This window comes from Gorilla gorilla, chromosome 16 (genome assembly GCF_029281585.2).
Source record: "Gorilla gorilla gorilla isolate KB3781 chromosome 16, NHGRI_mGorGor1-v2.1_pri, whole genome shotgun sequence".
Lineage (NCBI taxonomy): Eukaryota > Metazoa > Chordata > Mammalia > Primates > Hominidae > Gorilla > Gorilla gorilla.
Genome location: NC_073240.2, coordinates 23,001,003 through 23,145,181, shown reverse-complemented (window position 1 = coordinate 23,145,181; position 144,179 = coordinate 23,001,003). Strand labels below are relative to the sequence as shown.

The window sequence follows — 144,179 nt, the reverse complement described above, 5'->3', positions numbered from 1 at the left end:
AATTAACAGTCATTCCTTGGCACCCGCTCAGGCCCCATCCGGAATCACATTCCCCTGATTGTTTGCTTGCATCCATCAGATGAAACACATAGGTTCCTAACAAGGCCCACAGTTTAAGTTTTGTGGTGGCGCCTCTTGAACCTCTCTTACTCTAGATCAGGCGCCGCCCCCGACCCCCACTGCTCCTCCCACCACTTGTGATTTGTTGCAGAAACCAGATCAGCTGTCCTGCAAATGTGTCGCCTATCACGCAGCTGTTTGCCTCTCTGTGGTGTCGCCTCGCCCCATGTCTCCTGCAAATGGAAGCTGTGCTGCAGAAATGCCCTTAGATTCAGGCTCATCTTTCTTTGCCAGAAGCCTTCGTGGGCAGAGCTGTGAGAGCCACATGGAAGCACCTGTGATGCTAAGTGTGCCCCGTGGGTCCAGGTGGCCACAGCCCGAACCCACCCTGTGATGCTAAGTGTGCCCCGTGGGTCCAGGTGGCCAGAGCCCGAACCCACCCTGTGATGCAAAGTGTGCCCAGTGGGTCCAGGTGGCCAGAGCCCTGACCTACCCTGTGATGATAAGTGTGCCCCGTGGGTCCAGGTGGCCACAGCCCGAACCCACCCTGTGATGCTAAGTGTGGCCAATAGGTCCAGGTGGTCATAGCCCGGACCCACCCTGTGATGCCCTTGTTTCGTCATTACTGATCTCACCCATGACCCTTGCGAGAAATAATTATGTCATGAGAGGTGGCAAAATCACGGTTTCTCTCATGATCTCATCTCTTCACAATGAGTAGCTGAAATTCTTCTATCAAAAACAACAACAACAAAAAAGGCTGGGCACGGTGGCTCACGCTTGTAATCGCAGAGCTTTTGTAGGCCAAGGTGAGAGAGGCCAGGAGCTTGAATCCAGCCTGGGCAACATTGCAAGACCCCATCTCTATAAAAACATAAAACATTAGCCAGGTATGGTGGTGCGTGCCTGTAGTCTTAGCTACTCATGGGCTAAGGCAGAAGGATCCTTTGAGCCCAAGAAGTTAAGGTTGCAGTGAGCTGTGATTACACCACCGCACTTCAGCCTGGGTGATGCAGCGAGACCCTGTCTCTTAAATAAAACAAACAGGCTGGGTGTGGTGGCTTACACCTGTAATCCCACCACTTTGAGAGGCCGAGGTGGGTGGATCACCTGAGGTCAGGAGTTTGAGACCAGCCTGGCCAACATGGTGAAACCCCATCTCTACTAAAAATACAAAAAATTAGCAGGGCCTGGTTGTGGGCGCCTGCAATCTCAGCTACTCAGGAGTCTGAGGCAGGAGAATCACTTGAACCCACGAGGCAGAGGCTGCAGTGAGCCGAGGTTGTGCCATTGCACTCCAGCCGGGGCAACAGAGCAAGACTCCGTCTCAAAAAAAAGAAACCAACCAAACAAAACCCAAAAAAACTTGCTGTTGTCCACTAGAGTTATTGAGTTATCCTGAAATATAGTTTAAAAGGGAAACTCTTAATTCTTTTCTTTTAATTGACAATGTTCCGAATAGAGAGTTGGAGCCTTGTTTTTCCAGTGGATTACCGATGGGTTTTGGTTTGGTTTCTCTCTTTAAATCTCTTTATAGCTTTTGTGTATTCATTGTGTATTCAGCAATTACACACAATGAATACACAAAAAATTACATAACCAATACACAAAAGGTATAGGTAGATTTAAAAAGCGAGATACCAAGGCTTGATTTTAGGCTCGATTTGTCCCCTCTTTAGCCAGGGATTTCTAATTTTTCCCCCCCTCAAAAGTGGTAGGCAAGGGTGCTGTCCCGTCAGTGGTGGGAGGAAACGTTAGTTGCCCTGGACAGTGCGTGAATGCCAGGGTGTCAGTGTCAGGGAGGAGAGGGGCTGGTGGGTGAATGCCAGAATGCCAGTGTCAGGGACGGAGGGGCTGGTGGGTGAATGCCAGGGTGCCAGTGTCAGGGACAGAGGGGCTGGTGGGTGAATGCCTTGGTGCCAGTGTCAGGGACGGAGGGGCTTGTTGAAGAGAAACTCTTTCTTCAGGGCCATAGATTTCCCTGCCTTGTTTGAAGTGCCTGGATTGGGCTCTCTGAAAACCAACACCAGCTTATTAGAAGACAAGGGCTTCTTCTCTTTTCTTTTTTTTTTTTTTTTTTTTTTTGAGACAGAGTTTCACTCTTGTTGCCCAGGCTGGAGTGCAATGGCGTGATCTCAGCTCACTGCAACTTCTGCCTCCCCGGTTCAAGCGGTTCTCCTGCCTCAGCCTCCTGAGTACCTGGGATTACAGGCGCCCGCCACCACACCTGGCTAACTTTTGTATTTTTTAGTAGAGACGGGGTTTCTCCATGTTGGTTAGGCTGGTCTGGAACTCCCGACCTCAGGTAATCCACCTGCCTCGGCCTCCCAAAGTGTTAGGATTACAGGCGTGAGCTGTAATGGAAGCTGCTCTTCCTGGGGGTCCCGCGGGAGGCCCGTGATGGGGGTGGGGGAGGAGGGGTGAACGCCGGGCCCTGATTGGCCGCCTGTCCTTGGGTCTTGGCTGGTCCTAAGAGGGAACGGGGAGCACAGCCGGGGTCACAGCCTCAGCCGGGACTCCTGCTCTCCAGCCCCTCAGCATCCTCCCTGCGTGTGCTCTCCTGGGGAACCTCAGGGCAGGTGGCGAGTAGGGGAGCTGTGGGACCAGAGAGAGGGGGTGGACGTGCCCAGGGCCTGCCCTCTTGGCCTGCCGTGGAGACCCACCCAGGCATACCTGGGGGCTGATCCTCCCCTGTAGAGAGCAGGGTGAACCCCAGCCCTGCCCTCGCCTAAAAGCCGGGTTCGAGGGGAGTGTAATTTATAATGAACCCCACTCCTCCCCCAACACCCACCACAGGGAGGAGCCAGCCTCTCTCCTGACACCAAAGTCACGCTCCTGACCCTGCAGGCCACAGGGTGAGGAGGACCCAGAGAGGCAGCGGGGTGGGGGCATTTCATAAGCCGGTGAAAGCTGCCCGTGTGCATCCTCAGGCCTCACAGTGGAGTGAGGGGCGGGGGCCGCCTGCGTCCTCCACAGGAGCTCCTGTCATTCCACCTCTGGGGGTGCACTTGCCGACTTGCCCCAGACCTGGACTCAGGCTGCGCTGCTGTCTGCCCAGGGCCTGGCGATTGCTGCGCCCATGGTGGGTCCCACAGGCAGGCCCTGCCCCCCCATCGCTGGCTTCTGAGCAGGGGCTTTGGGGCTGCTGGACCTTGGAGGCAGAGCGGGCACTTCTGGTGTCCCTATGTCTTGGGGGCCTGGTGTCCTGAGGGCCAGCGCCCCCCAGCCTGCACTGGGACCCTCCATGGAAGCAACTCCTCTTTCATCTCAGGCACTGGGTGTCCCAGGGCCAGGGAAGGGGCTGCGCAGCACCTCAGGAGCCCAGAAGAGCTGCCAGCCAAGGAGGAGGAGCTGGGGGGAGCAGAGGCCTGGACCAGCTGGGATGTTCCCATCCGCGTGTCCCTCCCGCCCAGGCCACATGGGCAGGGGAGGAAGAGGGGAGGAGGAGGGGAGGGGCCCTTGTCCTCCCAGAGCCTCTCCCTTCCTCTCCCTTCCTCTCCTCCCCCTCCCTCTGCTCATATCATGAGACAGCTGGCGAGGGCCTTCGGCTGCCCTGGAGTGCCCCTGCCCTGGCCAAGCTCTTGCTGCCCCCTTCTCCTGGAGGTGCCAGATGGGGCGGGCCCAAAGCAGCAGAGGTCTGGGCCCTGGCTCCAGCTCTGTCCCCTCCCGAGGGCCCTGGAGGAGCCAGGAGGAGGGCCTAGCAGGGCCGGGCAGATGGTGGGCCGGGAGGAGGGGTTGCCTGGGTAGACGGACCGACTGGCAGGACAGATGGTGGGCCAGGCAGGGGTCCGGAGCCCGCCCCATCTGCTCCAGTCCCTGGTGGGACTTTTCTTGTCCACCTCGGGCTGAACTGGGATGGGCTGCGTGGGTGGCTGTGGCCCAGGCCGGATTCTGTCACACTGGGTCCTCTGTCCCTGGGGCACGGCCAGCCGGGTGCTCATCTGGGGTCTTGAAGCCCCCTCCTGGCAGCTGGCACGTGGCTGGAGGTCATCATGTTTCGGGGGCTCCTGAGGGTCTGCGGGCCATGCCTGTGCAGAGCCTGGGGCGCGTCCCGGGAACGGAGCCGCCGCTGCAGATGAGGGGCTTTGTAGGTGGGTGGGCGACTGAAGCCCCCTGGAGGGGCTTCCTGGGGTCCAACGCCGAGAGGGTCCGGGACAAGAAGATGCTCAGTCACGTGTTTGTGCTGCAGGTGCACCCCCAGCCCAGGCGACATCAACCGCCAGCCCCATACGCGTGAGGAGGGATTGCGGCACCAGGGGCGCTCAGGATTGGGCCGGGCTGCTTCTCAGAAGAGGGGACGTTGAGCCCAAGCAGGCTGCACTCCTGCTTGGACGGAAGGTGCATGGGTGGGGAGGGTAATCACACCAATAGAGACATGGATGGACTCGTGCAGAACACAAATACTCTCTTTGCTTATGTCTATGTTACTCAAAGGAACCATGGAAATAACAAATTCCCAATTACAATGCAGTAAACTTTAAGAGGAGCAGAGTGAGCTTCGCTCTTTTATGGTTGGTGTATTTCCAAAAAACACTTTCTTCTTCTTTCCCAATTCTTTTTCTAGTTTCTCCTAAATTGGTGTTTCTTTAGATGGAAGCAGTGTCTCAGACCATAATGCACTAAACCTATTTGAAGCACTTAAGTTAATTATTGTATTCATAAAATCTAGGTTGATCCATCTCATAGCAAAATCAGTTAGTATAATTTTACCTTCTTCTTTTTAAAAAGCCAACAAACTATAAGTGGTGCTTCTATGTAGAAATATATAAGTAGAACTGAGTTTTTACTTATAGAACTTATATCAAATGATGATAAGCAAAGTATTTTTATTCTATAACCTGGATTTAAAAATATATAATCTCTGCAATATATATTAAAGAAACCATAATTAATTTTAAGAAGTCAAATGGGGAAAAAAACAAAACAAAATGTTCCATCCTTAGACAGATGACCTATGATTTATTTTATTTGATTCAAGCTATATCTTTAAATAGTAGTATCAGGATCACAAGTCATTTTGAAATGTCATAAAAATGTTCCAAGTTTGTGTTTTAAAGGACCTTAGAGGGACTATTTGTGGTTTTGTACTTTCTTTGTTCAGTGATCCACTTGCAGGTTATTCTGAACCTCCTTCGGAAAAGATGAAAGTAGGATGGCATTTTGGAAATGATTCTTCATTCTGAAACCTCCTGGAGTGATAGACTAGATGAAGTATAGTTATATATTTGGCAGTAGAAAGCAACCTCTCCTGTCAAATTTCCCATTCATTTTTATTTCTGGATTTATTCTTTCTACTTTTGCTCAAATACCAACACATAAAGAGTGTCCACAGATATAGGCTCTAATAATGCACTGTGGGAATTTAACACATTTTAAAAGACTGAAGGATAGTAAGAAGAGAGTTTTTAACAGATTCCTTATGGAGGGAAAAGAATATTGCTAGATGAAACAAAAATGGAAAAAAATCTTTTATTGATAGATGTAGCTTATATTTTCTTCCTTTACTCCTAATTGAATTATGAATGTTTTATTATCAAAATTCACAAAATTTTGATAGAATGTGCCAAATATCTCCTGAGTTACAATTTCTCATTTAGAAACATTTGCTTTAAATTCTCATACAGATCCAAAACTGTTCTGTTCATTTTCCTATTGACTACTTTTTCTACCTTGACTTGAGATACTCCAGAAGAGATATCCTTGTTGTTAACAAGAAAATAAGCTAATATAAAAGGGATAAATTAAAGTTAGATTATAGGCCATATACTAAGAACTAAAAAATTGAGTTTGGTGGAAACATAAAGATTATGTAGTTAAATGCTCACAATTTTCCCTTATATCACTAAATAAACAAAATAAAAATATTACAAAGGGTTAAAAAAAACAGAAAAGATGCCTGCAACATTTTTAGTCAGATACATATTCGCACAGATATTTCCATATATTCATAGAAATATCTAGCACCATTTCTTTGAAAATAAGAAAGTATAAAGGAAGAAACTGATTTTGACATTATCCTAGAGAGTTTAAATGGATCCTAACCAAATACAGACACAAGTCAAACAACACTGACCATCCAAGCATTTTACACTGATCAAGATAATGCAAAAAGGTTGAACTTATGACAAATACAGAAATAAGAAATTTGTGTTATTTTTTAAAGAAATAAACTCTCTGTGATTAATCTTTTTCCCATTTATGAAACTTAAATGACATGTCATTTGTTTGTAAATTGCAGGCAGGGTGTTTATATAAAAATGAAACACATTCTGTCTTTATGGAGTTTATGGAAATAAGGTAATACAGATTAATTTAGGCTAAAGTTTTAAAAATTAATCATTAATATTGGAGAAACAAGGATCAAAAACATCTAAGTAAGCTGTAGCTCAGATAAGAAGGCATAGACCCATTTCTTCTTGCTCCCTCTCACTAGGCACAACCTTAAGCACTGCAAATGGTACAAAAAGCAAATAAAGGAGAACTCTGCAGGTGGTTAAAATAGAAGAGCTGGTGTGGGGACCCAGGATTTGAGCAACAACACAACATCAAGATGCCTTGTGTCCTCCCACCTGACAGAGGAAGGCCATCCATATCCAGTACTTCTTTCCCCCACGACATAGTAGCAGAAGGCAGCTCAGATAGGCCCATTGTTTCTCCAGATCAAACAGTAGCCCCCAGCATAGCACCAGCTGAACTTAAGACATGAGAGTGCCTCTCCTCACCCACCTGCCCTGAGACTTCTTTTTTCTACCAAGAGATACTTAGGCTACAAGACAGAGCCTGCAAGAGAGACTGAACAATACCAGGCAATTTAGTAGGTCATGGAAGCCTCTTTGTCCTCATAGGACTGAGATTCTCCATTCTTGATCAGATGTATTAGACCATTTCATGCTGCTATAATAGAATACCACTGACTGTAATGTATAACGAACAGAAATTTATTTGCAGCAGGAGCCAATCCTTCTCATCAAATTTCACATTCATTTTTATTTCTAGATTTATTCTTTCGACTTTTGCTTAAATGTCCACATTTCAAGAGTGTCCACAGATACAATATAGGCTCTAGTGATGCATTGTGGAAATTTAATACGTAGTGAAACACTCAAGGATAGTACAAAGAAAGCTCTCTTATTTTTACTACCTTCAGGGTTCTCCTCTATATTTGTCTTTTCACTACTTCTAATGCTTAAGGTTGCGTCTCGTGAGAGACAGCAAGAAGAAATGGGTCTATGCCTTCTTGTCCGAACCACGTTTCATTTAGATGTTTTTGATCCTTGTGTCTTTTATACTAATGATGATAAAAGAATCAATCAACTAGACATAAAAATTCTAAATATGTACCGACCACGAGAGCGTATTTGCAAAATAACATGAAACAAAAACTGATAAAGAGTTGAAAGCAGAGATTCACTACTGTAATTGCAGATTCCAGCACTGTCATTATAACAATGATAATAATGATAGAATTATTAGAAAATCAGCAATGACCTGCAATATCTAGAATATATGCACATTCAACTAAGAAGATCTAACTGCCACATAAAAACACTCCACTCAATTACAGCAGAACACACAATTTTTTTCAGACCTTCATGGAATACTCATCAAGATAGATCATAGACATAAGTAGACGTTAATCAAGCCTCAACAAACTTAAAAAAAGAAATAGTTTAAATTGTGTTATGTATTTTTATGATACCAAACTAGAAATAAATAACAAAACAAGAGGAATCTGAGAACATGTGGGAAATAACATATCTTTAAATGATCCATGGGTCAAAAAGGAAGTCTCAAATAATTTAAAAACAAATACATAGATGTGAATGATTTAAAAGATACAAAATATTATGTCAGATAGAACTAAGAAGCGATTAGAGAAAAACTGATAGCAGTGCAGGCTTACATTAAAAATGAGGTCTCAAGTTGATAATCTACATTTCTATTAACAAAAGTAGAAACAGAAGAGCAAAATAAGCTCAAAACAAAAAGAAAAAATAATAAAAAAATCAAAGCAGAAATCAATAAAATTGAAAACAGAAAAGCAATAAAGAAAATTAATATAACCAAATATCTTTCAAATATGTTTATCAATAAAATTGATAAAACTCCAAAAATACTAAACAAAAGTAACAAAAAGACAGCTATTGCTCATGTCAAAATTAAAGTAAGAAATAACGCTCTTGATTCTGTAGCTTTTAAAAGGATAAAGAGAATAATACGAACAACTTCATGCTTATAGTTTCATCAACTTAAACGGACTGATTTTTTGAAAACACAAACTATCAAAAATTACCAAGATAAAATTAACAATCTAAAATAGCTCTATTACAATCAAAGCAATTCAATTATTAATTAAAAGGTCCTGAAAAATAAAATTCCTGGCTGAAATAGTTTCACCGGAGAATAGTAATAAACATTTAAGAAGTAATTATTACTAAATTTATACAAGCTTTACCAGAAAATAGAAATGAAGTGAAAATTTCCTAACTATTCTTATTAAGTATTACACTAATACCCAAGCCAGTGTACAAAAAAGAAAATAATTGATTAGTATCCCTCACAAATATAGATATAAAAATCATTAACAAAATATTATGAAATAAAACTCGATAATATATAAAAATAACTACACACATGACCAAGTGTGTTTATTCCAGCAATACAAGGATGGTTCAACATTACAAAATCAGTCATTGCAATGAACAGTATCAACAGGCTAAAGAAGAAAAATCAGATGATCATATCAATTGATGCATAAAATTAATTCAGCAAAAATAAATATATATAATAAAAAACTCTTAGAAAATTAGGAATAGAGGAAGAGCTTCTCCAAATTTTAAAGAACAGGTAAAAACCCTACAGCTAAGATTATACTTGATGATGAAAAACATCCTAAAATCCTTCCTAAAATCAGGAACAAGGTGCTATAGTTTGGATATATGTCCCTGCCAAATCTCATGTTGAAATGTAATCCCCAGTGTTGGAGGTGGGGCCTGGTGAGAGGTATTGGGGTCATGGGAGCAGATCCCTGATGTCTTGGTGCTGTCCTCAGGTTAGTAGGTGAGTTCTCATGAGATCTGGTTGTTTTAAAGTTTGTGGCACCTCCTTCCACTCTCTCTCTTTGGCCACATGACAATGGCCACATGATTCTGCTTTGGCCATGTGACATACCTCCTCCCGCTTCTCAGGGAGTAAAATCTCCCTGAGAGACCCCCAAAGCTGAGCAGATGCCAGTGCCGTGTTTCCTGTACAGCCTGCAGAACCGTGAGCCAATTAAACCTCTTTTCTTTATAAATTACTCATTCTCGAGTATTTCTTTGTAGCAACATAAGAACAGCCTAGCACACAAGGTGAAGATGACTACTCTTACTTCCCTTCTCAACATAGTTCTGGAAGTCCTCAACTAGCACAATAATGAAAAGAAAGGAAACAAAAGGTATACAGACAAGAAAGGAAAAAGTAAAATTTTTTTCTATTTGCTGATAACATGATTGTCTGTGTTGAAAATCCTAAAGGATCTATCAAAAAACAGAGCTAATATAAATGATGCCAACAAGGTCACAAGATACAAGATAAGCATAACACAATCAATTTTTCATTCTAGATACTAGAATGTGCCCATGAACACTGAAATTAAAAACACAATGCCATTCACAACACTCAAAAATGAATTATTTAACTATAAATCTAACAAAACTGTGCAAGACTTTTATGCTGAAAAATATACAACGATGAAATAAATTAAAAATCCTAAATAAGTGGAAAGACATTGTGTTCTTGGATTGGAAGAAACAGTATAGTAATGATGCTAATTTTTTCTAAATCAATGCACAGGTTCAATGTAATTCTTATCCAAAATAGCCCATTTTTGTATAAATATAGAATTATCACCGTAAAATTTACATGCAATGCCCAGGGAACTAAACTAGCTAAAACAATTTCAAAAAGGAAAAATAAAAAGGAATGAATTATTGTATCTGATTTCAAGACTTATTATCTACATACATTAATTAATATTATGTGGTATTGACACATAAGCCAATGGAACAAGGTAGAGGGCCTAGAAACAGACCCATAAAATATACCTAACAAACTTTTGAGCAAGATGCAAGAACTAAACTGAAAAATGTTCTTTTCAGGAAATGGTCCTGCGGCAATTGTATATGCATAGACCAAAAGGAAAAAAAAAACAAAAGAAAAATAATCTCAGCCTACATTTCATATAACATACAAAAATTAAATCAAAATAAATTATATCCTTAAATGTAAATATATAGCTAAAAAACATGTTTAAACTAAAAGAAAACAAATCTTCAGTATCTACAGGAAAGCTACAATTTCTCAGACTTGACATCAAAAGCACAATACATAAAATAAAAAAATTATAAACTATAAACTTTCTCTTAGTGAAAACCGGTGTGAAAAGGATAGACAGACCAAGGTACGTATTTGGAGAAAACATTTAAAATTATATATCTGAGGAAGGACTAGTATTTAGAACATAAAAAAGACCTCTCTAACCTCAACAAAACAAAACTATACAGATTGCAAAAGGTCTTATAAAAATGAACTCGAAAAACCAATTAGAATATGGGCAAAAGACATAAAGAGACATTTCAGTGAATAGGATATGCAGATGGAAAATAAGCATCATATCAACGTCATTCATCACCAGAAAATTGCAAATTAAAACCACAATGATATATTATTACCTAATACTACACATCTATTACAATCGCAAAAATTAACAAAAAAGTGACAGCAGCAAATATTGCCATTTCCGTAGAAAAACTAAATCACTCATATATTTCCTGTGAAAATGTAAAATGATACAGCCGCTATAGAAAACAGCTTGGAGCTTGGTAATAAAAAAGGTATACAACTATTATTCGACCTAGCAAATTGTACTCTTGTGAATTTCTCCAAGAGTGGGGAGAAAGCTCTGTTCACAAAAGCCTATACAACAAATATTTATAGCAGATGTATTCATAATAGCCAAAACCTTTGCTCAATCAAGATGTACTTCAGTAGGTGAATGGTCAAACAAATGGCAGTACATATGCACCATGGAATACTACTTAACAATTAAAAGGAATAGATCGTTTATGTACATATCAACTTAGGCAAGTCTCCAGAGAATCACACAAAGTAAAAAAATACTAATCCCCAAAGTTTATATTCTGTATTGTTCTATTCATGATGAAATTTTAGAAATAGAGGATAAGTTTAGTGGCAACATTTAAAATGAGTGGGAGAAATGGTGGGAGGTGTGTATGGTTATCAAAGAATAGAAAGGATCCTGACATTGTTGTTAGTGTTTAGCATTTTTACTCCTATTTGTGGATAAACACACCTACTCATCTTAAAATTGTATCAGATTTAATACACACATATATGTGTGTAAGTAAAACTGGGTAAGTCTGAATTAGATCAATGGATTTTATTGATATTAATATCCTGGTTATGCTATTATGCTATGGTTACGCAAAATGTCACCATTAGGGGAAACTGGATAAAGTATACAAGGGATCTCTCTGTATCGTTCCTTCTACCACATGTGAATCTACAATAATCTCAATTAAAAAATATGCTACTCATAAGTGAGAGAGGTTCATATGCCAAATATTTCCAGAAAAAAAAGTACTAAATTCATGATACTATAAGGTTTAAACAACGAAATAGTTTATAATTACATAGGAAAGAGGATTTTTTAAATTTAAAACTCATCAGGATCTGGCATTTACACAAGGAAAAAGGAGTAAAATTAGCTGTACTAAGTATGAAGTCAGATGTGAACTATGATTATGACACAAACATCATGTTTTATTTTCAAGGCCAATCCTGGGTGAATATTTGTCTGTGGCCTAGTATCAGAGACCCATGCATCAGGTACAGGTAGATGGATTAAGAAGAGGATTGAACAGAATAAACTAAAATAAAAAGATATGAAATAAATACATGCCTAAGGCAGTGAGAAATCTCAAATATTCTGGAGTAACACAATGTTTCTTATGGTGATGATATAAAAATATATCACTAAGATTATAATATACTGAGACGCTGCATCACCATTATCCCAGAGCTACAGTATGAGTGGCTGATGAACAGTAATGAAATTTTTTTTTATTATTATTTTTTTTTATTATACTTTAAGTTTTAGGGTACATGTGCACATTGTGCAGGTTAGTTACATATGTATACATGTGCCATGCTGGTGCGCTGCACCCACTAACCCGTCATCTAGCATTAGGTATATCTCCCAATGCTATCCCTCCCCCCTCCCCCCACCCCACAACAGTCCCCAGAGTGTGATATTCCCCTTCCTGTGTCCATGTGATCTCATTGTTCAATTCCCACCTATGAGTGAGAATGTGCGGTGTTTGGTTTTTTGTTCTTGCGATAGTTTACTGAGAATGATGGTTTCCAATTTCATCCATGTCCCTACAAAGGACATGAACTCATCATTTTTTATGGCTGCATAGTATTCCATGGTGTATATGTGCCACATTTTCTTAATCCAGTCTAGTTTATTGCGGCATTATTCACAATAGCAAAGACTTGGAACCAGTAATGAAATTTTAATTAGCATTTTGGTAGCAGAAGATCAGTTCAATAGTCATTTTCATTTAATTGATAGCCTTTTGGAAATTGGGATGCTTGTTTCATGCATGGACCATTGCTTACCACCTGCAGGGTTTATTTGTATGGCTAGCTATTAAATCTCACCTAAAACCATCATGAAGCTACATGCATATCACTTCTATTTTAAAGTGCATTTCAAGGAAAAAGTTCAAACATTTAAAGGGTCATGCTCTGTAATGGAAAAGAAGAAAACAATAGCTTTTTCTATTCAATATGAACCTTCATGGAGAAAATTTAGAAACCATTCTAATTTTATGCTGGTTTAATGTTTAAATAAGCACATAAGTACATTTCTTAGAGTCAAATACTAGTACTTGAGGTAGAAATGATATTTTTAAAAAATATTCTATGGATATGCTTTCAGGCATACAGTGGATATTGTTAACTGCCAATCCAGTATCATTCTTATTTTTCTCCTTCCAAACAGAATCCCTTTCTCTTTTCAAACAGAAAGGTCTTTGAATATTCACCATTTTCACAAGTCTGTGCATCTTATTCAGCTGCTACTGAGTCTACTCTCGGCTCCAGAGAATAGTTGGAGAAAATTAGAATGATTATATCTTCCCTTTCTGTATTTGAATCAAGAATGGGCATGTCATCTAACCCAGAACAATAAAACAATATAAATAGTTGATTAGAGCTTCTGTGGAAATCCTCTCTGGTATTTTCAAGGGGGAGGGTCTCAGTTTCTACACAGAATCTGCAAAAGGGCCATCCTACCTTCTAAATCTCTTCAGTAGTTTCTGGTAATCTAGTGAAGACATTTCATGTAGGTACATGTACTCAGTCCTGTAAAATGCCATTTATATATCAAACAATACTTGGATTGATAATCAACCATTCAATTTAAATATATGAAGATCACTGAGGACCTTGATAACATTAATTTCCTTGAGGTATTGGAAACAAAAGCTTTATGAAAAGTATTCAAAAAGATTCAGAGTGTTGGTGGCGGGCAGTGGGGGTAGAGAGAGCATTAGAAAAAATAGGTAATGCATGCTGGGCTTAATACATAGGCCATGGGCTGATAGGTCCAGCAAACCACGATGGCACATGTTTACCTATGTAACAAATCTGCACATCCTGCACACGTACCCCAGAACTTAAAATAAAAATAAAATAGAAATAATTGGAGACAACCAATATCCATCAACAGATGAATGGATACACTAAATGTGTTAAATAGACATAAAGTAATATTATTCAGTCACAAAAAAGTTCTGATATATGCTACAATATGGCTCAACCTTGGATAAATTATACTAACTAAAAGAAATGAGACACATAAGAATAAATGATGTAACATTCCACTTACTTGAAATATTTACAATAAGAAAATTCAGAGAGAAGTTCCCAGGGGCTGGGGGAGAGGGAAATAGAAGTTATTACTTAATGGGTGCAGAGTTTCTGTTGGAAGTGATAAAAAAGTTTTAGAATAGATAGTGATGATGGTTGCACAGCAATAAGAATATAAAATGCCACTGAGCTGAATATTTTAAAATGATTAAAATGACAAATTTTATGTTTTATATATATATATTTCACCATGATAAAACCATTTAGACTATTAATGTAGATAATTCTCTGAAATAATTTTCTTTAAAATGAATAAAAATATTTAGTGCTAGTTGAATAAGTTCAACAAAAGACTTGAAACTATAAAAGTAAAAAGATATTTAATTCCTACAAAGACACTTAAAGACAGCGATAAATCATGAATAATGGCATTTTGAAAATGTGACAGAAGAGAAAATTCAAAGAAAAACTGAAAGAAAAGTGGAAAAAAAGTCCCAAGAATAGGTTTTCCCTTGAAAAAAAATATCAGAAAGAGCTATTATTTTTTAGACCGGACAAAGTTGGCTCTTTGGAAGTAATGAAGAGGTGGGTCTGACTGTATTACATACATATCAGTGTGAAGAACAAGAGGTGTGTGTGGCATGTTAAATCATCCTGTGGACTCCATTGATAAGTGTTTTTATGTGGAGTGAATATATTACGAGGCTTGAAGTTACTAGACTAAAAATGCTATGAAAGGTTATTCTAATTAAAACTCTTCTAGAAGTGTGAAAGAAGTCACTGGTGAAGCACTTGCTCAAATGATCAATTTAATTCAGATTAATGAAATCTACAAAGCCACAAATAAAACAGAAGATATAAAATATTAGAAGATACCACACTTACATGCTAGATAACCAAAAACAAACTTCTTAGACATAAAATGCCAATAAATATATTCATTTACTCTTAACAAATTAAAACATTTAAAAAATATTTTTAAATATTAATCAATTTTAATTTATTTTATTTTTAATAAGAGAAACATTTATGCTTTTTCAGGTAGAATCAACAATTGTTTAACATATTCTTTTTTTCCTGCCATCTCATGTTGCTCTGACTCAAATTAGGGCTGAAGATATTTGAATATTTGATTGCACCACAATATAAAAAGGGCTAATATAGATATAAACACAGAAGAGAAAAACAAATCAGAAAATGAGGCTCTCTGGGGTGGGTTATATTTGTTTCATGTCTCAAAATATGAATACACAACAACTTAAATTTAGCAAACATTAAAGAAGAATCTATGTAAGTTAGTCTTAATCCCTAGGAGTAACAAAAATTACAAATACATCATTTATGATTGGTAAGTGCCATTTGATACTTGTGGAATAATTAACATTACAGTACAAAAAACAGATCAAATCTACATAATATTATTCCTCAAACCTTCTCCTTTTAAATTATAAAATCACACTTTCTTATGTGACAAGATTTTGAGAGACTTAAATGAGATAATGTATGTAAGTGAAACTGTTATTCACTCTTAATGGCCGCACTGGATCTTGCATTGGTTATTCATTAAAGAACCACCCAGTAAGCACCTACGTACAAGGCCCTGTTTTAAGAACTGATGACACAGTGCATAAAAACACTTTATGCATAAAAGTACTTCTCTGCATAGTACCTTTTTATGCCCAAAAGCACTTCTCTGCATAGTTTATATCTTTCCTTCTGTCTTCGTTTAGTCCCAATGTTTCATCATGAGATTGCAATAAAAATTCTCAATTTCCCCCTTTATTATTTGTGAAAATTATGGACGTATTTGTAGCTATGATCACCTATCACTTTTCTACTAACAACAGAGCTAGACTATGAAATGGCTTCAACTGTATATGTATTAGCAATTATATGTAACTATAAATTACATATAAAATAATTGTATATGTACCTTTTATGCTATGCATTAATCACTTTTTCCTTTCTCAAAAATTTTATACATAGCTTATGACTCCGTAATTTATAATAAAATATATACACAGTACCCTAAACCCACATTATCTTTGCAGCAGGAGAAATCAAAGAGAACAAAATCAAGATTCTTCTCTTTCCCAGACTTTTATATATATATATATACACACATATATATTCCTGTATAAAACAAACAATATCTGATAAACCATGATAGATAAAATCCCAGGTTATTTTTTGATTGACTCTTTCTAAATGTTGAATTGAGTTCTCATAAGAAGGCATTAATATAAATTTTTATTATTACTAAGACTTATATATTACCACTACAACATTGAACAAATATTACTAGCATCAATATCACTTAATATTTTTAAAGTTTATTTGACCAGTTAACTTTGTTTACATGAATTGAAGTACTCATCATTCAACATTTAGCAGATTTTTTAATGAAAAATAAAGACAATAAATAACATATTCAATACAACTTTCATTTATCACCATTATCGAAGACCTACTGTGGACTTCACACTGGGTTTAACATATTTTATTTATTCCTTGACAAATTAATTACATTTTAGCTAATATTGTTAATGAAAATGTTGAACAGTTTCGCAGTGCTTTAAAATAATCTACGTAGCATATTACATTTACAATGACATGAAAACTTCTAGAAACTTTTACCCAATAGTTCTATTTGTCATCTCAACTTTTTGAGTAGGACAGTAAAATTCAAAGGGATACAATGATTTGCGTAATTCCAGACAGCTAGTGTATGGTGGTGAAGATTTGAATCTACCTGCTCTCAATTGTAACACTGCTCTCCTCTCATTATACCCTACTGACATTTACTAAGAGCACTGAATCTTTCTGTACAAAGCCTTCCACTATTCTTATGCCTCCCCTATTTACCTAATTAATGTTTATAAAATGTAGACAGTTTTAAGTGTATTTTTAGTTATTTTTATTTTTTTAAGTATAAGAAACTAGCCAAGTTTAAAAAAAGCATTACGATTGAAGTGTTTACAACCTTTGGTAATCTGAATATTTTCCACATCCATTCCAAAGATTATGTAGGTGAAAGGTATTTTAATGTTAATTTTCAACTGGTAATATGGGGTAGTCATGTAGCTATCATCACTGAAAGAGGCATATGTTTTTTTTAAATAGAGACTTTCTAAAAGAATTCTATTTTCATCAATATAAATTGAAGTGATTGCCATTTTCAACTATAAATCATTTGCACTGTGTTTTAGGAAGCAGTACTTGTTCCTGTCATGATTCCAGTCCTTGACATTGCCGCTGATCATTAAACCCTGTATCTCCTTGTATTCATATAATTCAGACAGCTACCTTGGCAATGCAGGATGTCACATTTTCATAGTATTCATGAACATGGAATGGGAGCCTCCAATTTCTGTAATCAAGATATTTGAGAGTTGATGTGCCCAAGGTCCTCTCTTTAATCAGCTGTGGTACTTCCCACCCTGAACTCAAATTATCCCTGCAACAGGAGTAATCAAGGCAGAATAAAATCCAGGTTATTCTCTTTGGCCTAGTTTATCTCTCTACAGCCACGGGGAAGGCTGATGCATCAATCAAGTCTCCAAATAAAAAGGTAATTATTTCTTGATTTCTCTGGAGCAGATGCAATGAGAGCAAGGTTGCTTCTACTGGGAGTCCCTACTGTGTTGCCAAACAGCAGCAGTTATCTTAGAAGACAGAAGCAATTACTTGCAAGATGTTCTTGTCTTTTTAGGTAGGGCTGAGTGCTAGTCATTAAAATTCATCTGGCATTTGAGTAACCACTACAGGCCAGGCATAATGCTAGATATTTTTATATATATGTACATATTTTATATACATATATAAGTTAAATTTCTTTTAAATTGCAGACATTTATGAATGCACTCACATATGCACAAAAATATTAACACTGTAAGGTTTCAATCATCTTCAAGTAAGAGTGAGGAAAAGCTCAGTGAGTGAGTGAAATGACCAAGGTCACTGAGCTAGTCAGCAGCTCAGTAGTACTTCAAACTTGTGTTTCTATCATCTTTCCACTACGTTTTTATTATGAGCATGTGGTAGTTTGCAAAGCCTTTTTCTAACGCATAACACACGCACTGATATATACACTACAACAGCTTGCCATTGTCATCTTAAACACTTAGGACAGCAGTTCTAATCTTCTTTGTCCTAAAGGGTCCTTGGTGATAGGGGGATCACCCTGGATGTTAGCCTAAATTATTCTTTCAAACTTTATTTAACTCCCAATCTCCCATGTCCAAATGGTATAAAATATGTGAAATTTACCAATTAGCTAAATTTAGCATTCCATTTCTTCTTGATATCACTTGAGGGAAAATATACATTATATACTTAGTCTAATCATTGAATTAATATAATTGGATTACTGACTACCCAGATGGAAAGAAGGATGCCATCACTGCTGAGGTATAGTACAGGCAGCCCCTGACACAAGGTGACAGTGTAATTCTTGAACTAGGGGAGGGTGCTACTGACATCTAGTGAGTAGAGGCCAGGGATGCTTCTAAACATCTGCAATGCATTAGACAGCACAACAGAGAACTGTGCTGCACAATTTTGCCCTGAGAGGGCAAAGTGATGTTGGATGAGGTAATTGTCTTCATCTCATGAATTCCTAAGAGACAGCATGTACATGAATAACTGATTCATGCAGGTTTATAAAGACTCAGGTCCTTTCTGTGGCCCCTTATAGATCTGAGGGGCCCTCCAGATACAAACACCATCAGCTGAGAAAAGAATTCATTAAGAATGAAAACTGCTCCCTTGGCCCAATCTTGTTTTCTTTTCTTCCCTTTCCTTGTCTTTTACAGGAAGGACAGGAAGCAAGATTGGGCAGAGGAAGCAGTTTTCATTTATTATGGGATTATTCTCAAAATAGTCTCCCAATAAATCTTTTGCATGCTAATTCCCATATCAGGCCCTTCTTCCTCTGGAACCTGACCAAAAAGGGCTGGTATCTGAACTGGTCTCAGAAAGCAGATGCTAAAATGAGATTTTGCAGTTGGATTATCCACTGCCCTGTTGAAAATGAGGACACTGGCTGGGTGCAGTGGCTCACGCCTGTAATCCCAGGACTTTGGGAGGCCGAGCAGGGCGGATCACAAGGTCAGGAGATCAAGACCATCCTGGCTAACACGGTGAAACCCCATCTCTACTAAATACAAATACAAATACTAAATACAAAAAATTAGCCTGGCGTGGTGGTGGGCGCCTGTAGTCCCAGCTAATCGGGAGGCTGAGGCAGGAGAATGGCGTGAACCCAGGAGGCGGAGCTTGCAGTGAGCCGAGATCACACCACTGCACTCCAGCCTGGGTGACAGAGCGAGAATCCGTCTCAAAAAAAAAAAAAAAAAAAAGGAAAAAAGGACACCATCAATGGTGATAAATAAGTAAAGGCAGCCCCTGGCACAAGGGAACAGTGACATTTTTAAAATCTTCAGTGGCAGAGGGATGGTATACACTCAGTAGAAGAGAATGGTATACACTCAGTAGAAGAGAATGCACTAGATGATGTGGTGTGATGTGTTAAATATTTGAGAAATATTGGAGACGTAGTAGTTATAAGGAGAGTGGAATTGAGTAGCTTTGCTAAACTTGAAGTATGCCTTGAAGAAAAAGATAAAAATATGATTCATTAATCTGAAATTAAAAGCTAAGCATGAATGCCAATGCATGAAAGCAAGTAGCATGTAAAGAGGATCTCATTTACTGCAGCTAGAGGCAAAGAATGTTGAGGACCAAACCAAAGTCTCAATCATAAGAGTAGAAGAGAGCTGTAAAAAAACTTAAACTCTCAAACTAAGCAGGTCTGCTATAACCACATAAAAACTCAGGCCAGGAAAGAATGAAACTCTCATGGAGTAAGAGTATCTGGATTATTACATCTAAAAATATTGTAAACCCATATCCCTTATATTTCAACATCGTCCGCAGATATGACCAACACATTCCTGTTAAGGGGTGCCTCCTTTGCATCAAGATGACTTAGAGACCTCCCCTTCATACTACAAAGTATTCCACCCTCACAATGTGTTTCCACATTCCTAGGTATTCCATTCTCTTGGAAGCAATTGTGAATGGGAGGTTCACTCATGATTTGGCTCTCTGTCTGTTATTGGTGTATAGGAATGCTTGTGATTTTTGCACATTGATTTTGTATCCTGAGACTTTGCTGAAGTTGCTTTATCAGCTTAAGGAGATTTTGGGCTGGGACCATGGGGTTTTCTAAATATACAATCATGTCGTCTGCAAACAGGGACAATTTGACTTCTTCTTTTCCTAATTGAATGCCCTTTATTTATTTCTCCTGCCTGATTGCCCTGGCGAGAATTTCCAACACTATGTTGAACAGGAGTGGTGAGAGAGGGCATCCCTGTCTTGTGCCAGTTTTCAAAGGGAATGCTTCCAGTTTTTGCCCATTCAGTATGATACTGGCTGTGGGTTTGTCATAAATAGCTCTTGTGATTTTGAGATATGTCCCATCAATACCTAGTTTATTGAGAGTTTTTAGCATGAAGGGCTGTTGAATTTTGTCGAAGGCCTTTTCTGCATCTATTGAGATAATCAGGTGGTTTTTGTCTTTGGTTCTATTTATATGATGGATTATGTTTACTGATTTGCGTATGTTGAACCAGCCTTGCATCCCAGGGATGAAGCCCACTTGATCGTGGTGGATAAGGTTTTGGACGTTCTGCTGGATTCGGTTTACCAGTATTTTATCGAGAATTTTTGCATCAATGTTCATCAGGGATATTGGCCTAAAATTGTCTTTTTTTTGTTGTGTCTCTGCCAGGCTTTGGTATCAGGTTGAATGGCCATACTGCCCAAGGTGATTTATAGATTCAATGTCATCTCCATCAAACTACCAATGACTTTCTTCACAGATTTGGAAAAAACTACTTTAAAGTTCATACGGAACCAAAAAAGAGCCCGCATTGCCAAGACAATCCGAAGCCAAAAGAACAAAGCTGGAGGCATCACACTACCTGACTTCAAACTGTACTACAAGGCTACAGTAACCAAAATAGCGTGGTACTAGTACCAAAACAGAGATATAGACCAATGGAACAGAACCGAGCCTTCAGAAATAATACCACATATCTACAACCATCTGATCTTTCACAAACCTGACAAAAAGAAGAAATGGGAAAAGGATTCCCTATTTAATAAATGGTGCTGGGAAAACTGGCTAGCCATATGTAGAAAGCTGAAACTGGATCCCTTCCTTTCACCTTATACGAAAATTAATTCAAGATGGACTAAAGACTTAAATGTTAGACCTCAAACCATAAAAACCATAGAAGAAAACTTAGGCGATACCATTCAGGACATAGGCATGGGCAGGGACTTCATGTCTAAAACACCAAAAGCAATGGCAACAAAAGCCAAAATTGACAAATGGGATCTAATTAAACTAAAGAGCTTCTGCACAGCAAAAGAAACTACCATCAGAGTGAACAGGCAACCTAAAAAATGGGAGAAAATTTTTACAATCTACCCATCTGACAAAGGGCTAATATATAGAACCTACAAAGAACTTAAAGAAATTTACAAAAAAATAATCAAACAACCCCCATCAACCAGTGGGCGAAAGATAGGAACAGACACTTCTCAAAAGAAGACATTTATGCAGCCAACAGACACATGAAAAAATGCTCATCATTACTGGCCATCAGATAAATGCAAATGAAAACCACAATGAGATACCATCTCACACCAGTTAGAATGGCCATCATTAAAAAGTCAGGAAACAACAGGTGCTGGAGAGGATGTGGAGAAATAGGAATGTTTTTACACTATTGGTGGGAGTGTAAATTAGTTCAACCATTGTGGAAGACAGTTTGGCGATTCCTCAGGGATCTAGAACTAGAAATGCCATTTGACCCAGCCATCCCATTACTGGGTATACATCCAAAGGATTATAAACTATTCTACTATAAAGACACATCCACATGTATATTTACTGCAGCACTATTTACAATAGCAAAGACTTGGAATCAATCCAAATGCCCATCAATGATAGACTGGATAAAGAAAAGGTGGCACATACACACCATGAAATACTATGCAGCCATAAAAAGGATGAGTTCATGTCCTTTGCAGGGACGTGGATGAAGCTGGAAACCATCATTCTCAGCAAACTAACACAGGAACAGAAAACCAAACGCTGCATGTTCTCACTCATAAGTGGGAGTTGAATAATGTGAACACATGGACACAGGGAGAGGAACATCACACACCATGGCCTGTTGGGGGTTGAGGGGTAAGGAGAGGGAGAGCATTAGGACAAATACCTAATGCATGTGGGGCTTAAAACCTACTAGAAGACAGATTGATAGGTGCATCAAACCACCATGGCACATGTATACCTATGTAACAAACCTGCACGTTCCTCATATATATCCAAGAACTTAAAGTAAAATTTAAAAAAAGAAAAAAGTTACTCATTTGCAGACTACTGCAGGAAACAATGATGAAAGTAGCTTCTGCCACCAGGAAGATTATAGACTCTCTCTCTTATCATCTCCTTCCTTTTCTAGAGCCTACCATGGCACATAATAAAATATGTTATAAGGTTTTGGACAACATAAATTTACAATATTTTGCATTTTTATTCATAAGTTTACAGAGTATAATATGGCTTTAATATGTAAAAAAATTTACTGTAAATAAAAAATAATAAAATGCTTAGGAATGACATTAACTGTGAAGTGTTTGGATAGAATCTTTTAATACTCCAGGTCATCAATAAATAATGCTTATTCTTTCTTTTTGTAGCTGTTATTCATGTCCCCTGAACTGTGGTCTCAACCACAACCTTGTTCTCCATCAATTCTATCCCTGGGCAGAGCTCTGTTGATGACTGCAGTGCCGTGGCCTTGTGTGTGTGTCTAGCCATCACTCTGGCTCCCCGACTCCCTGCCAGCAAGTTGGCCCCACTGAGCAGCCCAGCATGGTGCATTTGGTGGCTCTGAGAAATCTGATCTCATGGAAAAAAAAAAAAATCACAGGCCTCTGAGTTTTCTAATTTTGCCTCTGTCATTTACTCCGAGTCATCATTAAGCAAATCTTGTTATTTATTTGAGCCATATTGAACCCGTGAGTTTGGAAAACAGGCATTAAAGTCTTACTCACAGGCATAAATTAAACGGCATTTCATAGGAAATAAATATTTTGTAAGCCATGATTTGCTCAATTGTGAGACGTTTTTGTTTGTTTGTTTGTAACTATTGTTTCAACTGCAAAGTCACCAAAAACACTGAGTCATTGAAAACAGAGCAATGGTCCTTAGGAAAAATACAGGGTTAGGTTCCTGTGAATCTCTGATCACAACATTTTTGTCATCTGATCAATACATAACTTTCTTTTATGTTATTTCTGTTTAGAAATACCTGATTATAATATATTTTTGATTTAACATTGAACTGACAGCCAACAACATTATCTGCCTGAACGAAGCTCATCTAGCACACACAGTGTCTGTTCTCTGTAAGGCATGTTACAGCTTTCTTGTGTACAGGGACACTAGACAACATTCCAGCACTCTGCTTTGAGGCCATGTTGAACAATGAAATCACCAATACAAAGCAGAAAATGTGGTACTAAATAGACCACAAACAGACATGTGTTTATAGTACGAGAGCTGAAAAAATAAGGAAGATTATCACCTTTTTTACTTCAGCTGTGCATGGCGGTGACTCAAATTTTTCACTGCTGTGAATGTTTTTACAAACTATGAAGGTGCCATGAGTATTGGGGTTATAAAGAAAATGTATTATTAGACAAACTTGCAAGTATGAAATCCACAAATAATCAGGATTGACTTTAATTATATGTGAAGGGCACGTGAATCTCCCTCACAGGTACCAAGCACAGGACACCTTATTCTTGTCCTGATTTCAGATCCCTGTTTGGAACCCCAGTATGCAGTCTTTGTCCTTCCTTCTATCGATGTATTGGTCAAGGTTTCCAGACAAACAGAACAAACATTACCCTACAGGATTGGCTCATCCAGTTACGGAGGCTGAGAAGTCCTAAGATCTGTAAGCTGGAGACCCAGGAAAAAAAAAAATGTGTAAGTTCCTGTCCAAGAGAGCAAGCTTGAAACCCAAAAAGAGCCTATGTTTCAGTTTAAGTCTGAAGGCAATAAAACACCAATGTCCCAGCTCATGCAGTGAGGTAGGAGTTCCCTCCAACTCATGGGAGGGTGTGTTTTTTTATTCTAGTCAGACCTTTAACTGATTGGATAATCCCCACATACTTCAGAGATGACCATCTGCTTCTCTTCTGATTCTAATGATAACCTCATCCCAAAACAGCCTCACAGGCACATCCAGAATAATGTTTGAGCAGGTATCTGCACATCCTCCTGTGGCCCAGTCAACACGTAAAATTAATCATAATTAGCATTACATATTTTATTATCTAATTTTTACATAAATTTTGAACAATATATATCACATATATGCACATTATAAAACTTAAACCACTTCATGAAAATCCCATTGAAGCCAGAACTCCATTTTGGTAATGCTTCTCTGCCGTGGCTCTTTCCCTTTCTGACACACAAGATACAACTGGGTGGTCTTCATTCATGATTTCATAATTCTAAGAGGCCTTGACATCTCCATCACATGACCTAAGGGTCAAAAAGCCTTCAAACAGCTAACCTTATATGGAATGCTCACTATAGGTCAGGAGATTTTAAAAATTATTTTGTGGTATAAGTTCACCAATTTTTTAGCCAGGCTTTGAGCTAGCCACAATTAGTAGCACTATATGAAAGATGAGGAGGCTTGAAGTGTAGAGAAATTTGTAAGGAACACATAGTTCCTATTATGGAAAGTTCTTCTTCCTGATGGAAAGACAGGAATCTGACTTCAAAGCCTGTGTTCCTATCTGCTATGCCTTACTGCCTCTAACTTCTAACTGGCCAGTGCTACTTCCTACTGTTTTTTTCCCATTAGGAGATACATTAAATAAATTGGAAATATTTGGAATATAGCAAACAATTAGCTCATGTATTTATGGAACCTGCCGAGGTCTTTAGTTTTCTAGGGCACAGCACAAATGGCTTTCTTTTATCCAGCTTGTTTGGAAAATTCCAAGTCTAGCTGTGGAAATGAAAAACAGTTCTCAGTCCACCAAAATGATTCTGTTCCCAATCTGATGTAGCCTGTTGTGATTTATGCCTTTGAAAAGGTTGACCAACATGGTACATAACTGCCATGCCAATTTCAGCTAAATTACCTCTGCCCTTTTGCAGTTTCCCTGTGAAACTCTAATTTGGCTTGTGAAATCAAGTTGTTTTAACAGTAATGCTTTTTCTCTTTTTAGAAGGTTTTTATACAATGGTAAAAATACATTTATTTTTAGTTTTAAATATAGGTTATGGAGTGAGATATCATTCTTTTTAAAATCAGAAACGACTAAAATCTGAATCTTGAAATAATAGGGGGAAATATATCACCCCAGCAAAGCACTATGCAGAAAATAATGCACCAAAAGATTTAAAATGTAAGCTATCTATTTAACCTATCTGCCATTCAAAGGAAGGGGTGGCAAGATGGTGGAAAGAGGTCAAGTGAGCAGAAAATGAAGAACCAATCACAATATTGGAGGATCAGAAGAACTGGAAGGGGAGTGACATGATTTTAAGTGGGTTCCAATTGCCTTTGTGTGAATATTAAGAATGCCCTTATAATGATTGTAAAGATGCTTAATGATGTGGTCTCCTACTTAGATCTCTAGCTTCACCCCTGGTTAGACTCCTACACAAACCTTATGCCAGTCATACTGAATATTGTCTGAATCCTTAAAAATTACCTTATGCTTTGCACCTCTGGAAACCCTCATGTTCTGTTTCCTCTTTCTGTGAAGATCTGGACAAACTGACTCACAACCTTATTTATTTTTATGACATATTTTAGCCTTTGGTCCAGATTGCTGGTCTGTAAGAACCTCACTGATTGGACCAGATTCTAAAGAGTTACTTATTTCATTTTCTGAAAGTTCATAGAATCATATGCTTTCTTCTTTTTATTTTAGAGTCTCTCTCTTTCTCTCTCTCTCCATATATATATATATATACATATATATATACACACATATATATACACATATATACACACATATATATATACACATATATATACACACACACACATATATATACACACACACACACACACACACACACACACACAGTCTTCCAAAACTCCTCGGAAGAAAGGGAAGCATTCTGTAAGACTTTGGGTAGATTTTTTTTTTTTTTTTGGCCAGAGTCTCACTTTGTTGCCCAGGCTGGAGGGCGGTGGCAGGATGTCGGCTCACTGCAACCTCCACCTCCACCTCCCAGGTTCAAGCAATTCTCCAGGCTCAGCCTCCCGAGTAGCTAGGATTACAGGCCTGTGCCACCACACTCAGCTAATTTTTGTATTTTTAGTAGAGATGAGGTTTCGCCATGTTGGCCAGGCTGGTCTCAGACTACTCTTGACCTCAACTGATCCACCTGTCTTGGCCCCCCAAAGTGCTGGAATTACAGGTGTGAGCCACTGCGCCCTGTGATTTTGGGTACATTTTTGTTGTTATTTTGTCTTACCCCATTTCTCTGTATGAAATGTGAAACGCATGAGTCCTCTTAACTGGTGCATGTGTGTGGAGGGGAGCATTTTGTTGTTTAGTGCCAAAATGAGATAGATAGAAGTTTAAAGAATGTGACATTTGTAAAATGTTCTCTGTAAAAAAAGAGCAGGTACTTACCAGCCCCGGAATAGAGGAAGACATCGTGCGCTGCTGGCTGCTGTGGGGGAGACAAAACTAGCAGGACACTGAGCAGAGAGCCTCAAAAACAAAAGTGTGCATTATCTTGTGTGTGTGTGTGTGTGTGTGTGGGGGGGGGGGGGTATGATTTTATATATGAGATGTGTGCTTGGGGCGGTGTGGTTTTTCTGGTATGTGTGCATATGTGTGTAGTGTAATGTGTGGTAGGTGATGTGTGGTGTGGGTGTTTGTGATGAGTGTGAGTGGCGTGACTGTGGTGTATTATCTGTGGTGTATGTGTATATATGCATAAGTGGAGTATGTTATATGGTGTGTGTGTGTGTGTGTGTGTGTGTGTGAGAGAGAGAGAGAGAGTACATGAGAGAGAGAAAGGAAGAAACCTCTCAACTATGTTGTAAGCATTTAGTAAAATTACACATATAACAATATTCTTGGTGCAGTTGTCTCCTATGAAGGTCAGTGAAGGAGATGTGTTTTGCATAACGAAGATGTATAAGCCAGACCATGTGCAGCAGAGAGAAAGCCAGCATGTGAAATACTATTTTACCTTCATGACTACTACAGGCTCTGAAACATATTGGTGCTTAGAGACATTCTTAAAAACATTAATGAATGATGAAAACATTAAAAATTGTGTCACAAACAAGAAGTCTTTTATTAAATACTTGTTCATTATATTTATAGAAAGGAGAGATAAAGAAAATAGTTTCAAGATTATACGTTTGACCAATGTTTCTCTGAAAATTACTAAAGTCATTTTTGCTGATATAAAATTAGTCCTTTCAGTAAATCAAACTATTTAATTTACGGATGTTCTCTAGGTGTTACTGTATAGTAATGATATTCTGCAGGCAATTATGTAGTAAAAGATTCCAAGCATGTTTGTGATATGTTTAATTCCTGACCCTTAGCTTTATTTAGTTAATATTCTTTTGTTCTTTCATTCATTTAATTTAATTCATTCATTCATGCAAAACCTACTTATTGAGAGATTTCTATGTGCTAAGCATTATTTTAGCTATTAAGGGACATGATAGTGAACAAAACCAGCAAAACTCTCTGCCCTTATGGATTTCACATTCATGTGGCTGCAAATGCAAGAGATCAATACAGGCAAGTGTTAACACAAATTGGAAAAATCAAAAAAGAAGAGGGTGGTGACTAAAGGAACCAAAAGATTGAAGTACAACTTGGTCTGAGAAAATTTCTGGAACCAACTAAGAGAAAATTAATCAATATTCTCTCTCTGTGTTTTTTTTTCTCCTTCTATCCTCTAAGAGTTTTATCTATTTTTTCTATACTTTCTTTCTGAAGGCTGGACTTTGTGCCCTGTAGATAACCACTAACATGATCCAGTCACATCCAAAAACATTTTAATCTAATTTTTGCTTCAAACTCCAAGAATAAGTTTTCTGATTATACTAGGTTGGTCAACTTTTATCTCAACTGTGACAGATTGGGGGCATAATTAAATGTACTAAATGGTTGCCACCAATATAATCTTATGAATGAGTGAAAATCTAAAAACAGTAATAAAACTGTAGAGAACTCTGAGATCTCTTTTTGACACTCAGGGTGTCCTTATGGCTTTATGTCGATTCTGGTTTCCTCTATGTCTGGTAAAAAGTATTTCCCTTTGGGATTCTAACTCCTGTATGTCTATGTGTGGATACTTACATATTTTTACAATTTAAAGCAATATAGTTGGTTCTTTATCTTTGGTTGGTAAACGTGTTTGTAAGATTTAAAGCAATAAAGAAGATAACAGAGAAAAAGATGAGCTGGTTTCATTACTCATATATAAACTATTTCAAATATCTTTACATATTCAATATAATATCAAGAAAAAAGGTAAGAGATCTATGTTCATATGAATTGAGGAATATCACCTAGCCATTTTGAGCTTTCATTTTTAATACCTATAAAACTTTCATTATGAATACATATTTATGTGACACATTCTATCTGATGTTGTCCAGGTCCTGAGGGGGAAACATATTTTCTTGCTTTCTTGGCAGGGTTTTTGCAAGGATCAGAAAAAAAGAAGCAATATAAAATGACAAAAGTAATGCATAAAGGGCCTAAAAATGGAAGTGATCACTATTAAAGAAGGTCATGCTGTTAAGAGAGCGTTGCAAATGTGGCGTAGCCACTCTAAATGTGGCTAAGTTTGCAACATATTTGTCAGGCTTTCTGGGAGTTTACTCAGAGGCGTCTGGGTCATTACCAGCTAGCCATCTGGTGGAATCTAAAGGAATCAGAAGATGAAATCCATTTTTCCTGCTGCATTTATTTGAGCAAGGTGATTTTATCATGCATATCCTGTACCATGCTTTGTATTTACAAGGCTTGCTGGCCATCACTGCAGTGCAGTGCCCCCAGGACACCATCAACGCTTCCCTAGGGAAAACCTGAGCAACAGCTCAAGCTTTGAGAGTTTGCTCACACGTGGAAAGCGGTTGCAGGAGCCCAGCAGGCATCCACTGCTAATTTGAGGCTGTTGCATTTGTATTCTCCTTCTCACACACTGAGTTCATTCTTCTTATAAATAAGAGTATTTACTCTAACTTTGTAGTTCTTCTTCTCCAAAAACAACATCTGGACATTCTTTCCTGAAAAATACACAGCATACCTCTCCTGAGAATATTTTTCATCTAAAAATGTAATGTTTTAAATCAGGTAAAATTAAAGAGTAGGATTGAATATTAATTCAAGATGGATTAAAGACTTAAATGTTAGACCTAAAACCACAAAAACCATAGAAGAAAACCTAGGCATTACCATTCAGGACATAGGCATGGGCAAGGACTTCATGTCTAAAACACCAAAAGCAATGGCAACAAAAGCCAAAATTGACAAATGGGATCTAATTAAACTAAAGAGCTTCTGCACAGCAAAAGAAACTACCATCAGAGTGAACAGGCAACCTACAACATGGGAGAAAATTTTCGCAACATACTCATCTCACAAACGGCTAATATCAGAATCTACAATGAACTCAAACAAATTTACAAGAAAAAAACAAACAATCCCATCAAAAAGTGGGCAAAGGATATGAACAGACACTTCTCAAAAGAAGACATTTATGCAGCCAACAGACACATGAAAAAATGCTCATCATTACTGGCCATCAGATAAATGCAAATGAAAACCACAATGAGATACCATCTCACACCAGTTAGAATGGCAATCATTAAAAAGTCAGGAAACAACAGGTGCTGGAGAGGATGTGGAGAAATAGGAATGCTTTTACACTGTTGGTGGGAGTGTAAATTAGTTCAACCATTGTGGAAGACAGTGTGGCGATTCCTCAAGGATCTAGAACTAGAAATACCATTTGACCCAGCCATCCCATTACTGGGTATATACCCAAAGGACTATAAATCATGCTGCTATAAAGACACATGCACACGTATGTTTATTGCGGCACTATTCACAATAGCAAAGACTTGGAACCAACCCAAATGTCCAACAATGATAGACTGGATTAAGAAAATGTGGTACATATACACCATGGAATACTATGCAGCCATAAAAAAGGATGAGTTCATGTCCTTTGTAGGGACATGGATGAAATTGGAAATCATCATTCTCAGTAAACTATCACAAGAACAAAAACCAAACACCGCATGTTCTCACTCATAGATGGGAATTGAACAACGAGAACACAAGGACACAGGAAGGGGAACATCACACTCTGGGTACTGTTGTGGGGTGGGGGGAGGGGGGAGGGATAGCACTAGGTGATACACCTAACACTAAATGATGAGTTAATGGGTGCAGCACACCAGCATGGCACATGTATACATATGTAACTAACCTGCACATTGTACACAGGTACCCTAAAAGTTAAAGTGTAATAAAAAAAAAAAAGAGTAGGATTGAATAGCATAGTTTGATCTCCTAGACTGGGAAGCACATGGTGTTGCTTTAAACTCGGATGCCAGAGCTGAATTTTTCCAAAAAATAACAAATAGCAACTAGAATGTAAGCAAATGAAGCATACAAATTAAATGAAAATGCTCTTCTTTTTAGTCAACTCTGTCTCTGTTTTGCCTTAGAACCCAATTGCCATATATCATACTGACTGATCACTGCTTATTTCTTTAAACTGAAGCCAAAGGTCACATCTTATAGGAATCTTTCCATGATTCCCTCCCTTTATATTCCCGTTCTTCATCTGATGATTTCTCACACCTAGCACAGTTCTTGGCATATGGTAGGCAATTTTGATATGTTAAATGAATGAATTGGGCTTACAACACTGTGGTAGACAGAATAATGCCTCCTCAGTATGTCTATATCCTAATCTCCAGAATCTGTAAACATGCTAGTTTGCATGGCAAGGGGGAAATAATAATGCAGGTGGAATTAAGGTTTCTCTTCAGATGACCCCGAAATGGCGATATTGTCTCTGATTATGTATGAACCCAATGTAATCTCAAGGGTTTTATAAGTAAAAGAAAGACATAAGAGAGTGTGATGATGCAGCATGCGAAAGGCCCTACTGGCTGTTACTGGCTTAGAAAACGGAAGAGGGGCAGGAGCCAAGGAATGAGGGCACCTTCTAGGAGCTGGAAAAGACAAGGAAACATTTTGTTTGTTTTGCAAAAGCAATGCTGCCCTTCTAACATCTTGATTTTAGCCCAGTGAGATCTGTTTCAGGCTTCTGCTCTCTAGAATTGTTGAGATAATTAATTTTTTTTTTTTGAGACAGTCTCGCTGTGTCACCAGGCTGGAGTACAGTGGCCCATGATCTCATCTCACTGCAACCTCTACCTCCCAGGTTCAACTGATTCTCCTGCCTCAGCCTCCCAAATAGCTGGGCCTACAGGCTAATTTTTGTATTTTTACTAGAGACAGGGTTTCACCATGTTGGTCAGGATGGTCTTGATCTCCTGACCTCATAATCCGCCTGCCTCAGTCTCCCAAAGTGCTGGAATTACAGGCGTGAGCCACCACTCCTGGCCCAATTTGTGTTGTTATACCCAAATTTGTGGTAATTTGCTACAGCAGCAATAGAAAACCAGTATAGATACCATAATATAGGCTTTTTTGTTTGTTTCCTCCTTTTCTGCTGGTGCCAATGGTGAAGTCATTGGCAGGATCTTTCAATGTCAGAAGAAGTATAACCATAATATTTCCTGATTGAATGTACTTGGAAGTTTAGTAATGAAAATGCATTGAGTTTAGAGATTGCATGGCTCTGATTCCTAGCCCAATACAAGACATTTGTGACCTTGGGCAAATCACAAAACTGTACTGAATGTTTTTATCTGTTTAATGGAGACCATAATATACACTTTGCAGGGGCACCGTGAACACTAAATGATCTGCTAAAGGCCATCGTACACAGTCAAAGTAAAATAAATGCACTATGGCAGAGATAATCATTTTGCATGCTGATGAAGAATGTAATAAGGCATAAGCACCAAATGTGTGTTGAGAACTGTGATGGTATTTCTTGGGGGTGTTAGACCTGACATTGGCCTTGCATGAAGGGAAAGGTTCACACATGTGGACACAGCACAGAAAGGGCACTCCAGGCTGTTCAAGTTGTGTTCAGGATAAGACATTAGGAGCAGCCCAGAGCAGCTGCTGGTGACACCACTTAGTGGCCACAAGGGTGATGCTGGAGCCAGAAGGCTTTGGATTGCCTGGTTCCACAACTTCCAGAGGTTGGCAGTTTAGGGTCATTATTCAAACCCTTTGTGCCTCTGATTGCTGAAATGTAAAAAAAAACAGGAAGCTCTGGCAATTTAATGTGTCAGTACATCTAAAGCACAAGAGCAGAGCACTTACACAAGCCCAGTAAAAATTAGCTAATGTTGGTGTTATTTACTGCATGTGGAGAAGTGAGTATGGAGAAGATGTTCTGGAATATTTTCAGCCTGGATCGCTTGAGCAGCAGCCTCTTCAAACCCATGGAAAATGTCTTGTATGGAGGAATTTCATGCACTCTTACAGGAGTGGGCAAGAGAGTTCAACTAGAGTTGAAGTTCAATGAGGATAGAAATTAGATTTTGCTGTTGTAAATCACCTATATATCCTCAGCACTCAATGTCTTGCCAATAGAGGTACTCTAAATATTTCCTGATTGAATGTACTTATCTAAAGTTTAGACTATAGCCTAAAGTAGCTTATCAGTCCTATTTTTTGCATAAACTAGGGTGTAATCTGTATGAATGAAACACTTGAAGCCCATTACATCAAGCCAGATAGACCATAATTTAAATCATCCAGGGATAGGAGTCTATATTTCTCCTCTGCTTGCTTGTATGACATCGGGTAAGTCATTCAAACTCACTTGGTCTCGGGTTCTACCTTTATGAAATGATAAATCTGTGGGTTGTGTTCTATTCTAGTCTGTTACTTTGCATGGTTTTGTAAAGTAACAATAATACCATAATTATGTAAATCCCAGTCCAGATTCTATCTTTCTATTTTACAATCTATATAACTTACATACCATATTTGCCAGGAGTGTAACTAAATGTTACTGAAACATCAAGAGTTCAGTCTAGGTCCTGTTGCTTGCTTCACAGAAAGCCAATCACTGAAACAATGAGTATTGCCAGGGAAAGGGGCTTTATTTGGATGCTGCAGCCAAGGAGAATGGGACATCACTCAAAAATCCATCTTCTCAATGGACTAAAATCAGAGGTAGAAAAATAAGGGAAGAAACGTAACTAAGTATGGAAAAATAGGAATTAGGAGAGGATTAAGAAGAGAAGGTGGTCCACAGGCAGCAGCAGGTTACTTAGGCAACCATAATTGGCAAGGGGTCTGGGTCTGGCATCTCATTGTCCAGGTGCAGTTATCTGGTGAGTTGCAGTTCTTTGAAACTATCTTGGAGGGCTGATAGTTGGTTTCCTGAGAAAGGAACTCAGATAAGAAAAGTGTAAGTTTCTTCAGTTTTAAGACTGGGAGGGTCAACTTTTTATTTTTATTTTTTCAAAAGAAACCATAAACATCAGTTCTACAGGACAATTGGGCCAGTTTCATAAACATTATAACATATAAGCAAAGTGTATGAGATACGTACTGGTCCATGATCAATGTTCAATGAGCCCCTTCCTTATTTCTCAGCCTTAGTAATATTTAAGTGCTTTTCTTCCATAAGTTACCAGGCATAAGGTGTTATCTACAGTCCTCGCAGAAGAGTAAGATGTCTCGTCGAATCTATCCCCTGGTTTATGTCTCCCACACTATTCTTATTTAAATGGAATTATCCTGTTTATCACATAGGCATTTTACAGATAGACTCTGTAATATTAGTGCCATGCAGAGCATTATAGCCACGCTAAAATATCATTTTTCCTGGGAAATAATATCAGTATCAAGGTGTATGGCAAGAAAATATAAATCTTTCTTTCAACGGGCTAAGAATTAAAAAAAGAGTAATGATTCTGTACAATTATAGTATAAGAAAAATGAGGGTGGATATTTAGGTAGTGTTGATTAGAAAGTAGAAAACAATCATTTGCTGCAGTGACTGATTTATGGATTCCTCTCAGCGCACATGTTGAGGTTATTTCCTCCAGAAGGAAGCTGTAGACAAATTCATAATTTATAATATTTAGAAATACACTTGTGATAATGTAGCTAGTGTTAACAGGAGAACAGGAGAACAGCTATTCCAAGGCTTACGCTACTGTTTTTAGGATGTTGATGGTACTATTTCTATGACCATTAATAATTTTAATGCTTGTCAATAAATCTTATTTTCATACTAATAGCTGCATGAAGCACCATAGGCATAGTAAAAAGAATTAGGGAAGCTGGATTTGAGACAAGCTTCTTTACGCTCTGGCAGTGGAATTCTTTCCCCTAATTCCATGAACTTCACTTACCATTATCGATAGAATGTGTAAAACATAGTGCGATATGTTAAAGCACTGTAAAAATGATAAAGTGACATAGCATAACTCATTGATTTGTGAATGTTAGTTGAGGAATACTACAGTATAGTCCTTGTCAAATCTATGAAAATTATATGTGTATGTGTTATGATATCCAAAGGGTAAGATCTTTTTAAATATTAACCACAGGTATGAATTTCAGTGGTTGGTTGGTTGGCTATTTTTTTTTTATGTAATTTTCCCAGTTACTTCACCCAACATTCTCTGCTCTCTAGTATAATGACTCTCAGATATTCATTTGGGCCCAACACAAAATTAGCTTTTTTGTATTTCTTGTGCAAAATTTTCTAAACTGTGTTATTTTAAAAAGATTAAAAATAAGTCTATTAAGAAAATTGAAGTTATCAAATTAGATTAATAAACAGATATAAACTTGAAACATCCTCTACCACATAATCTGCACATGGCTGTAGAAAGCATAATTTTTGTGGAGCCTCACAACATTGCAAGTAAGTAATTTTTTCATCCCCATTGGTTATTTAGATTTGTTTTCCTATCTAGAAAGTCTGGGTTTTAGGCCTTTGTCCTAAAAACTTCACACAACTTTAAAACTGAATATCTTTAGTCTTAATGAAACCTGAATGACTGTGTAAATGAATTCCTATGTATTTCTACAATTTCATTAAGAGTATGGTATATGAAAGTATCACTGAAGCATGAATTTCCAGATCATGACAATTACTGCCACAATCTTATATTCACACACTCTGTGGTGACCCATTTCTGGGTTGGAAATCCAGAACAGAGTATGAATCATATAAATACACATGATTTCAAGATTAAGGAGGTTTTATCCCGACTTCCTTGAGGTGAGAAGCATCAAGGAGGAGTTAATCTTACTGTGCATCAGCCTCTAACCATATTCATGAAAGTGAAAATTTGATTGTCCCAATTACAAATGAGGTTGTCATGGTTGTTATTTTTCTGATTTATTGCCTGTCAATGACAGACACCAACAATAGACCTTGAATTCTTGAAATATAACACAGATAGCCCCTCTTACCTTTTAAATTGAAAATACTTAATTTTTCTTCCCTAGAAAAGGGTATGCTGTTTAGGATTGTGCCTGTGTGCATGTGTGAGTGTGCATATCCAAACATGCTTGTTCACGTGTTGATTGTGGGAAGTGGTTGACATGTATCAACTAATTTAAAATTCACAACAATGGGAAGGATTGTATTTCCTATCAGTTCATTGTAAATTACAGCTAATAAATGAGATAAATTGAATCAATACCCATAGCTATCTGATTCAAAATACTGCATGTATATCTTTGTGTGCTTGTGCATGAGAGATACATGTATTTGCATGTATACTTACAAAAATTATTGCAGCATATTGCTAATCCCGATCTTGTCAGGACTCCAGCTACAGTACTATGCATAATTTTCCTCTGTCCGTTTGTAACACTGGCCAAAATCTAACAGATGTTTCTAAGAGTAAAGGCACTGGGAATTAACACTGTTGTCATTGATGAAGTACAAGTGCTCACACAGCCATCTTTATTTCATGCCTGTGAGGTTGATTAGCCACATTTCTAGTTTGGGAGTCAGGTATGCCTATTCTTATACCTTTTATATTAATAAAACACCATTTTGAAGTTTTGGGTTGACAATAAAAAATGTACCTCAACTTAAAACTGATATCCAATGTCCTTGCACAATTTTTTGCAAACATTATCCTTTCCACAGCAAACATCTTAACTTTGTTTTGAAAATTAATTTATCATAAATGGAAAAGTTTATTTCTGGATTGATATTCAATTTGTTCTATTGATCCAGATACTTATAGTTATACCAATACCATACCCTACTGATTACTGTAACTTTATAGTGAGTTTTAAAATCAAGTAATATAAGTCCTCTAGCATTACTTTTTTTTCCGAGTTTTTCTGGCTACTTAAAGGCCTTTACATCTTCAGGTAAATTTTAGGTGAGTTTATGAAATTTAACAACAAAAAAATTCTGCTTGGATTTTGACACTGAATTGAATCTATAGATCAATTTTGGGGTGAATTGCCGTCTTTATAATATTGAGTCTTCCAATCAATGAAAATGGAATGGCCTTCATTTATTTGGAACAATTATCTCACCAATACTTTGTAGTTTTAGTTGAATATGTCTTGAAGTTATTTTATTAAATGTATTCCTAAGTATTCTATATTTTTATATTATAAAATAAATTATTTTCATAATTTCATATTTAATTATTTGTTGTTAGTACATAAAAATACAATTTATTGATCTTACATCTTACAACCTTGCTAAACTTCTTTATTAGTTCTAGTAGTTTTTAATGCAGATTTGTTAGGATATTCTACAAAATGATGTCCTCAGGGAATAAAAACAGTTTTACATCTTCCTTTCTTGGTAGAATGACATTAATGTTTGCTCTGATGGATGTATTGATGGTTTCATTAATAGATTTGCCTTATAATAATGGCAAGAACACCTGTAAAATATTGAGTATCTTTCTATGTATTTGTGTTTTATTGTGGATTTATTAGATTATTTAGAAATGTGCTATTTAATATCTAAGAATTTGGATATTTCCCGTCTCTCTTATTGATTTCTAGTTTAATTACACTATGTACATAAATAATATACTACATTAATTTGAATCACTCAAATTTGTTAAAGTTTCCTTTACAATATGTCTGTTTTGGTGAATGTTCCCCATATACTTGAAAAAAATATGACATTCATGTGTTTGAGTAGAATGTTCTATAAAAATCCATTAGATCCAGTTGCTTGATAATGTTGTTCTAAATTCTTGCGGTTTTCTATCCATTTATCATTTACAGATAAATGTTGAAGTTCTCTATTGTGAATCTGTATGTTTCTTCTTTCTCTTCTGTCAGATTTTTCCATTTATAAAACACTTCGTTAGACATATCCCCGTTTGAGATTGTTGTGTCTTTTAGGTGAATTGATCATTTTATCTTTATATACTATCTCTTTTTGTTTTGTTAGTTTTCTTTGTTCTAACCTCTGTTTTGTCTCCAGCTTACTACTGATTTGTTTTTGCATGGTATAACTTTTTTCCATGTTTCTAATTGTAGCCTATCTATATCATTGTTCTTAAAGTGGGTTTACTTTAGATGACGTTGGGTTATTACCTTTTAATACATTATCCAAATCTAGTCTCTTTTATTAGTGTTTTAAGACCACTTACATTTAATGTAATGAATGATATATTTGGATTTCAGTCTATTTTTTCTTATTTACCTTCTGTTAGTTCCCTCTGCTTTTTATCTCTCTTTTTTCCCTTCCTTTTTCTGCCTTCTGTTTGGGTTATTTAAACATGTGTACAAAGCATTTCACTATAATTTATCTAGTTTCAAGATTATTTATTCATTTATTTACACTAGTCTTTTCACACTAATTTGTTGTCCTGGGGATTAAAATTTACAAACTAAACTTTTATAGTCTTCTTAGAATTAACACACTCCAATTTCAATTGAATAAAGCACTTATTTGTACTTCCAAATGTATTCTGTAATCAATTTGTCTATACATTGTTTTACTTTTTTTCCATAAAAATGCATGGTATTTTAATTGAAATTCTAACAATTTTAAATTAATTTAGGAAAAATTACATTTAATATGTTGAGTTTTTCTTGGTATGTGTTGACATTTGTTCAAGACCACCTTTTTTTCAGGAATATTTTTAAGATTTTTGGTTGTTAAAGCTGTTTCTTGTTAAATTTATATGTGGTTCTTTTATTTATCTCTATTCTATCTTCAGTGGGTCATTTTCTTTCCTTATATATTTATTTTTGAATGTGCATAAAAAGATACTGATCTTTTGAAAATTATTTACATCTCTAGTGAATTTACTAGATTCCCTTAATTTTTCCCATAAATCTGCCAATTTTGTTGAGTTTTATTGGCACATTTATGTGCATGTTTATACCATTTACATCAAAGGTGACATTACTTCTTCCTTTACAATTTTTATACTCCATTTCTGGTGCCTAATCACATTGGCTAAGTTCTCTACAATGGTGTTGAATTGTCATAGAGATGGTGGCCTTCCTTGTCTAGTTCCAGACAAAGGAAAATAACAGAAAAAGTAATGAAGAAGCTGCTGGTGTGTTACAATTAAATCAGAACTCTTGTTTGCTGGAGGTCTACATCTCTATCTAATCTACATCTACGTCTACATCTACTGTGTCAAGGAAGTATTTAAGTGCTTTTTACAGGAATTGTCTGTTTAAGGCTTTTTCAGATTTTCTTAAGATGGTTATATGATTTATTTCATTTTTTAGAATTTTATATTTAATTGACAATAAGTAAAAATGATAGTGTACATCACATACACTGTGATGTCTATATACATGTGTACATTGTGGAATGATCAAATCAAGCTAATTAACACATCTATCACCTCACATACTCATTTGTGGTGAGAAAACTTAAAATCCATTCCCTTCACATTTTTCAAATATACATTATTATTAACTATAGTCACCATGCTGTGCAATCGATCAGCAGTACTTATTCCTCCAGTCTAACTAAAACTTTGTACCCATTTACCAATGTCTCCCTTTTGCTTTTCACCCCACTCCCCCTACCCCTGGTAACCATCATTCTACTCTCAACTTCTATGAGTTCAACTTTTTTATATTCCAGATACAAGTGAGACCATGTGGTATTTGTCTTTCTGTGCCTGTCTTATTTTACTTAGTGTAATGTCCTCTAGATTCATTTATGTTGATGCAAATGACAGAATTTCCTTTCCTTTTTGGGCTGAATAATGTTCCATTTTGTGTGTGTGTGTGTGCGTGTGTGTGTGTGTGTGTGTGTATTTAGCCCTTCATCCATATTGAACACTTAAGTTGTTTCTGTATCTTGGCTATTGTCAATAACGCTGCAATGGACATGGGAGTGCACAAATCTCTTCAGCATACTGATTTCATTTTGTTGGGATATATACCCAGAAGTGGGATTGCTGGATCATATGGTAATTCATTTCTATTTGTTTGAGAAATCTTCATAATGTTTTCCAAAATGGCTGTAATGACACACTCTCATCAACAGAGTGCAAGGGTTCCCTTTGCTTCACATCCTTGCCAACACTTGCCATCTTTCATCTTTTTGGTAATAGGCATTCTAACAGGTGTCATTATTGTTTTTATAAATTGCATTTCCCTGATAATTTTTGTACTTAAGCATTTTTTATATATCTATTTGCCATTTGTATGTCTTTTCTTGAGAACCGTCTATTCATGTACTTTGCTTATTTTTTTTTTTTTTTTTTTTTTTTTTTTTTTTTTGGTCTTTTTTTTTTTTTTTTTTTTTTAAATTTTTTTTTTTATTATACTTTAAGTTTTAGGGTACATGTGCACATTGTGCAGGTTAGTTACATATGTATACATGTGCCATTCTGGTGTGCTGCACCCACTAACTCGTCATCTAGCATTAGGTATATCTCCCAATGCTATCCCTCCCCCCTCCCCCCACCCCACAACAGTCGAGCGATTCCTCAGGGATCTAGAACTAGAAATACCATTTGACCCAGCCATCCCATTACTGGGTATATACCCAAAGGACTATAAATCATGCTGCTATAAAGACACATGCACACGTATGTTTATTGCGGCATTATTCACAATAGCAAAGACTTGGAACCAACCCAAATGTCCAACAATGATAGACTGGATTAAGAAAATGTGGCACATATACACCATGGAATACTATGCAGCCATAAAAAATGATGAGTTCATGTCCTTTGTAGGGACATGGATGAAACTGGAAACCATCATTCTCAGTAAACTATCGCAAGAACAAAAAACCAAACACCGCATATTCTCACTCATAGGTGGGAATTGAACAATGAGATCACTTTGCTTATTTTTAAATAGGGTATTTGCTTTCTTGTTATTGAGTAATTTGAGTCTCTTATATATTTTAGATATTAACTCCTCATGAGATGAGTTATATGTAATTTTTTTTCCCAATCTGTGGGTTGTCTCTTCATTCTACTGATTTTTTTCCTTTGCTGTGCTGATGCTGTTTAGTTTGATGTAATCCCATTTGTCTATTTTTGTTTTTGTTGCCTGTGCTTTTGTGGTCATATCGAATAAATCACTGCCTAAACCAATGCCATGCGTATTTGGGCTCTTTTTTGGTTCCATATAAATTTTAAAATATTTTTTCTAGTTCTGTGAAGAATATCATTGGTGGTTTGATAGGAATAGCATTGAATCTGTAAATCACTTTGGGCAGTATAGCCATTTTAATGACATTGATTTTTCCTATTAATGAGCATGGGATGTTTTTCCATTTGTTTGTGTCTTCTCTGATTTCTTTGAGCAGTGTTTTGTAATTCTCATTGTAGAGATCTTTCACCTTCCTGGTTAGCTGTAGTCCTGGGTAGTGTGTGTGTGTGTGTGTGTGTGTGTGGCAATTGTGAATGGGATTTCCTTTCTGATTTAGCTCTCAGTTTAGTTGTTGTTGGTGTATACAAATGCTAGTGCTTTTTGTACATTGATTTTATAGCCTGCAACATTGCTGAAGTTATCAGCTGAAGTTGATACTGATTTTAATGATAAAAAATTCCTCCAATATATGATAAATCTAGACAATAGGTTTTATTGTGTTTTTTGAGATTGTATATGTTTCTTTTATATTTCCTGTTTGATCAGAGTATTTAAAATATTTTAATATTATTAAATGCAAAGTATTTTTTAAATTTTGTCATTAATTTCTACTTATATGTGATTTCTGATTAATACATTTGTATTATTCATTTTCTTGTAATGTGTCAAGTTTTTCCTTGTAGTCAACTACAACAAATTTTGTGAATATTCTATTTTTATTTGAAAAGACTGTGTGTGTGTTTATTACCTTCTTAATCAAGCTCTTTTCATTTTCTATATCTTTACTAATTTTTGTTGATTTTATTTGTCCTGGATTGAGAATATGTGTTTCAGATTCTTCATTTTAGTGTATTTTTCTCTAAAGCATTTTTTAGTTTTATTTTCTCTTACAAACTTATTTTTATTTTTTCTTGCAGCTCTGTATTTTCTTCCTCATGAAGATTTTTGTTGCATTATTGAGGCTATAGACATTAATATCTGGTGTTTTCTTTGAGTATTAAAGCTTTTAATATTATCAAGTGAACTAGAATCTATTATGATTTTATTCTGAAAGTAATCATGCTAGACACTAATATTTTATTCTTCACTCTCTTCCTACTTCTCCATAGTTCATCATTGTCATGTTTTTACGTTTAGGCTTTCTGGATTTCATTGTTTTAGGTTTGTCTCGAGTGTTCTGGATAGGGTGAGTAAGCCTCTCTAACTTTTTAAATATTATCAATATGTTTGGCTTCAGTTCTCTTGTGGTCGTTTCATTTCTATTTTATTTTTTTCTATCACTTTTTATTATTTAAGTTTTATACTTTTGTTCAAATGCTCAAATTTTTATACTTACTTTTGTATGTAAGGTTCTCATCTCTGTCCCCCAAATTTGGATACGGTATATCGGTTCCCTACTATTAGCTATAATGAACTTTACCAGTCAACTCTTCTTCCTCCTTTTCTCCTTTTCCTCCAAGATTTAATGTGAAGTAAAAATCTTTTATACCCATAGTTTTGTAGTTCAAGTCTATCTTCTTTATGAGACATATACAATTTATATACTATACCTTTTTCATTATGATGTTCATTTTATTTCAGTTTACAAGAAAAAAACAATATTAATTTACTACTCATGGCTAAATTTTTATGTTGGTGTCCTCCTGCTTTTTTTTTTAAATTATATGAAGCTTGCTTTCTAATAGATATTTCTCTTTTTTAAGTTATCTCTTCAGTATTTGCTCGGCTAAATGTCATCTTACTGCAAACCAAAAACTAAATTCAAATTTTCACAAAAATAGCTAACCCCAGTAATGATTTCTGTATCTGATGTTATATAGATTTTTATTGAGGGGAATTTCACTAGAATGGAAAGTTTTTTCTCTACACCCCAGAGTGTGATATCATTACTCGTTGGTATCCACTCTTAATTTTCTTCCTAAGTTGGAGCTTGTCTTTTACTTGTGAGCACTTTTATCACTTCCACTTGCCCTCACTCACTCTTTTCTCCCTTTGCCTCTTTTTAGCACTTCTCTTCAGGGTTTAGCTAGGTGCCACATGTGTTTGCAAAAATCTAAATCTTGGGAACACCTGGATATTTCTGCCTATGCAGGTGATTGCCTTTTTTGTTAATTGCTTCTGGTGTGCTTTTTTGGTTCTCACTCTCCATCAAAGATTAGTTTTTCAAGTTATGAGTTCTTGGAGGAAGATGCTACATGAAACATAACTTTACCATCTTTAGCTGCAATCTTAATTCCACTTGATCACACAAATCTTGCTTTCATATTTGTATTGACTATATCTCCTCTATGGTTTAACTTATGCATGTAAGGAATAGCAGTTCTGCCATTGCCTGTACAGAGATGAAAGTGTTCTTGATCTAAATGAGTGTTTTCAAGTCAGAATTACTTTTTATATTTATTTTCTAAAGAAATAATACAATATTTATCATTTAATAGTTTAAAAGTATATTAATATATCCCTACCATTACTTGAGAAAAATGACATATGGAGATAATTGTATCCCAATATGAAAATAAAGAGGTATGGATATTTTTTAGACATAAAAATATGGGTAGGACATAAGTGGCCACAAATACTAAAGTGTTTCTTTTTCTACTTACATTATAGTGTGAAAAACTTAGTCTAGCACTAGATGAGTAAGAGTCAAATAAGACAATGATTAGGAAGACAGTGTCTGGGAAGCCAACATTCAAAGAGCTACTAAACTATAAATTAAGTCAAATTTCCCAATGCTTTAATAGTAAATTGATACTCTATCAAATAATCATATCTTATTAATAAGGCAGCATCATTACAACTGAAAAAATTATGCAAGAGTAAAATGAATCATTTGTGACTTTCTGAGGAAAATATATTTTGGTTATCTTTAGAAGAAAACAATTGATCTGCAGTCGAATTACCTTAGCAAAATAAATTTAAAATTAGATTTGGAGTCAGCTAACAATTGCGATTTGCATTTCAAAATAATTTGTTAGGAATTCAAAGTATATTATTTCATATAAGTTGAAATACAAATTGAGACATCTGCCAAATTTTACCTCAAAGATGGAGTAATTCATTGAACCATTTATGATTTGAAATACTGTTTTTTACCTTTTCTCAGATTAACAAAAATCATGAGAACTGCTTTATCGAACACCAATTTTTGCCAGGCTAAGCATTACATATGCATATACACAAATACACACACATACTGTGTATATTACATGTATGTAATCTCTACTTCACAAAAAATACTTGCAAGAAAATATTTATAAACCCATTTTACATGTGAAAAAATAGGCTCAAAAAGGTTGGTTACATTTCCCTCAGTTAAAGAGCTCATATACTGCAGAGGTGATAACCAAACCTGTTCCATCTATTCTACATCTTTCTGATGCTGCTCTACGTTTTCAAACTTCAATATAAAAAAGGGTTAGCAATTATATTTATATAGATATTTGCAGTGTGTGAAGGAGATGAGAAAACATTTAAATTAACTTAGAGTGATCTCACTGACTTTTACTTTCAAGCACCTATGATGTTCTCATGCAAATAGCTCTTGTCAATACTTTTTCATATAGCACTGAAGATAATGATGGATCATTTTCAATTAAAAATCTAATGTCTCAGACAGACAGAATCATGAATCTACATTCTTTTAACTTACAAGAAATAATATAATGAGATATGCATACAACACTACCAGTAATAAGCCTGAGATATGGTAAATTTAGTGCAATAAGTTGTTCACAAATGTGTCTCTATGGAATAATAAAAGGTACAGAGAGAGACAATAGTAGGTGTACAAAAGATGCTCTTAACAGTCTTGTTTCAAAGTCCAGACCCTTTTGAGTAGTAAATAACTATAAATGACCTCCTATTTGAAAATAACAATTAGTTAGCTGAGTCTTATTATTTACAATTGTTTAGACTATTCCATCAATTTATCCTTTTACAGTGCTTTCCAATGTTTCTGCTAGAATATTTAGTGTTTTCCTTACTTCCTTTATTGTCTCTCAATATAAATACCCCTTAATATGCTAAATACCTTCTCTTCTATTTTCATCAGAAGCTGATTCTCGAAGGAATGATACATACATTATCGTCATCTTATTCAATTCCCATTCACTTTTCAACAGACTGAAATAAGAAATCCATATTCACTACTATTTTCAGGGATTGATATCGCTCTACTTTCCCTGACAATTGTTTCCACAACCCTGGAATTTCCTTCCTCCTTTTTATATTGCCACAAATTCTTTCACCACTCAGCTAGAACACTCATTTTCATAGACCAAGAAACTTAGTTCAGTCATCAACTTGTCATTTTTTTGATGTGTCTTCTAGGGTAAACGAGTTTTGTTAAGTATTAAGGAATTACTTGCTCAAGGGACATTTATTCTCTATTGTCCCAAAACTCTGAGTCCTAATTTGTTTGCTCTTCTAGTCACCTCTAATAACAGCCCTGTTGATATTTAGCTTAGAGGGTACTTTCCTAATTGAGCTGAAATATATTAGACAGAAAAACACACAAATCAAGGGCAAGTCAGAATGTAAAATTGTTCCTAAAATGGCAGGACAATTATAGTAAAATAGGCCAGGTGCAATGGCTCACGCCTGTATTCTCAGCACTTTGGGAGGCCAAGGCAGGTGGACCACTTGAGGTCTGGAGTTTGAGACTAACCTGGCCAACATGGTGAAACCCCATCTCTATTTAAAAAAATACAAAAATTAGCCAGGTGTTGTGGTATGCAGCTGTAATTCCAGCTACTTGGGAGGCTGAGGCAGGAAAATCACTTGAACCCAGGAAGCAGAGGTTGCAGTAAGCCGAGATCTCACCACTGCACTCCAGCCTGGGCAGCAAAGCGAGACTCCAACTCAAAAAATATGTATATATGATAAAATAAGAGCAAACATATTTTATATCACAAGGCAAGTTAGTTACAGTAAATTGCAGGTGCAGATGAAGTAGTTATCAAGGAGCTTAAGTACTGAATCTGAAAGAAACTCCAGATTTATTTACAGTGAATACTGTAAATAAGTAGACATTTTCTATATTATTATAAAATTTTTTGTAAGTATATTTTTCTTATTTATAATTCAGTATTTTTGTATTAAGGTGCATTGATTAATGATAATTTACTTTCTATCTCAATTATAAAGATGTATAATTTCTCCTTTTTTTCTCTTTTTTCTTTCCAATGTTTATTTTAAGTTCAGGGATACATGTGCAGGATATGCATGTTTATTACATAGGTAAACATGTGCCATGGTGGTTTGCTGTACAGATCATCCCATCAACCAGGTATTAAGCCCAGCATGCATTAGCTATTCCTCCTGATGCTCTTCCTCCTCCCAGCCTCATCCTCTGACAAGCCCTAGTTTGTGGTTTTTCTTGTCATGTGTCCATGTGTTCTCATCATTCAGCTCCCACTTATAAGTGAGAACACTTATTTTGTTTTCTGTTTCTGAATTAGTTTGCTAAGGATAATGGCCTCCAGCTCCATCCATGTTTCTGCAAAGGACACAATCCCATTCCTTTTCATTGCTGCATAGTATTCTGTGGTGTATATGTACCATATTTTCTTTATCCAGTCTATTATTGATGGGCATTTGAATAAGAATGTAAGAATAACTTATATTCTTTTGGGTATATACCCAGTAATGAGATTGCTTGATTGAACGGCATTTCTGCTTCTAGGTCTTTGAGGAATCACTATATTGTCTTCCACAATGGTTGAACTAATTTACACTCCCATCAACAGTGTAAAAGCATTCCTTTTTCTTCAGACCACAGCAGCATATGGTGTTTCTTGACTTTTCAATAATCGTCATTGTGACTGGTATGAGATGGTATTTTATTATGGTTTTGATATGCATTTCTCTAATGATTAGCAATGTTGACCTTTAAAGCCAGAGTGGCTCCTTTCCTCCAAATGACCACAACACCTTTCCAGCAAGGGCTCAGAACTGGACTGAGGCTGAGATGGCTGAAATGACAGAAGCAGGCTTCAGAATGTGGATAAAAACAAACTTTGCTGAGCTAAAGGTATCTGTTGTAACCCAATGCAAAAAAGCGAAGAATCATGATAAAACAATGGAGGAACTAAAAGCCAAAATAGGTGCAATACAGAGGAACATGACCAACCTGATAGAGCTGAAAGACACACTACAAGAACTTCATAGTGCAATCACAGTATTAATAGCAGACTAGACCAAGAATATTAGAGGTTGAAGACTCTCTGTCTGAAATAAGACAGGCAGACAAGAATAGAGAGAGAAGAATAAAACAGAATGAACAAAACGTTTGGAAAATATGGGATTATGTAAAGAGATGGAATCTACAACTAATTGAGGTACTTGAATGAGACAGGGAGAATGGAAGCGATTTGGAAAATATACTTCAGGATACCATCAAGGACATCCTCCCCATCTAGCAAGACAAGCCAACATTCAACTTCAGAAAATGCAACAAACCCCAGTAAGACGCTCCATGAGAAGATCATCCCCAAGACACATAATCATCAGATTCTCCAAGGTCAACATGAAAGAAAAAATGGCAGCCAGAGAGAAAGGCCAGGTCACCTACAAATGAAAACCCATCAGACTACAGAGGACCTCTCGGGGGAAACCCTATAAACTAGAAGAGATGGGGGGCCAATATTCAACATTCTTAAAGAAAGAATTTTCAACCTAGAATTTCACATATGGCCAAACTAAGCTTCATAAGCAAAGGAGAAATAAGATCCTTTTCAGACAAGCAAATGCTGAAGGAATTTATTACCACCAGACCTGCCTTATCAGAGCTCCTGAAGGAAGCACTAAATATGGACAGGAAAAACTGTTACCAGTCACTACAAAAACACACTGAAGTACACAGACCAGTGACACTATGAAGCAACCACATAAACAAATCTGCAAAATAACCAACTAGTATCATGATAACAAGATTTTTTTTTTTTTTTTAGACAGGATCTCACTCTGTCACCCATGCTGAATGCAGTGGCACAATCACGGCTCACAGCAGCCTCGACCTGTCAGGCTCAAGCGATCCTCAGCCTGCCAAGTAGCTGGAGCTACAGGCACATGTAATACGCCCAGCAAATTTTTGTACTTTCAGTAGAGATGGGGTCTTGCTATGTTGTACGGGCTGGTCTTGAACTCTTGAATTCAAGTGATCTGCTCACCTGGGCCCCGCAAAGTGCTGGGATTACAGGCATGAGCCACTGTGCTCAGAAAGATGTACAATTTCTAGTTGGCATTCTTACTGCCCTAATATTAATGAGTTTTTTTATTATGGGAAGAATTAAAATTTTGACATTGTGACGGGGCCTTCCTAAAGACCCAGATCACTTCTGGATATTATTAGATAGAAAAATCTTTTGTAAATGATTATCCAGTGAATAGGATACTATACTATCCATGACTTGGGGATTAAACTCCAAGAGAGGGTTTTGTGAAATGTGCATTATTTTGTAGCTGAGGAGGTAGCAGCTTCATCATAGACCTGGTGCCCATGAATCGGTTATTAGCCAAAGACATTCATGCCTTTCAGCCTCCCCATAAGCTCAGCTATTTACTAGTTACTCCATAATCCCATTTCTCTCTTGTCAGCATTTAAAGAAAAAACTTTATACTAGGTTTGCAATTAGTTGACTATAATATTACCAATGAATCTGTCAGTAATTTATATAGCTGCTACTTACCAATGTAATCACATTTGCCTCTCTAGTGTAACATTTAAAAGAATGAGACAAATAGTTTTGGTCACTTACAATGTACTTTTAGTTTTTAGTTCTTTATCTTTGTAACTTTTTTTATTGAAGCATAACAAGAATTTGGAAAAATTCTCAAACACCAGGACATAGAATCACAGTAAATCACAATCTGCCCGACCCCATGATCCCTTTAGGCAATTAACTCCGATGACAACCACATTCTTACCTGAAACGACAGATAGATTTTGCTTGTCCTTGATATTATATTACTGGAATTATAAGATATGCATGTTTTTTGCCTCTGGCTTATTTCATCAAAATCTTTGTGAATTTTATACAAATTTATGTGCATAGTTGTATTTTGTTTGTTTTCACTTCCACAGAATACAAATATACCACAATTCATAAACTCATTTTATTGTATACAGAGCGTAAGTGATAATTCTAGAAAATGTCCTTTGTTGAAGGTATGTACACATTTATGTTTGGTATGATTGCAAATATGAGACATATGGTATAAATATGTTCAATAGATACTATCAAAAAGTGTTCCAATGTGGTTTTTTTTTAATGAAACTCTCGGCAGATTTAATTTTTTTAATTGTGGTAAAATATACTTAATATAAAATTTGTTATATTCAACTATTTTTATGTGTACAATTTATTGGCATCAATTACAACACAATGTTGTGCAACCATTACTACTATCTTTTTCCAAAAATTTCCTCACCTAAACAGAAACACTGTACCCATTAAGCAATATCTTTCCATTTCTGCCTTTCCCCTGGTAATCATTTGTACATTCTTTTTCAATGAATTTGCCTTGCCTGGATAATTCATATAAGTGGTATCATGTAATATTTTCCCAGGCAACTTACATCACTTAGCACAGTATTTTCAAGGTTCATTCATGCGGTAGCATGTATCAGAACATCATTTCTTTCTTGGACTGAATAATATTCCATTGCATTCATATACCACATTTTCTTTATACATTCTTCTGTTGGTGGACATTTGGGTTATTTCAATCTTTTGGCTATTGTAAATAATGCTGCAATGAACATTGGTATAAAAGTATCTGTTTGAGTCCCTGGGTATATATCTGAAAGTGGAATTACCAAGTTCTATGGTAATTGTGTAGAGGTATTTAGCTTTTTGAGACACCATCAAGCTATTTTTCACAGCAACTGCACTACTTACACTTCCATCAGAAATTTATGAGTGTTCTAATTTCGGCACATCCTGGACATTTGTTTCTTAATTAATTAAATATTTTTTATTATAACCATATTAGTAGGCATGAAGTAATATCTCATTGTGATTATGATTTCCATTTCCCTAATGATTAATGATGTTGAGCATCTTTTCATATGCTTATTGCGCATTTATAAATATTATTTGAAGAAATGTAAACTTAAGCCAATTACAAAAATTTTATTGGATTGTCCCTTTGTTGTTGAATTATAATTCTTTATATATTCTGGATATTGAATATTTATCAGATATATGATTTTCAAATATTTTCTCCCATCTTGTAGGTAGTCTTTTCACTTTCTTGATGATGTCCTTTGTTGCACAAAAGATTCTAATTTTGTTAAATAATTTGTTAATTCTTTTGTTTCTTGTACTTTTGGTGTCATATCTAAGATTTCCTTGACAAATCTAAGGTTAAGAATATTTATCTGCATGATTTCCTTTAAGAATTTTATGATTTTGTCTCTTATATTTAAGTCCTTGACCCATTTTGAGTTCATTTTTTAATATAGCTTAACTTTTTTTTTCTGCATGTGGAAATTCAGTTACTGTAGCACCATTTGTTGAAGCCAGCAGTAATTATGAGTGTTTCAATTATTCCACATTCTCATAAAGATGTAGTGTTGTCTGTGTTTCTATTTTTCTGTTATGTAAGGGTTTTATACTTTGGTTATAATTCGTATTTAAATGTACAATTATATTTACTGTGAAGGTCAGTACCCTTTCATATGTTTATTGGACATCTGGATGTCCTATTTTATGAAGTGCATGTTCTAGCATTTGTCTCACTTTTCAAACGTGAAATGCTAATTTGTTTATGTATGTTGGATAAGAGGCTTTTGTGGCTTAATTTCTTATTCACTTAATGGTGACTTTTGAAATTCTTAGTTGTATTATAGTAGAATTTTTAATCTCTTTTCATTGTGATTAATCCTTTTCTGTGTTAAATTTTTTTGCTAGCCCAAATTCATAAGGATATTTTTCTGTACTGTCTTCTAGCAGTGTTAATTTGTACATTTATATTTCCACTCAATTTGTATTTATTTTGTATATAGTACAATATAGGAATCTATTAATAGATTCTTTTTTGAAAATATCAATAAACATATAAGTGGCCCAGCAGCAATTATTGAAAAGACCATTTTTCTCTTATTGTACTCTAGTGTTTCACTTTTATGTATCAGGCAACTGTATGTATGTGCAACTGCTTTTAAATACACTTTTACATTTTTTTGATCAGCTTGTCTATACTTTTACCAATTTTACACTGTGCTAATTACTAGAGCATTGCAATAAATCTTGATATAAATTGGAATGAGTCATTTAGCTTTCTTTTTCCTCTTGAACATAGTTTGGCTATGTAAGACCCTTCATATTTCTAAACTAATATTGGAAAGAATTTGCCAACCTCAACAAAACAACAGAAAATTATACCTAGTTTTGATCGATATCATATTAGATCTAAATATTTAGAAAGAATTGTGATTTTTATAATGTTATGTATTTTCATAAAATCACATTCTATACCTGTACTTGTACAGGTTTGTTGTACATATGTATGTCATGTATGTATATACACAAAAATATATTCTGCTATTTCTTACAGCACAGTTTTGCAGCATTTGGTGTCAATTTAAATATATTTTATTATAATTATTCTCAGTTATTTGATATTCTTAATTTTATTATGAATATTTTAAACTTTTATTTTCTAATTTTTATTGCATATAAGAAAAATTAATCTATATATTGACTTTTATACAACCAACATGCTAAATTTATTTATTGATTCCTATAGTTTGCCAATGGATGCTTTTGGATTTTCTATATATGTAATTGTATGATCTCTGAATAATGAGAGTTATTTCTTCCTTTTTAATCTTGTGGTCTTTATTTCTTTTTCTTTTATTACTACACTAAGTAGAACTTGTAATATCATTAATAGAATTTGTAAGATCAGGGACACATGGCATTTCTGATGTCAAAGGAAATACATTCAATAATTCACTGTAACTATAAGATTTACAGTATGTTTTTGGTTAATATTCTTTGTCATATTGTATAAATTTCCATCTACTTACACATCATGATGAAACATATTATTGATGGTTGGTTAATTTTATCAAATATTCTTCCTAAATATATCAATAATATGTTTTCTTTTTATTAATATGTAATAAATTCTATTCATTGAAAAATATTAAGCTGCTCTCATATTCCTGTAATAAACCTTAATTGGCTTTGTGATATATTATCAGTTTTCATAAATATATGAATACAGTTGACCCTTTAACAACATAGGTTTGAGCTGCATGGGTCCACTTATATACAGATTTTCTTTTGCCACTGCCACACCTGAGACAGCAAAACCAACCCTCCTCTGCCTTTTCCTCCTCAGCCTAGTCAATATGAAGACAATGAGGATAAAGACCTTTTAAACAATTCCACTTCCACTTAATGAATAATAAATATATTTTATGTTCCTTATTTTAATAAAATTTTCTTTTCTCTAGCTTGATTCATTGTAAGAATACAGTATATAATACACATAACATACAAAATATGTGTTAATCAACTGTTTATATTATCAGTAAGGCTTCTAGTCAACAGTATGCTACGAGTAGTTACATTTTGGGGGAGTCAAAAGTTACGCACAAATTTTCAATTGCATGGATGGGTCAGCATCCCTAACCTTCACATTGTTCAAGGGTCAGTTGTAAAATGATTTCATCAGTGTTGGTAATACATTATTCTGTGATTTTTTTTCTACTGATGTTCTTGCCAAAGGTTACTATAAAGAATATGATAGCTTTATAACAGGACATGTGAAGTGTTCTCATGCTTTTTATGTTCTCTAAAATACCTTTTGTAATATCTGTGCTATTTATTTTCTAAAAATTAGAAATAATTCATAGGGCACATCCTGTGTACCTCAAATTGTGTTGAGGGTATTAATGAATTCATTGTTTTACATAGATATAGGACTATTTAGGCTATTTCTTCTTCAGTCTGTTTCAACAAGTTTTTCTTTTGTGATATATGCATATGTCATATAAAGTATCAAATATATTGGCCTGAAATATTTTTAATCTTGTTATCTTTAATTTGTAAGAAAGATCTACAGTAATTATCCAGTTTTCATTAGTGATATTAGAATGTATTTCTTTATTTACTTTTTCTTTAAAAAAATTTCAAACATAAAAAAATGGTAATTTTGTATATATCCAGAAATCTGCTATAATAATTATCAAGTCATGATCAATCTTGTTATTTTATCTATACTCCCACCCATTTTGAAACTGCATTGCCCATATTTTGAACTAAATCCCATGAATCTTATGATTTCATTTATACATATGTTTGTGGTGTTTTTTTTTTTTTTGGCAGAGTCTCACTCACTCTGTTGCCCAAGCTGTAGCTAGAGTACAGTGGCATGATCTCAGCTCACTGGAACCTCTGCCTCCTGGGTTCAAGCAATTCTCCTGCCTCAGCCTCCCAAGAAGCTGGGATTCTGGGAGTGGTGGCACATGCCTGTAATCCCAGCTACTCATGAGAATCACTTGAATCTGGAGGCAGAGGTTGCAGTGAGCCAAGATCGTGCCACTGCACCCCAGCCTGGGTGAAAAAGTGAGACTCCATCTTGAAAAAATAAATAAAAATAAATACATTAAAAAGTACACAAATTCAACTTCCAGGGTGTTTGTCCATTTTCCTAACTTTTTAAAAAGTAATTCTTTTCTTGTGTTACTTTTTCCTCTGTCATCGTGGTAGTTAGTTAACACTAGTAGGACCCCATGGGTTATGCTTCAGTGTTTATGCCTTTTTGTAGCTATTTCCTACTGAATCCAAGCTTAGCTTATAACTCAAAGACTTTAGAATAGAATATAGCAAAAATATTGCTGTGCAATCCTAGCCTAGGCTTTAACAAAGTATAAAACTTCCACTTATGAACTCTTAGAAGTCCTAAAATTTCACATGAGAATTCTAGATGAAACTGTAAAGAGAAAATATGAAGAGGTCATGTGGAGAGAGAGAACCTTGAGAACTGAAGAATCCAGACATTCCTCGAATCTAGCTCTTCTAGCCAGCCCTCCACCACCCAAATCTCCCTTGCTGAGGCACCAAAAAGCTAACGAAGCTGTTGCAGCCTTTCCAGTGACAGCAGGCACTGAAGTGAGCGTAGATAAGCCCACTGCCTCTGTAAAATCCTGACCCTCAGAATCATGAGAAATAACAAGTGATTGCTGTTTTAAGCCACAATATTTTAAAGGTAGTTTGTTCCATGGAAGAAGATTAACAAAAGATAGAATGACACCAGAAGAGGGGTGCATCAGCAACAAAATATCAAAATATGCAGCACTGGCTTTATGATCAGGTGGAAGTTATGGACTAAAAACCTTGAGGAAACTGTTAGAAAGAGCTAAAAACAAATGGACCTTAATGATATTGGCACAAAAATCAGTGAAGCTGCCACCTTCTTATGTGGAAGATAGCAAATGTGGCTAATAAACTTGCAAATCTGGCTAAGAAAATTTTTGGGCAGAGTGGTGAATGCACCAAGTGGTTCCTTTAATTGCCTACAATAAAGAATGTGAGAAGTGAGATGAGCTAAAAGAGGAATTGCTGGAATTTTTTTTTCTCGATATGGCCTCAATCCATTCTAGTAGTGTAAAGGCAACATTCTATGGGTTGTTGGTTTCTCTGAAGGAAATGAAAGTAAGCAACAAGAAGGCATCCAGGGAGAAATCATTCCACAGAAGTAATAGGTAGCATTTTGGATGTTACACTTTTATTAGCATCATCATATCTTAATAATGAGAGGACCTCTGGAGGTCTTTTGGCTCTTTGGAAACAGGTCCACGCATATTTGAAGTATTGGAAACTGATCCAGAGCAGAAGAATAAATTTCCCAATATCACACAAGCTAGTGAGGAGCAGAGCTGAAAATAAAATCTAATTTTCCTGGCATCCTTCCTGCTGCACAGCATTGAAGTTCTCTTCCTTTTGCAAAGTGAGACAGGGTAGTGATAGAGATATCTCAATGCTTAACTGTCAAACTGAACCCAGGCTGCTTGATAGCGTCACAGGGAGAAATAATCTAAAGGGCTGAAATGAAGAGAGGAAAATAGTTCTCAGCAAGTGGCATCAACTTATTTGGTATTTTTTTCTCAGCTTATTGTTATAGACATGTTAATGGCAAATCTGAGAAGGTTCTTTTGTGAATCAGGTTATGGCTATGATTGTTCAAAAAGCTCATTACCAATTTATGAAAAGCAGCAAAACTCATTTTCTCTTAATGTGAAATCACTTCAGCCTGTCAGTAGAGAAAGAATTGTTGAAAAGTGAATTGACCACATACGGATCCATTCTTTCTTTTAAAAAGAAATGAAAAAGTCATCTGAAAGGAAAATATCTCTCAATAATCAGATATATGTAACACTCAGCCGGATTTAAGCCCCAGTTAATATGGTTTTCTGAATTGGGCTACTTTTCTCATTTGCCTACTGTGGGTACCACACAGGTAGACTTCATAAACCTGAGTTATCTGTCTATTAAAGAGCAGCAGGGGCTCTTTGACTCAGGAATTCATTAAAACAACAAAAGGATTTTGGGGAATAACTGAATTCACTCTCTGGAATTAGAGATACATAGTTTAATACATACATATTCTTTCCATAAATTGAATGACTTAGGTGATCAAAATGAGTTCTGATCACAATTCCTGGTTCCTCCACGTTAAGAAATAAACAATGATTGTTACCCATAGCGGCCGTAGAGATAGGTCTATGCTGAGTGACACTGTTTTTCTGTGTTCTGTCTGTGGTTCCTATGACCTCTCTCACACTCTGTCACTTGGGATAGCTAGCTCTTATTCTAGAGTCTTTCAAAGTCTTATTTTTCACACCAGAGCATTTGGCCAAGGTTCAGCATTTAACCACTGTGTCTTTGTCTTTTTTTTCCTGTAGCTTTATCTTCCACTCTCCATTGAAAATCCCTGGATATCTACTTAATTCATTAAAGTCAGGAGAGGTTGTGGGCACTGCAGCTTTCTGATTATTTTAAGATTGGCTATCTGCATTATCTCTGCCATGATCATCATTGGTCTAATCCCTCACTTATTTGTTTGTTTATTTTTAAGGACTTAATTATTTTAGAGCAGTTTTCGGTTCATAGCAAAACTGAAAGGATGTAACAGGGATTTCCCATAAGTCCTCTGCCCCCTCACATGCAGAGCCTTTCATTATCAATATCCCCTACCAGCATGGGACAGTTGTTACAAATGATGAACCTACACTGACATATCATAATCACCAAACTCCATAGTTTACATTAGGGTTTACCCTCACTGCTGTACATTACATAAGTTGGAAAAATTTATAATGATATGTGCCACCATTAAGGTACCATGCAGAGTATTTTCCCTGCTCTAAAAATAGTCTCCGCTCTGTGTATTCAACCTCTTCACCCCCAACTCCTGGCAACCACTGATCTTTTCACTGTTTTCATAATTTTGCCTTTTCCGGAATGTTGTATCATTGGAAATTTACAGATCGGCTTCTGCGACTAAGGAACATGCACTTAAGATTCTGACATGTTTTTTCATAGCTTGATAGCTCATTTCTTTTTAGTGCTGAATAACATTCTATTGTTTGGATGTAATGCAGGCTATTTATCCTTTCACCTTCTGAAGGATGGATATCTTGGTTGCTTTCCAAGTTTGGGCAATTAGCAATAAAGGTGCTTTAAGCATTCACACGCAGGCTTTTGTGTGAACAAATATTTTCCATTTCTTAGGGTAAATACCAAGGAATGTGATTACTGGTTAGTATGGTAACAGCATGTTTAGTTTCGTAAGAAACTGCCAAACTCTCTTCTAAAGAAGCCATACCATTTTGCATTTCCGCCAGCAACAAATGAAAGCTCCACTCCAGCATTTGGTCACGACGGTATTCTGGATTTTCCTGGATGCTAACAGATGTACTGCTCCTTTGTTTTTTGATAAATGAGTACATGTATCTTCAGAGGAGAAGGGTGCTAGTTGCTTACAGCAAGAGTATAAATCAACAACATCTTCATGAAGCAACAGTTGTATAATTTTAAGACATTAAGATAGATTTATAGTAAATTGATCATGAATATTTTATAGAATATAATGAAAAATGGATAGGTTTTAGATATAATTACAGATTCCAAAAGTATTGTTTGAAATGAGCAATTAACTCCATTATCCACTGAGGGCAATTTTATAAAAAATATGAGACCAATAACAATAATAACAAAAACAAAAACTTGATACCTATAGGTGTATTTACATTTTGAAAAGCTATTAAATTCTATAGTTTTAAATCTAAAGTGCATTGCTCACTGATACATCTATTTGTGTGTGATCAGCAGACAGGTTTAACACTTTTCGGTTTATATTTTTCTTCATATATATGATAATTCACTCAGTTGAGTGTTTCTAAGTGAACATCCATCATTTGTTAACATCTTATAAGGCCATGTAATCAGACAAGGCCTAATTCTTGAATCTGAATGCCTAAGATATGTGTTCTGGTGTGACCACAACTACACTTTCTAGGTATTTATTGAAAATGAGACTACCACATATCTGCATAAGAACCTTCAGGAGCATGCCATCAGGAAAAAAACAAAAAACAAAAACAAAAACAAACAAACAAAACAGTGTGAGAACAGTGACCAGCAAACTACACTCCAGGAATCCCCTGAAACAAGTTTTTCATCTCAGCACTTAAGAGAAGTCATTCTTTAAAATAATGTTATAAATTAAATTGCACACTTGATTCTCTAGATTCTAATTATTCTAATTTTAAGCCATTAAACACATAGGTAACCATGACACTTCCATAATCTTTTCTTTTTTTTTTATTGTACTTTAAGTTTTATGGTACATGTACACAAAGTGCAGGTTTGTTACATATGTATCCATGTGCCATGTTGGTGTGCTGCACCCATTAACTCATCATTTAGCATTAGGTGTATCTCCTAATGCTGTCCCTCCCCCCTCCCCCCACCCCACAACAGTACCCAGAGTGTGATGTTCCCCTTCCTGTGTCCATGCGTTCTCATTGTTCAATTCCCACCTATGAGTGAGAACATGTGGTGTTTGGTTTTTTGTCCTTGTGATAGTTTACTGAGAATGATGATTTCCAATTTCATCCATGTCCCTACAAAGGACATGAACTCACCATTTTTTATGGCTGCATAGTATTCCGTGGTGTATATGTGCCACATTTTCTTGATCCAGTCTATTGTTGTTGGACATTTGGGTTGGTTCCAAGTCTTTGCTATTGTGAATAATGCCGCAGTAAACATACGTATGCATGTGTCTTTATAGCAGCATGATTTATAGTCCTTTGGGTATATACTCAGTAATGGGATGGCTGGGTCAAATGGTATTTCTAGTTCTAGATCCCTGAGGAATGGCCACACTGACTTCCACAATGGTTGAACTAGTTTACAGTCCCACCAACAGTGTAAAAGTGTTCCTATTTCTCCACATCCTCTCCAGCACCTGTTGTTTCCTGACTTTTTAATGATGGCCATTCTAACTGGTGTGAGATGGTATCTCACTGTGGTTTTCATTTGCATTTCTCTGATGGCCAGTGATGATGATAATTTTTTCATGTGTTTTTTGGCTGCATAAATGTCTTCTTTTGAGAAGTGTCTGTTCATGTCCTTCGTCCACTTTTTGATGGGGTTGTTTTTTTTCTTGTAAATTTGTTTGAGTTCATTGTAGATTCTGGATATTAGCCCTTTGTCACATGAGTAGGTTGCAAAAATTTTCTCCCATTTTGTAGGTTGCCTGTTCATTCTGCTGGTAGTTTCTTTTGCTGTGCAGAAGCTCTTTAGTTTAATTAGATCCCATTCATCAATTTTGGCTTTTGTTGCCATTGCTTTTGGTGTTTTAGACATGAAGTCCTTGCCCATGCCTATGTCCTGAATGGTAATGCCTACGTTGTCTTCTAGGGTTTTTATGGTTTTAGGTCTAACATGTTAAGTCCTTCATCCATCTTGAATTAATTTTTGTATAAGGTGTAAGGAAGGGATCCAGTTTCAGCTTTCTACATATGGCTAGCCAGTTTTCCCAGCGCCATTTATTAAATAGGGAATCCTTTCCCCATTGCTTGTTTTTGTCAGGTTTGTCAAAGATCAGATAGTTGTAGATATGCGGCATTATTTCTGAGAGCTCTGTTCTGTTCCATTGACCTATATCTCTGTTTTGGTGCCAGTACCATGCTGTTTTGGTTACTGTAGCCTTGTAGTATAGTTTGAAGTCAGGTAGTGTGATGCCTCCAGATTTGCTCTTTTGGCTTAGGATTGACTTGGCGATGCAGGCTCTTTTTTGATTCCACACGAACTTTAAAGTAGTTTTTTCCAATTCTGTGAAGAAAGTCATTGGTAGCTTGATGGGGATGGCATTGAATCTATAAATGACCTTGGGCAGTATGGCCATTTTCATGATATTGGTTCTTCCAACCCATGAGCATGGAATGTTCTTCCATTTGTTTGTATCCTCTTTTATTTCATTGAGCAGTGGTTTGTAGTTCTCCTTGAAGAAGTCCTTCACGTCCTTTGTAAGTTGGATTCCAAGGTATTTTATTCTCTTTGAAGCAATTGTGAATGGGAGTTCACTCATGATTTGGCTCTCTGTTATTGGTGTATAAGAATGCTTGTGATTTTTGTACATTGATTTTGTATCCTGAGACTTTGCTGAAGTTGCTTATCAGCTTAAGGAGATTTTGGGCTGAGACAATGGGCTTTTCTAGATATACAATCATGTCATCTGCAAACAGGGACAATTTGAATTCCTGTTTTCCAAATTGAATACCCTTTATTTCCTTCTCCTGCCTAATTGCCCTGGCCAGAACTTCCAACACTATGTTGAATACGAGTGGTGAGAGAGGGCATCCCTGTCTTGTGCCAGTTTTCAAAGGGAATGCTTCCAGTTTTTGCCCATTCAGTATGATATTGGCTGTGGGTTTGTCATAGATAGCTCTTACTAGTTTGAGATATGTCCCATCAATACCTAATTTATTGAGTTTTTAGCATGAAGCGTTGTTGAATTTTGTCAAAGGCCTTTTCTGCATCTATTGAGATGATTATGTGGTTTTTGTCTTTGGTTCTGTTTATATGCTGGATTACATTTATTGATTTGTGTATGTTGAACCAGCCTTGCATGCCAGGGATGAAGCCCACTTGATCATGGTGGATAAGCTTTTTGATGTGCTGCTGGATTCGGTTTGCCAGTATTTTATTGAGGATTTTTGCATCAATGTTCATCAAGGATATTGGTCTAAAATTCTCTTTTTTGGTTGTGTCTCTGCCCGGCTTTGGTATCAGGATGATGCTGGCCTCATAAAATGAGTTAGGGAGGATTCCCTCTTTTTCTATTGATTGGAGTAGTTTCAGAAGGAATAGTACCAATTCCTCCTTGTACCTCTGGTAGAATTCGGCTGTGAATCCATCTGGTCCTGGACTCTCTTTGGTTGGTAAGCTATTGATTATTGCCACAATTTCAGAGCCTGTTATTGGTCTTTTCAGAGATTCAACTTCTTCCTGGTTTAGTCTTGGGAGGGTGTATGTGTAGAGGAATTTATCCATTTCTTCCACATTTTCTAGTTTATTTGCATAGAGGTATTTGTAGTATTCTCCGATGGTAGTTTGTATTTCTGTGAGATCGGTGGTGATATCCCCTTTATCATTTTTTATTGCATCTATTTGGTTCTTCTCTCTTTTCTTCTTTATTAGTCCTGCTAGCGGTCTATCAATTTTGTTGATCTTTTCAAAAAAAACAAGCTCCTGGATTCATTAATTTTTTGAAGGGTTTTTTTGTCTCTATTTCCTTCAGTTCTGCTCTGATTTTAGTTATTTCTTGCCTTCTGCTAGCTTTTAAATGTGTTTGCTCTTGCTTTTCTAGTTCTTTTAATTGTGATGTTAGGGTGTCAATTTTGGATCTTTCCTGCTTTCTGTTGTGAGCATTTAGTGCTATAAATTTCCCTCTACACACTGCTTTGAATGTGTCCCAGAGATTCTGGTATGTTGTGTCTTTGTTCTTGTTGGTTTCAAAGAACATCTTTATTTCCACCTTCATTTCGTTATGTACCCAGTAGTCGTTCAGGAGCAGGTTGTTCTGTTTTCATTTAGTTGAGTGGTTTTGAGTGAGTTTCTTAATCCTGAGTTCTAGTTTGATTGCACTGTGGTCTGAGAGACAGTTTGTTGTAATTTCTGTTCTTTTACATTTGCTGAGGAGAGCTTTACTTCCAAATATGTGGTCAATTTTGGAATAGGGGTGGTGCTGAAAAAAATGTATATTCTGTTGATTTGGGGTGGAGAGTTCTGTAGATGTCTATTAGGTCCACTTGGTGCAGAGCTGAGTTCAGTTCCTTGTTAACTTTCTATCTCGTTGATCTGTCTAATATTGACAGTGTGGTGTTAAAGTCTCCCATTATTATTGTGTGGGAGTCTAAGTCTCTTTGTAGGTCACTCAGGACTTGCTTTATGAATCTGGGTGCTCCTGTATTGGGTGAATATATATTTAGGATAGTTAGCTCTTCTTGTTGAATTGACCCCTCTACCATTATGTAATGGCCTTCTTTGTCTCTTTTGATCTTTGTTGGTTTAAAGTCTGTTTTATCAGAGACTAGGATTGCAACTCCTGCCTTTTTTTGTTTTCTATTTGCTTGGTAGATCTTCCTGCATCCCTTTATTTTGAGCCTATGTGTGTCTCTGCACATGAGATGGGTTTCCTGAATACAGCACACTGATGGGTCTTGACTCTTTATCCAATTTGCCAGTCTGTGTCTTTTAATTGGAGCATTTAGTCCATTTACATTTAAAGTTAATATTGTTATGTGTGAATTTGATCCTGTCATTATGATGTTAGCTGGTTATTTTTCTCGTTAGTTGATGCAGTTTCTTCCTAGCCTCGATGGTCTTTACAATTTGGTATGATTTTACAGTGGCTGGTACCAGTTGTTCCTTTCCACGTTTAGTGCTTCCTTCAAGAGCTCTTTTAGGGCAGGCCTGGTGGTGACAAAATCTCTCAGAATTTGCTTGTCTGTAAAGTATTTTATTTCTCCTTCGCTTATGAAGCTTAGTTTGGCTGGATATGAAATTCTGGGTTGAAAATTCTTTTCTTTAAGAATGTTGAATACTGGCCCCCACTCTCTTCTGGCTTGTAGAGTTTCTGCCGAGAGATCCGCTGTTAGTCTGATGGGCTTCCCTTTGTGGGTAACCCGACCTTTCTCTCTGGCTGCCCTTAACATTTTTTCTTTCATTTCAACTTTGGTGAATCTGATAATTATGTGTCTTGGAGTTGCTCTTCTCGAGGAGTATCTTTGTGGCGTTCCCTGTATTTCCTGAATCTGAATGTTGGCCTGCCTTGCTAGATTGGGGAAGTTCTCCTGGATAATATCCTGCAGAGTGTTTTCCAACTTGGTTCCATTCTCCCCGTCACTTTCAGGTACACCAATCAGACGTAGGTTTGGTCTTTTCACATAGTCCCATATTTCTTGGAGGCTTTGTTTGTTTCTTTTTATTCTTTTTTCTCTAGACTTCCCTTCTCGCTTCATTTCATTCATTTCATCCTCCATCGCTGATACCCTTTCTTCCAGTTGATTGCATCAGCTCCTGAGGCTTCTGCATTCTTCATGTAGTTCTTGAGCCTTGGCTTTCAGCTCCATCAGCTCCTTTAAGCACTTCTCTGTATTGGTTATTTTAGTTATACATTCATCTAATTCTTTTTCAAAGTTGTTAACTTCTTTGCCTTTGGCTTGAATTTCCTCCTGTAGCTCGGAGTAGTTTGATCGTCTGAAGCCTTCTTCTCTCAACTCATCAAAGTCATTCTCCATCCAGCTTTGTTCCATTGCTGGTGAGGAACTGCGTTCCTTTGGAGGAGGAGAGGCACTCTGCTTTTTAGAATTTCCAGTTTTTCTGCTCTGTTTTTTCCCCATCTTAGAGGTTTTTATCTACTTTTGGTCTTTGATGATGGTGATGTACAGATGGGTTTTTGGTGTGGATGTCCTTTCTGTTTGTTAGTTTTCCTTCTAACAGACAGGAACCTCAGCTGCAGGTCTGTTGGAGTTTGCTAGAGGTCCACTCCAGACGCTGTTTGCCTGGGTATCAGCAGCGGTGGCTGCAGAACAGCGGTTTTACTTGAACTGCAAATGCTGCTGCCTGATCGTTCCTCTGGAAGTTTTGTCTCAGAGGAGTACCTGGCCGTGTGAGGTGTCAGTCTGCCCCTACTGGGGGGTGCCTCCCAGTTAGGCTGCTCAGGGGTCAGGGACCCTCTTGAGGAGGCAGTCTGCCTGTTCTCAGATCTCCAGCTGCGTGCTGGGAGAACCACTACTCTCACACTTCCATAATCTTTTCAAAAATTACTGAAGGTGAAAGTCAAATCTGCCATTTTGTCTACTTTTTATATAATAACTATTCCAGAACATGACTGAAGAAATAAACTTTGTATCAAAAGATCTAAATTCAGATAGTAGCATCCCAATCTATGAATGGGAGGATACTTAGAAGTTATCTAAACTCTCTATCAGTTTTCCTATCCATAAAATAAGAATAATGTGGTTTAATAAACCTTTTGCAAAAATTAACATACATGTTGATATATAAAAAGACTTTTTTTTTTTTTTTTTGAGACAAGGTCTTGCTTTGTCTCCTAGGCTGGAGTGCAGTAGTGTAATCTGGCTCACTGCAGCCTCAAACTTCTGGACCCAACAATCCTGCCACCTCAGCCTAGTTGTCTTCTTCAGTAACAGAGAAAGTTTAGTGGGCATTGCCTCTTCACTCATCTCTGACTAAAATGGAAACAACCAATTAAGAATAAAGTAATCCTTTTATGGAACATTTTCATTTTACTGTGCAAACATCTGAATTTGAACCCATGAAAATCAGTGATAGCCGAAACAGCTATAAAGGATGAAATTTAATGGGGGGGAAGAAGCAACATGGTCCTTTTCTTTGCAGCTCATTAAACTCACTGGTTGTGTAGTAGAATTCCACGTCTATTATTAGGTTAGTTTGGACTGTGTGTTGGGCACACAATGAAGCAGTCAGATGTATAGACTAGGGCAATAAACACAGGTGAAAGTTGAGAATATGACCTATTTTTCTCTGGGATTTCAAAATCTAATTGAGCAGAAAGACATGAAAAAGGCAGCTGATGTATATTTTCATATAAGAAGTAGTCAACTTAAACACAGGGTGTAATGAGAGAAGGCACTATCTAACACAAACTGGGAGTGAGGGGGGGCAGTTGACTGAGTAAGTGGGGAGCATTCAGCAGAAAGTGGCTGCTTGCATAGTATGAGGAGACTTTATACCAAAACAAAGATGAAAGTCATCTAAAGAAAAGAATACAGTGGTAGAAGTGGAAAAGCTTATTGATACATACAATCCTAGATAAGAGTCCAATATGGCCCAAGAGGAGATAAAATAATTAGTCTCCTCTACTCAGCTCTGCAGTGCTGTAGACTCTGATGACTTCCAACTTCAGGTTTATTACTGTCGAAAAGAGAAGCAGAGGCTACCTAAGTGGGCCAGAACACCTACCACATAATGAGTTAGGCTGTAAAAATGGTATTATCACTAAAAATTTGACATCTACGAAGTTTTTATGTGTTCTCTATTCATAACATTTTTAGGGCATAAGGATAGACAAATGTCTTTCTAGAGATTACCTGGGATAAACACTAGTGTGGCAGGATTAGCAAATGCTCATATTCCAGGGCATCATGCTTCCACTCCATTTAAATAATCTGATTGTTTCATTACTCTTGAATCAGCTAGCTCTTGCAATTGCTAAGGCTGATTGTAAAGGAGTTCAATCAACATGTTTTTTTCAAAAATAAAAGTAAAAATTTCATCTTTGGCCTGGCATGGTGGTTCATGCCTGTAATCCCAGCACTTTGGGAGGCTGAGGTGGGCGGATCACCTGAGGTCAGGAGTTCGTGACCAGCCTGGCCAACATGGAGAAACCCCATTTCCATTAGAAATACAAAAATTAGCTGGGCATGGTGGCACGTGCCTGTAATCCCAGGCTGAGGCGGGAAAATCGCTTGAACCTGGGAGGCGCAGGTTGCAGTGAGCCAAGATAGCACCATTGCACTCCAGCCTGGGGGACAAGAGCAAGACTTGTCTCAAAAAAGAAAAAAAAAAAAACCCGTCACGTTTGTTGTTACAACATTAGGGCAAGCTTTCTATAGAAGAGTAATAAAAGGCCACTAAAACAATTACCAAAATCCTACTACTCAGAAATGAAACCAAAATACAAACATTGTTATTATTTAGTGAACAGCATTCTTTATATTTCTCTGTGGAGACAGACATATGAATAGACATGTAAATAAACAGAATAATAGATCAATTCATACAATCCCACAAATCAGATTCTTTACCACACTACGTTATTTTTACTTTTATAATATTTAATTTAATGAATATAATAAAGCAGAAGTAAAATTATAGCAAAAATAAACTGCTGGCACAAAAAAATTAATTCTAAAATGTAGTTCTAAATTAAAAACAGCAAAAGCAACAAAAACAGAAGATAAAAATAAGACTGTCATTTTTTCTACAATTCAACTTGAAATAGTGACTTCATATTTAATAGAAGAGGATATAATATTTGTACCTCTATTCTCCATATGGATCAATTTATTTTGTTATATTGTTAAGTTTACATTGCCAATGCTTTAAACAGTTATTCTCCTTTAACCATGATTGACAAAGATTTTTTTTCATTCTAATTTAATTTCAATATTTAAATAGAGGGTAATTTTCAGCATCATTCATTTCACTGAATCTTCACATTCTTGAGTCTGTTATTTTAATTTCTGTCTGGCTTGACGTGTTTTCAAGTCAAGAGTGAGAAGTAAAGCTCCTGGGTGTTTTCTTCTGTTACACTTGCAAGAACACATGACTGGCTTCAGAATTCTAGGGTCACGTTCCTTTCTGTCAGAATTTTGCAGTCACTGCCTCACTGCCTTCCATCCAGCATGGAGCATTTCTGTGGAAACTCTTCCACCCTAGAGGCCTCCATTTTGATCAGTTTTGGCTATTTATTCCAAAAATATACTGGACTTCAATTCTTCTTACTGACTTGTTTTCCTTTAGCAATTGTATTTCTTAATTTTCAAAAGCTTTTATGTATTTTATTTTTTGAATTTTTTACTTGTTACAGCTTCCTCTATCTTTGAGATGTATAGGTGTTATAGATTTTCTCTCTCTGAACATAACTGCATATCATTTTTAAAAGTTTTTTCCTGGGCCTGTATTGTATCTTTTATTATAGATTTACTTGTAATTATTATTATTATTATTTTTACCTTGATCCCCGCCTTTCATGTTTGAGGTTACTGTCAAATCTTGGTTATCTATTCATTTTTAAGATAGAGGAACTGTAACACTTATTGGAGATGGTATTTGGGTGATGTTACATGTCTGCTTGTGAATTTCTCTATACTTATTACTACCAGTGTATGGATCTGAACAGAAGAAGTTATGAGAGTGATTTACAATTAATGTAAGTACAGTGAGATCTACCCTTCTGTTTGGTAGACCTTATTCTCTTGTTTTGTGAATTGTGTCCCTACACCTGGCCCTTCTCTTGACATATTTCTCCAGAGAATAAATATCTAGTCTTATGCCTCATTCCAGAAAGAACAGGTACTGGACGCCGTGGGATGTAATTGGGAAATGGAAGCTCTTTGTTTCTTCTGTGAACTTTCACACCAGCCACCACCAACTACAGTAGTGCTAGTGCTCATTCCTAAATTCGTTTGTTCTGCAAAGTTCAATTGCTTGTTTCTTACTAGTTTCTGCAATTGTTTGAGGCTTTTTCACTCACAAGTTAGAGAATGAGACTTCAGCTAATTCTTTACTGTGTCTCCTTCTTGTTCTGTGTGTTTTTTGAAGGAGAAAGAAGTCAAAAGTTCTCTATCATCTTAAAGTCAAAAATTCATATTTTATTTGTTTTGCTCTTTTCTTCGGAAACATCAAATTTATAGTACATACTGCTTTTCTTGTCATTTCTCTCCATTTTGTAATTTGTGTATGCAGAATTCTAAGATGACCTCTAAGAGTTTCACCCCCTGGTGTGTATGTCCCATGTAATTCCAACATCAAGGATGAGCAGACCTGTGACTATGAGGGATAGTTACTCTCATGAGTATATAAAGCTACATAAGACTTCTTCCTAGCCCACTGGAGAGAGATGCTTCTGCTGGTTTTGAGTAAGCAGCCATGTTGTCAGAAGGCGTGGCCAACAGCCTGCAACAACACAGAGACCTCAGTCTTACACCTGTAATGAACTGAACTTTGCCAGCAACTGGATGAGAACTACAGGAAGCCAGTGCCTTAATGGCAGAATGATGGGCTCCTTAGCAGAAGACCTACATAACTCAGGGCTGCACTCTGGACCCACAGAAATAGTAATTTCCGTGTTGTTTTGTGTTGTGTTGTTTTAAGCAACTACATATGTGGTGATGGGTTATGTAGCGATGGAAAACTACTACCACACTTGATCATATAATTTTATTCCCCTGCTTTAACTTGATGCTATATGTTATGGCAGGACCATCTTTCCAATGGAATGTACTATATGCTCTGAGGCAGCCTACTCATGTGACTTTAATTTCCGTAATGGTTATTTTACTTTTGTTGTAAGCTTCTCAAATTTACTTTTTATTTTTTCAAATTGCATGGCTTTTTAAACCCTCTATCTTTTTTTCCAACTTAAATTGTTGTAATAATATCATTCGTTTTCAATCATAAGGGAGTACTTGTATGAAATCTTCCTTCATTTCTTGAGTGCTTTCCTTTAGAATGTGTGCTCTTCATTAACCTATGATTATCATCCTCTCCTCATCACCACCATCAATCACGCTTCTCTCTCCACCCTTCCCCAACTTTCACTCTCAGGATTTCAGAATGTGTCTTCTCACTTCCTTCAGTCATTTGCCTATTTTTTTAAATTACCTTTTATTTTAGATATGGGAGACACATGTGTAGGATTGTTACATGGGTATATTGGTCCCAAGTAGTGAGCACAGTACTCAGTAGGTAGTTTTTTAACTTGTGCCACTTTCCTCCCTTTTCTGTCTAGTTGTGTGCAGTATCTATTGTTCCCATGTTTATGTTCATGTGTGCTTAATGTTTAGCTCCAACATATACATGGGAATATGTGGAGTTTTGCTTTTTGTTCCTGTATTAATTTGCTTAGGACTATGGCCTCCAGGTCCATCTATGTTGCTGCATGGGACATGATTTCGTTATACTTTATGCTGCACGGTATTCCATGATGTATATGTATCACATTTTCTTTATGCAATTCATTGTTGATGGGCACCTAGGTTGAATCCATGTCTTTGCTATTGTGAATAGTGCTGTGATGCACATCTATATGCATGTGTCTTTTGGTAGAATGATCTATGTTCCTTTGAGTACATACCAAGAAATAGGATGACTGGGTTCAATGGTAGCCTTGTTTTAAGTTCTTTGAGAAATCTCCAGACTGCCTTTTACAGTGGCTGAACTAATTTACATTCCTACCAACTACAAATGAGCATTCCCTTTACCATCTGTTGTTTTTTGACTCTTTAATAATAGTCATTCTGACTGGTGTAAGATGGTACCTCATTGTGGTTTTGATTTGCATTTCTCTGATGATTAGCGATGATGAGCGTTTTTTTCATGCTTGTTGACCATTTATATGTCTTCTATCGAGGAGTGCCTGTCCATGTCCTTTGTCCATTTTTTAATGGAGTTATTTGCTTTTAATCTGTTGATTTGTTTAAGTAGATTATGAATATTAGACCTTTGTCGGATGCTGATATGGTTTTGCTCTGTGACACTCGCAAATCTCATCTCAAAATGTAATCCCCACATGTGCCGGGAGGGACCTGGTGGAAGGTGATTGGATTATGGGGGCAGTTTCCCCCATGATGTTCTCATGACAGTGGGTGAGTTCTCACAACAGCTGATGGTTTTAAAGTGTGGCACTTCCTTGTTGTCTTGCTCTCTGTCTCCTACCACCAGGTAAGAAGGGCCTTCTTCCCCTTGACCTTTTGCCATAACATAACTGTAAGGTTCCTGAGTCCTATCCAGCCATGGGGAACTGGGAGTCAATTAAACCTCATCTTTTTTTTTTTTTTAAATAAATTACTCAGTCTCAAGTAATGCTTTATAGCAGTGTAAAAACAGATTAATACAGATACACAGTTAATGAATATTTTCTCCCATTCCATAGGTTGTCTGCTTATTCTGTTGCTGTGCAGAAGCCGTTTAGTTTAATTAGGTATCACTTGTCAATTTTTGTTTTTGTTGCAATTGCTTGGGGACTTAGCCAAAAATTATTTGCCAAGGCCAGTACTGACATAAGTATTTCCTAGGTTTTATTCTAGTGTTTTTATAGTTTGAGATCTTACATTTAAATATTTAATCCATCTTGAGTAAATATTTGTATTAGTGAAAGAATTTGGTTTCATTTTTCTGCTTATGGCAAGCCAGTTAACCTGAAACATTGATCAAATGGCAAATCCTTTCCCTATTGCTTGTTTTCATTGACCTTGTCGAAAATCAGATGGTTGTAAGTGAGCAGCTTTATATTTTAGCTTCCTATTCTGTTCCATTAGTCTATGTGTCTGTTTTTGTATCAGTACTATGCTGTTTTTTCACTGTAGCCTTATTGTTTGAAGTTGATAGTGTAAGGCCTCCAGCTTTGTTCTTTTTGCTTAGGTTCGCATTGGCTATTTGGGCTCTTTTTTGGTTCCACATAAATTTTAGAGTAGTTTTTCTAATTCTATGATAGTTTGATAGGAATAGCATTGCATCTGTAAATTGCTTTGGGCAGTATGGCCATTTCAATGATATTGATTTTTCATTACCATGAAACATTAAAACATTCCATGAGTATGGAATGTTTCCCGCTTATTTATGTCACCTGATTTCTTTCAGCATTGTTTTCTAGTTCCCCTTGTAGAGATTTTTCACCTTCTTGGTTACCTGTATTCTCAGCTGTTTCATTTTCTTTGTGGTTATTCTAAATGTGATTGTGTTCTTAATATGACTCTCAGCCTGGATGTTATTGGCACATATAAATGGTACTGATGTTTTCTACATTGATTTTGTATCAGGGAACTTTGCTAAAATCATTTATTAGTTCCAGTAGCCTTTCTCCTGCTTGATTGCTCTGGCTGTGACTTCCACTACTATGTTGAATATGAAATGGTCAGAGTGCTTGCCTTTTTTTCAGTTCTCCAAGGGAATGGTTCCAGCTCTTGCCCATTCAGTATAATGTTGGCTCTGGGTTTGCTATAGATGACTCTTATTATTTTGAGTCATATTATTTTGATGTCTAGTTTGTTGAGGGTTTTTATCATGAAGTGATGTTGAATTTTATTGAAGTTTTTCTGCATTTTTTGAGATGATCAGATAGTTTTTGTGTTTAAATCTGCTTATGTGGTGAATCATATTTATTGATTTGCATATGTTGATCCAACCTTGCATCCCAGGAATAAAGCCTACTTTATCGTGGTGAATTAACTGTTTTATATGCTGCTGGATTCAGTTTATCAATATTTTGTTGAGAATTTTTTGTCTATGTTCATCATGGACACTGGCCTCAAGTTTTCTTTCTTCATTGTGTTTCTGCCAGAGATTGAGTTTGAAAGGATTCCCTCCTTTTTTTGGAGTAGCTTCAGTAGAATTGGTACCAGTTTTTCTTTGTATATCTGGTAGAATTTGACTGTGAATCCATCTGGTCTAGGACTTTTTTGGTTGGTGGTAGTTTTTTTTTATTACATATGATTCAATTTCAGAGTGAGATATTTCTCTATTCAAAGCTTCAATCTTTTCCTGATTCAATTAGAGACTGTGTGTTTCTAAGAATTTATCAATTTCATCTACAGATTTTCTAATTTGTATGCATAGAGTTGTTCATGGTATTCTATGGGAAACTTTTGTAATTCTGTGGGATCAGTTATATTATCTTTGTTATTTCTGACTATACTTGTCTTCTCTTTTTTTCATTGTAAATCTAGCTGTTAAATAGCAGTCTATCCATCTTGTTCATCTTTTCAAAGAACAAACTCTTGCTTTTTTTATTATTTTTTTCTATGGATTTTTGTATCTCAATTTCAGTAAGTTCTCTAATTTTAGTTATTTTTTCCTTCTGCTAGCTTTTTCTTTTCTAGTTCCTTTAGGTGCAAAGTTAGATTGCTAAATTGAGATCTTTCTAACTTCTCGATTAGTGCATGTAGGGAAATAAACTTTCCTCTTAACACTGCTTTGGCTGCATCTCAAAGATTTTGGTAAGTCATATTCCTATTTTCAATATTTCAAAGAATTTTTCTTAAATCTACCTTTATTTTGATGTTCACCTAAGAGTTATTCAGGAGTAAGTTGTTTAATTTCCCTATATTTGTGTAGTTTTGAGAGGTCTTCTTGATTTTGATTTCTATTTTTATTTCACTGTGGTCCAAGAGTTTGCTTGGTATAATTTCAATTTTTTGAATTTATTGAGACTTGCTTTATGATTAAGCATGTGGTTGATCTTAGAATATGTTCCATGTGCAGATGGGAAGAATATATATTCTGTGGATATTACCTGGGGTATTTTGTAGATGTCTATTAGGTCCAATTGTTAAAGTGTTGAGTTTATGTCCAGAGTTTCTTTGTTAGTTTTCCTCCTTAATGATCTGTTTAGTGCTGTCAGTGCGGTGATGAAGTCTCCTGCTGTTATTGTTTGGTTGTCTAAGTGTTTTCATGGGCAATGAAGAACTTGTTTTATGAATCTGGGTGCTCCAATATTGAGTGTATATATATTTAGTACAGTTAAGGTTTCTTGTTTGATTGTACCCTTTATCATTATGTAATTGTTCTTAATTTTTATTGGTTTAAAGTCTATTTTATATAAGAATAGCAACTTCTGCTCTTTTTTGCTTTCTGTTCACATGGTAGATCTTTCTCCATTCTTTTGCTGTGAGCCTGTGGTTGTTCTTAATGTGAAATAGGTCTCTTGAAGATAACAGATGGTTGGGTCTTTTTATCCAGCCTGCCACTCTGTGTCTCTTAAGTGGAGCATTTGGCCCATTTACATTCAAGGTTAGTACTGATATCTGTGATTTTAATTCTGTCATCATGTTGCTAGCTGATTGTTATGTAGACTTGATTATGTGGTTGCTTTATAGCGCCTGTGTGCTATGTGGTTAAATGAGCTTTTGTGGTATGACTGTCATTCTTTCTTTTCCATGTTTAGCACTCCCTTAAGGACCTCTTGTATGGCTAGTCTAGTTGAAACATATTCCCTTAGCATTTGCTTCACTTCACTTTTAAGCTTAGTTTGGTGGGATATGAAATTATTGGTTAAAATTTATTTTCTTTAAGGATGCTGAAAATAAGCTACCAATCTCTTCTGACTTGTAAGATACCTGCTGAGAGGTCTGCTGCTAGCCTGATGAAGTTCCTTGTATGTGACTTTACCCTGCCCTTTAGCTGCCTTTAAGACTTTTTTCTTTAGTGTTGACCTTGATGAATATCGTACTATGTGCCTTGGAGGTAGTCATTTCATGTCATATCTATCTGGGGTTCTGCGTGTTTCTTGGATTTGTATGTAAATCTCCCTAAAGAGATAAGAGGAATTTTCATGAACTGTATCTTCACATATATTTTCCAAGTTGCGTATTCTCTCTCCTCTCTCAGGAATGACAATGAGTCATAGATTTTTTTCGCTTTACAAAATCCCATATTCTTGGAGGTTTCACCTTTTTTTCCTATTTTTTTCCTTATTTTTGTCTGAGTTGATTTAAAGAACAAGTCTTCAAGTTTTGAGATTATTTCCTCAGCTTGGTCTATTCTGCTGCTACTACTACTGATTATTTGATAAAATTCTGATAGTTTTTCAGCTCTAGAATTTAAGTTTGGTTATTTCTGAAAATGGCTATTTTATCATTCAGCTCTTGGATTGCTTTACTAAATTATTTGAATTCCTTGCACTGAATTTCACTTTGTCCTAAGGTTTCCTGGCCACAGATTCTGCATTCTGTGTCTGTTATGTCAGTCATTTCAGACTGGTTAGAAACCATTGCTGGGGAGCTAGTGGACTCATTTGGAGGTGAGGGTACACTCTGACTTTTTGGATTGCCAGAGTTCTTGTGCTAATTCTTTCTCATCTGGGAGGGTTGGCATTTCTTTAACTGTGGTGTAAGTTGAGAATAGTCAGTTGGCTTAATTTCTGAATGCTTTTCGAGGCCCAGGGCTCTGTACAGAATCTTTATGTGTGGGTAAATTTTTGACTTGGTTTCACAGCTGTATATATTAGCAGAATAAAATTTAGGTGTTGTAGTTTGGGCGGCAATCCAGTGAATGAGGTTTAACAGTAATGACTGGTAGCTAGGTTAATACCTGGTCACAGGGCTTTTTTGTACTTCTTGAGTTCACAGATACGCTCTGCAGTGGGGAGGGAGTGATATGGTTCCCTCAACAGATCTGCTTGTAAAACTTGAGAGAGCTCCCTCTGATAGCTGGTGCTGTGCCCACATTTCTTTTGTTAGTTTTTCTGAGCCACATGGTCTTCTTGGGCAGAAGCTGTGGCAGGGAGATATGCCACATGCTTTTTGGACTGGACCTGAGAAGGGAGGCATGTTCCACTCTTACCCCAGCTCAGGAATCCGTGCATCTCACCCCTCTCACGGCTCTGAGATTGGGGGCTCTTTCTCTGTTTGAGTGCCAGCCACAAATCTTGGTTCCATACTCCCAAGCTGCACACTACAGCCCTGGGGACACTGGGATAGCCCATGGCTTGGGTTTGGGTTCTTGCTGCACTGGGGGATACAGTGTGCTCCAGTGTCATGAAGAAAATATGTGGGTGCAACTACACACTCAGGCTGACCTTCCAAGGCTGCACTATGCACCTGCTCCTACAGGGCAGCTAGGCATGGACCCTGGGAGGGGCTGGTAAGCAGAAGGGCTTGCAGAGTAGATGTACCCCAGTCGTGCAGGAAAGCTGGCCCAACTCTCTCCTGGCTTGGAGGTCAGTAGGGGTCCATGCCTCCCAGAGGATAATGGAAATCCCTGGGGAATGGGCATCTATGGCTGCTCTTGCCTGCAGCAGTCCAGCACACAAAAGCTCCTGGGCTCTGTGCTGTCCAAAATCTGTTTCTGCCTGATCCCCAGGGAGATCCCCCTGCCAGCTCACACATCCATGGTCGTGTAAGGTCCCTTGTAGCTAGAAAATCAAATGCTCATGGCAAGAGTGAACCATCCCTCAGTTCCTTCATTCAGTCCTTTACTGGAATTGTTTGGGGCCAGGAATTAGCCCTGGCATTTGGGTAGCTAACTCAGGGTTTCCAGCTTCCTCCCTCTTCAGTCTTGGCTTCGACCTTGCCTCTCCATCCACTTTCAGCATTTTCTCCTTGAATACCTGTTCAAATTATGGTGGTTTACCTAATAATTTGGCCTCTCTTGAGAGGAGTGGCACTTCCTGGCTGTGTCTAGTCGGCCATCTTGTTCGTCTCCTCTATCTTAAAATGGAGTCAACCAATCCACTACAAATAATGTGATTTGAGGAAGTCCAAAGCTCTGATTCAGGTTTTTGTTTGTTTGTTTTGTATGCTTTCCTGGTTTTTTTTTGCTGTTAAAAACTATCTCAACAATTTTATTCTCTCCAATAAATGTACATCTCATCTAAATTTTGGTATTGAGCTTTTTTATACATCCTATTTCCAACCAAAAAGACTTGTTTTTAAATAAATGCAACTTAATCATCCTATTTCTATTATTTAGATACTATCATTCCTTCTATCTGGAGGTCTCTATAATGGCTGTATTAACAGTACTCAAAAGTAATGTGGATAATAATAATTGTGGATTTTGTTCTTGTTTTTAAATCTGTCTTTAATCATTTCATGTAAAGTTGTAAGCCTTTGAAGCATTTGAGAATTTCATACAAAACATTTCTGAAAGATAAATTTTCTCATATTTTCTTGGACACATTGATTGATCATTTTAGTTAGTCTCTGAAGAAATCCATGAAAAAGTACTTGTTACTATTTTTACCCACAGCAGCATAATTTAAATTTGAGTTAAATAGGCTTATAAACAAATTTGTATAACCATGATGAAAAATCATCTTCCCAATAGTATAGCTAAACTAATAAAGTAACTGTGGTAGGGATGAGCAATTACAGTCCAAGCAATGTAAACTCAATTCATACGTGGAAAACCACAGGGGCAAGGGGAATATAGTATATAGACAGTGTCAGAACAAGAGACTGCTAGGAGTTCTGGGTTTTATCCTCCTCTACAGATACACATTGTCTACCCAGCTTCCCAAGAGACCACCATGTAAATGTCTTCTTTCAACTCATCATGATTAAAGGTTAATAATATTTTACACAAAAATAATGTGTTCTTTTAAAAGGTAGTAAAATTTTCTGGGACAGAGATTGAGGATGTTCTTCAGCAATCTTACAAATGATTTATTGGTTTATTTACATAAAATCAAATCAGTGTATATTCTATCTTACATTAGCTGAACTACAGTAGCTTCCACAATAAGTCAAGCACAAATTTTAATCCATTTAACAATCTTTAGCAAACATTTAAGGACTCTAATGTTTCAGGGATAGTAATGGTTACTAGGTATACAAAGCAAATCAATCTCAGTTCATGCCTAGAAAGCACATAATCTTTCAGTTTCAAGATAATAGAGCCATATAATCTAATAAATAAATTCATCTGTTTTATTGAACAATTATTTGGAACCGACTATGTGCAAGCTATTTGTATATTTTGGTATGTGCTAAAAGTCAATGATTCTGTATGTGTTTTTCATGTACCTATTTTAAATAAATTTGTATTTTTTCTTAATACTATGACACAATTTGCATTTTTAATCTTTAAAGTCTTTCACTATTATTCAGTTTTTGCCAATATTCTCTCACGAAGTTCTTGTGGTATGTCTTAGCTTTTTTCTAAATGCACTTTTATCATATTCCTATGTATTATGAATCTTTCAAGACACAGTTCAGTAGTCACCTCCTCCACCCCACCATGATACTTATAGACATATACACCACCCAAATGAGAATAATATTTTCCTCTTGTAAATGCTCATTTTTCTCTGTGTCCCGAGGAATTTGCCTTTTGTTACAGTGCATTGTGTATATGCCTCCTCACTTCAGTACATTGTGTTTCTCTAGAATAGAGTTCATATCTGTTCATTTTTATTTTCTTGGAATTTAGGGACAGTTTCTGGTGTATAATGGATCCTATTACGTGCTTTTTATGTAAATTTTATGTATATTTAATTTGAAATTTATAATACCTTTCAAAATTCTTGACCATTCTATATATATTTAATAACAAAATTAAAATAAATGAATTAAAAATGTATCACTCTGATTATCCTTCCAGAAAATTGTATCTCAGTTTCTTTCAGAGAGAAAATATTTGACAATCAACAAGGAGACTTCTCTAATATGACATCTGAATCAAAACAACAAGCATTAAATGGGTGACTAGTCATTACATAACATTATAAAAATTTATAGAAATCTTAGTCAGAACACTTATGAGACATGTCATAAATTTAAAGTTAATGTGAATTGCTTTTATATTAGTGTATTGTTTGTAAGCCATCTACCCATAATATTAATTAGCATGGATATAGTACATTAAAACAGAGCTACAATCTGTACTAATATTTATTCTTTGTATAATTCTACTTAAATTATTGGTTGGAAAAAGTTATTTCCAATATAAACATTGAAACATACCCTAGAAAGCCATCTATGTAGTACATTCTTGCTCTGGTTTTGAAAAAAAGCGTTATCAGGTTGTTTACTAATGGAATAAAATGACAGATGAAGTAATGAACATCCTAGACGAACCCAGGCATCTCTACATGCATAGTTAAATGTTATTTTAATATCCGGCCGGATGGCAAGTAAAACTGTAGAATTTAATGTCTATCTAACCATACCAAACTTTCCAAATATTGTTGCAATGTTTCTTCTTAAAAATAAAAATATAAATTTTACTTAGAAGTCAAATTGAAAAATATTGGCAAGAAATACATGTAATGAAATTTTACAAAGAACATGTTCATATATATATATTTATGATTGATCACATTTTATTAATTGGAGAGTTAAACATAAATACTTTTATCATGTTTTCTACCCTAGAAAATATGGAAGATAAAGCTCTGTTGTCCTCTTCATTTTCCTAACTAAGCAAGTATTTTATAAAGCACTGAGGTGTATTCTCTTTACAAAGTGATAAATCCTTTACATAAAATTGTTCCTACTGAAGATAATAATTCTCCAATTACAAAAGCATCATCCTTTTATAGTCAGTTTTGCCCTTCTAATTCCAGCCATTTACTTGAAAACCACTGGGACACAAATTCCAAGTTGGCATGCAGTAGCCACCCGATTATGATAAAATAATATTTTTAATATAGTGTATTTTATGTAAATAAACAATTTCGTTTAGGTATAGTTTTATTACAAACATATTTTTAAAGATTTTCAAACATGCAATTTAATATATTCATTTAGATAATAAACTTTATAATTTACACTGAAATTGGGAAAATTAATTTTACTGAAAGTCTCATTTTCTTTTCTAGGGAATTTTGGTAACACAAAAAATACAAAATTTACCAATTTCCTAATTGATGTAAGGTTATTTATTATTTACGACTCTATCACAGCCTTTGAAATAATTTGATTTACGTAATCTCCTTTGCTATAGAAATTTTACCTAGCATAAAATCTCCACTTTTATTTTTAATAACATTTGCTTGATACTTAACACAAATGTCTTTCAAGCTGAGAAGGTCACATGATATCACTGCTTGACATATGTAGAGATTCATCACTCTAAATAATTCGTGTGTGTAATATTGACTAATTATTTCATGATAAAATATAGGTGTGATTGATAGTAAAATCAGCTTTTACTTTGCATGGTCATACTGAACTTCTCAAAAAAATAAAAATAAACTAGCTGCAAGAACAAAACTAACAAAGAGATATTCAGAAATTCCATTTTTTGAAAGATATTTTAGTAGCAATAAAGTTCATATATTTCAGTGTGTAAGTAATACCTAGCTTGTGACATGCAATTATAAGAAGATCTATAATTCGTTTTTTAGCTATTTTCTCTGTATGGACAACAAAATATATATGACATGACTGTAGTAAACATGCCATCTTTACAAATTTTTCTCTCAGTTCTATCTGTTTTCTAAATGTATTTGTTTAGTCCCTACCTCCTACTACGTATTATTTAATTTTCTGTAGTTTACATTTTAACTAAGGTAAGATTTTGCTTATCAAATTATTTAAGAAAATCTATTTTGAGACACCCTAAACAAATATTTATGATGCATATTTTTAGCTTGCAAGAAATAAATGGATTCTCCAGACAGCTGAAGATAATTATAAGCAGAAACTAGAGTGAGAAGTAAGGATATATGAAATTAGGGAATTAGACTGAAAACAATTGCCTATATCAGCATAATGACCTGGGAATTCAGCCTTTAGATGTCCATAAGCTAGGGTAGCTAATTTACTGAAAATCCAGGTTCAATTAATCTAGGTACACTAAAAAAGAGTAAAATTTGGGACTTCTTCTTATGAGTTATAGCCAATTTAGGCTTCAAGGATTTTGACACATCAAGAAAGGGAGACCTTATATTTAAATTTATATTAAATATTATTTAAAGTAGGCAAACTATTTTCAAAAAATAAGATAAAAGCAAACAAAATAAATTAAAATAGTTTTAGATAACCAAAAGCTACCAGAGTTTTGAATTAGAAACTGATTAAAATTATTAAAATATTTAAAGAAATAAAATATAAATCTATGAGAAAGCAAAAAGGTTACTGAAAATTTAAAAATTGATTCAAAAAACGCCACATATAAATTTAAAACTGAGAAAATAAATAAATCATATGCCCATATATTTTGTAATATAAATGAAATAGGTCTATTCTTTGAAAGATCCAAGCTACCAAAACTCACACACAAAAAATAGACAATTTGGATATATTATCTATTTGGATATACATATATATAATTGAATAATTAAGAACATTCCAAAAAGAAAGCCTGAGACCCACATAATTTCACTGGTGAATTCTACCTAATATTTAAGAAAGAAATAATATCAATTTTCCACAATTTATTCCAGCATATGGAAACAGGGAAGATTTTTCCTAATTCATTCTCTGAGTCAATCATTATCCAATACTAAAACTCATACATAAAATGTACAAACCTTTTTTGCCTGTGCTTTGGGGGTTGTATCCAAATACCTTTTTCAAGAATAATGTCAAGAAGCTTTTCGTATTTTCTATTCTAGTAATTTTATCTTTTTATTAATGTTTATTTTACCCATTTTGAGTTGATTTTTGTATATGGGGTGAAATTAAGGATTCATGTGGATAGCCAGTTTTTCTAACATCATTTATTGAAGAGACTGCCGTTTCCCCATTGCAGGTTATTGGCACCTTTGTCAAAGATCAATTGGCTGAAGACACATTACCTTATTTCTTGGATCTCTGTTTTGTGCCATTGATCTATATGCCTGTTTTGTGCCAATTCCATACTCTTCTGAATTGGAAATATTCGTAGCAAATTTTGAGATCAGGTTGTGTGATGTCTCCAACTTTGTTCCTTTTGCTTGGAATTGCTCTGGATATTTGAGTCTTTTGTGGCTCCATGCAAATCCTAGAATTACTTTTTTTTCCTTCCATTTTTGTGAGAAATGTCTTGAGAATTTTAATAGAGATTGCACTGAATCTGCAGATATCTTTAGGTATTATGGTATACTAATTCTTCCAACCCATAAACACATGATATCTTTCCATTTATTTGTATCTTCTTTAATTTTTGTCATTAATATTTTCAATAGTTTTTCAATGTACAGATCTTGCCACTCCTCGTTTTTCATATTTTTGATGGGATCATAAATGTTTTTTTTTCTTTCTTTTTCAGATATTTCACTGCTAGTAAATAGAAACACTACTGATTATTGAATGCTTATTTTGTATCCTGCAACCTTATTAAATTCATTTATTAATTTTAACAGTTTTTTTGGTGGAGTCTTTAGAGTTTTTATATATAAGATCATATCATATGCAGAGACAATTTAACTTCTTCCTTTCTGATTTGGATGCATGTAATTTCTTGCTTATGCCTAATGCCTGTCACTAGGACCTCCTGTAGACACTTCACAAAACAGAAGGCATACAAATAGGCAATAGGAATGTTTAAAAATGCCCAATCATCATGGAAATGCAAATTATAACCACAATGAGATATCACCTCGCAGCTGCTCAAGTAGCTTTTATCAAAAAGGCAAAAGCTAACAAGTGTTGGTGAGGGTGTGGATAAAAGGGAACCACTGTACATTGTTGGTAGGAAGGTAAATTAGTACAGGCATTTTGGAAAATATTATGGAGTTTTCTCTAAAATCTAAAAATGTAGAACTCCCATATAATTCAGTAATTCAATTTCTGGGTATATATCAAATAAAATGAAATCAGCATGTTGAAGAGATATCTGCATTCCCATGTTCACTGCAGTGTTGTTCACAATGGAAGAGATATGGAATCAACCTAAGTGTCCATCAACAGAAGAATGAGTAAAAATAATGTGGTATATATACACAATGAAATACTATTCAGCCTTGAAAAATAAGTAAATCTACAGATGAATCTGGAGGACATTATGACAAATAAAATAAGCCAGGCACAGGATAAATACAGCATGTTCCCACATATATGTGGAATCTAAAATAGTCAAACTTACAGAAATAAAAGCAGAATGGTAGTTAAAAGGGATTGGGGGAGATGGGAAGATACTGGTTAAAGGGTATAAAGTTTCAGATAGACAGGAAGAATAAATTCTGGAGACATATTGTACAGCATAGTGACTGTAGTTAACAATAACGTATGGTATGTTTGAAAACTGCTAAGAGAGCAGATTTTAAATGTTCTCACCACAAAAAAATAAGCATGTGAGGTGATAGATATTGATTTAATAATTTCAAAATGTACACACATAGGAAAACATCACTTTGTACCCACATATGTATACAATTATTATTTGTCGATTAAAAATAAACTAAAAAGGAAAAACTAATATATCTGAAGAACACAAATGCAAAATTCCTCAACAAAATGTTAGCAAACAGAATTCAATAGTATATAAAGAGAATTATAACCATAACAAAACAGAATTTATTCAAATACTCAAAAATGACTGAACACACAAACTAATCAATGTAATTTACCATTTCAACAGGCTAAAAAAAAAGAAAAAATATGTGATTATATCAATAGATGCAGCAAAACCTTTTGGCAAAAATTCATCAATTCATTGACCAAACAAACAAAAATATCTCATAAACTAGGAATAAATGGGAGCTTTCTTAACTTGATAAAGTACACTCATAAAACCTAAAGCTAACATCATACATAATGGTTAGAGGCTGAATGTTACATCTTTAAAGTAGGGAAAGGCAATTATAACTTCTGTTGCCACACTTTTGAACATCTCACTGGAAATTCTACCTAATTCAATAAGACAAAAAATAAAAGGTACTCTTATTGGAAAGAAAAATACCTGTCTTTATTTGCCAATTATATGATAGTCTATATGTAAAATCCTCAAAAACCTACAAGGAAAAATCTTCTGGAGTGTATAAGCAAGCACAGCAAATCTTCAGGGCACAAAGTTCATGTACAAAACTCAATTCTTTTTCTATATACCAACAATGAAATTTTGGTATTTGAAATTTAGAAAGCAATATTATTTTCAATAGTAGCAGAAAATAAAACATATATGTATAAATTTAACAAAATATGTGCAGATCTGTATGCAAAGTTAAGACACAGATGGAACATGTTAAAGATCTAATTATATGGAAAACATTCTATGCCATTGACTGAAAATCCCAACATTATTGACACCCTTTTCTCCCAAATTGATCTACAGATTTCATTCAATCTCAATTAAAATTCCATCAAACTACTTTGTAGATATAGACAAACTTATTCTAAAGTTTAAATAGAAAGGCAAAAGATAGCCAAAAAAAAAAAAGTACAATGTGGAGACACAAACTACCCAACTTCAGAACTTACAGTATAGCTATAATAATCAAGATTATATGATACAGTTAAAAGATACACATAAATCAAGGAAAGAGAACACAGACATAGAACAAAACAAATATGATTAACTGATTTTTAACAAGGAACAGCCTGGCCAACATGGTGAAACCCCATCTCTACTAAAAATACAAAAATTAGCCAGGCATGGTGGTGGACGCCTGTAATCCCAGCTACTCCAGAGGCTGAGGCAGGAGAATCGCTTGAACCCAGGAGGCAGAGGTGCAATGAGCCAAGACCGTGCCACTTCACTCCAGTCTGGGCGACAGAGCAAGACTCCATCTCAAATAAATAAATAAATAAATAAATAAACAAAGAATGACCAGAATTTGTATAATTCGAGTCTTATAGGATAATAGACAATGCTTAATGTATGCTTGCTATATGCTAAGTATGGTGCTAAGAAATTTAATGAATTATTTTATTTAATTTTTGCAACAAGTCTTTGTCATAGATAGTAGTATTATTATACCCATACTACAAGTGAGAAAACTAATAGTTAGAAAGGTTAATTAACATAACCTATGTTACCAAGAAACATGTCAAAAGAAAAAAAGTTCCCTAAAGGAAAATGCGCAACAAAAATAATGATTAAAAAAAAATACACCGGGTGTGGTGGCTCACACCTGTAATCCCAAAACTTTGAGAGGCCTAGGTGGGCGGATCATGAGGTCAGGAGGTCAAGATCATACTGGCTAACACAGTGAAACCCCATCTCTACTAAAAATACAAAAAAAATTAGCCAGGTGGGGGAATGCACCTGTAGTCCCAGCTACTTGGGAAGCTGAGGTGGGAGAATTGCTTGAACCCAGGAGGCAGAGGTTGCAGTGAGCTGTGATCATGCCACTGCACTCCAGCCTGGGTGACAGAGCAAGACTCTGTCTCAAAAAACAACAACAACAAAATATACACAGCCAGGTACAGTGGCTCACACCTGTAATCCCAACACTTTGGGAAGCCAAGTTGAGAGGATCACTTGAGGTCAGGAGTTCAAGACCAGCCTGGCCAATAAGGCAAAACACTCTCTCTACTAAAAATACAAAAACTAGCCAGGTGTGGTAGCCCACACCTGTAATCCCAGCTACTCAGGAGGCTGAAGCAGGAGAATCGCTTAAACCCAAGAGATGGAGGTTGCAGTGAGCCGAGATCATGCCACTGCACTCCAGCCTGCACAACACAGTGAGACTCTGTCTCAAAACAAAAACAACAACAACAAAAAACACTACTCAAATAAAACAGTTCAAACCACCCCTACAATACTGTCCTATTATGTGTGTTAACCACTCAAAAGAGGTCAAACACACAAAAAGATATGGCTAAAAGAATTACAATGCTAACTAACTAATATCCTCTTTAGTCCTTGATCTTCTAGTGAGGAAGAGGATAGGTGCAGCCAACATGAGTCCTCTCCTGCAGAGCCACACCCTTGACAATGGAGATAAATGTGCATGTATGTCCCCTTGAAAGGTTGCACCTTTCCTGCTTTGGCTAGAGCCTCCGCCATGGTGCCACCTGGTTTCTATGTAAATCAGCTGACGGGTAGAATCATTTCTGACCAGTTTAGGGAGGTTCTGGGCAATGTTATCTTTGCCTTCCTACCTCCCTCACTACTCCCTCCCCACCACTGAACACAGTAATTTTTACTAGAAAACATCCAAGCTAACAGATTCTCAGTACAAGTAAAAATGTTGCCTCTCCAGCAGACAGAAAAATGAACAGATAAGTTAAAACTTACAAAATTAAATCTGATGAGTTTATGCCATCATTAGTGTAGAAACACAGATCACATATACCTGAATATGCAAAGAAAGCTAAATTATGATGCAATCAATGCTATCCTATAAAAACCAAATTAACAAAAATAGTCTATTAGGGAAGACATCTGGTGTATCATGGTAAGAAATGTTAATGATATTGTCTGCAACCCTGTAATCAATTTTTTTCTCCCAGCAGCTCTCTCATTACTCTGTATTAGATCTGTGTGCCTGCAGGATTTATGAGAGCTCCACATATGGGGAAGCTTTGCCAACTGGATCTGATTCAGATCCAGCTCAAATGACTTTGGCAGCACAAAGCATCATTAAAGAACAATCAATACAGTTAGCTTTATGTACCATCATCTTGACTGAAAGAAGATTTATCCTCTCACTACAGAATCTCTCACACCTACATATAATGTACCCAAGTGCTCCACCAGTCATGAACTTATTTAAATCATCAGTAGACACAAATATTTTTATTGCTAAAAAATAAATACTAGTCATCATTAATGTTATTACGGGGAAGACTTAAAATCCATTCAGCAAATCCTGTTGAGTATTACAGTAAATAAAAGTATTAATAACAGCATCCACATTGATTAAGAAAATATCAGCCTGAAAGTAAAACCCACTTTTTAGATATATGTGGAAATAAGACATATCGGTAAATAAGACATATTGGTCATTGGTAAAGGCTGAAGCTTTAAAAGTAGGTAGTCACATTGGGAATCTACTAATTTGTCCCATAAGATATCAGTCTTTCTCAGGGAATTAAAATTAGACTTTTATCTACACTACACTGGGTTCTGTCTTCCACCGTAAGACAGAGAATTCTAAGGTTTCCATAATGTGAAATCCCCCCCCCCTTTTTATGGTATGACCCTTGAGTAATTACATCAGCAAATATGTAAACATGTTATGCTGTTCCAACAATTACTCCTGATTTGGTTACAATTATCAATATATCATCTCTACTGTCTTGGTCCTCTTCATCTTACCCATGAATGGCGGCCCTAGCCTCCTACTTGGAACTTTCACCATCTTTCCCGTTCCACACTGCAAACTGCTACAGTCAATCTTCTTAAGCAGTGGTCTGCAAGGTGGCTCGTCTCGAATAAAAAAGCTTACATAAGCTCTCTACTGCCTATTACACAAAATCTTAACTTTGCTAACTTTGGAGATTCTCTATAATCTAGCCCCATTTTATATCTCCACATCTGCCTCCCAAAATCCACTAACCTGTGCTCTTCAGTGACGTCCTGCGGGTCATCTTCTCACGACTCCCAGACTCGTCAGCCTCACTGCCTGTGTTGCTTATAAGGACAGGCTGCCATGTACACCTGCAAGGCTCCTATACTCTGCCTATCCACTTCTTATTGATGTGTGAAAAACATACCCAGCTCCTCAAAACCTACCCACCTTCACAGGACTTCCCCAAGTGCCACATCTCATCTGGAGCACTTTCTTTTCTTCACCCCAAGATATTAATATTCTACACTGCAACTGAACAACTCACCGTATATTGACAGTATCCTGCATTGTGTGTGTCTAAGTGTGAGAGAGCTTGCTATCCTCTTGTATTATTTGCTAATTCAGTACGAACTGGGGTGCCACAGTCACTTCTTCACACTGACGTCAATGCTTAACTGAAACCACACTTTTTTCATATTAACCCAGTAGTCACTCAGAATAATAAATACTCAACTTTCAGAAAACATTACCATTAAATCCTCCATTAAGTCCTACCATTACAGGAAAAAAAAGGAAGACAAGTGTGAACTTTCCTAAAAAGGGAGATGCACTACATGATAATAACCCCTATGATCACCCACACGGGTCCCTGTGCTTTAAGGGATAAAGCACTACAGATACTTCATCCTGCTGCCTCTTACACATCCCTCAGGACCACCACTAGTAACAGAGGAGTAACCAAGGGATAGCTGTTAAGAAGTATAGCTACAGCCCAACCCAAGCCTCGTGAAGGGCTTATTCTGCATCTAGCACTGGAGAAAAGCCTCGCTATTTCTGAGCAATACCCTACAAAATGTCACCTGAGAGGACAACACCCAAAATAGTTTAGATTGGTGGGTCATGAGTCCCAATGAGCCTGGGGAAACTCACATTCCACACCTGAACTCAAACTTACCCCCTTTTTTCCCCATTTCAGTTGCCAACAGCCATATAAATTGGCCTTTATATTTGGCCATTATATTGGCCACAAGATGAGTTTTCTGCATTGAAAACAATTTCACATATAGTTAACAATTTTAGTAAATAACATTTTCAGAAATATAGTTTATGGAAATACATATAATTAAACAAAACTTTTTCAATAGTTTCTTAGAGTCCCCTGACCCAAGTAAATTAGAAGAAAATGAATTACCCAACCTCACAATAGTAGTTAAACACTAAAAATCCCAAGTGCCCTACCCTGACTGGCAGCCACGAGTGAAGACAAATTGCTGGGAAGCTCAGAAAATGGGGCCAATAAAATGCTGGGATTATTTATTCCCAAGGCCTCATTTTGATTTCCACTTATGTTAATACCACCCTGTCCATTTAGAGGTTGACATCAATATCATGCAAAAAGGATGTGGTCGTTCAAAAAACTTTCAACACCATTACTCTATAATTGTGGTGGGAGGGGAGTATAGATATACAACCTCCTCTGACTGAGTCCACCAAACTCAGGGCTAAAGAATTTCATCTTGCTTGATGCAGTGGCTCATGCCTGTAATCCTGACACTTTGGGAGGTCGAGGCTGGTGGATCACGAGGTCAGGAGTTCAAGACCAGCCTGGCCAACATAGTGAAACCCCGTCTCTACTAAGAATACAAAAACATAGCTGGGGGTGGTGGCAGGTGCCCGTAATTCCAGCTACTTGGGAGGCTGAGGCAGGAGAATCGCTTGAACCCGGAGGCGGAGGTTGGAAAGAGCTGAGATCACGCCACTGAACTCCAGCCTGGGTGACAAGAGGGAATCTCTGTCTCCAAAAAAGAATTCCATCCTGCCTCTTGCCTCGTTAAAGAATTAAACAAAATTAGAAATCACAAATTTATATGTGAAAAGGCCGCTTGGTCCTTGGATATAATAGCTGAAAATACTTGATAATGAACTTTAATGTAAAGTTTTTACTTCATTATCCAACACTACACAACAAGTCACAAAGGCGTAACTGGGTGATACTGACCTTTTTGTATGGTACAAGCCAAGAAAGTAAAGAGAAGAAGGAGCTATAGAAAGAAATACTCAATTTTGCAGGCCTACCTTGAAGGACTGTCAAAAACAAAAACAGAAACAACTGATGTGTCACACAGAAACAAATCATCATAGCGTAAGGCATTTTTCATAACAGTTGGCCTTTTCTGGGAGGTTCACACGTATACTAGGCCCTCATTTATCTTTGCTGAAAGTCAGTCATATGGAAAACCCAAAACAATATAATGATGCCTAAAAAATGTTATGACTTAGGCTACATTCATTCAAATTCATGAAGAAAAGAAGAAACTGAATTTTCTTCAAGTATTTTAAAAGAAATAAAGTTGTATTATTTCTATACATTATGCACTGCAGGCTAACCAAAAGTAAGTGAGTAGACTTCTTTGGCTTGTTTAAGAGAATGTTAATCTGTGTTGATGTATGCACTGTATCAAACAACTACTACTAAAGTTTTTTAAAAATACTTATCCAGTGAATTTATTCCACTTAAATGTTACTTCATTCAGTGTTCAATAAATACTTACTGTGGACAATACAGCCAGCCAATGTGATAAGCACACAATATATACATCAGTGAATAAAAAGCATAAACCTAAGGTACCAACTAAACATCAACATCACAATCAGTGTCACTCTATGGGGCACTGGACACTTTGTAAGTTTGACCTTTTAATCTAAAAACAATCTACTTGGCAAGGTAGGTACTTTATATCCCAACTTCACAGGTAACTAAAGAAAGTTAAGAGGGTTAAGTGTATTTCCCAAGGTCAGGAAAGATGGCAACTGGTGGACGGAGTACGTGAACTCAGACAACCTGATGTCGAAGTCCGAGCTCTGAACCTGGGCAATCTACCATCCCTCATCTCAATCCCAGAATAACAGATCCTAAATTCTGAATTAGCCATGTTCAAATTATGTGGACCTTCCTGCCCACCTCCCCCCCACCAACCAAAAAAGGGCTCTAATGCAAGATTTACCTCCTTTTAAACGAATGCCCATTCCATGAATGTCCATACACTACACCTTCTGTGCTAAGTGGTAACAGCCAAGCTGGGATTAAAGAAATGCGGTAGATAATGCGTAAGTCTGATAATTAAGTCACTGTGTGTACACTTGAATGTGTGCACAAAAAGTATGGGTAATTAAGTTGCTATCTGATATCTCCCAGCATCATCTATGGTTCTAATAAGAAAAGAAGACATAATTACTCATCCTCAGTAAGTTTTTATTACAAAGGAGGAGAAATAGCTTCTTGGTACTTTTAATCCATTTTTAAGAAAATAAATTTGGTGGAGGGCAGGCAATCTCAATGGCAAGTGGAACCTAAGATGAAGTTAATTTCTCTGCAGCCCTTCTGCTGCTGTACTGTCGGGGAAGGCATGAATAAAGGGTAGTGAGTAGCAAACAACTTATGAGTACAGACCAGGGATCAGAGAGAAATTCCAAGTGTTTTTCCTCCAGCTGCTCACATTTGACAATGAAACAACGAGAGGGATATGGTATTAAACAATAAATAACTTGGCCCCCACATTCACAGCAATAATGGAAATGTGCGTTCTCCAAGGTAACTAGTAGTATGCATCCTTAGCTATTTCACATTCAGAACTAGCACTTAGAAAGTAGGCTGTTGGGGACACAAATGATACAGCGGCATTATCATCTATGCAGAGCCGTAACAATATGTCGAGCCCAGCTAACCATCACCTGAAACACTTTAACATCCCTAACTATCACCCCCAATTCTAAGGAATCTCTGTATCTGGCTTAACTTTAAGGACAATTTTCCAAGTTTTAATAAACAGTTAAGGAACCAAAATGAATCAATGTTATTAACCCAAAATAGTACTTATAGCTACATATACTACCTAGAAACTCATTTGGTATAAGTAACAGCTGAAACACCTATGTAACTTTAGGAAACCAAAAGCATGTTTTCCTCTACTGTATGAATGACGGCAATGCAAGAATCCACACTGAATTTCCATGGAGAATATTACAGGAGTGAGTTTGCTTACTTATCTGTGAATAAAGAAAGGTAGTAACTGCTACAAGGAACTACTTACTATACAAGGAACTCCTCAGTGTTATACTGAATGAAAATTACTGTCTCCATGACCTTGTTAGCATTCTCAGACTCCATGATTATTTCCAGATGGCAAATTATTTGTATTATACTTCTTAATGCCTGGGTTTCCATAAAAATATGATTTGTTTTTCATAAATGCACAAAAGAAATCATTTCTTTTAGATCTAAAAGTGAATGCTCTTCTTGTCAATCCTATTCAGAATGTTCTCCAAAGAAGACTGACATCCAATAATGCCACAAGTTGTCTGTCACTTAGAATCTAAGATCACTGAGGGAATGAACAATATTTTATACTTCTTCAATCTCCCTTTAAGTGCTGAGTTCCATAAAGAACACAAAGCAGGTATTCAGTAAATGCCTGTGGAAGGCCCTGATTATAGCCCAAAACATTCCTATTTGCACTCTGTGATATAATGCTCCTCAATGATATTGACTCATTCAGAACAAAACCCTCCTCAATGATATTGACTCATTCAGAACAAAACCCTCAAAGTAACTAAGTCACACGGTGACCTCTAAAAGTTATGGGAGGGCAGCAGAAGGGTTGGAGATGTTAACCTAGGCTCTTTCCATTGCAATTCATGAAGATCCACTCAAGCTAGCCCAGATGAGAGCTCTCTACTCAGAGCGAACAGGATAATCTAAGAATCCTGTGGGAAGAACATCAGTGCAGTGGGACCCAGGAGAGTCAAGGAAGAGACAGCTGTGCACGCACTTCCCTTGGCAGTCTGCTGCTCTTCCCACAGCTTCCCTGTCCTCTGCTTTTCCCAATTTCCTACCCTAGCAAGCGAGCTTGCCTATGTCAGCCCTAACCTTGCTCTTGTCATTCAGGTAATTCTTTTTTTAATTTTTACAGATATATTAGGGGTAATTCTTGAATTATCCATTCACCTTTCCCCTCTACTAACTGCCTCAGTCTCTCAGTTTCTCAACTCTAAATTCTAAAAATGAAATTTGGCTCAATTAATCTTTTCATGCCAGGCCACAAGGATCACAGACTGTCATTCCGAATTACTAGTCCTTCAAAAAGCTAAATAAAGACTTTGCCAGCTATTTTACTAATTAGTTCAGAAATCTATGGTGCGAAGTGACCTTTTTAATCAACAATACTTCTTTCTCCTGCTTCTAAGTATGCACTGGCCATAATTCTACCCTGCCTCTTCTGCTCACCTGAGCTCCTGCTTTTGACTACTTGTTCCATAAATACTTTGGTCAGCGCATTCAAACAAAATGAGACATCTCCATTTGTAAATAAGCCCAATCAAATGAATACTTCCTAAGAGAATGAAAGCTTCCTAACAGAATACATAATTCCTACCTTTAAAACCTCAGCTCAGTTAGGAACTTAATTGCTTGATACTATCATAGCCTCCACCTACCCTGTGGAAGCATGGGCTCGAAATACACCTACTAGTGTAGGATGGTGGTGTCCCTATGTGTTTTGATGGTTGAATATTAATAAAGCAGAAGCCATGGATCCTATCCCCATAGGCAAGATAACCACACAACCTATCATCCACACTCAGACATTTTTGAGAGTGAAAGGGGAGGCTGTTTAATAGTCTGGCAGGACAACAGACAGGGATCAGGATATAGAGGCAGCTGTGTTCTATACCACAGACTCGATTCTAAGGGAATGCAGCAGCAGAATTGAGAAGACGACCCGGGTCCCCACATAAAATACAAAGACCCTTCTCCTTATCTCATAGAGCGCTATTTCATGAAATGTGACCTAAGGCCCTCGGTTCAATAAACTGCCATTATTCTAGTCTCAGTGACTGGCGGTACATGTCTCCTCCTCCCCACGCCTCACCTCATTAGCTTTTGTTGTCTTTAACATCGTAATCATACCTACTAATGTGTATCATAAAGGGCATTCACCCAGTTATTTTTACAGTGCCCAAACATACTTTATACACAAAATTTCACCACGGCAAAGGGATTCTCATTTATAGTATAAACAATGAAACACGTCTCTCAGTTATAACCCCAAACCAACTTTTTATTTTGTGATTATTAAAAAGATAAAATACCTAATCACTCAACATTTCAAAGCTATCGGGTTTTTGTTTCTTTCATTGCTCCACTAGTCATGTTATTTGCTGTGAGCAAAATCAAATTCAATTTCTTCTTCTTTTTAAAATCTCGCAGAGAAACAAAGCTTATTTCCTTCTGCTCATCTTTTTCCCTTACAGCTTCAGTAAACTGAAGGAGAAAAAAATCTTGATCATTCTCATCTATTTATCTTTTAATAAGTACAGAGAAGTAAGAAAATAAGACAGTGGAAATAACTATATTCCAAGAGCAAATATTTCATCATCTGTTGTTCTTACACAACAACTATGAGGATGTGCCAAATACAGAACCTCAAACAAAAACATGAGAAACAGCAGTGTGTGATTTAGAAAAAGGTATCTAAACATACTGCACCCTACTTCCCACATATTTTTGTAGATAGCTTTAATGTGTTGTATTAGACCAATACTGACAACAGAAGCTTCAGCTTTTATTGCTGTTAACACCCTGAGCAATTACCGTAACTCAGCAGGAACCTCTGCCCAGAACAGCAACTATCGCATTGTAATCAGCATTTCATAAGAGATGCCTGTTCAAACATGAAGGCACCTGCTAATGTGCCAAAACTGTACAAAGGCGGCTCAAGATCTAATAGGTAAAATAAAAATATTTACAATTTTATTTCACAGCTATATATTTTTCATGGTGCACTGATGTTTGGTTTAGTAAAAATCACACACAAAGACAATGGGCAGGAAAAGGGCAGTAGCAGCAGCCACTACCAAAACAAAACTCTTCAGGAATAAGGCTATACCCGTATTTCAGGTGTCAGTGCTGTATCTGTTAAAAAAAAAAAAAAAAAAAAAAAAAAAAAAAAACTTTGGAAGGAAAGATACAATAAGTAGCAAAGACCTCTAAAAATGGTTTTTAAAAATTCATATAGACATAAAAATTGGATAGAAAGCATTTGATTTACAAGATTAAACTGCAAGGCCACCTTGCAATGCAACCAGGAAAGGTAAAAGCCGCCTATCAAGAATAGACCCATCTTAGAAGTAAATAGCACATCTGACTTCATCTTAAAACAGTAAGCATGCAATAACTTAAGCAATAACTTTTTTAACAAAGAAAAATAATGTGACTTTTTTTTTACTGAATATACTAATTTGGTACTTGGGCCATTAAAAATGATAAAAAACAAAGGAGATGCAGAGAAAGATCTTTTCAAACTACATTTCTTTAGACTGAAATATCACATACAACATATGTCAGAACACAAATATTGTCGAATTACAAAGGGTGTTGGAAATAACAGCATTCACAGATAGTGATACACATCTCTACAAAGCTAAGGAATTAGGAATTCTCTACCCTTAAGAGTACAGACAGTGGTTCACAATCTTCAAAGTACTAGGGTCCCTTGTAAGATCAAAATGTTTCAAAAGATTCCCAAATGATACTACTTCAGTAGTATTTCAAATACCAATTGTTTGAGGAAAATAACAAACAAACGGTGGTTCCTGCCAAGCATGGCAGCTCACATTTGTAATCCCAGCACTTTGGGAGGCCAAAGCAGGCAAATCACTTGAGGTCAGAAGTTGGAGACGAGCCTGGCCAACATGGTGAAACCCTGTTCTCTGCTAGAAATACAAACCCTGTTCTCTGCTAAAAATACAAATATAAAAATAACAGCCAGTTGTACTGGCACACACCTGTAATCCCAGCTACTTGGGAGGCTGAGGCAGGAGAATCATTTGTTTCCGGGAGGCAGAGGCTGTGGTGAGCCAAGACTGCACCACTGCACTCCAGCCTGGGTGACAGAGCAAGACTCTGTCTCAAACAACAACAACAACAACAAATAGTGGTTCTTAACTGTGTATTGCTTTTAAATAAGTGAAATTTTTAAAAATCATAAAAGCATACTGAAAACAGGCTGAAAAATCATTGTCCAGACGTGTGAGATCAATTTATTTATATAAAGCTTAGCGTGTTTATTTGCAGACCTCTGCCAAATCTCTGCAGACATCCAGGGATCCAAAGCCTAAAGTATGAGAACCACTGGCCCTAAAAAAGCGATTTCATAATGAGGAACATCAACACTTATATATTCAGGAAGACTTTTTAACGAGAAAGTACAGCAGCTATGTCCTCACTTCTGCAACACATGCACTAAAACTGGAAAGAAAGTATAACAGCTTTACCACGCCCAAGCCAGACTTCTTTCAACCGCTACCCCGCGAAACCCCCACAACAATTTCAACATATACTCTACACCTGCCGAAATATTGAAGGAAGTGACAGATTTCCACTGGAAACTATTCTCTGACCCATTTATATTATTTCCCCTATTCATCAATTTACTGAATTTACTTTACTTTAGGCTCTTAACAATGGCTGAGAAGAAACAACCTACTTCAGAAATTCAAGGGACTATCTGAAATTGTCAAAACAGTTACTAAAGGGATAAAAACTTCAGAAATATTGTTTACAATATAAGCATTATGAGAGTAAGTGTTACAAAGCTGAAAAGATGGAACTAGTAACCCTCATTTCAGTGCTACTGCCACGAGGCAGTTAGCACTCAAAAGGTGAACTGGTAACCACGTCAACAGTGATGGAGTAACAATAAGAGATAGCCAATGGAACTGGGAAAAGAGAGAATACAGAGCAGAGCGAACAGCACGTTAAAAATGCTTACCAGTTTGAAGTCTTGAATGCTACAGATGAAATACGGTGTGTTTGGCCTCCGACTCTCGATATACACACAGTCTTTAAAAGAAAAAGAAATTTTAAAACAATGGCATTTACCTTTAAGGAACAAAGACAGGGCCCATAAAGCCACTGCATAAATAAGTGACAAAACGTATATCTTTTATTGTAAATTTTTTTCCAAAAGATGATATTAAATTGCAAACATCTTTAGGCTAAAGGAAAACAGCCCTTTGGTTCTTTCTGATTATTTTTCTAATAATTTAGAGAATCTGATGAAGCCTAAATTATTTTCTTCAGAGTCCCTGAAGAAGAAGGGGAGGATTCCAAGGGATTATCTATATTCAGATGAAGACATTTAGATAAAAGAAACCGCTTGCTCAAGATCACACATCAAGATGAAATCTTGAGTATCTTATTCAGATAGATGCTCACATGTCTTCAAAAAAGAGAAACGTGCTACTATATTTGTAATAAATATTTTGTGAGGAAATAAATTAAATATGCAAAGATGACTACCTTGAACATGCTACTACAATGACCTTTTCAGCTAATCAAAAAGAGAAAGAAAACTAATCTCTTATAGACAATTTGCCATTAAATTGTACTCTAAACACATTTTATTTTCTAATTGTAAACAAAACCAATGCCACTAATCAGAGATGGAATAAAGTAAACCAAATTGCATTTTCTTCAGGGAAGAAGGGTGCTTTCTTAAATTACATTTGACATGGCAGTGGTTGGAAAATAATTTTTGATGCTCTCAATGACTGGAGTGTAAAGCATTGCTTTTTTTTTTTTTTTTGGCTGGTCTCCAACTCCTGGGCTCAAGCAATCCTCCCACCTCAGCCACCCAAAGTGTCAGGATTACAGGCATGAGCCACCATGCTTGGCCAAGGTTGCTTTTTAAAATGTCATGTTAAGATACTTAAATAAAAAGCAATGATTTTAAGGAAAGCAGTGGCTATAGAGAGAGTTAACCTCCTCCTACCCCATATCACAACCTGAGATCATCATAAAGCTTGGGTCAGGAAAGTCTGTGTATTATTTACTGAAAAGTAAAGGCACAGTCAATCAAATCTAGTAAGAGTGACCATAATGCCTCATTCATTCATTCATTTTGCATAGACAGGGCCTCACTATGTTGCCCAGGCTAGTCTCAAACTCTTGGGCTCAAGCTATCCCCCTGCCTCGGCCTCCCAAAGTGCTGATCTACCTAATGCTAAATGATGAGTTAATGGGTGCAGCATACCAACATGGCACATGGATACATATGTAACAAACCTGCACATTGTGCACATGTACCCTAAAACTTAAAGTATAATAATAAAAAAAAGAGTTAACATATTTTGTTCCTTTCCCATGATTTAGATGTGCATACACCCTAAACAAGCAATCTGTGGTAACTCTGAGAGATTCTTCAGTCACTAAGAAATTCTTACTGCCCAATAGCTGAGTCTAAATCAAAGATAAATACAGACAGTACTGTAACCTACACACATCATTTAATCCTCACAGCAGATTTTTAACTGCTCTAAAACCTCCACTCTAATCAATTTATATCACACGAATACCTTCTCAGTTAATCTTCAACCAAGAAATTGTAGTTGTGAATGCAAATTTGTCTGTAGTAAGTTCTAGCACTGACTTTTTTGTGTGTGGCGGGGACAGGGGTGGAGACAGGGTTTTGCTCTGCTGCACAGGCTGGAGTGCTATGATGTGAATGGGGCTTACTGCAGCCTTGCCCTCCTGAGCTCAAGAGATTCTTCTACCTCAGCCTCCTGAGTAGCCGGGACTACAATCTCATCACACTCCCAGCTAATTTTTTACTGTTTTGTAGAGATACGGTCTCACTATGTTGCCCAGGCAGGTCTCCACATTGCTCAAGCAATCCTCCCGCTGCCTCAGCCTCTCAAAGTGCTGGGATTACAGTCATGAGCCACTGTGCTCAGCCCCACTGACATCTTTTGAAATTTAAAAAACTCCTATGTGGGAGAATGAAAATCTGGAACTTGATGTGAAGTTCAGAACAGTAACAGCATTCCTCAGTAAAATGATTGTTCCAGATTATGGACATAACACAATAAAGTATTTTAATCTCTTTCTCAGAAAAACATAAAAATGGGCAGCTTTAATCTGCTAATTACATCTCATACAAAATTCATGTCACTCTTCAACAGTAAAAGTAACTCAAACAAAATGATTTCACCTAGGTTTTACTGGCTTCTGTAAGAAAATATCTTGTTTTGTTTTTTTTTTTTTTGAGACAGGGTCTTGCTCTGTCGCCCAGGCTAGAATGCAGTGGTGCAATCACGGCTCACTACAGCCTCGACCTCCCAGACTCAAGTGATGCTCCTGCCTCAGCCTCCTGAGTAGCTAGGACTACAGGTGTATGCCACCAGGCCCAGCTAATTTGTAAAAATTTTTTGTAGAGATGAGGTCTCACTATGTTACCCAGGCTGGTCTTGAACTCCTGGGCTCAAGCAATCCTTCTGTCTCCGCCTCCCAAAGTGCTGGGATTACACTGTGCCCAGCCTAAAAAAGGTGTCTTAATACACACAATACATCAAATGAAAAGGAAAGGCTTTGCTAGTGTTCAACAGGTTTTGACTCACTTGTTTCCCTGATCTCATCTAAAAGTTGAGTCTGTCTTTTTTTGAGCAATGCTATAAGCCACAATACACTGGCATGACCATAATACATTTTCCGGAAAACCATGCAGGTTAGATGACTTCTTCTATTATCGTTGATTAGAGAGCCTGAAGCTCAAATTTTTGGAAAAGGAAGTTAGCAGGAGCAATAAATCTCTGATCTTCAGGCCTTTTTTTTTTTCTTTTTTGAGACAGAGACTCGCTCTGTCACCCAGGCTGGAGTGCAGTGGCGCGATCTCGGCTCACTGCAACCTCCACCTCCTGGGTTCAAGCAATTCTCCTATCTCAGCCTCCCGAGTAGCTGGGATTAGACGTGCACACCACCGAGCCCAGCTAATTTTTGTATTTTTAGTAGAGACAGGGTTTCACCATGTTGGTCAGGCTGGTCTCGAACTCCCGATCTCAGGTCATCCACCCGCCTCAGCCTCCCAAAGTGCTAGAATTGCAGGAGTGAGCCACCATGCCTGGCCTAAAGGCCATTTTTAAAAAGTACCTCTCTAGAGTCTGGTCGATCCTGTCCCAAGGTAAAATTTCCTGTTTCCAAGAATCTTAAGGTTTACTTGTCTCCACCAAGCAGTCAATTCTGCAGGGTCACCACAGTCTCATTTATGATTGAAGATTAAAAACCAAGCATGAATTCAAAAGACAGAAAAATACTAAGCAGATGGTCAAGTTAGAGAACAAGCAGCATAGGAAAATAAGAAAAGAACTCATGAATGCATAAACCAGGACACAAGACCAAATTAAGGCAGACACAAGCAAGAAGCGGGTAAACCTAACTGACCAAAAGTGGGTCACATGTTTACCAAATTAAGTTTCCTACTCTTCTAGATTCCAAGCCTTCCTTTAAGTGTACAAAGCGTATTTATTTCACCATAATGCTAAGATCATTCCCCCACTGTAAACACTGGCAAGACCCAAACGTAAGGCTCCTTACCTCCTGGTCTGTAGGCAACATCATCTTCAGTGATGTAGGATGTTATCTTGCCGGTATCTTTCCTTTCATAACGAGACTTTTTTTTCGGTGGTTTCTTCTTCTTCTTCTTCTTCGTGGACTCCTCTGTGGTGGCACTACTGTCACTGTCCTCGTCTTCATTGTGATCACTCTCAGCATAATTTTTGGCTCCTCCTTCCAAGGTACAGCTCCGGCGTGGCCTTGAATTCTCACTCTCTCTTGCTTTGTCTCTTTTCTCTCTCTCTCAGTCCCAGTCTCGGTCCCGGTCCTTCTTTTCGTCTTTGTCTTTGCTGTCATGATTCGCCACTTGCCTTCTTCTGTCCTCTCATGGCTAGGCCTCCGTGAAAGGTAGATAGTAAGCCTGGACTTCAGTCTTCTTCATTTCTCACTCAATTCCATGGAAAATCCAACCACTCCAACAACCCCAATGTTTCAAAAATGCTAGGAGAGAAAAAAAAATTGTTTTAACGCTTTTTCATATTTGTTTCCTAAAATAATGTTTTGTTAAATGAATCTCTTACTTATGCATGCTTTACACCTAAAAACTTCACACAAGCCACAGGAGAAAAATTAAGTGTTAAAATTTTAAAAATACAGTTTTTGGTCTCAGCAAATGGTTTGGGGTTTTCTACGACACCAATAATAAAAACTGACTGAATGCCTAAGAGTAAACTACACTTCCTCTACCTTACATGTTTTCTCCTTTTTAAAGAAAAAGCAAAGCAATACCCTGGTTGACAACATATATTGGATATTATTATACAAAAGGAGCTTCATAACCCATAATATTAATTTAAAGAGGAAAGAATCTGTAGTAAAAATTATTTCCAGGCCAGGCACTGTGGTTCATGCCTTGTAATCCCAGCATTTTGAGAGGCCAAGCCAGAAGGACCACTTGAAGCCAGGAGTTCAAGACCAACCTTGGCAACAAAGCGAGATCCCATCTCCAACATAAAATAAAATATTTCTACCTGAAAAAATAGTAATAGTTTGCAGCACTGTCAAAAATGTCTCAGGATAGGCCGGGCACGGTGGCTCACGCCTGTAATCCCAGCGCTTTGGGAGGCCAAGGCAGGTGGATCACGAGGTCAGGAGATCGAGATCATCCTGGCTAACATGGTGAAATCCTGTCTCTACTAAAAAATACAACAAAAATTAGCTGGGTGTGGTGGTGTGCGCCTGTAGTCCCAGCTACTCAGGAGGCTGAGGCAGGATAATGGCGTGAACCCAGGAGACGGAGCTTGTAGTGAGCTGAGATCGCACCATTGCACTTCAGCCTGGGCGACAGAGCAAGAGACTCCATCTCAAAAAAAAAAAAGAAAAAAAAGTCTCAGGATATCGCATAGAGCACTATATTCTAAAGATATTTTCTGGCTACTTCTACAAACTCCCAGAACTTCCTTCAAGAATAAAAATAATATTTAACTCAAACGAAAGTGAGAGATTCAGAGCAAGATTTTTCCACCTTCAGTTACATTTTACACATCTTTTCATCCTACCGTTTTCAGTTATGTTCCAAGGAAAATGATCTCTCTAAAGATGTATTACTGGCCAGGCATGGTGGCTCACACCTGTAATCACAGCACTTTGGGAGGCCAGGGTGGGGGGGGGATCACGTGAGGTCAGAAGTTCGAGACCAGCCTGGCCAACGTGGTGAAACCCTGTCTCCACTAAACACAAAAAGTAGCTGGGCACGGTGGCACACGTCTATAGTCCTGGCTACTTGGGGAGGCTGAGGCAGGAGAATCGCTTGAACCTAGGAGGCAGAGGTTGCAGTGAGCCGAGATCACACCACTGCACTCCAGTCTAGGCGAAAGACTCCTTCTCAAAAAAGAAAAGAAAATGTATTATCCCTGCCTTAACAAAACCTAACAGCTTCCAGAAACAACCTTCCATCTTTCGGGAATATTAAGTGTTTTTTACAGTCTTCCAAATTTCTACTATAAATGGTATCCCTAATAAAGTCCTCCCCAAAAAGAAACCCAACAAGAAAAGTCTGAGGTTTTTAAGCATCTGCAATGGGAAAAGTGAATCCCAAACTCCAACCCAACACAGTTCTTACAAATATTTTATAGCAGGAAAAAATTTTGTCTTTCTAAGTCAGTTTTGGAATAGACCTAACAATAAATTTATAAATAAATAATTCATCTTTTGTTTTTCTTATGATCTTCCCCAATACCCTATCTCACTTATTCCACAAATCTTTACTAAATACTATGTGCCAGATGTTAGAACTAAAACCACAATGGAGGAGAAAACTCTTGGTCCTTGTTCTCAATGCTCAAATGCAACAAAAGGAGGCAACTGATCAATCTAAGAAGCTTCTGTTTCTCATGCAACTAGGGCGAGAAAGGAAACAGTGCATATAAACAAACAAAAGATTGGTCCTCTTTACTTAACAACCACAAACAAATCGGTTTGCAGTTATATGCTTCAGATGCAGAGAAAATTCTCTTTGGTCAGCCAGGCATGGTGGCTCATACCTGTAATCCCAGCACTTTGGGAGGCCGAGGTGGGCAGATCAAGAGGTCAGGAGATCGAGACCATCCTGGCTAACACGGTGAAACCCCATCTTTACCAAAAATACAAAAAATTATCCGGGCGTGGTCGTGGGCACCTGTAGTCCCAGCTACTCGGGAGGCTGAGTTAGGAGAACCACTTGAACCCAGGCGGCAGAGGTTGCAGTGAGCTGAGATCACGCCGCTGCACTCCAGCCTGGGCAAGGAGACTCCATCTCAAAAAAAAAAAAAGAAAGAAAAAAGAAAATTCTCTTTGGTCATGCTAAAACCGTAACAATTACCATATATTCTCTGCAGCGCTCTTAGGTCAAACCTCATACCAGAAAAGACCTCCTCATAAGCATCTCAAATATCCTTAGACATTCAGCAAAATAGAAAGTGTTTAGTCTTTGGGAGATAGGTGATGAAGGAGCAATCATGCATCATAAGCTACATTAGAAGAAGGAACGCATGTAGCACAAAACTAGATTACTTCCTTCTATGTAAGAAACATGCTTTCAAATAGGATTTCCATTTTCTAAACATATTTCAAGAAAAGGAAAAATTATCACTGCCTACAAAAGTTTTGCCCAGATGAACCGTCTGCTAAACAGATATTCATAAACTCCCAAGTCCTGCTAGGCTACTAGTGCTAGCAACTGAAAATACAGAGACGTACTAGGTCCTCGATGAGTCTTAAGTTTAGAGCATGAACGAGCCAATCATGAAAGAAAGAAAATTATCAGGCCAGGGGCAGTGGCTCATGCCTGTCATCCCAGCACTTTGGGAGGCTGAAGCGGGCGGATCACCTGAGGTCAGGAGTTTGAAGCCATCCTGGCCACCATGGTGAAATCCTGTCTCTACTAAAAATACAAAAATTAGCTGGGTGCGGTGGTGGGCACCTGTAATCCCAGCTACTCGCGAGGCTGAGGCAGGATAATCGTTAGAACCCAGGAAGCGGAGGTTGCAATGAGCCGAGATTGTGCCATTGCACTCCAGCCTGGGAGACAGAGCGAGACTCTGTCTCAAAATAAAAAACAAACAAACAAAAAATGATCAGCTAACACCATTGTTAAAATGTTCCTCTTTGACCCTGAAAACTCATCAGTGTCTACTGGGAGTCCAAAAAGAATAAAAAGCTTGGGCTGAAAACCTCTCCACTGCAACTGCAGTTTCGGACAGAAACACTTCTGATAACTTTAAGATGGAGCACCCAACACAAGAATGAATGGATGGATGGATGGATGTGTGGATGAAACGATGGAAGCAGGGATGGATGATGGATGAGTGGGTGCATGAATGGAAGGATGGATAAATGGATGGATGGGTGGTGAGTGGGTGGTTAGGTAGAATGGATGGGTAGATGGATAGAACTGGTGGGTGGGTGGATTGGGTGGGTGGCTGGGTGGATAGTGTGGGTGGGGGGATGAATAGTGTGGGTGGGGGTTGGGTGAATAGGATGGGTGGGTGGGTGGGTGGATGGATAGTGTGGGTGGGTGTGTGGATGGGTGGATAGATAGGGTGGGTGGGTGGATAGATAGGGTGGGCAGGTGGGTGGATAGATTGGGTGGGTGGGTGGATGGATGAATAGGATAGGTGAGTGGGTGGATGGGTGGGTGGGTGAGTGGATGGATAGTGTGGGTGGATGGGTGGATAGATAGGGTGGGTGGGTGGGTGGATATATGAATAGGATAGGTGGATGGGTGGATAGATAGGGTGGGTGGGTGGATAGATAGGGTGGGCAGGTGGGTGGATAGACTGCGTGGGTGGGTGGGTGGATGAATAGGATAGGTGAGTGGGTGGGTGGGTGGGTGGGTGGATGGATGACAGGATAGGATAGGTGGGTGGGTGGATGGACAGTGCGGGTGGGTGGGTGGATGACAGGGTGGGTGAGTGGATGGAAGAATAGGATAGGTGGGTGGGTGGGTGGATGGATGATAGGATAGGTGGGTGGGTGGATGGGTGGGTGGGTGGATGGATAGTGCGGGTGGGTGGGTGGATAGACAGGGTGGGTGAGTGGATGGATGAATAGGATAGGTGGGTGGGTGGGTGGATGGATGATAGGATAGGTGGGTGGGTGGATGGGTGGGTGGGTGGATGGACAGTGTGGGTGGGTGGATAGACAGGGTGGGTGGGTGGATGAATAGGATAGGTGGGTGGGTGGATGGGTAGGGGGGTGGATAAGATGGGTGTGGGAGTGGTGGATGGATGGTGGATAGACAGGTGGGTGGATAGGATGGGCGTGGATAGGATAGTGGATGATGGGTGGGTGGATAGGATGGGGGATGGTAGGTGGGTGAATAGGATGGGTATGGGGGTGTGTGGATAGGATGGGTGTGGGGGTGGTGCATGGATGGATACATGGATGATTCAGAGATCAAATTAAATTGTCCTCAGCAACAACATTATAAAACAAAAAATAGAAGAACAAGAAACTGTTCCCTTCTCTGAGGAGGCAGCCGTAGCAGACTAACTGATTAAAAACCGCCTCCTGAATTTTATGAGCATCAGAAAAGTCCAACTCCAAATTGGGCCATTCTGAGACAATTAGGTCAAAATATGTGAATTCATTTACACAAATATGGGAAGGAAAGGAGCTCCTGGTGAAATGAGAGGAGAGGTTTGCAGGGCCCTGAGGAAGAGGCAGGGGATGCCACCCAAGGGTCAGGGACCTGGAGACGCTGCAGGCCCTGTGGAGGGAGGGGCGGCTGGAGTCAACCAGAGAGGACACCAAGGGGGCAGTGGGCACAAGGAGTGAGAAAAGAGGGAGGTGAGGCAAGAGTCCCCCCACTCTTAGGGGTTGGGGAAAAAAAGGTAAATATGTGAGTATATATAAAAGACAATATTTTCCTCGTAATTTTTTTAAAGGTACATTCATACTGAAGCAAACAACAATACTATATATATTGTGATGTCTATAGCATAGATGTAATATGTACACTTGCCACAGCAAGGACCGGGAAGGCACCTGGTTGTAAGACAGTGACCAGCTTCTTACACTGCACAAGGCGGGGTACAGTATTAACTCTAAGCAGACTGTGGGAAGTTCAGTATCTACAGTGTCATCTCTAGACCAGCCACTAAAATCATGCAACAAAGGAAGCCAACAGATAAAAAACGGAATTCCATGAATCTGCTTAAATGAAGTTTTAGAAATGGCAAAACTAATCAATGGTGGAAAAGAAACAGAACAGAGGAAGAAAGAGTTTTTAAGGCCTGGGGGTGGGGGCTGGGAGAAGGTGGGAACTGACTGGAAAATGGCGGGAGGGAATTCTCTGGGCAACCGTCATACTGCACAAACCCCCATCAAGGCGTATTGCTTCTGTCAAAACTGAAGTGGTGGCCAGGCGTAGTGGCTCACGCCTGTCATCCCAGCACTTTGGGAGGCTGAGGAGGGCAGATCACAAGGTCAGGAGTTTGAGACCAGCCTGACCAACACGGTGAAACCTTGTCTCTAATAAAAATACAAAAATTAGCAGGGCATGGTGGTGCGTGCCTCTAATCCCAGCTACTCAGGAGGCTGAGGCAGGAGAATTGCTTGAACCTGGGAGGCAGAGGTTGCAGTGAGCCAAGATCGCTGCGTTGCACTCTAGCCTGACAGAGCGAGACTCCGTCTCAAAAAAGAAAAAAAAACTAAACCAAAAAAAACTGAAGTGGTGAAAACACTCAGATGACACACTTAAAATATGTGCATTTCACTAAATGTAGGTTTTACCTTTAAATGAAAAGAAAAAAAGGAACCCCAACAAAATATTAGACTGCGGTACTGAGGACTATCAGTTACACACTCTGTGCTGAATGAATAAAAACGAGCCGCTGGGGCGAAGGCAGGGAGAGGAGCTTTGTCACCAAGAGCATGGATCCCGCCCAGGGCCGGCCGCGCACTTGGGGCAGCCCCGGGCATCAGCAGAGCTGGAAGAAGCCGGGGATGAGGTCACACTCCCTACTTCTACCAGACGCAGAGTCTGGGGCTCTCTTCCTTGTCTCATTTCATATTCCTCAGGTTCTTCCTCTCACTTTAAATGATGAAGTCAACACATAAACAATTTTAACTTCACATAATAAAAATAGCCACTCACTAATGTCATCTTTGTCAAATTATTTATACTTAACCTCTCTGTGTCTGTTTTCTTATTGCTAAAATGGGGACAAAAATAGAACCTAACTCATGGAGCTGTTATGAGGATTAAATGAAATACATGCGACACCCTCAGAGCAGCCTCCTGCACCTGGGGAACACCGACACGCCCCCACCGCATCCCCCTGCAGCCTGCTGCCCCTCACCGCACACACCTGGGGAACACTCACATGCCTCCACCACATGGCTCCCCTGAGCCTGCTGCCCCTCACCGCACACACACGAAGAACACTGACACGCCCCCACCGCATCCCCCTGAGCCTGCTGCCCCTCACCGCATCACACCTGGGTAACACCGACATGCCCCCACCGCATCCCCCTGAGCCTGCTGCCCCTCACCGCATCACACCTGGGTAACACCGACATGCCCCCACCGCATCCTCTGGAGCCTGCTGCCCCTCGCCGCACACACCTGGGGAACAATGACATGCCTCCACCGCATCGCTCCCAAGTCTGCTGCCAATCACTGCACGTGCCTAAAACACTGACACGCCCCCAGGCATCGCTCCTCTCTGTAGCCTGCTGTTCCTCACCTCATATCTTTATTAGCAATTGTAAAAGGAAAAATAACATTGATAAATTAACTTCCTCAATACAATATTAATGGTATGCTGGTTTAAAAGCCTTCCACCTATTTAAAAAACAACCCACACATATAAGTGCTTTGAGAAATGACACACTGCACGACCTGTGGCACAACGCAGTGTGGAAAGTTCAGAATCTACACTGTCATCCCTAGACCAGCCACTAAAATCACACAACGAAGGAAGCCAACAGGAATTCCATGATTCTGCTTAAATGAAGTTTTAGAATAGGCGAAACTGATCAGTGGTGGAAAAGAAACAGAATCGAGGAAAAGAATAGAAAAAAGGCCCAGGAGTCAGGGTGCAGTGAAGGCGGGAACCGACTGGAAAATGGCCTGAGTTCTCACATATGAAAGATACTCTACCAGGAACCTGGAGTCAGGAGAATCTTCCAGAGGTGGCGTGCAAGTTCTGTGAGTATCTATTTGTGTCCGGGTAGAGTTTACACACCACACAGTGCTTCCCATACAACCTAAATACTCCGTGCTTTCAAAGTATCTCATTAATTTTACTAATTTTTTTTTTTTTTGAGACGGAGTCTTGCTGTTGCCCAGGTTGGAGTGCAGTGGCGCCATCTTGGCTCACTGCAACCTCTGCCTCCCGGGTTCAAACAATTCTCCTGCCTCAGCCTCCCAAGTAGCTGGGATTACAGGCACCCGCCACCACGCCCGGCTAATTTTTGTATTTTTAGTAGAGATGGGGTTTCACCATATTGGTCAGGCTGGACTCAAATTCCTGACCTTGTGATCCGCCCGCCTCGGCCTCCCAAAGTGCTGGGATTACAGGTGTGAGCCATAGCGCCCGGCCAATTTTACTAATTTTACTATAACTAGGTTGTTAGCATTATTCTCAAGCTTCTAAATTTTATTAAAATACCCAAAACAGAGTAGGGGTGAGGGTTGTTCCTCTTCCCCATACACTAAATCTCTTCCTATTTCAAACAGTTTAATCTTTTTTCAAGTCTAGACTATAATCCTTCTAGCACTAGTTCCTATATATACATGTTTTAATTAGAGTCAGTAAGAAACCTAAGGATAGGCTGGGCGTGGTGCCTCACACCTGGAATCCCAGCACTGTGGGAGGCCGAGGCGGACAGATCACCTGAGGTCAGGAGTTCAAAACCACCCTGACCAACATGGTGAAACCCTGTCTCTACTAAAAATACAAAAATTAGCCGGGTGTGGTGGCAGGTGCCTGTAATCCCCGCTACTCAGGAGGCTGAGGCAGGAGAGTCGCTTGAACCCGGGAGACAGAGGTTGCAGTGAGCTGAGATCGCACCATTGCACTCCAGCCTGGGTGACAATGCGAGACTCCGTCTCAAAAAAAAAAAAGAAACCTAAGGATATAATTTCTGGTAATTCTATTGATGCTTTTATGCAAATGTCCCAAATAATTAAACAAATGATTCCATAATGCTCCCTTCTTAAGAGTTAATCTAATGTCACTGTTGAAAGCATAAGAGAAATACAAATGAAACCTTAATTAGAATGAGTAACACTTTTTCAATTTATTGACATTATGTAGCAAACTAAAATAGACATTACGTAGCAAACTAAAACATCGAGGCTTACCATGATTTAAAGTTTTAAAAGCATTAAATAAGTATAATCCAGACAAACTTACATGCAGAACTAAAAATGTTACTGCATGGAAATCAACTCATCCACACACATGCCTCCACAGGCTCCACAGGAGACGAGGCCACCAAAGCATCATGATGCCACGCGGCTTCTTCCTAGCTCTCAGCTAACGGATTCACAACCTTGTATGCATGCAACCCAGGTAACCTAAAGCTCAACTCTCATGTCAGACAGTTTTTCCCAATGAAAGCTTTCATAGGCCAGTTTTTTCTTCTTCTTTTTCTTTTTTTTTTGAATAGAGATGGGGTTTCGCCCTGTTGCCAGGCTGGTCTTGAACTCCTGGCCTCAAGTGATCCACCTGCCTTGGCCTCCCAAAGTGCTGGGGTTGCAGGTGTGAGCCAGTGCACACCTGGCCTTGCATGCCAGCTTTTGAAAAATATAAAGTTAAAAATAAGAAAGTAGGGCCAGGCACAGTGGCTCACGCCTGTAATCCCAGAGCTTTGGGAGGCTGAGGCGGGCGGATCACAAGGTCAGGAGATCGAGACCATCCTGGCTAATACAGTGAAACCTTGTCTCTACTAAAAATACAAAAAGTTACCCTGGCGTGGTGGCAGGCACATGTAGTCCCAGCTACTTGGGAGGCTGAGGCAGGAGAATGGCATGAACCCGGGAGGCGGAGCTTGCAGTGAGCCGAGATCACGCCACTGCACTCCAGCCTGGGCGACAGAGCGAGACAGTGTCTCAAAAAAATAAATAAATAAAAATAAGAAAGTAGAATACAGATGTTAAAATTCAAGTTAAACTTCACTAGAATCTACAGCTACATAATATATGAGAGGTAGTCATTGGATAAAGGCAAAAATTAAAAAGATAAAAAGTATGAGTTGGTAACAGGAGTTACTACTGTGGCCATTGAAAAGAAAAACCAAAAGGGAAAAAAGCACTTGTACTATGGCGGCTTTTCATCCACCCAACACCTCCTGCCCCTAGGTTTAACGGATGCTCTACAGTGAGCCCCTAGTAGGTGGCAGGAACTGCTAGGCTCTAGTGATTTAAAAAGTCAGTCTCTGCCAAAGTCAAAGTCTTGGGCAGAAATAGAACACAGCACATAAGGTCTAGGATAAGGATGCAACAACAAAATGACTGGTATCTATGAACTAATAATGGGGATGGGGGTATCACAGGTAACCAGTGTCCAGTCTGAGAGAACAGCCTCTCCAAGGACACAGGAGAGAAAAAACACAGTGAGCAGGAGGAACTGCGCCCACAGACAGAGGTGTGTACGGACAGGCAGGGGGCAGATCACAAAGGCCATGGCACATCATGCTAAGACCCGTAAGCCAGAAATGAGGGTCCTGCATACATTTGACCAGGACCATTCCAGTGACACAAGGGAACTGATGTTAGAGACTAAGAGGGGGCCAGTGAGACCAGAGGAGGTTATGGAAGCAGACCCAGGCCAGGGAGACCAAAAAGAGTTACAGCGGGCAGACCCAGGCCAGGAGACTAGAATGTTAATGAGGCTAGACCTAGGTCACGATCAGAGTTGGGCACATTAGTGTTATTTCTAAAAAGAGTTAAGGTACCAATGCTTCTAAACTATTTAATTAGAAAATAAAATGGAGCAGCTACGAAGTTGTTTCTTGTAGACTTTAAACAATGACATCAACTGACTTGCATTCTAACACGGATTTCTGACCAGAAGCAAAGTGGAGTTAGGCTAGGCTGGGGCCATGCTGGTTTCCCGAAGACTATTCTAATCTACGTCCTGCTTCCCTGGCATACTGCCTCAAATCTAAGCCTGCGTCCAGAGAAGTGTGCCATGTATGTGACCACCATGGCAAGTGTGGTAGGGAGAGAAACGGGGGAGAAAGGGGAAGTGGGAGGGGAAAGGAAGGAGAGGAAGAAAGCAAGGTACAGGGGGAAAGAAAGGGAAACCCTGAGGGAACACTGAACCGGGGCTGTAACGGTGTCACTGGAGACAAATCTAAAGATATTTAGGACTTGGTCATAAACCAGCTGGAGGGGATAAAAAAGGGCATCTCTATGACAGGCCTCGGCCTCTGGCTGGAGGGGATTAGAAGGGAAGGACAGAGCAGGTCAGGGTTGGTGTCTTGGTCTGTTTTGTGTTCCTGTAACAGAATACCACAGAGCAGGTAATTTATAAAGAAAAGAAATGTATTTCTTACAGTTCTGGAGGCTGCAAAGTCCAACAGTAAGAGCCTGCATCTGCTGAGGGCCTTCCTGCTGGGACATCCCATGGTGGAAGGCAGAAGGGGAAAGGGCGAGAGAGCCAGAGAGCAAGCCAGCAAGAGGAGCCCCACACCGGCCTTCACAAAAACCACTCTCAGGTGACAAGGATATTACCTCATTGTAATGGCAGTGGCAGAGCCCTCGTGACCTACCCACGTCCCAACACTGCTGCACTGGGGATTAAGTTTCTAAGATGCAAACTTTGAGGGAAACATGGGAACCATGGCAGGCTGGAAGACAGAAACCCGCCTTTGCCACACTGAGCTACTGGGAACCTTCACTGGCAGCTGGAGGTCTGGTTGAGCCTTTAGGTTTTTTGGACTCATCAGTGAGACTGGCAAAACCACAGCTGAAAAGGTCATGAATTATAAAGCAAAAAGAAAGAAGAAAAAGGACAGAAGTCTGAGGAATAACATCATCAAAAGTGCAGGAAAGCAGAGGAGAAACTGAAAACAAATGTCCAGAGAAGAGGAAAACCAGCAGTGCCAGAACTGGCGGAGGCAGCGAGATCCCAGCCGGCCCGGCACACCCAGGCTGCAGAAGCCACCATCCGGGGCAGGCGCCTCGCAGCCATATTTATTCCAAACAAAACCCCCCCAAAAAAAACCCTTCCTGGGGATTCCTCTGTGTAGGAAACCCACAAGAACAAACGAGAGGTAAGAAACAAAACCAAGAGTATCCAATGAAGCTGGCCAACATGAGGTCATCTGGATGGAGACATCCATGAAGCAGAATGCAGGGTCCAGAAGTGAACCCAAATAGATGTGGGAGTAAACGAGAGACAGCTCAGATCTGGGAGGGAGAGCAGAGGCTATTTAACAGATGGCACTGGGACAAATGGGCTGTCATCTGGAAAATATAAAACTAACTTTGTACCTTATACCAAATCAATTCCAGATGGATCTGTCTGATATAAAAAGAGAATCACACAAGTTCCATGCCAGGCGACACTGCAGGGGGCTGTCTTTAGAATGTACGGGGCGTCATGTGTATTATGTATGCACAATACATGCATATGTACAATACGTATGATAAGAAACGCATTATACATTATGAATTATGACACGAAACCCAGAAGCCACACCAAAAAGGACTGATAAATATAGCATTTAAAAAAAAAGAAAAGAAAACAATTGCATGGCAAAGTCAAAAGACAAGATTAAAAACCCAGAAAACAAATACATGCAATTCCTACTAAAGACGATTCCTTGAAACTTATGGAGTTTCTAAAAACTAAACCCAGCCAGGCGCAGTGGCTCACGCCTGGAATCCCAGCACTTTGGGAGGCCGAGGTGGGTGGATCCCTTGAAGTCAGAAGCTTGAGACCAGCCTGGTCAACATGGTGAAACCCCATCTCTACTAAAAATACACACACACACACACACACACACAAAATTTAGCCAAGTTTGGTGGCACGTGCCTGTAATCCCAGCTACTTGGGTGGCTGAGGCAGGAGAATTGCTTGAACCCGGGAGGCAAAGGTTGCAGTGAACCAAGATCACACCAGTGCACTCCAGCCTGGGTGACAGAGTGAGACTCCGTCTCAAATAAAGTAAAAGTTAAAAAAAGAAAAGACCAACAACTCAACAGAGATGAGCAAAGGAGACAAACAGCTCACCAAATATCAATGAAATAGTTTACTTGAAACAATATTCAACCTCACTCCTAAGATAAAACTACACCGCACCAGGTTAAGTCTCCACCTAACTGAATGGCCGCAACCAGCAAGTGGCTAACTCACTGGGCTCGTTAAAGGTTAGGGAAACAGGCCTTGTACGTGGCTGTGGGAATTCTAAAAGCAGATCTTGGCAACAGGTAAAAGAATTACAAAAGCACAGACCGTTTGACCTAACTCCCCTTCCAGATTTCTACTTCACAGGTAGACTTACCTGAATGTGAAAGGTCCCATCTGTTGTCTGTAACATGTAGGTGATATGTATATAACATGTAAATGACACTGCACTGGTTTGTAATAATACGATGGAACAAAATGCTATCAACAGGGCCTGATTAAATAACACATTTGTGCCACTGAACAAGCTCTTTATGGACTGACAGAGAAGGCTCATCTGGAAACACTGCCAAGAGAAGACCAGGAGGCACCTGTGTGTGCAGTGGGACATCAGGTACCTACTTGTAAATACATATGGTTTATCTGGAAGGTTCTACGAGGAAGTGTGCTGTCTGCAAAGAGGGGAACTGGATGGCTGGGAAGAGGGTAAGAAACATGTTTTTTACACGTGAAATAAAAGTTATCAACACCCAGGGAAAGGAGAACCTTGCCTGACCCTTAAAACGTCCTGGGTGCCCTTCCCTGCCATCTGCGGGAGAAGGGACTTTCCATGCAGCAGCCTCTGGCACTTTGCCATTTCCTACCCCTGGTTACATTACCGATTTAAAATCTTTCTTCACTGAAGAGACTGCTGAATACTTTTCTGTAAAAATTGTTTTTGTCAAAGAGGTTCAAGGCAAAAGGCAGGTCACAGGAGGCTGAGGAATAACTGAAGGTGAGGAACTAGAGACAGCAGGAGTGACTTCACGAAGCGTGGCCATGTTACAGCATGAAGAACAGCGTGTATGTAAGATCTTACGTGTATCTAAGCATGCGTATGGTTTTTTGAAAGAACGTGTGAACATATATGTGCATAAACACGTCTGGAAAGACACACAGCAACCTATTCGCAGGGACCAGCACCACCCAGCGGGATGGAAGGCCTTTTCTGCTAGCTGCTCAGGGAGGCCTCGGTGGTGAAGCGACCAAGAGAAGAGGGGCTGGTAGAGATGAGTGGTGTTAAAGCCGGGGTTTTGTTGACTGGTAGAGGTGAGTGGTGTTAAAGGCGGGGTTTTGTTGGCTGGTAGAGGTGAGTGGTGTTAAAAGTGGGGTTTTGTTGAAAATACAAATCAGAACCATTATGGTTTATGGGTCAGGTGAGGCTAGAGGTCAAAGACTGGACTGAAGGAGGGAGACGGAAATCACAAAGTTCAAACGCTGACCTACCAGTGACCCTGAGGAAACAGGGCTGTGACCAAACCAGCGGTGAGGGACCAGCCTTACACAGAAAGGAAACACAAGAGAAACTAAGGAGGTGTCCAGGCCCAGATAAGACATTTCAAGGGCCAGTGATTTTTCTGTGAGCCTGCAAAGCACCCGCCCCACTGGCAAGCTGGGTAGTGAATGGCGGGCGGGGTCCACAGTGCCCCTCTCAGGGTGAGCGGCCAGGTCCAGGGCTTTGTGGCCGGCATGTAAAATCCTGTCCTGCTTAATCATGCCCTGATCAGACATGACACACGGCTGCTAGAAGAGCAACTCTGCCTTGCTTCTGTCTTCTCACTTTAAGTAGCTTCAGGTCTTTTAACCCAGAACAAAACAGAAACTGCAAAGAATTAACCTATTTTGTTAGTTCTGGATGATCTCTTTTTACCTTTGACAGGAAATGTTTCTACAATGTGTCAGGTCTCTCTACAATAAAAACATCTACAGAGATTGGAGAAAAAAATTACCTTGCTAAAACTAATTTCTAAACTGAGTACGTTAAGACTGAAGTCCAAAACCAAAAGCCCTTCAATAATGTACCCTAATTAGGTAACTTGCAGCTACACTTCTTACTTAAACTAACAAGATAACTACTGTTCCAACTGGCAGTTTTAAAAAAAAAAAAAAGAAGGATCTTTTTCTAAAATCTAATCCCTCTAAGGTGGGGGGCGGGGGAGAATACTAAAGTAGAAATTTTTCCTAGCATAACAAAAATTTCTTCGTCATCAATTCAACAAAAAAAGATGCCCCAGCACAAGTACCTCTTACTATCTATTCTACTAGTTGGACTCTGAAGTTTTAAGACTCATGTAGATTTGCTGGAAAAGCATGTTAATCCAAAAGGTAGATGAAGTTTACAGGACTAAAGAGAAAATGGGTAAACTAAAGCCTAAGTAAACGGTAAGCTTCACCCGCAGTGACAAGACTAACGCAGATGCTTATCTCCAATTATCTTCGCACTTGAACAAATGATACCATCATATTACTCATCATACCCAAATACGACACAGAATTTCCAGTTTCTACAACTGTGCTCCAGAACACAGTAGAAAACAGCAAAACTCAAATGTGTGTTCAACTAAATGAGGCAAGTGTGAACTAGCTCATATCAAAGTAAATGGCCTTCATTTAATGTGAGGGCAAAGGACAGTAATTAAAGTACCACATAATCCAAGCCATTACACAGTAGATGGCAGTGCTACTGCAGCTCCATCATGGCATCAACAAAAATACTACCACCAAGAAAGCAATCAGAACTGCATCCCAGCACGGTCACGCACTGCATAAGGATGCTTCCACCACTGACAGACCACACGGACCAGGGATCCTCTAAGATTCTAATAATGCATTTTTACTGTACCGATTCTGTGTTTAGATACACAAATACCACTGGGTTACAACTGCCTACGGTATTCAGTACAGTAACACGCTGTACAGGCTTATAGCCGAGGAGCAACAGGCTCTACAATGTGGCCCGGGGGTGTAGCGGGTTCTGCCACCCAGGTTTGTGCAAGTGCACTCTGTGGTGCTCACACAACAAGATCAGCTGAGGACGCTTTTCTCAGAATGTATCTGTGTCCTTAAGCAGCACATGACTCAATTCCCGTATCATGTACTGTACTGTACTATGAAACAGCACAGTGTTTTAGACCTGTAACAGCTGGCCAAAAAATAAAAATAAAAATAAAAAAAGATCCACTATGTGTTAGAATATTATCTCCTGTATCTCCTGTAATGCAATAAAAAAAAAAAAGCAACATATACAAAGACAGCCAGAAGACTTAGTTCACAGACAAGTTCATAGACCAGGTGGTTCCCAGCTGCCCAGGAGAACGAGTGTTAAAGATGGAGACAAAACAGTGCTTTTAGGTCACAGCTATTCCTTTAACCATCAGTGACAACAGCTGCTCCAGAGACAGCCCGTTCTTATGGAATGCTAGATGACTCTTGGCTGCTAGGCCCAGAGTTTAGGGCTAAGGGAGAAACCACTTTGCCTGATCACCAGACGATGAACTATCTATCCCATGTTTCACCTCTGAACTGCAACGATTTTCAACAGCTTACAAAAAGCAACAAAGCAAAAGCTGTTGCTGATCTTTAGACAGACATTTTCAGCAGGTTTATTGAGAGTATTTGTGGCTATCTGAAGTTTCTACAGTGCTTACCCTCAGGTACTCACAATGCAAGCCACAGAGAGTTCCAGAACTGTTCCACAGAACATATCCCTAAAGAAAGACCACTAACCCCACCACACCCCTGCACCAAAAACTTTAAAAACATCATTTTTTTAGTGCCCCCTTAAAAAAATCAGCCCCATGAAGCAGTTCATTATCCATACCCTGAGGATGCTGAAACACAAACAACAGGGCCCTCACAGCTGGAGCTCAGGCCCTGCCCACCAGGCCCTGCTCCCCCATACCTGTCGCTGACCAAATGCACCAGCCCAGAGGCTCTGTACTGACAGCACAGAGTTCCCTGCCACCTCCAACTGCAGCTCCCCAGGCTGGCTGAGGCCACACCTACACAGCTCTGCACACCACACCTAGCAATCTACCAGGTGGAACAGCAGCCCTCAGGACAGCCCTGCACTGACAGGTACGCCAGCGGTCCACAGAGGATGCTCTAAGTGTTAGGCACAGTGCACGGGGATGAAGATAAAGAGCCTATTAACCATGAAGACAAAAGTCTACAAGCAAGCATGTGAAGCAACCCCAAGGTCCACCCGCTGAAGAACGTGTGAGCACAGCTTGGCCTCTTCACACGGGAACGCCACTCGGTCACGAAAGAGGAGGAAGTGCTGACACACCCACAGCACGGAGGGGCCCTGACATCACCACACAGAGTGAAGGAAGCCAGTCACAAAGGGCCACACAGTGTGTGGTCCCTTACATGCTACGTCCAAAAAAGACACCCACAGAGACAAAAAGGGGTGGTCAAGGGTTGGGGGGAGGGGGAATGGGGAGCGACTGCTAATAGGCACTGGGTTTCTTTTTGGGGTGATGGAAACATTCAGTGGCAGTGGTCGTGCTTGCACAGCTATGTGACTATACTAAAAACCACTGACTTCACTTTAAAAGGGTGAAGTATGTATAGTATATGAATTCTCTTTCAATAAAGCTGTTATTTTTAAAACAAGAATAAGCATGTGCACATACCATAGCATATTTATTACCACTGACAAAAAGAAAAAACTGCAAAGGATTTAACTATTTCCAAAACTATGGTCTTTTATTTACGTAAAATAGGCATTGGAAAGTCTAAGCCAACTATCCCCCACAGTTGGCACCCTGGAACAGGCGACTGCAGGAGCAGCAAGCAGCAGCATTACCGGCCACTAGGCAGAGTACAACTAATTCAGCCTATCATCAGTGTGGCTACTGGAAGTATTTTTCTTTCTGAAAGTAAAACACAGGCATGTCTACTTTATACTCCCCCCACTTTTACACCTCTAGAAGTCCTCAGAATAATAAGAATTTTTAAATAAAAACACAGGGTTTGGATAAGGAATTGCAAATAATGACTATTTCGGAAAATACAGTTAAAATAAATTTTAAAAAAATTTTTTGAGACAGGGTCTCATTCTGTTACCCAGGCTGGAGTGCAGTGGCATGATCATACCTCACCTACAGCTTCTACCTCCTGGGATCAGGTAATCATCCCACCTCAGCCTCCCAAGTAGCAGGGACTACAAGTGTGTGCCACCACTCCTGGACAATTTTTGTATTTTTTGTAGAGACAGGGTTTTGCTGTGTTGCCCAGGCTGGTGTTGAACTCCTGGGCTCAAGCGATCTGCCCATCTTGGCCTCCCAAACTTCTGGGACTACAGGCGTAAGCTACCTTGCCAGGCCAAGAAATAAAAATTCAAATTGGATAAAGAATTTAAAAAGCAATTAACATTTGTATCTCTAAAAGAAAAACACAAAATCTCTAAGCTCAAAGAGTTCAAAACAAAATACAACAGGCTTACAAAAGAATGCAGACAGCTTTAATGGGGCTGCTTTTTCAGGAATATTTAGAAACTAAGAAAGCAAAATACTTAAATGCTAGATTTCATCTGAGTTGCCTGCTCCAAGCAATAAAGGGTTCATCAACGTCAGCCTTAGCTTTGAAGCAGCAACAGAAACGAAAGTTAAATGAATGGGGCTGAAATTAGCTTAGCAGTGACACTAGGGATGTAGGGAAAACTAGAAACCACGGTTGTTTTGAAATACAGAACTGACAGCCCAAGGTTACTCCTTATAATAATCCTCTCATTAAGGGTCACAGAATCTCCAGTTTTCCAAAGATGAAACAAAAAAATTGTCAGCTCCAAGTAACTATTCAAAAACCAATTTAGAACACATAAACGCTCATAGCCAAGATGTAAATAATTCAATCTATAAAACATGCCTTGCTTTAAGTTAGCATACCTCTATAAAAATAAATGTTAAAAGCCGGAGAGGCCATAAAGGAGAAAGCCGCATTTACTGCACCTCTGCTGGAAGCTCACGTATGTTACCTATGTAATCCTCAACACAAGCCTGTGAGGTAGGTTACATCCCCTCCACTGCAATAGGGACAACACTGAGAGGTAGAAGGATCCTGGCCAAGGTTGCATGGCTGGTAAATTCAGTGCCCATGGCCTTGGGGCTGGGGGGGAGGGGGGGCAGTGCAGGGGTGAGCTGAGACGAATAGATTAGCTCCTTCATCTCGTCAAAGGGATTTCTGCTTGACAGAAAGGCTCTCCTATAAAAGACATTTTTGTTCCAGATTTAGCTCACTGCCCAACCAAAATAATAATCACCACTGTCTGTATAAAGTGATGCACCCGTGCTCACACATTAAGAATCCCCTTAAAGAGATGACTTTACTGTAGCAACAGCCATAGAAATTATTAGTGGGTGGAATCTACACAAAGGAGTAACAAACAGCACATGAAACTGACCATAAATGACTGAGATTCCATGAATAGGCGACAATTTGCTGGCATGTTAAGGCTTACATAGATTACTAGAAACAACTACATTTCCTAGGACCCTCTGCGCAGCACACAGCCTGAAATGTAGGGTGGGAGCTGAACTTAAAAAGAAAACTACAGTCTTGGAGATAAATGTCACACACAAAAAAACCAATGTATGTACCACAACCACTTCTTAGAGGAAGACATTAAAAAGGAAAAGCCACAACCTAGGATTGAAAGACAGCTTTAAAAACACACACACAAAAAACCTAGCAAACCAGATGGTGTTCTCAGCCACTCATAAAAGCAAAGTCTTATCAAAGTTTTAACTTCAAAGAGCTTAAAGACACTGCAAAGAGGCACTCAGCAAGACTGGTCCCGACTGCAACCTATTCCCTTCCAAAAAAATAATCAGTTTGTAATCTAAATACACATCACACCAGGTCAAAGTAATCTCTTCCGGCAGCAAAATTTTGGCACTGGATTGCAGGGGCCTGTTCAAAATAGCTGGAGCCCCAAACACTTTGCGTTTTCAGTTCTGAAGCACTTAGACAAAAGTTCACATGGCTAAGTGGATGGCCAGGATGCCCTTCCGGTTCAATTTGGAGACGGGAAATCTTTAACCTAACCTAACATTCTTTAAGGCACCAGTGCCCTCCTACTCAAACGTCAGCCTGGGTTTTGTTTCTAAGGGTCGCCAATAAATAGGTTTCACGGGCATTTAAGGCTCTGGGAGTCTTTTTCTGTCTGTTACAGGTAGCCCGGCTCTTAAAAACAATCACACACAACGCTCACAGGCATGTGCACATTCATACACACGTGTGCACACATACATGCCCACATGCGACACACGTGTACATCATACAGCATGCACGTGTCCATAAATGAGCTCACACGGACAGCCACGTCCCGCGCGCAGGCCCCCAGCGACACAGGCCCCAAGCAGGGCCTCCACCTGTATGGAGTGAGCGGCTCAGAAGGCGAAGCCCAACTCCTTGCAATGTTCACCTCACCGGCGGCTTCTGGCATGGCCACGGCTCCTTCCTTTTCTAGTAATAAATACCAGATTTGGGGAAACCAAGGCGCCGCAATGTGTGTTATCTGTCACCCAAGGGTCCCATTAAGGGGACAAAGGCCTTATCACGTTTGCAGCCGGCTAAGTGAAAGGAGGGCACTTGGGACTGTGAGCTCTGACCGCGGACGTCTCCCGCACCGCTCCCGCGGATCCTCGGACCCAGGGCCCCTGCAGCCGCTCCTGCCCAAGGGGCGCGAGGCGGAGATCTGGAGGCTTTGGGGCACGCAGAGGAGACTGAGGGTGTGGGCTCAGGGCCGCGGTGCGGTCTTGGGGCTTGAAGTGCAGACTTAGGGTGAGGAGTGCGGGCTTAGGATGGGGGCTTGGGACACGGGGTGGGGACTTGGGATGTACGGTGGAGGCTGGGAGAGGTGGCGCACACATTTGGGGTGCGACACAGAGGCTTAGGATGGGGCTTGGGCCACGGGCTGGGGGCTCGTGGTGCAGGCTGGAGGCGTGGGTGGGGGCTCGCGGTGCAGGCTGGAGGCTTGGCGTACAGAGTTGGGGATGCAGGGTTGGGGTACAGAGCAGAACTCGGGGCGGGCACGCACCTTGTGGCAGGCCGGGCAGGTGGCCCCCGCTGCCGTTCAGGCTGCTCTGGATCTGCGTGAGCTCCTGGCGCAGCATCTGCTTCTGGTGGAAGCTGAAGGCCCGGTGGTTGGAGGACATGGTGAACGGCAGCAGGAACTCATCGCCCGTGCGGCCCTCGTTGAGCTGCAGCCCGTAGATGTGGATGATGGAGTCATCTGCGTGAGCTTGCGGTAGAGCACGCCCGCCGCCTCGCGCTGCTCCGAGCCCAGCAGCGCCAGCGACACCAGCAGCTTGCTGCGCACCACCTCGTCCGTCAGGTTGGTGAGGCTGCCCAGGTCGGCCGGGTTGTTGGCCTTGATCTCCGAGTCGCGCAGGGAGTGGTAGTCCTTGCGGGCCAGGTCCTCCAGGCACGAGCCGAAGAAGCGGAGCTCGAGCGGCACGCACAGGTCCAGCAGGCCGCATAGGAACTCCACGCGCTGCGGCGACGGCAGCTCCGAGAACCAGCGGTACACGCCGTCCCTCTGCAGCGGGCAGCGCTTCTCCACCATGCTGCCGCCCGCGCCGCGCCGCGCCGCGACCCGGGGCCCGCGCGGCGGAGGCCGGGGGGCGCCGGGGGCCGCGGCCGGGACGCGCCGGGACCGGGGGCACGCGGGCCGGGGTCGGGTCCGGGCGAAGGCGCGCGGGCGCCGCGGGCCGGGCGGGAGCCGGGGCGGGGACTGGGGCCGGCGGGCGGGCGTGCGCGGGGCGCCGGGGGGGACCCGCGGCGGCCGGGGGCGACGAGCGGCCTTGGGCCCGCCGCTCACGGGGAGGCGCCTTCCCCGCGCCCGTGCCCGTGCCCAGCAGCGGCCGGTGAGCGGCAGCGGCGGCGGCTGCTCCTCGTCGTTGTCGTCGTCGTCGCCCGGAAGGCGGCCGCCCCCATCTCCCCACGCGCCGCAGGGTCTGTCACTGCGGGCCCCAGGCCGGCCGTTACCCCGGGCCGCGGGCGCGGCGTCGCAGCCTGGGGAGCGCTGGGGGCCGCGGCCGCGGAACGGGAGCTGGAGGGGGAGGGACGCGCGGCGGCAGTCGCGGAGGGATCCTACCGGGACTTGCCGGCCTTGCTGCTCCCGCGCGGCAGACGGGCGGCGGACGGGCGGCGGACGGGCGGCGGCGGCAGAGCAGGCACCGGCCAAGGAGCAGAGGGATCGTCGCGCTCGCGGCTGACGGGCGGCCGGGACCAGCAGAAGTGGGCGGGGTGGCCGCCTCTCGCGACAGCCCGGGCCCGCCCGCCCCCCCGCTGATTGGCTCAGGCGGCCCGTTCTCGGCCCGTGATTGTGCCGGGTCCCCAATCCCATTCGCCCGTGCCACGGCCACGCCGCCCTGGGGGGCTGTGGATCATATTGGAGCCACCGCCTCTAGTCTCTCGGCGGCCGTCAGGACGCGATTGGTCCGCGGAGATCGGACAGGCGGAAAACCCGGGCTGGATTTCTGGTTGCTTTTTTTCCCGCAAATTTATGTGGAGCATTGTTTTTGGGCGAAAACGGGGCGTTCGGCCTTCCTGCTTTATTCCTGAGCGGTGTTAAGAGGGAGGTAGTGGGTATCTTCGAGAAACGGCCGCTGCGGGGTCCGGAGCCCCGGGTTCCAATCCTGGGTCGGCCACTGCTAAGCTGTGTGACCTTGGGTGAGTCACTTGGCCTCTCTGAGCCCCAGGCGCCTCCCCGGGAAAATGAGGGTAATAATAACCGCTCCCGGGGGTTTGTGCGAAGGTGTTCAGCTCACAGAGGGCCGGCACCGGCACTTTTGAGGCGGCTGACTTGCCCTGGGGGTGTGATGGGAGGTGCAAGCTTTCTCCAAAAGCCTCCTCCAAATGGAGCCTTTAAATCCGCCTTCTTTCCGCCGCTACTCCACCAGCTCGCCAAACCGAGAAAATGCAAACACAGGGGCGGGGGCAAGGGAGCTGACCTGGCTGGAAGTAAACAGAAACGCCACCCCTCCCCTGGCACTTGCATTGGCACCGGATTGCAGGTGGGGGAAGGGCCGCTGCACCCAACCATCTTTAAATCCCACCACTTACACACAGGCAAAGAAGCAGAGCCGCAGGGGCTGGACGCTCATTCCTCCCCTGCCCTTCCCCTAGAGCGCTGCTTTGAATGTCTGTTGACCTAGAACGGGGTCTGTTCATTCATGGGTTCCAGGTCCCAAGCGCCCGGGGGCAGCTGAGAGCAAAGCTGGCGCCCTCCCTACCCCGTGGAGCTCACACTCTGGTTCTGGGCAGTGCACAGTAGAGATTGGTTGAATCAGTGAATGAACTTTTTCAGGATATGATCCAAGGAGCTGAAAACTTCCTAACAAAACTCTTCAGCCGAATCTGGCACGCCTGTGGTTCCAGCTACTGGGTAGACTGAGGCAGGAGGATCGCTTGAGGCCAAGAGTTCAAGGCCAACCTGGGCAACATGGTGAGACCCCCCTCCCCGCCAGTCTCTCCAAAACAAACAAACCCCACATTCTCCAGTCTTAGGTCTTCAAGGATGAACAGACATTGCAGAAAGGCACGGTTGGGAACAGAAAAAAATGCTCTCCACTCCCCCAGCCCCCTCCACACCTTGGGCATATTTCCCTGGAGCCGCCCCAGTGTTCTTTGTCAGTGTAGGAAGCAGCAAAAATCTAAATGGAGTCAGGATGGCCTCCCACATGGGCACAAGGGCAAGGCTGGGGACAGTTGGGTCTCCTCATCTTATTTCCCAGGTCTAGGCTGATTTCTATTAATAATTAAATTAATCGTTGTTCTCCTGGACCTCACTTCTTAATGTGATTCCAGGAAACTGGCCACATTCCAAAATTCATAATCTAAGGTAGTGAAATAACGTGAACATCAAGACAGTTTGGCTGGGCTCAGAGGCTCACATCTGTAATCCCAGTACTTTGGGAGGCCGAGGGTAGATCCCTTGAGCCCAGGAGTTCGAGACCAGCCTGGGCAACATGGCGAAATCCTATCTCTACAAAAAATACAAAAATTAGCCAGACGTGGTGGCATGTGCCTGTAGTCCCAGTTACTTGGGAGACTGCGGTGGAAGGATTGCCTGAGCCCAGGAAAGGGAGGTTGCGGTGAATGGGGATCCCACCACTGCACTCCAGCCTGGGTGACAGCGTAAGACTCTGTCTCAAAAACAAAAGATTCATTTCTTATTGATAAAGTAAGCTCCTTGGAGAAAGATCTTGGAACCTCATTGGGGTTGGGGGTGGGGCTTCTTCAATCCAGCCGAGCTGGCTGTGAAACCCCCAGGCTTTGGTACCAAGTGAGCTCCAGTCCCAGCTGTGGCTGACTGTGTGAACTTGGCTATGCATTCAAAGGCCTCTGAGCCTCAGTTTCCTCATCTGTAGAAGAGAGCCAGGAACCCGTCATCCTGGCTAGCAGTGGAAGTCAAAGGTGCTCACGGAAAGAAAGTCCTTGCTGGCTGGAACAAGGGAGGCCTGAGCTGTGGAAGTCCTTGGATCAAGGTCCTCCCCACTTCCCGCTGCCTTTTTGATCCTTCTTGCGTGCTCTTTATGATTTAATGGCTTAGTAGGTTGAATCATGTCCCCCCAAAGTTTATCTCTACCCCAAATCTCAGAATGTGACCTTATTTGGAAAAAGAGTCTTTGCAGATAATTAAGGTAAGAGTCAAGATAAAATCACACTGAATTAGGGTGAGCCCTACATGCAATGAGACTGTCCTTACAAGATACAGAAAAGAACACATAGAGACTTCGGGGGAAAGGAGACTATGTGCAAGGATGGCAGAGATTGGAGCAAGAGACAGGGAGGACCCTCCCCTAGAGCCTCCAGGGGGAACAGCCCTGCCCACACCTTGACTTTGGACTCCTGGCCTCCAGAACTGTGAGAGGGTAAGTTGCTATTGTTTTCACCTCCCCACACCTCACCCTCCCCTCCCCCTCCCCTCCCCCACCCCTATCCCCCACGCCCCATTCCCCCACCCCTCCCGCACTCACACGTGTTGTGGTTATTTGTAGGGCAGCCACGGAAACCGAAACAATGTCATTTCCCCCCAGATGTCGGTGTGGCTCAGCTCAGTCCAGTTCACAACAAATATGAAATCCCTGCCCTACAGGACCAGGCCTCAGGAAGGGCTTGGGGGCCTCAGAGGCAAATGAGACCAGGTCCATCGACCCTACAGAACTGACAACCTGGACTCCCCACTCTGAAGTAGGCAGACTGCCTGAGGGAGGGGGCCTCCCTCATGGGGAGAGGGCAGGCGCTGACCTCCCGGGCCCTCCAGCATTCTCTGGGTCCTGGCCCCGAGATTCTGGTTTTCCACACAGGGCACCTACTGTCTCACCCTTCCCTGACTCTGCCCATGCACAAGGTGACCCCGGCTGCAAGCGTGCCAGGAGCTTTTCTCCACCTCTGCCTCAACATCTGCCGCCTCTCCTCCTCTGGAGAGGGAGGCAGCTGAAGGACACCAGCCCCACGCCTTGCTGGAGTGGCTGAGATCGCTGGGAGGAGGTTGGGAGAGGACTCAGGGGCTCAGGCTAGATCAGGAGGGTGGGCCCTGCCTCCTTGTGAGGGGGCCCAGCACCACGGGGAGCCCACAGTGTAGGGTGCTGTTCAGCCAAATTGGTTACCACTGGGTGTGAGGTCTGTGGTTGCGCAGGGTTGAAGGGCTGGGTGACATTTGCCTCTGAGGCCCCCGAGCCCTTCCTGAGGCCTGGTCCTGTAGGTCAAGGATGGACTATTTGTTGTGAACTGGATTGCGCTGAGAGCCACACTCATGTTTAGGGGGAAATGCCATTGTATTGGTTTCCTGTGACTGCCCTACAAATAACCACAAAGAGGCAAGGGGAGAAGTGGGGCTGTCCCTTCCATAAGGCTGCAGTCAAGCACAAATGTCTGTAATAGTATTAATTTTGAGAGAGAGAGAGAGAGATTTGGAGTTCACCACAAATTCTCCAAACAAACAATTTTACAAGGAGGACATGACCTGCCTGGCATTACTGCTTAGGTCTGAATGAGTGATACTGACTGCAGCAGGTGACCAGGCCAAGCCCAGAAATGGGCCACGGGGACCCCAAGCACATGCTCTTCCCCCAGACTGCCGCCATCTTGCTTTTCCTTCAGACCTAGGACCCTACGAGAGGAGGTATCTGGAGGCCAGGACAGGAGCAGGACAACACAAACAGAGGCCTCAGAAGAAGACTCAGAGTGGGACAGGGGCTCCTTAAGTGATCGGGGCTGGAAGTGCACAGAGAAGCCTGGTGCAGCAGGGAATTTTCTCTCCCTGGGGTGCTGCCAAGGTATGTGTGGTCTCCAGCTGCGACATGCGCTTCCTTCCCTTGGCCTGAGTCCTGCTTTCCTGTGATTGAGAAGGTTTGGGACCTGACACCCTGAGCATGGAGGCCATAAATCCAGTGGATCCCTAAACTTCCTGATGGGGTCCTGGCTCCAGGCCTCGGTTCCTGACAGCCTCGTGTAATTGACAAAACCCCGTGGGGCTGTTTCTGATACTGCTATCAAAATTCCCATCATGCAGATACTGAATGGTCAAGGGCTTCGGCCCGTGCCACACAGTTAGTTCATGTTGGAATTGGATTCTGCCCTAAGTCAATTGCCCGTAGACTCTGCCCCTCCCAGGAGGAAACCACAAATGTGACATATTGTTTATTTGCTATTTTTGCAAAGGTGTCTGTTGCTTGCCAGCTTTTCCAGCCATGACTGCAGACAAAGTCCACCTAGAGTCATAAATGGGCAATCAGCCCTGAACAACGTCCAGCCCCGGTTTCTGCACGGCGAGGCGTTTTTGTCCATGGCAGACCTGCTTACCCGGGTGTCTTTGGTGTGGGGCTAGATGCAGCATTTCCCTAGTGGGAATGGCCTGGGGTCTTATTTAAAGTGGAGGGTCCTAGGCCTGGCCCCACTTATGGAGTCAGGATCCCTAGGGGTAGGACCTTGGAATCTGCATTTTTTTTGAGACAGGGTCTCACTCTGTCACCCAGGCAGTGGCGCGATCTCAGCTCTCTGAAACCTCCACCTCCTGGTTCAAGCGATTCTCCTACCTCGGCCTCCTGAGTAGCTGGTATTACAGGCACGCACCACCATGCCTGGTCAATTTTCTATATTTTTAGTAGAGATGGGGTTTCATCATGTTGGCCAGGCTGGTCTCCAACTCCTGACCTCAAGCCATACACTGGCCTCGGCCTCCCTAAGTGCTGGGATTACAGGTACGAGCCACCGTGCCTGGCCAGGAATCTGCATTTTTGCTAGTAACCCTGGTCATCTCAGTGCACACCAAAGTTTGAAACCACTGTTGGGGTGTGGAGTTCTTGCTTCCAGACTTCCAGGGCCTATAGATTGAACAACAGCAGCCACAGTAGTAATTAGAATTTTAAGTTTGAACCACAAGCCTGCCATGCAACAAGGGTTTCCTCCCGTTTTACAGATGAGGGACCTGAGGCTTCATAAGGCTGTTATTGACCTGAGGTCGCACAGCTGATGGCTCCTGGGTTCTTAGCGTTAAGTTTTGCAGCCTTATTTCTGTTGTGTATTTGTTTCTCATATTTCTGTGTTTATTGCACTGCAATTGTGATATCCTCTAAAAGCCAAGGATGAACTCACTGCTGACCTTGGTTTTATTCGTTTGTTTGTTTTCACCTTTTCTCGTGAAATGTGCAAACATACTCAAAAGTCAAGAGAATCATATGGTGATTTCTCATAGTCCCCTTTGGCCAGCTTCAGCAAAGATGACATTTTGCCACTCTTATTCCATCCATTTCTGTCACGCCACCCCCGACATACACACATGTTCTTTCTGGAGTATTTTCAAGCAAATACAGGATTTTTAAAAACATGTAAATGACTGTGTTGTTTTGTCTGATTATGATGCAATATGTGTTCCTTATGAACAGCTTATACCTCAGTAAAAAACAATATAAAAAGCCACAAATCATCTCAATTCCCAGTATGTGCCACACACATATACACACCACATAGCACATACAACACACACACATTTCACACACACCACATGCCACATGCACACCACACACACATATACACACCACACAGCACACACAACACACACACATTTCACACATGCCACATGCCACACACATATGCTATGTGGTATGTATATGTGTGTGGCATGTGCTGTGTATGTGTGATGTATGTGTTTATGTGTGGTATGTGTGTGGCATGTGCTTTGTATGTGTGTGATATATGTGTTTATGTATCTGTGTGGTATGTGTGTTATGTGTGGTGTGTATATGTATATGTGTGGTATGTGTGTGGCATGTGCTGTGTGTGTGATGTGTGTTTATGTAAGTTTGTGGTATGTGTGGTGTGTGGTGTGCATACATATGGCATGTGTTGTGTATGTGTGCAGGGTGTGGTGTATGTGTGTGGTGTGTGGCATGTGGTGTGTGTGGAGTGTGTGTGTGTTCTATGTGCTATGTGGTGTGTATATGTATGCCTGTGGTATGTGTGGTGTGTGTGGTGTGTGCATGTGTGTGGCATGTGCTGTGTATGTGTGTGTAGTGCATGTGCTTGTGTTTGCAACACAGACACCCCCACCTGAGTTTGGTGCAAGCAGCACCTTGTAAGAGAGCAATTCTGACAGTCACTGCCACAGTGGCCGCCTTGCCTGGAGCCGGCCAAGTGGAGGCGGAGGCAGGGGCTTAACACCGGGGCTTCCATCATGAGTGAAGCTGGTGCTGGCTGTTATCATTTGCAGGTGAAACAACTGGGGCAGAGCGGTCACTTGCAAAGGACAGCCCGCCAGCCAGGGACAGAGCTAGGGCTCAGGCTAGCAGCCTCACGGTGCCTCTCACCAAGCCTGGCCAGGCTAAGGGTTTTGGCACCGAAAACAGGAAGGGCAGAAGTGCCAGGGGACAAAGCACTTTCATGCCTCATTTAGCCCTGGTGACATGCTTTAAAATCAATAGATCATTATCCTTACCTGGCCGAGGGGGAAATCAGGCCCTGGGGGAGGCCAGCAGATACCAGCAGGGCTAGGACTTGAACCAAGTTCTCCCGATCCCAAATCCCACTGCCCCGTCCCCTCCAGAGCGGCTGTGGGTCAAGGCTGGGTCTGGATGGTGACTCTGGCAAGGAGGGTCAAGTGGACCAGGTTCCTGAAGCCTCACAGCTGTGGCTGGTGTCCCGGCTGCTGACACCTGTTGAGACCTGCTGGTGGCTGGGGTTTCATGTCCTCATTTCCCTTGGCCCTCACAACAATCTTGCCAGTAGAACATTCTTCCCCTTTTACAGATGAAGAAACTGAGGTTTAGAGAAGCCACTTGCCCAGTGTAGACAGCGAGAAGGACAGGTCCAGGTCTGCTTGATAATGAAGCCTGTGTCTTCTTTGCTGTGTGATCCTCATCACGTTAGGGGATTCCTGAGGAAGCAGAGGATTTTGCCCTTGCATTTGAGCCACAGCAGCTCTAGTAAGTACGTGTGTGTGCATATGTAGGTCCTGTGTTCCTATTGATGCTAATATGTACAAATTGCATATTAATATATATTAATATGTATTACTATATAATAATACATATCTGAAAGCTGGCTTCAGCTTAAGACTTTGTTTGAGAGTGGTTTGGGGGTTAACACTTTTTTAACCTGTAGGTCCACGTGTCGTACGTATGATTCCTTGCACATATTTGAGTCTTGGCATGCCTGCTTCTTTTCTCTTACCCAGGGATGGCTCTTCACTAGGAGGCTGGCACAGAACCATCAGAACGACCCCTGGTGTAAGACACAGTAAAGCCCCCCTGTGTGTTCCTGTGGAAGCTGGCCATGCCAATATACATTCACCTGAGGCTTAATTAAATTCTCAGCTCCTTGAGAGCAGGAGTCAGGGCTGAGGCTGATTAAGTTTGTCACTTTGGATTTCCAGCTCCAGATGGGTACCATGTATGCAGTTGGTGCTCATTAACTGTTTGCTGGTGGTCTTTCTGCCTTTTTTTTTTTTTGAGATGGAGTCTCACTTTGTCACCCAGGCTGGAGTGCAGTGGTGCAATCTCAGCTCACTGCAACCTCTTCCTCCTGGGTTCAAGTGATTCTCCTGCCTCAGCCTCCCCAGTAGCTGGGATTACAGGCGCCCACCACCAGCTAATATTTGTATTTTTGGTATAGAAGGGGTTTCACCATGTTGATCAGGCTGGCCTTAGACTCCTGACCTCAAGTGATCCACCCGCCTTGGCCTCCCAAAGTGCTGGGATTATAGGTGTGAGCCACTGCGCCCGGCCGAAACCATTGAGTTTTACAAACTTCAGTGCCAATTTCTTACAGCCCTTGGGGTGTGGCCTGGGTTGGACTCTAATGAAGAGAATTGAATCTCCTAGTAGTCAGCTGGCATCTTAGCATACACTGAAGTAGGGATTGACGTTTTTCTATGAGGACAGGCTTCAAAGTCTTGCGAGCTTCCTTGCTTTGTCCAGGGAACTGGGAAAGAAAAATTTACGGGATTTATGCTGTCTTCTGGGTAGGAGTGTAAGTTCCTGTTGCTGCTGTAACAATAATTACCACGCAATTAGTTGCTTAAAACAACACAAATTTATTCTCTTACAGTTCTGGAGGCCAGAAGTTCAAAATGAGTTCCATGAGTTTAAAACCAAGGTGTCATCAGGGCTGGTTCTTTTTTTTTTTTTTCTTAAGACCGAGTCTCACTCTGTCGCCCAGGCTGCAGTGCAGTGGCATGACCTCCGCTTACTGCAAGCTCAGCCTCCCGGGTTCAAGTGATTCTCCTGCCTCAGCCTCCAGAGTAGCTGGGACTACAGGCGCCCAACACCACACCTGGCTAATTTTTTGTATTTTTAGTAGAGACTGGGTTTTACCATGTTAGCCAGGATGGTCTCGATCTCCTGACCTTGCGATCCTCCTGCCTTGGCCTCCCAAAGTGCTGGGATTATAGGTGTGAGCCACCGCGCCTGGCTAGGGCTGGTTCTTTCTGGCGGCTCAGAGGGGAATCTATTTCCTTGTCTTTTCCAGTTTCTAGAAGCTGTCTACAGTCCTTGGCTCATGGTTCCTTCTCTATCTCCAAAGCGCATCACTCTGTCCTCTGTTTCCACAGTCACATCCCCTTCTTTTACCTTTGAACTTCTTGTCTCCCTCTTTTCTTTTCTTTTTTTTTTTTTTTTGAGACAGGGTTTCACTCTGTCACCCAGGCTGGAGTGCAGTGGTGTGTTCACAGCTCACTACAGCCTTGACCTCTTGGGGCTCAAGCGATCCTCCTGCCTCAGCCTCCAAGTAGCTGGGACCACAGATGTGTACCACCATGCCTAGCTAACGTTTTAATTTTTTGTAGAGACAAGGTCTCCCTATGTTGCCCAGGGTGGTCTTGAACTTACTCAGTATCATGAGAACAGCATGGGGGAAACTGCCCCCATGATTCAATTACTTCCCACCAGGTCCCTCCCACAACATGTGGGCATTATGAGCTTACAATTCAAGATGAGATTTGAGTGGGGACACATAGCCAAACTGTATCATTTCATCCCTGGCCCCTCCCAAATCTCATGTCCTCACACTTCAAAACAGAATCATGCACTTCCAACAGTCTGCCAAAGTCTTAACTATTCCAACATGAACCCAAAAGTCCAAGTCCAAAGTCTCATCTGAGACAAGGCAAGTCCCTTTCACTTATGAGCCTGTGAAATCAAAAGCAAGTTAGTTACTTCCTAGATACAATGGGGGTACAGGCATTGGGTAAATGCACCCATTCCAAATGAGAGAAATTGGCCAAAACAAATGGGCTACAGGCCCCATGCAAGTCCGAAATGCAATAGGGCAGTCATTAAACCTTAAAGTTCCAAAATGATCTCCTTTTACTCCACGTCTCACATCCAGGTCATGCTGATGCAAGAGGTGGGCTCCCACACCCCTCCCAGCTGCTTTCGTGGGCTGGCATTGAGTGTCTGTGGCTTTTCTAGGTGCACAATGCAAGCTGTTGGTAGATCTACCGTTCTGGGGCCTGGAGGATGGTGGCTATCTTCTCACAGCTACACTAAGCACTGCCCCAATGGGGACTCTGTGTGGGGGCTCCAATCCCACATTTCCCTTCTGCACTGCCCTAGCAGAGGTTCTCCATAGCAGAGAGCTCCATGTGGCCCTGCAGCAAATTTCTGCCTGAACATCCAGATATTTTCATACATCCTCTGAAATCTAGTTGGAGGTTCCCAAACCTCAATTCTTTCTTTTTTTTTTTGGAGACAGAGTCTTGCTCTGTTGGCCAGGCTGAAGTGCAGTGGCATGTTCTCAGCTCACTGCAGCCTCTGCCTCCCGGGCTCAAGCAATTCTCCTGCCTCAGCCTCCCGAGTAGCTGGGATTATAGGGGTGTGCCACCACACCTGGCTAATTTTTGTATTTTTAGTAGAGATGGGGTTTCACCATGTTGGCCAGGCTGGTCTTGAACTCCTGACCTCAGGTAATCCACCTGCCTCAGCCTCCCAAAGTGCTGGGATTACAGGCGTGAGCCACCGTGCCCGGCCCAGACCTTAATTCTTGACTTCTGTGCACCTGCAGGCCCAACACCACATGTAAGCCGCCAAGGTTTGGGGCTTGCACCTTCTGAAGCAATGGCCTGAGCTGTATGTTGGCCCCTTTTAGCCACAGCTGAGATGCAGGGCACCAAGCCCCAAGACTGCACAGAGCAGCAAGACCCAGGGCCTGCCCCTCGAAATCACTTTTTCCTCCTAGGCCTCCGGGTTTGTGATGGGAGGGGCTGCTGTGAAGGTCTCTGACATGCCCTGGAGACACTTTCCCCATTGTCTTGTCAATTAACATTTGGCTTCTTGTTACTTATGCAAATTTCTGCAGCTGGCTTGAATTTCTTCTCAGAAAATAGGCTTCTCTGGCCAGGCGCAGTGGCTCATGCCTGTAATCCCAGCACTTTGGGAGGCCGAGGCGAGTGGATCGCCTGAGGTCAGGAGTTTGAGACCAGCCTGACCAATCTGGTGAAACCCTGTCTCTACTAAAAATACAAAAATTGGCCAGGCGTGGTGGCAGGTACCTGTAATCCCGGCTACTCAGGGGGCTGAGGCAGGAGAATCGCTTGAACCTGGGAGATGGAGGTTGCAGTGAACCGAGATCATGCCACTGCATTCCAGCCTGGGCAACAGAGCAAGACTCTGTCTCAAACAAACAAACAAACAAAACCCAGAAAATAGGTTTTTCTTTTCTATCACACTGTCAGGCTGCAAATTTTCCAAACTTTTGTGCTCTACTTCCCTTTTAAACACATGTTCCAATTCCAAACCATACCTTTGTGAATACATAAAACTGAATGCTTTTAAGAGTATCCAAGTCACCTCTTGAATGCTCTGCTGCTTATAAATTTTTTCCACTAGATACCCTAAATCATCTCTCTCAAGTTGAAAGTTCCACACATCTCTAGGACAGAGGCAAGATGCTGCCAGTCTCTTTGCTAAAGCATAGCAAGAGTCACCTTTGCTCCAGTTCCCAACAAGTTCCTCATCTCAATCTGAGACCACTTCAGCCTGGACTTCATATCACTGTCAGCATTTTGGTCAAAGCCATTCACCAAGTCTTTAGGAAGTTCCAAACTTTCCCACATCCTCCTGTTTTCTGAGCTCTCCAAGTCTCTAGGAAGTTCCAAGCTTTCCCACATTTTCCTGTCTTCTTCTGAGCCCTCTGTTCCAACCTCTGCCAGTTATTCAGTTCCAAAGTCGCTTCTGCACTTTCAACTATCCTTATAGCAGCACCCTACTCCCAATACCAATTTACTGTATTAGTCTGTTCTCAGGCCATTGTGAAGAAATACCTGAGAGTGGGTAATTTATTTTTATTTATTTATTTATTTTATTTATTTTTTGAGATGGAGTCTCACTCTGTCACCCAGGCTGGAGTGCAGTGGCACAATCTCGGCTCACTACAAGCTCCACCTCCCAGGGTCACGCCATTCTCCTGCTTCAGCCTCCGGAGTAGCTGGGACTAGAGGCGCCCACCGTCACACCTGGCTAATTTTTTATATTTTTAGTAGAGATAGGGTTTCACCATGTTAGCCAGGATGGTCTTGATCTCCTGACCTCGTGATCCACCCGCCTCAGCCTCCCAAAGTGCTGGGATTACAGGTGTGAGCCACCACACCTGGCCATTTATTTTTATTTATTTTTGAGATGGAGTCTTGCTCTGTTGCCAGGCTGAAGTGCAATGGCACAATCTCGGCTCACTGCAACCTCTGCCTCCTGGGTTCACACCATTCTCCTGCCTCAGCCTCCCGAGTAGCTGGGACTAGAGGTGCCCACCACCACGCCCGGCTAATTTTTTTGTATTTTTAGTAGAGACAGGGTTTCACCATGTTAGCCAGGATGATCTTGATCTCCTGACCTCGTGATCCACCTGCCTTGGCCTCCCAAAGTGCTGGGATTACAGGCGTAAGCCACCATACCTGGCCTGGGAGTGGGTAATTTATAAAGAAAAGAGGTTTAATTGACTCACAGTTCCACAGAGCTGGGGAGGCCTCAGGAAACTTAAAATCATGGCAGAAAGCACCTCTTTACAGGGTGGCAGAAGAGAGAAAGAGTGCCAGCAGGGGAAATGCCAGACGCTTATCAAGCCGTCAGATTTTGAGAGAATTCCCTCACTATCACAAGAACAGCATGGGGGAAACTGCCCCCATGATTCAATTCCCTCCCACTGGGTCCCTCCCATGGCAGGTGGGGATTATGGGATTACAATTCAAGAAGAGATTTGGGTGGGGATACAAAGCCAAACCATATCAGCCACCATGCCCAGCTAATTTTTTTTTTTTTTTTGAGACTGAGTCTCACTCTGTCACCCAGGCTGGAGTGCAGTGGCGCACTCTGGGCTCACTGCAAGCTCCACCTCCCGGGTTCACTCCATTCTTCTGCCTCAGCCTTCCGAGTAGCTGGGACTACAGGTGCCCGCCACCACACCTGGCTAATTTTTTTGTATTTTTAGAAGAGACGGGGTTTCACCATGTTAGCCAGGATGGTCTCGATCTCCTGACCTTGTGATCCACCTGCCTCAGCCTCCCAAAGTTCTGGGATTACAGGCGTGAGCCACTGCGCCTGGCTTTTTTTTTTTTTTTTGAGACAGAGTCTTGCTTTATCACCCAGATTGGAATGCAGTGGCATGATCTCTGCTCACTGCAACCTCTGTCTCCTGTGTTGAAGCAATTCTCCTGCCTCAGCCTCCCCAGTAGATGGTATTGCAGGTGTGGGCCACCATACCTGGCTAATTTTTATATTTTTAGTAGAGACGAGGTTTCCCCCATGTTGGCCAGGCTGGTCTTGAACTTCTGACCTCAGGTGATCTGCCCACCTCACCCTCCCAAAGTGCTGGGATTACAGGCATGAGCCACTGTGCCCTGCCCTAATTTTTTTTTTTTTTTTTTTTTTTGTAGAGACAAGGTCTCACTATGTTGCCCAGATTGATCTTGAATTCCTGGCCTTAAGTAATCCTCCCACCTTAGCCTCCCAAAGTGTTGGCATTAAAGGCATAAGCCACCACACCCTGCCAACATACATAACTTAATCATATCTGCAAAGTCCCTTTTACCATGTAAGGTCACATCCACACATTCTGGGGATTAGGACATGGGCATCATTTTGGGTGCCGTGATTCAGTCTGCCACAGTGGGTACACAGCAAGCCAATGATGGGGGTAATTAAGTTAACATTAAATGTCCCACGAGTTCTATGTTATAGAGCAGTGATCATGTCCCTGGGGTGTGAGGTGATCCACTGAGGACCAGGAAGAAGAGATGAGATTATTGCTTAAGATTAAGCAAGAAATCAGGTTTTATGAATATTGACTCTGAGCTGACGCTGGCTCTCTGTACCCATGACGGTCTGGTCAGGAAAACAGAAAACGCACTGGTTAGTTTAGCAGAGAGAATTTAATATTGGGCATTGGTGGAACGAGGAATGGAGGACTAAAGAGGCAGAAGGGGGACCTGAGGTCACAGGCGGGGACACCCCTCAGGCTTGGTGGCACTGCGCTGGTGGCTCCTCAGCTGTCACCCAAGGGAAACTTGCAGGATGAATGGGAGTTTCACAGTGAAGTCCCATCTGCCAGTTTGTTAGCTCTTTTTTTTTTTTTTTTTTAATGAGACAGGGTCTGGGTCTGTCAATCCAGGCTGGAGTGTGGTGGTGCAATCTCAGCTCACTGCGACCTCTGCATCCTGGGCTCAAACAATCCTCCTGCCTCAGCCTCCCAAGTAGCTGGGACCAAAGGCATGCGCCACCACACCTGGCTAATTTTTATATTTGTTGTAAACATGGGGCCTCACTATGTGGCCCAGGCTGGTCTTAAACTCTTGGGCTCAAGCAATCCGCCCACCTTGGCCTCTTAAGTTGCTGGGATTACAGGTGTGAGCCACCACACCTGTGTGTTAGATCTTAAAATATGGCAACATACGTTGGTGAAGTATTGGCTTAGTAGAGTGGATCTGTAGCTTCTGGTACCTATCTTGTCTGGTTCTAACTAAATTCGACGTATGCCTCAAAAAGATTCATACAAAGGAACTGTGGAATGAAGGAAACACTAATAAGCCAAGCAGAGTAAAGAGTGAGAACATATCAGAGCAGCTATCTTATTCCTGGCCTGAGCTCTTTATCAGACATATCCCAAGGTAAAAACAAAGGCAGGCAGCCAGCCAGTCAGTCTCGCAGAGGACAGTCACACAAACCCTAGTTATCCAGAAGTCTATTTGAAGTACAGATTAGAAAATCCATCCCTGTTGACAATAATCCTCACCCCAAATGCATATTTTGCCTTGAGATGTAATGGAAACCATCATAATTAGCAAGACATTAAAAAGAATGTTCTCTGTTTAATCTTTTACTCGGCATTTAGAAATTTCCATTTTGGCTGGGCGCAGTGGCTCACGCCTGTAATCCCAGCATTTTGGGATGCCGAGGCGGGTGGATCACCTGAGGTCAGGAGTTCAAGACCAGCCTGGCCAACATGGTTAAACCCCATCTCTACTAAAAATACAAAATTTGGCCAGGCATGGTGGCATGCGCCTATAATCCCAGCTACTTGGGAGGCTAAGGCAGGAGAATCCTGAATCTGGGAGGTGCAGGTTGCAGTGAGCCGAGATCATGCCACTGTACTCCAGCCTGGGCAACACAGCAAGACTCCACCTCAAAAAAATATCCATTTTGACAGGAGTTTTATGATTATACATAAAACATGAGAGCAGCAATGCATATATATAATTCATAAGTTTTAAGATACACATATATGGTGGGCACCTGCAGGAAAGGTTTTGCCCATTAGGATCTATGATCTAAACACTTTGGAGACTCTTGCCCTGAAGAATTCATGTCTATGAGCTATCCAAAAACCCAGACCAGGCCGAGCGTGGTGATTTATGCCTGTAATCCCAGCACTTTGGGAGGCCAAGGCAGGCAGATCACTTGAGGTCAGGAGTTCAGGACCAGCCTGGCCAACATGGCGAAACCGCATCTCTAATAAAAATACAAAAATTAGCCAGGTTTGTGGTATGCGCCTGTAATCCCAGCTACTCGGGAGACTGAGGCAGGAGAATCACTTGAACCCGGGAGGCAGAGGTTGCAGTGAGCCGAGATCGTGCCATTGCACTCCAACCTGCACAAGAAGAGCGAAACTCCATCTCAAAAAATAAAAAAAAACTCAGATTAAACAATGATTATAGATGTTTTATGAAATAATCAAGAAAGTTCATAAAGAGGATGACCCCAATTTTTTTTCTGTCTGCAAGATCCGTATTTGTTGTTCTGTGCCACATTAATAATTACATAACAATTATATAATATATATATCCAGGCCTTGATAATTGCCATTGTCTACAAGATGCTCTAGAAGTCCAAAGGGAAAATAAGCCTGAGAAAGTCCAATAGGGCTTCACAGAAAAGGTGGCATTTAAACTAGGCCTTGCTTGGAGCTGGAGAGTTCCAGGTGGCTAGGGAGGCCTCACAGTCATGGTGGAAGGTGACAGGCAGGTCTTAATTAATGAAGCTTTAAATGTTTTTTCATTGGGGCCAGGCATGGCAGCTCACACCTACAATCTCAGCACTTCAGGATTACTTTTTTTTTTTTTTTGAAAAGCAGAGGGTCTGTAACTTTCACCAGATTCTTAAGGAGTCTGTGACCTGGGAGAGTTTTAAGAGTGGGAGAGCTGTGAGGCCACGCTCAGGCTGGATGCCAGCCGTGGGACCCCTCGCTTCACCTCTCTGAGCCTCAGCTTCCTTATCTGTGCAATGGGGCAGCCTCGTGGACATGCAGGATTGCTGTTCTGGACAGGCAGAGCCTGGGATCCAGAGGAGCCCAGCGCCCGCCAACTGCAGCGCCCAGCACCAGCAACCCCAGCACTGGGGGCTGACTCCATTCTCCTCCCCAGGGCTACACCAGCTCTAGCTTCCTGGCCGCCAGTTTCCCCAGCAACTTCATTTTGTTTATTTGCAATGGCTTCTTGGGGTCTCCTGGAGAAAAGATTCTCAGCGGAGTTCCAGAAAATGAACGCACTCTGCCCGTGCTTGGAGAGCTCCCAGCTGTTCTCTTGGCTGGCCGGCTCAGAAGAAATGATGTTAGGAATGTTTATCTCGGAGGAAGCGGAAGAGCTCCTTTCAGCAAAATAAGAATGAACCACAAAACGAGGTGCAGGGGGCCTTGTCAAGACATCGTAGCGTGGTGCCATGGGAACATCCACTTCCTTTGTACTGCCTCAGCTGACAGTGCCTCGGAGATGCCCTGAGCTACGTCAGCCAGGCTGGCATCCAAGGGGCTCCTTATTGGCTCACAAGACACATTGCTTTTTCAGGACCAGAGAGACTTGGAGGTCCTCACCTGCAGCCCCAAGCCTTTGTTTAGGCTGTGCTGTGAGGCTGGCTCTCTGTGGTCAGCATCTGAGTGTCCCTGCCTGGCCAGCAAAGGGGTGACATTTTCCTTGGGTGCCCTCTTGCAACATTGCGTTAAATTCTCAAAAAGGTGCAAACCCTTAGGGTGAAGTTTGTGTCTAGAATATAATGGTTAAGGGCCTCGGTTCTGGAGTCGGAATGACCAGGGTTTGGGTCCTGGCTCCATTGCTTTATAGCTGCCTGAGCCTCCGTTTCCCAGTGTGTGAAATAGCTGGTAACCAGCATTCCTACTCCCATGGGTGTTGGAGACTTGAATGAGATCGTCATTACAAAGCGTTCAGCACAGGTTAAGTGCTGTTAGGCGGAAAGGAGATAATCAGTGGTAGAGATTATTATTTTAGTTGTCTGCTTATAAAATCAGAAAATGGGAAATAGAAAAATACAAAGAAGAAAACCAAAAGTGCATGTAGCCCCACGGCCCGGCGATCCGCGCCGCTGGCCTTTTGTTAGCTGTCCTTCCTGTTTTTTTTTCCTGTGGGTGTGTATGCATGTGTATATTTCATAGGATCTGGTCATAGTTGAATGAGGATAGTTTATGTATGTATAGACATGTTAGTTTTTTCTTAATACCAGCCATAATATATCTTAACCCACTTTTTTAAAACTTAAAAATATATGGAGAACAACACGTTCTCCAAATCATTACATTTTACCATATTGCATATTTTTTTACTTTGTAATGTTTCAAAGTAAGGATGTGTTTTAGAATCAATGTCAAAAGAAATGTGCCAGCTATTTCTTCTTTTTTCCCCCCTAAAATGGGGGTTATGATGACACTGGTAATACAAATAACAAATGATGGCTTCTCAGATTCAAAGAAACACAGCAGCCTAAAAGATCCTTCTTAAATTCCACAAAGGATTCCTCAGTGCCACTGTTGTCATTAACTCAATTGACCTCTATTTTTGGATATTTTGGCTCCTTCGGTTTTTTTTCACTATTACCCACCATGCTGCACAATAGAGTCTGCAGGAAACGAAATTCAGTGGGCCAATGGGCCCTGAGGGATGGAGGTGAGGTGGAAGGTGGAGAGACCTGAGAATTTCTGTTAAGGTCATGGCCAGCCTGTGCTGACCTTGTAGGGAGAAAGATGGGGGATAAGTACCCCAGCCTCCCTCCCCACCCTCCCTCACATCTCATGCCAGGGCTCCCCCAGTGGGAAGCAGAGAGGGTGAGGAAGGGCGAGGGTATGGTTCTCAGGCCAGCCCCTGGGCAGAGAGAGAGTGACCCTGGTTGGGCAGCCCTATGGCCCTGTGGAGCTGAGATGCCAGCTTTAGATGGGGGGACTTACAACACGGGCTTTCCCTTCCCCAGTGGAACAGAAGGTGCCGGCGAGAGGCCCTCCTTGTCAGCACCAGGGACAGATTGCTCAAGAATCTGTGTGCTCCAAGGCACAAGAGGGGTGCTGTCTCCTTTTCTGGAGTTCCGCCTCATGCCTACGTTTCAGGTAGGATGCTATTTTTAAGTGACTGGCACCATGGATCAGTACACTTGGAGGGAGGAGAGGGGATGCCACACATAGCAGGGGTGGGTGCTGTGAGCAGGGGTGGGGAGAGGAAAGGGGGCTGCGTTCGAGCCACTCTGACAATGAGGCTGAGGGCTGGCTGGCTGTCACACCCATGGCCGACATTAATCACATCCTGCCTGGCACTCCCCAGCAGCTCTGACACATGTGGCCGCACCCCACTTCTGGAAAGCTCCCTGCTCAGGCTCTGCAGAGCACTTCTCGCAACACTTCCCTTGCTGGATCCATGTCCGCAGCATGGATTCCTTCAGCCTGGCTCTGGCCAGGGGTGGGCTCTGAGCCACCATGGGACTGAGGCAGAACACACTGTACAATGCAAGGCTGAGCATGCTGGGCCCCTTCAGGATGCTGGCGGTTATGTGGGCGGTGGGATGGGTGGGGTGACACAGAACATGCCTCAGTTGCTCCTCCAGCTAGGGTTTTGGGGTTGCAAGCAACAGAACCTGGCTCTTGCTAACCATGTTGGGGCTGGACGCAAGGGTTTATGGGCAGGACTGAGCTAGCTACAGAGTGGAGAGGTAAGATGAGAGCCAGCCCACAGGAAGGCTGGAGTGGAACAGTGTTGGGAGCCTGAAAGATGGGGACTAGCCTCTGGCTGGGAGGTTCTGCCGGGATCAATTTCCTCCATGCTACAGAGGGGACTTGCTCAGGGCCACGTGGCTAATTGGAGGCATGGACAATCTCCGAACTCAGACCTCTGACGGATGCGGTCCTCTGACCAGTCTAAAGCTGGGTCCTCCCAGCTCAGGGACGCTGTCCTCACAGGAATGCCTAATGGGGCTTCCTCCCTGCCCATCCCAACCCCTGGGGCCACACATTGCTTATTTTGGATTACACCGGGCAGCCTGTGCCCCGGGCAGAGGGAGGGAGAGCTTGGGCAGGACTGGGGAGTGTGACTCATTTCTGTCTACCCAGCCAAGCACCAAAGGCGATGCTGGCAAGCGGGAGACGGTCCACAGCCACTCACCAGCAGCCAGAAGCCAGGCTCAGGACAGCCAGGCCTCAGCTTACACAGAGGCCACCAAAGAATGGCCCGGCAGGACAGGACGCCAAACCTCATTTATCTGAGCAGTGCAAGGCCGCCTGGTCAGTGTCCACTCCACACCCAGGCCCTCCTCTCTTTGCTGCAGCCACAGCAGATTTGCCAGCTGCCCCATTGCCACACAATGCCAAGCCTCCATCCAACTCGTCCTGAACGCCCTTCCCCCGTGTCCTTCCTATCTCCGTAAACGTGGCAGTCAGAAATCCAATGCCTGGTGTCATGACTTCCCAGCTGTAGATCTTGGGCGAGTTGCATCCCTTCTCTCTGCCTCAGTTTCCTCCTTTGTAGCAGGGGGATAAGACCTTCTTTACAGGGTTTAACAGCCAGGAATCAGGTGTGCAAAAGCGGAGGCGTGGTTCATCACAGGGGCCTGCTGTGGCGGCTCTCCTCCTCCTAATAGCCACATTCCCAGGACCCAGCCTGGAGGAGTGTGCCATCCCCCGGTTTGCTCTCCCTCTTCCCGTCTTGGTGATCCAGGCCATAAAAAATGGCTCCTCCCAGATGCCATAAGATAGAAGCTGCATTGCCCTCGTGGCAGGAAGGGGACATTTGGGCTACTTCAAACCAAACCAAACAAAAAACTCACTGTCATCAATTATTTCCTTCTAAAGGGAGGGGCACATTTCATCTTGGGGATGCTGGCCTGGGGATTCCAGCTAGCCAAGAGCAGAGGAAACATCATTTCCAAGCACCAGCTAGTGCTCTGTGCTGCTAAAAGTCCCAGAGTATCCTGTCCTGGCTCAGTTGAGCCCCTTACTGAGCTCAGGACTCTTTTGGCTGCCAATGACAGAAATTCAACCTGAATCACTTACAGCAAAAATAATGTATATTATATATTATAAAATATATATCAATATATAGATATATTTTTGAGATGGAGTTTCACTCTTGTTGCCCGGGCTGGAGTGCAATGGCGCAATCTCAGCTCACTGCAACCTATGCCTCCCAGGTTCAAGCAATTCTCCTGCCTCAGCCTCCCAAGCAGCTAGGATTACAGGCGCCCACCACCACACCTGGCTAATTTTTTGTATTTGTAGTAGAGACAGGGTTTCACCATGTTGGCCAGGCTGGTCTTGAACTCCTGACCTCAGGTGATCCACCTGCCTTGGCCTCCCAAAGTGCTGGGATTACAGGTGTGACCCACCGTGCCCGGCCGAGCAAAAATAATATCAATAGCTCACTTAACTGGAAAAAAGCCCCTGCAGGTGAGTCTAGCTTCAGGCGCAACTGGATCCAGGGACTCAAATGATATCTCCCCTTCCCTCAGCTCTGCTTTCCTCCGTGTGGTGATGTCACTTTTTAGATATCTTCATCCACTTGAGCAAGGATGATAGTAGCTCCAGGCTCTGTGGCAGGTTGTGTATTCTAAATTTGGCCACACCAACATATGTCCCATCCATGTGTCGTTTGTAACCCTCTCAACCAACGGAAAATGTTGGAAGTGACATTCTATGACTTTTGAGGCTGGGTCCTGAAAGGCAATCCAGTTCTGCCGGCATCCCTCTCTTTGGGGACACTTAGCCCTTGGAAGCCAGCACCATATTGTGCCTATTCCTGACCCCCAGAGTCCATAAGCTTAATCAATACTTGTTTTACACCACTAAGTTTTGGGGTAATTTGCGATGTGCCCTGCTATAGCTTTCGTGATCCCCATAGGTCAGAATTGAGGAAATAGACCTTCATCCTTCCAACACCATTGGCCAGTTCTTAGTAAAGATTCAGATCAATCCAGCCTGCATGCCGGTCACATCCCTAAATCAGTGACTGTAGCCAGAGGGATGGGGAACTCTGGCTGGCTAGGCTGGACCATGAGCATCCTCTGGCTTGATGAAGGGTGGGGACAAGAAGCTCTGACCTTGTCAGGACCACAGGGAGTTGGCTGGGGTTGAGGAGAGGTGGAAGCCACTATCAGATGGACAGGGAGAGATGGCAGCCAAAGTCCATTGTCATATAAAGGCAGGAGCTGACTGTTACTGCCCTGACTCTCGAGAAAACATTTGATTTATTAAGGGGAAGGTGACGGTGGTTTTGGAAGGGGAACTTAGGAAAATAAGAATACAAAAATTAGCTGAGTGTGGTGGCATGTGCCTGTTGTCCCAGCTACTCAGGAGGCTGAGGCAGGAGGATCACTTGAGGCCAGGAGATCAAGGCTGCAATAAGCCTTGATTGCACCACTAAAACTCAAGCCTGGTCAACAAAGCAAGACCCTCTCTAAAAATAAACATGGCCAAGTGCAGTGGCTTATGCCCATAATCCCAGGACTCTGGGAGGCCAAAGTGGGCTGATCACTTGAGGCCAGAAGTTGGAGACCAGACTGGCCAACATGGTGAAACCCCGTTTCTACTGAAAATACAAAAACTTAGCTGGGTGTGGTGATGCATACCTGTAAAACCAGCTGCTTGGGAGGCTGAGACAGGAGAATCGCTTGAACCCAAGAGGCAGAGGTTGCAGTGAGCCAAGATCATGCCACTGCACTCCAGCTTGGGCAACAGAGTGAGACTCTGTTTCAAAAAATAAGATAAATAAAAGAAAAAAGAAAAAGAAAAACAAGAGTAATACTGCTTTTCCTACCATACATGGATAGGATTTGAAGAAAGCAGGAGAATGACAAGCTAGCCGAGCAACTCATGCCAGAGTCAGCCATGTTTTGTGAGGAACTAACATTTACCCAGGGCCCATGCTGTGCCCAGCCCCGCATTAGGTGTTTTCTATTCATTCTCGTTTAATGAGTCTGCAGCTCTTGGAGGGCCAGGACCGTGCCTGTAGGGCAGCATTGACTGTGTTCATCAGAACACGTTCTGGCTGCTAGAAAAAAAGGCCAAAATGACAGTGGCTTAAACAAGATAGAAGCTTGTTTCTTTCTCATGAAACAGCCCCAGATTGAGCCTAGCAAATTTGGGTGCCCTTTGGTGTCTATCTGGCTGGTCTGCCAAGACTAATATGTGGTTTCCATCTTAAGATCTGAGATGGGGCTGCCTCAGCTCCGGCCAGCACGTCCACATTCCAGCCAGGCAAGGAGGCAAGAGGAAATGAGAGCAAGGCCCAGAGCTTTATTCGTGTCTTCCACTTACATCTCACTGGCCAGAACTGTGTCACGTGGCTGTGTTGATCCAGAACCCAAGAGAGGGTTCTTGAATCTTTCACAGGAAAGAATTCAAAGTGAGTCTCAGAGTGCAGTGAGAAAAAATGGCTTATTGAACACTACTCAGTGACAGCCCAGAAAGCCCAGAAAGTTACAGCCCAGAAAGAAAGTTATACCCTCAGAAAGCAAGAGGAGGAGTGCCTCATCATCATTTTAAATTCCTCTTACTAAGACGCCTTATCTATGGAAAAGCTAAGCTGTGTCTACTCCATGCGGATGGGCTCACAGCATGACAACGTTTCTTACTTTGCTGATTTAAAGAAAACTATCCTTGGCACTTAGCGCATAAATACATCCCAGCACGACTATCATGATCCTGAAAGCATACACTGTTATGGGCGTTGGGACATCTGGACGTTCCATTGTCAGAGGAGTGTGTTCTTGCAGGTATCATCAGGCCATTTCCTCAACTGTAAACATCTTACGACCATGGAGTGTGACCAACCAGGAATGTGTCTTGCTAATTTTAAGATAGTGCTGAGGTTTTTGTTTGTTTGTTTGTTTTTGTTTTTGAGACAGAGTTTCGCTCTTGTTGCCCAGGCTGGAGTGCAATGGCGTGATCTCAGCTCACTGCAACCTCTGCCTCCCGGGTTCAAGTGATTCTCCTGCCTCAGCCTCCGGAGTAGCTGGCATTACAGGCGCCTGCCACTACGGCCAGCTAAATTTTTTTTTTTTGTATTTTTAGTAGAGACGGGGTTTCACTATGTTGGTCAGGCTGATCTTGAACTCCTGACCTCAGGTGATCCACCTGCTGCGGCCCCCCAAAGTGGGGGGATTACATGTGTGAGCCACTGCACTCTGCCAGAGCTGAGTTTTTAGGTGGTGTCACCCTGGCTCTCCTATATTCTTCTTTCTCTAACAGCCACATCTAGCTGCAAGAGAGGCTGGTAATGCAGCTTTTAGCGCTTGATCCTGTGCCCCATGGAAACTCAAGGGCTCTAATGCTAAAGGAAGAATGAGAAGATGGATATTGGATGATAACTGGTAGACTCAGCCTAAGACACTCGAAGCTGAAGAGCTGGCAGTGCCCTAATGATAGCCCCTATGGGGCTATCCTATGGGACAGTGGTTTACAGCCTGGGCCCTACAGGCCGGGCGCAGTGGCTCAAGCCTGTAATCCCAGCACTTTGAGAGGCCCAGGCAGGTGGATCAACAAGGTCAGCTGGTTAACACGGTGAAACCCCATCTCTACTAAAAGTACAAAAAATTAGCCAGGTGTGGTGGTGGGCATCTGTAGTCCCAGCTACTCGGAAGGCTGAGGCAGGAGAATGATGTGAACCCGGGAGGCGGAGCTTGCAGTGAGCTGAGATTGAACCACTGGACTCCAGCCTGGGTGACAGAATGAGACTCCATCTCAAAAAAAAAAAAAGAGCCTGGGTCCTAGAGTCACATGGCCAGGGAGTTTCATCTTGGCCCTACCCTTGAAATCTGTGTGACCTAAGCCTCAATTTCCTTATCCATAAAATAGGAGTGATGATAATACCACATTTCATTGATTCTTTATTTTTATTTTATTTTTTAGAGAGAGGTTCTGTGCCTAGGCTGGAGTGTAGTGGTGTGATCGGAGCTCATTGCAGCCTCAAACTTCTGGGTTCAAGTGATCCTTCTGCCTCAGCCTCTTGAGTAACTGGGGCTACAGGCATGCTACCATGTCTGGCTAATTTTTAATCTTTTTGTTGAGAAGGGGTCTTGCTCTGGTGCCCAGGCTGACCTTGAACTCCTGGGCTTAAGCGATCCTCCCACCCCAGCCTCCCATAGCATTGGATTACAGGTATGAGCCACTGTACCTGGCTTCATATTTTATTGATTCTAAGATTTGAATTTTAACATCTCTAAAATTAGGATGTGTTTACAAGTAATGATGTGTTGACAGATTTTTTTTTCAATTCCTAAAACCATAGTAACATAGTGTTGTGTCTTACAACTAATGGTGACTAGGATTTCATAAAATACAATTGCTATTTTGATGATAACATCATTAATAGCATATACATACTCTTAATAAAATTCTTAATATAATAGAATATAGAGTGTTGAAATTCATATATATTCATTTGAATAGTTCCAGAACTATGGTAAGAACTCAGTAAATGTCAGCCATTATTCCTATCACCAAGTGCCCCCAGCATGTAGGAAGTGGCTCATTTACCTGGAGCTAAAGGAATACCCAGGGCGGGGTCAGTCTCTAAACCACCCACCTGTAGGTGAGGCAAAGAGCCCAGCAGGTTCTTCCTCCACCCTACACACCACTCAGATTCTAAAAATCAACTCTGCAGTTGCTGGCTAGATGGAGGGAGAGTGGGGCAGGTGGAGATCGCTCTCCCACCTGTAGGTTAGGGTGAGGTTAGGGTTAGGGCTTAGGGTTAGGGTTAGGGTTTAGAGTTAGGGTTAGGGTTAGGCTTTAGGGTTAGTGTTAGGGTTTAGGTTTATTGTTAAGATTAGGTTTTAGGGTTTGGGTTAGGGTTTAGGTTTAGGAGTTAGATTTAGGGTTAGTGTTAGGGTTAGGGTTTAGGTTTAGGAGTTAGATTTAGGGTTAGTGTTAGGGTTTAGGTTTAGGTTTTGGCTTACGTTTACGGTTTAGTGGCAGGGTTAGGGTTTTGGGTTGGGTTAGTG

General features: G+C 40.4%; 1 protein-coding gene and 1 long non-coding RNA gene across 2 annotated transcripts; one reads left to right on the top strand and one right to left on the bottom strand.

Moving 5' to 3' along the window:
• Positions 1-29,054: 29,054 nt before the first annotated feature.
• LOC134757324 (zinc finger CCHC domain-containing protein 2-like) lies at positions 29,055-118,572 on the bottom strand. The gene is given in 5 exon segments (XM_063699099.1): positions 29,055-29,396; positions 93,762-93,832; positions 97,361-97,819; positions 118,028-118,222; positions 118,225-118,572. Coding segments are annotated over 3 exon segments (582 nt in total). The 5' UTR covers positions 118,556-118,572; the 3' UTR covers positions 29,055-29,396; positions 93,762-93,832; positions 97,361-97,763.
• LOC129527263 (uncharacterized) lies at positions 107,398-114,809 on the top strand. Its single transcript, XR_008672233.2, has 3 exons — positions 107,398-107,454; positions 108,370-108,529; positions 114,711-114,809. It is a non-coding gene; the product is annotated as an uncharacterized lncRNA (long non-coding RNA).
• Positions 118,573-144,179: the final 25,607 nt, after the last annotated feature.